Below are 124,601 nucleotides of genomic sequence, written 5' to 3' on the forward strand. Positions count from 1 at the left end.
AGCAATGAGGACCGCTGCTGCCACATTTCACCTTGCTCTGTGTGTGTCTCCTCCCAGTCCGAGGGCATATTGCCCGCACGTCGGTGAGAGGAGGCAAGCTGAGCCCCGTCAGGGCCATCTGCAGCACCGTGCTGGTTGTGGGGATTGAAACAAGCCTGTCAGCCCCACCAGTCTTCCTCCCCGCATGCTGCGGAGCCAGCCGTGTGAGCTCCTCGGCACTCCCCTGCTCCAAGCCGGTGGAGGTGCTCCAGTCCAAGAGCCACCTCCAGAACAAGGCTGAGACCCCACTGCAGCCCTCAGTTAACCCCGCTGTTAAAAGCTACACTTCACTTCTGCTTTGGCTGTGCTTTGTTTTAACCTTCGGCAGCTGGGTCTTGTTATCCCTCTCTCTGCGTGACCCAAGAGCCCTCTAACATCACATCCCTGCTCCCCGGCAGGTACTTACAGATCTGGATGAAGTCAGCCCCTGGCCTCCTGTGTGATAAGTCAAATAAACTGCACTCCCAGCTCTTTTATTACAAAAGCAAGTTTTCCGGTCTCCTAATTATTCTCATTGGTCTTCTGAGAGCCTTTTCCGAATTACTGATATGTTTCTTGAACTGCAGGCTCCAGGACTGGGTGCAGCGTTCCTGCTGCAGCTGCTCGGGTGTAAACCAAGAGGTAACGCAGCCTCTCTAAGTCCACCCAGATGTTGCCGTTCATATCCCAGCCTCGCTCTGGGGCACTTCTCCACTCTGGCATCCAGTATAGGCTGTCACATGAAATATGGCCCATATTTTTCCTGCTGCCAGCTGAAAGACCTTAGTTTGCCCAAATGGTTTGTCTGCACCTAGCTCAAACATGTTCCAGTTAATTTCACAGGTAATAGACCTGTCTCTTAATTATTTTCCTTTCCCACCTGTGTTTCCCACAACCTTTGTACTGGAATTTCTTTCACGCCCTCCTAATTCCTCTATCCAACTCAGCAGTGTTTCCATTAGTCACCTGGCCCCTGCCTCACATCCCTGCTTTTTGGCACTCCACCTGATGCAAACTGCCCAGAAAAGCACCAGAAAGCATAGGCTGGAGAACCTCCTTGCTGTTCCAGCCCTGCTACCCATCACTGGAGCGATGTCAGGGAAAGTCAAAGCAGAAGGCAAACAAGGATCAGATTTATACTGAAGGGGTAACCTTTTCTCTCACCAAACCTTTTATTTCCTCAGACATGCAACAAAACATCCTCCCAGACTAATTAGACATTAGCACAGCTCACCGAGTTTTATTCTTCTCTGTGGGTGTCACAGAGGCCTCAAGGAAGCCAAGGGTTACCAGGAAAGGTATGGTACAAACACAGCAGGGTCACTGCCCCGGAGAGCCGTCTGGGCCACTGCATCCCTTCTCACAAACAACCCTTATCACAGGCAGCAGGATTTTCCATTTTCCTAAGGACAAATGTATCCACCAGTGAATAGCAGGTTGCCACGTCTCAGGGCATCTCAGCAGCTTCGTTCCACTAGCTGTCCATCTGAGAAAGGCTCCTGGGGTGGAGGGATATGGGGTGGAGGTGTCGTCTCCCAATGGGAGGAGCTTTCAGCCGTTTTATCAGTTCTTTGTGACTCCTAACTGCGTTTTCCTGCAGCAGCTTCACAGCTCTACGGAGCCGTACTAGTGCTCACGCGAGGACACGTCACCCCTTCCCTCCCTCCTCGCCGTATGCAAGTTCATCACGGCCGATGTACAGTCCTGCCTTCAGGTACTTGAGCACCAGGGACAACAGGGACTTGACCAAGCGGCTCCTGGTCTCTCCAAGCCTTTCCTTGCCCAGCATTCACCTGCCGCAAAGCCACACTTGTTGCTGCACAGTTCACAGCGTGCCCTTGCCGGGGGCAGGAAGGTGGATTACGCCCTTGCTGCCCAGCTGCTGGAGGGTGTTTCCAGCTGTTCATGACCTTAATGCACGATAGGGTCTGCTCCAGTCTCTGTCCCACCCTGGGCACTTTGCACATATTCAGGTTCTGCTGGGAGGTGCACGAGAGGGCCTCCGTGCCCAGGAAGCTGAGCTTGGAAACCTGGACCAAGCCTCCAGCAACGTCACTGGGGTTGCTTAAATGAAGGACCACCCGTGACCCGACCAGGATTAAGGCTTCTACAGGGCAGACAGAGATGGAGAACAGCTTTGCCCTAGAGGACTTCCATCTGGTTACTGTCCTCATTTTTCTTTCTCATTATGTGTTTTGTCCAGAGCTCCCACCTGAGCAGCTGCAACAGCTTTAAACGTCCTGCTTAGCACAGCTGTGAGCTCAAAGTGCTCTGAGGCACTGAGGCAGGGAAAGCGCTGGAAAACATCCTTTAGAAAAACACTTGTGTGAAGAGAAAATTCCACTGGGGACTATCGAAACGACCCCTCAAGGTCTATTTAACATGGTCCAGGTGAAGCATGTGCACAATGGGTTCAATTTAATTTGAATTAGTGTTACCGCATTTCCCGCAGGTGTCAATAACCACTACTTTCGTTTGTTAGCAAATGTCTGCTCTATGAACCTTCCAAGCTGGAAAAGTATCCCAGCATCTCCCAGAAGCTGTCTGGGTCCACCGACACACAAGACTACTTCCTATGATGAACAGAGGCTTTGCTGCAAGGCATCGAGCACAACACAAAGAAGCTCGAAGGCTGAGGCAGTTTTGCATAAGGAGAAAACCCCAAGCACAGACTTTTCTGTGCCTTTCTAGCAGCGCAGCTGTTAGCCCAGTGCGTAAGGAGCAGAAGTCATTAAACTCAGTGGACTCAGGGTCATTTTTTAGAGTAAATGCAGGCCGGCCCTTTTTTCTGTTGTTTTCTTCTGAGGATGAAGTGCCATGCAAGCTACCAAATCACTGTGTATGTGTGTGTTTTCGTCTTTGTGTTGAACTCCTTGGGTAAGTAGCAGCAACTTCAGTAACGAGGTGGGCTTAGCGAGAGCGGCAGCAGTCCAAAGAGTGGGTGGAAACCCAGCCACCCTTGTCCTTCAGGGTTGCCCAGTTACGGGGAGATATGCCTCACCTGCTCCAAACAGCAGGAAAAGCAAGAAGAAAGAACGTGGGGGTTCGACTGTACTGTGGCTTAAGCCAACTTTTTTTTATTGCTGTGTTTTCTTTTCTCTGGGGAATCACCATCTTTATGAACACATAAAATAGGAAAACCTGCCAGAAATAGGGATGTATTCACATAAATAAAAGAAGGTCCATTCTGCGAGCCGCAAGTAGAGCCACAAGAATGGCCCAGAGACTTAGCAGGCAATATAGGCACCGATTTTATCATCCCTACAGGCTGCCTGTTCCCTGCGGTTCTCCTTCCCTTTTTAGAAAATCCCCCAGAAACCTGCAAAAATACACTTGCAGACTGCTCCTGTTCTCCAGCCTGTCACACAGCAGCCCGCTGCCCTGCCCCAAAAAGGCCTTTTTCCCAGCACAGCTGCTCCCCAGCTTCCCGGCGTGGGGAGAGCAGCAGGAGCAGAGTGGGTCCCTCCTGCTCCCGCCGTCCCCCCTGCACCAGGCCCTACCTCCAGAAAAACAGGCAGTGACCAGCTGTTCTGGCAGCCTGCCGTTTCGCGGCGGTGCTTACCACCAGGCAGGGGACTGAAACGCGATTGCCGCCTCCCCAGGACCGCAGGCTGAAAACGCGTCACCAAGCCCGGAGGTGCCACTGCAGGCGCTCCCCGGAGCGCCGGGTCCGGATCAGCCGGGAAGCCCCGGGCTGCCTGGGCTTCGCTGAGAGAGGCTCCAAAGCTAATGCTACGACCGTCGCGGGGCTCCCCAAGGACAGCCGGCCAGGCGAAGCTGCGCCCGGCAGACGCTCACCCCTGCTCGTGCTGATCGGGCGTCGCGTGGCTCTGGCACGTGCACAAAATGCCTCAGGCTTCGAAGTGAAGATGGTGTCGTGAGACTGTTCTCTCTATCGTGGCAGCGGCGGCTATTTTCCCACCGAAAAGAAAATCTCTTCTTACGCACGATAAAAGGAACAATAAAACCGGCTATACCATATCAAATAACAACACTATTTGCTTTAAAGTGGCTCAGATTAGTAGCTCCATATGAAGTTCTCAGATCACAGAAACCAGCTCTTAGAGTGAACAGCTTTTAAACCAATTATATATGGATGGATCTTAATAATACCAAGCAACAGGCTGAGAGAGTGCACGCATAAATACTAAATACTAATTCAGAACCCAATTGCACTGCCAGCCCTGTGCATTTCATACGCTATGTCTTTCAACTGTTGAAGTCACATTACGATCAGTTCCAACTCTAGGTATCTTAATTTGGAAATAATCACTTCAAAATATGTTAAAGCTTTAAGCATCTCACACAGAACTGATTGCCGTGAGATCTCCATTATTCTTTTCGGCATTGTGAATGCACACTAAACATTTCCCAATAGGTGCTAAGAAGCTCAAGGCAGAAAAGGCTTCTAAAATAACACCTACTATTTTAAGAGGATCCAATTTAAACAAGTGCCAGCTAAAATATTTCCAGATTGAAAAGTTTTCTATACTAACTTGAAATGCAAAATCAGTCACCAGGAGAAGTCTAGCTGCCCTCTCCTCTTATCACAGTCTCCACTGCAGTCCAGTTAAAAACTCCCAATTTGAAAATAGGAAAGGGTGGGAGGAGCGCTGGGTTTTATCTAATTATCTAAAAAACATTTCAATATGTTTAAACCACCTTTATGGCTTAACATATTAAAGGGAAGGTCAAAGGATGTTAGATCACCTAGGAGTTAGTGTAAGGCCTCCTCCACCAGCAGCAGGAGGAAGTACACGTGCTGCTGGCCAGGCTGTCATGAAGGGATAGATGGCAAGTCCAGGCCCATCAAGGCCAAGCACCACCTTCTCCATCAGTTTCACAGGCCTTATATCAGGTTGCAAAATCCCAGGCAAGAGCATTTGCAAGATCAAGACCAGAAGGCTCAATGTGCCTACTCTGTTTTTCATTCTGCCTCCCCCTCTAACTCTCTAAGTCCCCACTGGAAAGTATGCAAAATTTTCTTCATTAAAAAAAAAAAAAAAAAAAAAAAAGGTTTGGACCAGGACTTAGAAAGAAGGAAAATGTTGGATGTCAGGTGCACAGATAACAAATCCATTTGGTAGTTTTGTTGTTTTGTTTCCCAGCAGTTCCTATTAAAGCCTGCGGGAACCGTGGTTTTCTCAGCTCATTTGAAAGTCGGGCTGCAGATCTCCATCTCTGCATGCATTTTTAAGTAACTGCCTTTCAGCAGGCAGCTTTGAAAATCTAGGCTCTAGCCATGGTCTCCTGTGATTTCATTCCTTCAAGAGCCGCCAGGCACTGCCATGGTCGGACACCCAGAAATCAAGACCAACCCAAGAAGGAGATCAAGGGATTTCTAAGTAATGGGAATTCAAAACCCGCTGTCTCTTTTCATCCTTTTCATTCCTATTATTCTTTTCTTTACTTCTTTATTCTTTTTATTTCCCTGTGGACTTCTGAGCTTCAGAGCAGCCAAGTCACGTTTGGAAGATATTTCCCCCCTCTTGCTACCAAGAGCAGTAGGTAAAGTCAAGTCCCAGCTGCTGTAAGCGAGGGCTGGCTGCCGCGGGCTCACTCTGCTCCGGGAGCTGGGGCTGTGCAGAAGCAGCCGCAGGCTCCTGGAGGCCACCCGGGCTCTGCAGGGCGATGCCGTGGGGAGGCACCGCTCTCACCCTCCGAGCAGGACGTGATCCCACCGAGGCCTCCACCGTACGCGGGGGCTGGAGCGACAGAGGGTCACCTTGTTTCCTGGGCGCACGTCCCTGCTGGAATGACGTCTGTGTCCCAAACCCCCACGTGCAGCTCAGCGGTCATTTAATCAGCTCTGTTAGCTCCTGTCGTTCTTGCCACTTGATGGATTACCTGCAATTACCGTGGATGTGGCTTAGCCAAGCTGGACACCTCTCTGAGCCGCACGCTTGCTTGCTTCGCGATGATTTACAGACAGAGTCCAGCACATAAGAAGACTTGAAAGGCTACACCCGGATACTGGAAATTCAGCTGGAAAAATCCCACCGGGGCTGGTGGAGCGAAGGCAGAGCAGGCTGACAGAACCAGGATGCTCAATGGCAGGCTTGCACCTACACCCATCGCTCCTACTTGCAGCTCAGGTGGAGAGACACAGCATAAGCCATTGTGCTTGTTCTTCCATCGCTGTTTTAAATAGTGGCTAATCCCCAAAGTCCACAAACTTGACAGAAAGCTGCCAGAGGCAAAACATCCAACAGCCTGCAAATCCCAAATTAATTCATTCCGGCTGCAGCTGCCAAATTATCTCAGGTGATTAATGGCAGCAGATAACTGGTTTTTGATTCATCTTTTGATCCACCGGAACACATCTCAGCACAAGCTCCGCACAGGGAGCCTGAGCTGCTCAGACCCCAGAGCAGCCTTTGCTACACACGGATAAGATCGCGAGCCAGCAGCGGTGGTCCAGATTTGGCAGTGTGCTTTAGTATATGGCTGATTCCAAGGATACAGGGAGACCCACTGAGATCAGACTGTCCAGAGACCTCACTGCCTCCAGGATGGGTTTTATCACCCTGCTCCAGCAGATGCAGTGGCAGCTCGGCTTTGCAAAGCTGCACAGCTGCTATGTGGTAACCTAATCTCGGTCTCCCAGGTCTGCAAAGGTTGGTCTTTCTCTCCAAGGACCTTTCGGGACTTCCCATGACCTACAAGCCATGTACGAGCCAATGTTACTCAGCACTGTACTGGGCTACATGAACCCCAAGAATAGGTTGTTGTGAGACAAAAGCAAGGGTGATCTCCAAGCAGTGCTGGTTCCCCACCTCACAGATACGGGGTATCTATGTACCTACGGTACCTGTGCTCAAAACTTCACACTTCCCACAAACCAGCACTCTTACACCTAGGAAAACAGTATTGCAGAGGCCTGTCACAGAGATCAGGAGCTCTCTGTCTGCCATTTCACTTACGAATTCTCATCCTTTGGCATCCCTGAAGTCTCTCTAAGCAGTATCTCCAGAAGTTTGCACTTTCGTCTATGAGCACCCCATCCATTGACTTCTTGCTTTGGTTCAATGCTAAATTAGACACTGGAGGACCTGCCCTCCTATAGGGTGTTTGCCATGGTGCACATCTGATAACTGTTTTTAGCAGGCCACATACCCATTATAACTCTGCGCTGTGGCTCTTTCAGGCTTTTGCACTTGGACTGGACACATCCCTGCTGATTCCAAACAATTCGGGAAAACTTTTTCCTTTTCTTTACAAACTTGGCACAAGGTCACGAAATGCCTGGTCTTGAGTTCAGGAAGGTCATCAGTAGTTGTAACAAGCCGTTGAAATGCCATCTATGACACACGCCAGCAACAGACGCGCCAGAGAAATTATTTCTGCTTATGGGAGACGGTGCAGACATCCACAAGCCAAGATGGGAGTACCGAGCCCTATCTCAAACGACACCAACCTAAAGCTTCCCACAGGGCTGCCCAGCTCGCAGAGCCCTTCCCTCCTGCCGAACAGGCGAGAGGCAGGTGCTTCCTGAGGTGGTATTCCCAGTGCTGTCTGGCAGTGAAGCAAGCAGGTTTCCACCATGTGCCCTTACAGAAAGCCACACATCAGGAGACATCGTTAGTCAGGATTTCTGGGAGGCTGCATGTGTTTTCTTTTGGCTTTCTCCCACCCTTTTATCTCTAGTGCAACCCTGAGCATGTGTATATCCCTCATGCACATGAATACATGAAAAGCTTATTTTATTAGCTCAGAAAAAAAAAAAGAAAAGAAAAAAAGTACGTTCTCTCCCTGAAAGCCTTGCATCATTTCTCTCAACCACGTTACAACAGGTCATGCCTTTTCCATCCTCTGCAAGTGGATGGCTTGCCTGGATTCCTGCTGGGAGCTGTGCTGGGGGCTGCTCCCCTCAGTTTCCCACCAAAGCTGTTCCATAACATATATAAATATTCACGGCAAGAGGAAGAAGACAGCTTGCTAACTGGTTGGAGCACTAATTGGTGATGAGGGACCCCAACTCCAGTGGACATTCAGCTGCCTGGTACAAAGGAAACAGAGTCACCAGAAGAGGGTAAGAAAGCTGTGAATGTGAATGCTACTGGTCCTCAGACCGGTGTCCCTTTCCAGCACCTCTCGTTCTGCCCAGGCTGCCTTTCCACATCCCCTTCTTGTCCTGGTACTTCCAACCAGCCTTGGACTGGAGCGAAGCTAATCACAAGAAATCCTCCACACACACCTTGAAAATAGATTGCAAACTGATATTTTCATGCCACTCACAAACAAGCTGAAGGATCACTGGCTGCCCTGACCCTGGATTCGCACATGCCCTAGACTTCATTTCCTCTTTCTCTATGCATTTGGGCTTGCTGATATCTTTATGCCCCAGCTGGCACCCTCCATCTGATGCCAAACACCTCTTCACACTGCGCGTGACAGCGTTCTCTGCTAATTTCCACCAGAAACGTGCTAATTTCTGCAAAGCCTCTCCCTCCTATGACCAGTATTGCTCAGGGATGAGATGCTCCGTGCTTCTGCCGGATTGCTGCTGAATGCAAACTCCGGCCTTGTACATGAGAGTAGCTGGATGCCAAAGTCATCCCCTGAGAGGGCTTTCTCCACACACTTAAGCATTTGCAGGATTCAGATCTTTGATTCTGAGGCTCTTGAGTCAGAGAATGCATCATTCTCTTTGCACGATCAACAGCACTTAAGGCAATTACACTCAGAAAATAATACTCAATATGCATATGCCCACATAAAAGCAGCATGACACTGACATTTCAAATGCAGAATTAAACTGATTTGGCCTTTTTTTCTAAGAGTACTTAAGACATTTCAAATAATACAGCATCAGGCAAGCAAAAGACTTCAAGGATGGGAGCTGGAAAATATCTGCAAGTAAGGTCTCTCTTGGCTCCATGAGCAAAGCTCTCCTGATTTCTGTGGGAATGGAGCAAGGCCATCAAACAATAGTGTTAAAAAGCCCATTCCAGGCGGCTTTTTTTGACTGGCACATATTAAAAAAAAGTAAAATCTGACTGATCTGAGGAAAAGGATCCGGCAGTCTTGGTTATTCATTCAACAATTGGTGAAGCACTACCAGAGAAGATACACTTGCTCTGTATTCAGCTACAGCATTTTTCAAACCATCACATACAGAAATGCAAACTAATTATAATCTTTGCATCAAAGAGGAAAACTGCCCAATCTCTGTGCTTTTGTTTCAGCTAATCTACGTTCACTGCACTCTTCATGCAAATGAGCATATTTGTTGCAAATGGCGTAAAATTACTTTGCTAATCATCTAGTATTTTATCATCAGAATTTCAGGCTTTAAATAGCTTATTTGTCCTGTACCTGTCTGCTAGCCACATTCCCTTTTAGTATCGTTGCATCGGCTCTGCCAAACTCACCCTAGGGAAAGGGAGGCCAGGGATACATGACAGTTTTCCAGGGGAGGCACAAGGAAAGACTGACTCTTCTTTAACTGTATCTGTGCCAACCCGCAGGGTAGGAGTGCGCTGTGCCCCTTACAGCACGAGGCAGCCGTGCATCCACATGCACCTGCTTTTACTCAGAGTGACTGCAGACACTGTGGGACAGGTCGCCAGGCTGCTGAGTCAGAGGTCTGGGTGAATAGGAGGAACTTGTAGGATGCTGCTTCAATATGCATTTAAAGCACGTTGTTCCAGGACTGGAGGGACCAGTAAAGCCTGGTTTCTACATCCATCTTTTGCCCAAAGCATGTCTGCGTGGACTGGCCATGCAGCTGCTTTTAAACTGTTTGCAAGCTAGCCAAGTCTGGCGTGCCTGGCCTTTAGTGGGGATGTGTCCTGAGACCCTCGTTAATGACACTTGCTGAAGCTTGACTTGCGGAACTCCAGTTATTCTTAAGATTTCTGCTTTTCTCCAGCCTTGGTTGAAGCAGGTGAGCAGTGTGAACAAGATCACATACATTCTGTTTCCATATGCCCCCCCTCCACGCCCCCAGCCATCCAAATACACAGATACCCTGGTAAAAACATTTCTCTGAGCAAGCTGTTGCTGTAAGGGCACACTGGAAGTCAGCCGCCATGGACTGACCTGTAAGTGAGCCTTCACTCCCACTCAGAGAGTGCTGCCTTGCTTTCACATTTTTTTCCCCTAGAGTTTCCATAAAATAGGTGCTTTTCAGCTCACTCAGAGATGCGCTGTGTGGTACAAGGTAAGAAGGGGGCTTACAGCGGTGTCCCCAGCCTCGCCCACGCAGCAGAAACCACCACAGAACGGGCAGATTCCTCCCTGGTACCTCCAGTCTCTTCTTTCGTTTCGCCCCTGTACCTCAGCTCCGTCTTTCCTGATGTGCTCTTCCTGTCCTCTCCCAAAAGTGCAGCCCCCGGAGGACCTCCCCAGCCTCCCCTCCGTGCGCCCAGCCTGGCAGAGCCAGGCGCTCCTGAAGACCCCACAGGGCATCTCACAATCTCCTGCAAGGAGCGGCAACAGCCCAGAAAGCTGCTGCGGTCGCTTAAGTCTCTTTTTAAGCATTTCTCGACAAAAAAAGCAGCCCCCAGTTCACACAGGCTTTGCCTCCAAACTTCCCTTCAGTCCCATGCCTTGTGTTCCTTAACAGCCTCCGGGGGTCCAAAGCCCACGGGTGGGGAATGCTGCATGCTGCGGCTGAGGCAGGATTTGGGCCAGCAAATCTGTTTGTTGTTGCCCCTTTCAAAAGCAATTTTTAGAGAGGGAGATGTTGATTTCCAAGGCCCTAAGTATGATCCAGCTGTCTGTCTTCTTCCATTTGATCTTGTGCCCAGCCACCCAAAGGATCTGCAGACAAAAGCTGCTCCACACAAATGGCGACAAATTAACTTGTGCTAAACCGACAAGCACAAACTGCGGAGACTCCACCGCTCCCCGGCACTGTCTCTGGGAACACGCAATCCTCTTTCCTGGGGGCCCACACCACACAAACAGCTTTCGCAGCTTGCCAAACGCTTTGGACCAGGTGGTGCTATTTTGACCAGCTGGGAACTCCTGCAGCCTCCCGAGACAGTGCTCTGCCAGCAGCTTCCATTTTTCGTAACACGGAAAATTAAGCTCAAGTTTTCCTACCTCATCAGCTGTAACTGGCTCTCGGGCGGCTGAGACAGCCGTAGGGCAGCTTGAGTGTCTGAGACCTCCCATCTCCCTGCTGGGGATCAATACGCCGACAACGCGGTATCTGGCACGCGTTTGCTCCAAGGCTGTGCTATATTCTACGTCAGCACTGATTTTTGCAGCAGCGCGACACAGATCGCTGGATGTAACATGCTGCCACGGTAAAATCTGGAAAAGGTATAGATAGTGGAAGTTTCACCACTGTAGTCAATCTTGATCGTAAGCGCTATGCTTAAGCTCAGCTCTGCTGGACAGCAACCTCGGTGTTAAGATAAGAAGAGCCTCATGCAAAAAGGGTGGGCTTTGGACTGTGGGCCAAACTTGAGCTGTGCTTGCAGCTAATACCACGCTGAAGACGGGTTCTCCACGCCCTGCCTGTGGGGAGGGCAGTAGTTTTACACCGAGCAGGAGAGACAGCTGCTGAAGGAACGAGGGTGCTTCTCACAGCTACCCAAGCGGTTTAGCAAATGCTAGGGGTTAAGAGGTCTTTCAGGATGAGCCCGTGCCCACCGTCAGGCACAGTGCAGGAATTAATCTTCACAGACCTGGTTCTCAGTCCAAAGCCAGAAAACTAACTAACTCCAGAAAGCAAGTCATCTGTATGTGTTGTACCAAATGTAGCCAACGTGGGCCCACAGAAATCACAAAGAAAAGCCAAAACTTTCATGGTAACTTCAGGCTTGAAAGGCAAGCTGAACATTTTGGGGAATCATCTGCTTTGTAACAACAGAAGCGATGGCAAAACAGGACCTTTCATCATCAAATCTGGGAATCCTGAAGCGACAGGGACGCTGTGGGAGGCCTGGTTAAGGGCAGATGGCACAAAACTTCTCTCTCCCTCCAGCAACTCTTACTTCTGGTTTCTGATGTATAAACACATGGCTACATAAAATAAAGCCAGAAGAGAACTCAGGAACATGAAATGCTACTTTCCAGCTGTAGTCATCTCATCTTCTTTTATAAAACACTGCGACACAGATATTTTATTTCCTGTTGGCTACATTTTTCATTTTGTCATGAAATCAATGACTGAGATTTTTGATTTCAGGAAATGGCCTGTAAAACAGCCATTTAAAAAAATTGCAGAGCTCACATTAAACATAACAAAACCATGAAATCCTAGAAGAATTTTGGCTGGAAGAGACTGCTGGAGCTCACTCAGTACCACCTCCTGCCCACTGCAGGGACAACTCAGACGGGTTGCGCCAAGCTGGGAAGATCCCAAGGGTGGAGGTCGGACCCCTCCCAGGCAGTGAGCACCTTCCTTGGAGACAGGTTCCTCCGACATCCTGGCCATGCCCCAGGCTGCATTTGTGTCTGTTGCCTTTGGTGGTGTCTGTTGCCTTTGCCCAGCCTGGACAAAGGCACTCCTCACATGGAGGTTATGCAATTAATGGCTAATTGTGGTTAACGCAGAGGTCTGGAGGGGGTCAGCTGAACAATGACAGGCTGCGGAGCTCCAGTCTTGACCATTGTCCCTGATGTGAAAGTCACCAGGATGGGTCAGCTGTTCCCTCCTGGAAGGTCCTGCAGACTAAAGAAGGTTACTGTCTACAGGGCTACAGGACTCATCATGGGGTGCAGTGGAAAGAGCATGTAAGGACTGTGTAAAAGCTCTTACACCATGTTTTTCAGGGGATTGAGGGGACATGTGAGACTTCTTATGGGAGGTCTAGGGAAGGACTGAAGGCAGGGTAGGAGAAGGATCAAGGTGGATTGGGGAGGAACAAACATGGCAAAATAGAGTGAAAAGAGGATAAAAGGGGCCATATGAGTGTAAACAGGTTGCTAGGCAGTATGCTTCCCTGATGGAGCACTGCACTTGATCGTTGTGGTGTATCCTCTCTTCTCATTAAGTCCTTTTTCCAACTATGGACCTCCTATGTCCTGGTGCCACAATAGGGGAGACCACGGATATTTGGGGCCATTTACTGCATAGACCGAGTGTCTAAGGCCAGATGCTGGAGGGATCTATACTGCTTGCACAGGTATATATGCAAACCTAAATATGCATACGTATGCATACATATATAAATACACACACACAAATACATACATATGTATGTGTGTGTGCATATCTTCCACTAGTGGACTTGAACCCTGATCAGCTGGACAGCAGGAACAGGATTGGGTTGCCAGCACTCCTCATGTTTTTGTGCGTGCCGTGTGTTTCTGAGGGTGCTGGTAAAGCATTGTTTTATTTGTGTTAGTCTGCGTGGCTGTGTAATGTGTGTGGGAATACACACTCAGCCTCGCTGCTGGCTGAAGCTGGGGAAATGGAGCCGCGGGGGCCTCGCCTCTGACACTCTCCACCTCTCCTCAAACCTGCTGTGCTCCAGCCCCCTCGCTGTTTCGCTGTCCTCCGTTGGGCTTGCTCCTCTCAGTCAAGGGCAGCCCAAACTGGGCATGGGCTCCAGATGTGGTTGGGCTGTGCAAGGACAGCCCTGGGCTGCTGACACATGTCCCCCTTGCTGCCTGCTGGGACCCACGAGTTGCTCCCCAGCCCACCAGGCCCAGTCTGCGTCACCTCCTCCCAGCTGGGGCAGGGTTCAGCCTCTGCCCATGAAGTAGTTCCAGGAGATGCCATCAGCCCATCCCTCCATCCTGCTGCGACCACTCTGATGAGCAGCCTTACTCTCCAGCACATCCACCACTCCCCCCACTTTGGGATCAGCCCCAGACTTGCACCAAGTGCCCTCTAACCCTTCACCTAGCTTGTTAGGAAAGATGTTAAACAGCCGTGGTCCTAGCACTGCCCCCTGAGCTACACCATTGCTCACCAGCCAACCATGGGACCTCATACCGCTGAAGACAAAACTCAGAGCCTAGTGGTTCAGCCCATTTTCTGCCCACCTTCTGGTCTGTTGATCCATAGCTCACTATTTTGCTTCTAAGTAGACCATGTCAAAGGCTTTGATAAATTCAGGGTGTCCAACGTGCGCTGCTCTCTTCTTGTCCATGGAGTCCTCTCCTCCGAGCAGGCAGCCAGGCACCAATGGGTCGGGCTCTCTGATAAATCCCTCCTGGCTGACCCTTCCCGGGCTGGGAAACAGTCTCCTGGAAGAGCCACTCCATCGCATGCCCAGGGAGTGAGGTGCAAGTCATTCCCTAGATCCTCCGCAACCTTCTGGAAGATGAGTTCAGGTTGGGCTTTTCCCAGGCCTCAGGAACCTCCGATTACCACAGCCTTTCACAGGTGGGAGAGCAGCACCTCAAAGACATGGGCCAGCTCCATCTCCTGCCACACTGAGCAGTGGGCCCACAGCTTCCCTTGCCTCTCTTGGGCTGCTGAGGCAGCGGGGGAAGCCTTGCTGTTCGGGGGAAGCCCTTTATGCCAGCTTGTGCCTGTTGCCCCTCATTGTATGACCGTGCAGTTCTTGAGATAAATTTGGTTTAGTCTGCAAATGCTGTACTACACCAGGCCCACAGCACCACACAGAAACAGTGAATTAGTGTATGCCCATGGCCTGCTCCAAAGGCTAGGAAGCGTTGCATGGATGTCCGTAAGGAGTGGTTTACTCGATGGCTTATGTACAGCTAAGAAAAAGCTGGATTTCTCTACAAAGGAGAAGTATGGGTATTCAGTATCTGAAATATGAAAAGAAGCATTTTTTTTTTAACCTGAATTCATTTACAAGTCTATCTTTGCTCAAACTTTATCACACTGGATCTTTAGGACTGTAGTGGGCATACATAAAGGGCTACGAGAGCAGTGAGCTGCACTGACCAACGGTGATCTAGCAAATCTGAGTAAGTTTTAGGTGGCCGTAACTGGCTGAACCTGGCTCTGACCAGCAATGATGTTCCTAAGTGGAAAAATTACTCATGAGTCAAAACCTTACCCAGAGAAGTACACAACACTCCTGTTCAAATATATTTAAGGAGGAGTCTGTCCCTGTGCACAGGGCACTCCTGCGGATGCTGCAGCCCATGGTGACACCGTGAAGGACCTGCACAGCAGAAGCCATCATCCATACCACCTCCACTTTTCCTGCTGCCTGTCTCCTCCTCAGAGGGTTTCGGATAGGCTGAGCATGACATGGGCAGTTGGGAGTGGAAATGGAGGGGAGCAGCTAAATAGTGTATAGGTGGGAATCTGCATTCAGGCATTTGCATTCTCTGTACACTCCGATCAATTGCCAAAACTCTGCATTGATTTCAAATAGATTTTTACCTAATTCCCCAACTCAAGTCTGTTCGCCTGTGACGAGGACCAACTTCACTGCCTCAGCTTTATACTGTCATAACCCAAAAGCTGATGAGATCAGAAGTAGTATCTCATTGCTTATACTCAAGAGAATAAAAATTGCATTCCTGAAGTTGAAAGCACCATGTTTTCTTGTCCTATCACCCAAACCGATGTGTTAACTCTGTTCAGGCATGCAGTCCAAATTCTTCCTTCCTTTACTCCTGACGTGAAAAGCCAAATAACAGTTTTCACAAGCCATATATACGATGGCCTTTTATTTTCTCCTGGATTTGATATGAACATCCTTAATTTCAGAGGAGAAAGGGGAAACTATCATGAAAATTAATTGAAGGCAAAATCATTTTGCCAACTGTTACTGACTTTTAGGATCCCCAGACACAGAGGGTCTGTAGCTTTCTTCACCTTCCACTTGAAAGTCAAGGAAGGAAAACATTCAACATTCATGGTGATTCATTGTTATACCTAACACTAAGGTCACACAGAACCACTATGGTGATTTAATTAAGTAAGTTAAAGAAACTCAACTTTAATATCCACCAGTTCAGTTTAGAGTCCACTAGCTGACAAAATGCCCAACAGATACACTAAAAAAAAAAAGAAAAAAAAAAAAGAAAAAAAAAAAGACCTTGTGAACATCACCAAGAAATCCTGCATTGTTTTAAGATACTGTACCCCTAAAGCAACTTCCAATCTCTGGGCCTCTGTGTGTTAGCACCCTTTCTCTTTGAGTCTAATTGCTTTTATTCTGTATTAACGTGCGGGAGGACGGCTCAGGAATTAACCAAATAGGCAAACAGAGAAGATGGCAACAATCCCCATACAGTTGCCAGGCAACAAGTAACTAGAAAAATACTGAGAATGATAAAAACGGTACATGTATGTAACATTCACAAATACAAAACATTTTAAATATTCAGTATTTTGCACTGAAAAAAACAATTTATTAGAAAAATATTTAATTTTCAAACTTTTAACAGGTCACAGTGAACAACATCCAAGATCCAGTAGTCTCTTCTCCAGCTGAACAGCATTACATGGCCAGAATACTGAAAATTCTGTGGTTATGCAATTCCAAAAAATTTCATTATTAGTGATTAATATGGCCTATTATTAATCCAGGTGCTGCTGATAAAAAAACAAAGGGCTGTTTTCTGAGATTAGCTGTGTCTGAAATATGAGATGAAAAGATTATCAGCAATCCTAATAAATGTGTTATTAGCTATACAAGGCTCAAGAGCTTTTTGTTTTCAGATTCATAGCAAGAGGTAAAGTCCCCCATGCGCTCCTCTTCCGATACACCTTTAATACATTTAGATTAAATCCTAACTGCTGCAAACTTGGACAAAAATAAGAGTCAAAACACCCATGTAAAGAATACTTATACTCAAAACAGTCATCAACATATATTTTCTTGACAGACGCAGAGAAAATGACACTTTTATGAAATAGTTATGCCACATTTCCAAGGGGGACTAAGGGAAGGTGATGTAAACACACATTTGATTCTGCTGGTAACGCAGACCATTAAGCTGTTTCCCTGCTCAAGGCTCTTAACCTTCTACCCTAGTGTGGAAAACATGATCAAATGCTCAGTGCAGCAGCCACAAACCTGATTTAACATTTATACTTATTAATAAAAAGAAACACAACATTTTAGCGTTGAACAGACTCCACAGAAGATTCATTACATCGTTAGCCCATAATGTTTCTTACCCAGTGCCTGAGGTACAGAAGTGCAGACAGAAATCCATCACAGTTAATGACTGCACTCATTTTAGAGAGCAAATACTGCCTTTAAATAAATATGCTGCCTACACTAAACAAACAGAAAAATCTCTTACATGGAATGTTTGTACAGTAATTCCATTATTTGATAATATGTTCAATATACGCACTATAAACACAAAATTGAAAGCTAAAGAATATAAGATCTTACGAACATCACCAACAAGTCTGCCTGTTTTTAGAATTCTGTAGGCTAAGAAGGAAGAAAAGTATTTTATTACGTGAAAGAGTCCGTTCAGTACCCATGAGTACTTTTATTAAGGTCTACATTTTAACATTCAAATTGCATTTATATAATTGCAAATATTTTACTTAAATTGAAAATATTGAGCAGTAGGGCCTTTTGTCAAGTTTTGATGATCAGACTACCACTAGACTTGTTTTGGTCCATCCTTACTGCTTTTACTAGTGTCTTCTTCCCACAAACATGAAAGTTGCTGTATTACACAGATGTATCAAACAAAAACTTCCCTAGCACAACAAGCTGATTAAAACAGGCTGTTTCTTAGGTTCTTCTTAATGTTTCTATGCTACAAGAAAAAAAATCAAATTTAGAAACACATACAACTTATTCTACTGATGAAGCTTTACATAAGGATACTACAAAAGCCATTCCTTCTGTTTCTGAACAGTTTTGGAGGGACTGCATTTAATGTATTTAATGAACTTTTAGTCTTTCATCTTCTAGGTAAAGAAAAGTCAAGCAATAAAAGTGGATATGAAAAGCCAGCATTCAAGAATGACTGAACATGAGAAGCAGAGTGTTCATCTCTCTTCCTAGGACAATATTTTTCTTTGAAGCTCAAGAATGCTCATCTCAATACAAAGAAATCTTTATTCATTAAAAAAAAAATCAGTATTCGACACCTCTCTATGTAATATATTACAGATACAACTTTGTGTTTGGTATGCTGTGAAATTCACCATCATGTAATATTGTGACTCAGTTATTCAGTGAATGCTATAATGACTGCTATAGAACAAAAGTTATTCATGAAAACCAGCTTATTCCAGTTCCACAGTTTGAAGTGAACTCAGTTTAACATATGACAAACCGCTCACACCCCATGTGATATTCGCTAAAATAAACAAGGTTTCTTCAAGCTTTACATGACAGTTTAAAACCATTATTTTCCCTTTTCCATTCCAATGACACACTGGACATCGCGATGCAGACTGCGCACAGTACGTTTATTTTCAGTCTTGCACTTTGTGAGACTGGTTCTGATCCATGGCTGTGAAGAACAAGCAGATAGTGGCTGTGATGAACACGTGCACTCCCTCGTAAAGCAGTTTTGGCGAGAAGACGCTCCATATGAACAGGTGGTATCGCAGGCTCGTTACCAAAATGATGTAGACAGCAACTGGAATAGAACGTACCAGGGCGTAGCAGAAACAGCCGTGACCCATCGCTGCTGAATTCCTAGCAACGAAAACAGAGGAGTTCATTCGCAGGCAAACACAGTGAAGATACCCTAGCTGCTCTGCTTTTTAGCATTATTTCATGACACACAGAATTTTCACAGACCTCCATCTTGCTTTAAAAAACTAATTTTTGATGCAGTGATGTAACTAACATAGCTTTCCCTTATCACCTCCATATATCCTAAACTGTAAGTACGTCACATATTTGCATAGCAGTTGTCACTGCAATAATGGCAGCGAGTAGTTCACCTCAAACTTAGAGGGCTCTGTGTTTTCACGTGTTTCACTCTAATTTTTAAAGCCCCCATTAAGCCATTTCAAGACAGCTTCATCTGTTGTTGGCCTTCCAGTGCCTTTCAGCTGTACCTGGATGGTCACAGGCAGAGAAGATTTCACTGTCCCTCCACAAAGCTGCCTAGCCTGTATAAAGGATCATCAGGTGGGGCCGACTCTCCTCATAAAAGGCACAGAACTTGCCAAAGAACACTGCTGCCCGAAAGCAATGATGACGGTTAAAGCAACATAAAAATCATTGTACAAGAAAACTTCGCAAAGCAAACTTAACACAATCATCACCCAGAGTACACCACATTAAGTTTACATGATCACATTCCTGTCATAGGGGCACACAGCTAACTTAGCTAGGCAGACTGTATTGCAAGAAATGTCTTCCCCATTTGTAACCTACTTGGTCCAAATCTGTCACATTCAGGTGTTGTAGTGGGTGACAGGTATCGAATGATAATGGAAACGAAAGTTTTCTGCACTGCATTGTTTTCCCTCCTGTGAGGTGCCAATTCCTTAGCAATGATACCAGGTTGTCATGGGTACCCTCCCCCCATACCAAATCTGCAGCAACTAAGTCAAACCCAATTCAGATTCCCACCTGTTCTGACAAAAGACAAGAACAAAGCTATCTCACTGGAATAATGCACAGAACATTCTCCTCTCCCCATCAAAATATTTTCCTTCATCAATACCCAAAAGAACCCCAAAGAACAGAAGAGCAGAAAGTGGAAATGAGTTGCACTGAAATCCTGACCTGAGAGTCTGTTCTGTTCCTCCCCAGTTTTTGATCTTGTTCCAAATAATACAAAATTTAAGATGACTAGCACCTCTATGAGATGTAAATTAGTCACTTATGACTAAGTAAGCCACAGAATGCAACATTTTACATAAACCATTACACTAATTATTCTTCAAATCCAAACAGTTATGACCAAGTGCTGTTTTCCAATAAAGTCAAGATCAAAATTCCCAAGGCCTTGAGCAGAAGGAAGAGCAGGTCATGAAAGCAGAGTTGAAAAATGAACTAAGAACAGCAGTTGTGAATGACTGCAAAACAAATACACTCAGTTCACAGAAAACTATTTCCCCAGCTGCTTAGCCAAGAAAACTTGTGGCTTGAGGGTGAAGTAGGTTCCTCCCTTCTTCTGCTTAACTATCACAGAATTCAGTGAGCTTGTGCAAATAACCAGCTTTATGTTTAATAAGTGATTTTGTTGACAATGATTAAGCAAACTGCAGTTCACTCAGTCTTAGCTGTATTCACGCTGATATGCATAAAAATACTATTTGTAGAAGTTAGGTGATACAACTGAAAAAACAAATGAAATGGCTGTTGAGTGAGATAGGCAAACAGTCAACTTTTAAGGCTTTTCTTAAAATACAAATGCACTTGAGGGATCAGCTGGATGAAGTCCATCAGTGACTGGATACCTATCACATTCGCTAAGCGCAATGGGATTTTCAAGGGAAACTTAGAGGAGAGAAATACAAGAGTCCATGAAGTTATGCATCCAACTCTTTCAAGAACTCTGCTTTTTAAATTTAATTTTAAATTCATATCTCTTTTCCCATTTCCTGCTCACCTAAGAATACATGTGGTACCTAATGGAGTGAAAGCTCTTCTAACTGCAAATCAATGATTTTAAGATTTTTTTAAAAGGCTGTTTCTTCAATTATGAAGAAAATAGCTGGCACATTATTTGGACTGGAATCTGTGTGTTTACTTCTTTTGCTCAAAAATTAGGTAGACATAATTAGGTACACATTTTATACTAGAACTAGAGCACACTGAAAACTATGATTTTATTAAGGCTAAAATTCTATATTTTTGCATTATGATTACTAGCAAATAATCCCCAAGCCAGCAAGTAAGTGGTACAATTCTTCCTGTATTCTGATACAGTAATAATAATCAACTATTTCCTACTGGTACAACACCTTTACTTCCAAAAGGTTTTAGCACTCACTTGGTCTCTCAACAAAACACAGTCACCCACCTGCAGCGGGAAATCTTGGCAGCCTCACGCTATAATGCAGCAGCGCAATTTAGAGAAGGCAATAGAAGCACACTGTATCCAAATTAAACTGTTAGTGGGGTTCAAAAGCAGGATAATTCAGTGTATTTTGGAGCTGGTATAACAGCTCACTCCCCTGTTGTTGCAGAAACAGCGCTGAAATGACTGAGCACAAGCAATTAGAAATACTCTGTTATCCTGACACTAAGGCAACGTCTTAGTCCTTCCAGCACAGCGTCTTTCTCCTTGCTTCTGGGAGGCACCACGTTGACTGCACATCTAGGAAAAACGACTCTGTACGCCCATCTCACTCATTCTGCGCAACACGGTGGCCACAGGGAAGAGGGTTAGGAGGCCACGAGGAACAGAGCGGCCAGGGCTCAGGCTGCTGCCGCTAACACGATGAGGACAACCCGCATGGTCCACAGCCGATTCCTGAATGACCGATAAAGTGACGAGGAGAGCACAGAAAGCCGGCTGCGGCAGGCCACACGCCCACCCTGCTGCTTACGAGCCCGTGGTGATTAACCTGGTAACCTCGCAGTGCTGCTTCAGGGAGAGCGAAGGAAGGACTCGTCTAAAGCATCCTCCTGTAACTGCTGCATCCCGAACTGTCCCTGCAGCAATTAAGTCCTTTTTCTATTTGAAGAAGCAGAGCAGAAATAGAGGGATGCTCCCATGTGGTAACAGAATCAGTCCTTTATTCAGGCCTCAGCGTAATGCAGGACTGAAAAAAGGAGCCAATCTCTAATGCTGAGATCATTTAGCAAGTTAACTTCCGTGGACTCTACTGGGGAATCAAAATGTGCTAAAGATGGCAAGGCAAATCCAAACATTAGTCCACTTTAACGTTGAAGACTGCTAGACCCAGAAAGGTCAATGGCTTCAGAGACTTCTGAAGCAAAGAAAATACAGATTCACATCACTGAAAACTCCCTATTTAGAGGGAGTCTAGAGCACAGAGTCTAAAGCACAGTCTAGAGCACACAGACTTCTAGAGCACAAGGCTTAAACTTCCCTTTCAACTGAATATTTAATATATAGAAAAGGATGGCAAAGAAATTGTACTATCAGTGGGTTTTCTGCTTCTTTGAATCTCTTAAATCTTAACTGCCAATGTTTTGTCAACAATCTTGCACCTCTCAATGCTTGTCTCTAACACGCTATTAAAATGGGTTACACACCACAATACAAGGTTTGTAAAATGAAAAAATTATGCTCACAAAAAACATGAAAGGAAAACCACTCTTTTCTTGTGAAAGTATGTCTCCCATTTATACAGAATATTTGACAGATGGTAGCATGAGTTTCTTATTTTAAAATCAAGCCAAAAAAACTCCACAGACAGCCCTAGAGACGCTTCCACAAGGAATTTAGAGAATTCACTACTTAACATTGTTCTAACCCTTGATCACAAAATCAAATAGACATTTTAGAAAAAGTGAGTGGAGTGAGGAGTGAGGTAGGTAGACATAATTAGATACACATTTTACACTAGAATTAGAGCTCACTGAAAACTATGATTTTATTATTAAGGCTAAAATTCTATATTTTTGCATTATGATTGAGGAATATCCCAGGGTGGTCATTTTTCTGGAACTGGAGGGAGGGGAGGGCAGGGGTGTTGTCTGGAGGGTTTTGCTATGAACTCTGCTGAAACCTTTAAATGAAAGTTAATCACTCTGGCATTTCTGTTCTTCGAGCTCCTCTGTTCTTGCTGAATACCACTGTCTAGATTACCTCTTCTTAGGGATACTGCATTTGCATATTTGAGGACAATTTTTACTACATTAGTGGTAAATTTCTTCCTATCTTTCCATAGTTTCCGTTTGCAAGATCTCCCTGTTTAGTGCTCTCTGAAAAAATAGCTGGCACTTTGTTAATCTACCATGTATATATTAATAAAAGGTTGCAGTCAGAAGCAAACCCTGTAGCACTCCAAATGCCTGTAACATCTTAGAGTACCTGTAATCTATATGAAATTCCTCAAATCTAAGCCAAAATCAATTAGTTTAGCAAGCAAGAATGAATTTGGTATGTCTTTCCTACAAGCCTTACTCTCTCCTACTATAATTCTTATAGTGCTATTTTAGATTGTAGCATGCAATCTCGCACTGTGATGAAAAAAGACTTGGTATTTTTAGCAGATCCAAAGGAGCCAAGAGTCCTCTGGAAATTTACATGATCAATCCTGGTACAGACTATCAGTCAGAACAGTCTTTTTCAATTATTTCTGCATTAATTCTACAGGGCCACAACTTTTGATTGCACATCCTCAAAAATAGACAGTTGTCAAAACGGTTGTTGTCAGCAAGCTAAAAGGGGATACGCAGTCTATTCTACAACCATGGAAAAGGAGGAACTGAGGGACCACCACTAATTTTCCTTCACATGCCTTTTGTCAGTAAGAAAGGTGGAGAAGCTAAAATTATCTGAGAAAGGCCAAATTTCTGCGTTAGAAAGTCACAGTGGATTGTACTATGTCCTGGAGTACAGCACGTTCTCATAAAGTCTTAGCTCTGAAAGGGTATTAAGCCCTGAAACTTCAATTGTCTTAATTTCAGCATCAAGAAGTGGAATAATTTGGATCACCCCAATGGTTTTGCCTGTTTTCACTGCTGACATGATCAGTTGCTCTGGGAAGTACTTGTCAGGGAATGATGCATCAGGCACCCAGAAAAAGTAGATCTTTCTCACTGACCTCCACCATTAGCCAGTCTGCTCAGAACAAAGTTCCGTCCTGAATGTCTAAGACATGGGGCATGTATCAGTCAGGTTTCAGATCCCCTTTTCCTTTCTTCGTTCAAGCTTGGCCCTGGAAGACAAACTGCTGTTCCAGAGGACTCCCTAAAGTGACACCTGGTAAGATTTATGTTAGACTGCAATTATGCTGTCACCTGGCAAGAAAGTCTGAGCAGGAACGCTGAATGCCTACTGTCATCATTTAACTGCTGGGACAATGCACCAATTGTACCTTTAGTCAAGGCTATCAATTCCTTCTAAAATCTTAGCAAAAGATGCCTACTAGACCCAATTCTTCTCCTGCACAAGCTGATTTCCCCAAACATTGGCCCTCTACCAATTAACTTTCAAAGGACTGTAAACACTCTGCTTTTTGGATCCAGTGAACCCATCATCACCTTCCCTTACAGTAAAGAGAAAGCACTATACAAGCTCAAACATCTGTGTCTATTTCAGGTTTGCAGGCTGAGAGGTAGTTAAGTTGCACTCCAGACAAAGTCAGGATGTAAACTATAGGTTCCTTCACCACCAAGGAGCTTGAACACGGGCTAAAGCTTCTTTAACTTCTCCTTCATATAATGAATTGATAAGCAAACACAGAAACATCTTAGAATGCAGGTACAGATAATTTTACTACAGCAACAAGGAGCAGCAAATCATTCTAACTGTAAGAGTCCAGAAAGCCTATCTTGATTACAAGATCCTTACTGATCCTACAGACACGTGCACTAACATTTAGCACTCCTTTTTAGTGGGTACCTTTACCTCATGGAACCAGCTTGCTCCAGTTAAGTTACAATGCTTACGGATGAGTCCCATCCTTTGTTCAAATACAGGATTTGCATTAAATCTTGAGTGCTTTGCTTGTTATGTTTTACATCATTCACTACTTTTGGGAAGGGCAATACTGACAAGTATGCAGTGACTGTACCTGCCTGTTACTTCTTAGTCTTCAATATGCAAAATTACATATCTATATTTAAGAGTTATCACTGCCTCAAGCCTTTCCATAAGACTACTTTCACATCAACCCTTAGCAAGTGTTATTCTGTGCAGCTCCAGGAAAACCAACTAAGTTAAACCAGTCTATCCCTGTTGATGCTGGTCCAAACATCCAAAGCGATAGGGTATAACGAAATCACTAAAATTCCTAACAAGCAAAACGTAAATCATATTTATTTTGTAACCCAGCATTAGGCAATTTTCTGCAAGTCTCATTCCAAAATCCACTTAGCGTTTCTAAAGACTTCCAGTAGAAGAAAGCCTGAAGCATTTTACATCAGCATCATACATGCAGGCAATAGCAAGGAAACTGGTAGCTTGATTTTCTATTAAGATGCAACTACAGGCTTTCCCACCCCCTTTGAAAACAAACAGCTCTTCCTCACCATTGCAGCTAAAGGTGTAAAAAAAAAAAAACTTACCTCCAAAGCTTGTTCTGGACAGACAGGCTTTGAAGAGACTCAAAATAGATTGTTGCAGGGTTATTTAATTAAATTCAAATTGACCAGTTTAGAGTATACCAGTCTAACAGGACTAAATGTCACAAGGCATTTCTAAAGCGAGGAGACACAAACTATTTAAGTAATGCTCACTCCTCTGCACTGAGGGCACAGTCACTTCCCTCTTGTGTTTTTCCATTACAGCAACTACTTTTAATCTTGTGACTTAGCTAAAGTAACAGCTCTCTCCTCAAATTACTTTTGCCACCCAATACAAGCAACATGTTTGAGAAGAACTTGTGTACTTCAAGAAATAGTGTGATAAAATAAGACTGAAAAATCCTGGATAACACTAGAGGGACAGTATGCTATATACAGCCCTATCCACAGCTACCAGACTCAAGAAGTCAGCTTTGTTGGGCAGAGCCCCGAGGAGGACAGAAATCTAATGGTGAAAAAGAAAAAACCCTGCAAGTCAGAACTCAGATAATACTGCTCAAATGCAGGCCAGAACTTCTCATCCTTTTAATAGCTTGCATATTTCCTGCTACCCAGAAGCTGCAGATCAAACCAGAAGAATATGTCACTTCAACCAGCTCTACCACAGCAAAGTATTGTACTGGAAAGCAGGACTTGAGTGGTGCTAGGCAGACAGGTGCATCGGCACACCTTTAAAGGTTGTCACTGTACTTCGGAATTGGTGTTTTCAGCGAAAAGACACTCAGCCCGAATCTCTAACCATCGACCATCACAGCAACAGAGAAAACCTTCAATGACATGGAACAACGTGGACCACCGATGGTGTGATCGCTTCCTCAGAGGCAACTCACAAGCAGCAGCCGCAAACAGCCAACTTAACCTATCGCCGTGACTCTCCATTTCCAAACTCTAATGCTATCCTGTTTCAACTACATTCCCAGGCCAACTGCATGCTATTCATTGGACATTTCTGAAAGCATCCAAATCAGAAATTCAGCCGAGCGCTGAGTGTCAAGCTGCTTGCAGCTAGCCAAACAGGCAACATCAGACACAAGGACATTCTAAGTTCTGAATCAAACTATTTCCAGTCACCATACTGTTTCCTGTACTGCTTATAGGATAGCCAACTAACTCATTAGATATATTCTGTATAAGAAACCAGTACACTAGAGGCTATATATTTCATTTCAAGTCTACCCACAAATTAACAATACACTCTCCTATCCTCCAGTGATTACAGAGAAAGTTAATTTTACTTTTAGTTTTATATCGGGTTTGCCATGGTTAATTCTAATATCTCAATATAAGTGTTGAAATCTCTTACAGGACTTAGACTTCAAGTTCTTTCTCAACAAGAATTACTTAAAAAGTATTTGTAAAATGTTCTCTCCTATTCTGCTTTGTGCCTTTTTAAAAACATTGCTTCATTTATTCTACACACCTGAGAATCACTATGGACGAAATCTTCAAACCTGTTCTGTCAGGAAGACAAATAACTCTCCAGCATCATCAGCGGATCCAGTAACTCCTTGAGATCCTATTATGGGAAAAACTCAACTCCGTAAGAATGAGGGAAATTCTGTAAGATGCAAAGTACAGTCCACTTACAAGTTCTTGGATCCTGCTAGACTGACAATAACAGCTATGCGCAAAGTTCAATGCATCTTCTGCATAGCTTGTGTGAATAAAAAAGTCAAAACAGACTACTTTTATTATAGTTCTCCCACTTACCACCATTTAAAATTAACTTTAGTCTTTCGAAGTAGTCTCAAAATCCACTGTCAAGTCATGCTTGAAGAGATTAAGCCTTGTAAAGGCTATTATTTCAAAAAACATCTTCTGAGCTCAAGTTCTGAAGTCTCAAAAAGTACTGCCACATCTTGTAGAATTTTGGCTGCTCATATCCCATGCACTGGAAAAGCAAAATCACTTCAGCTGCAAAGACACTGGACCAGAAGGAAACAGTGCCAAGTATATTCACCCATCATGTATATGTCCCAGTAAAATCTGGTATGAAAAGGAGGTAAGAGCTCAAGTCCTTCTGCTCTATTGTTTCACCCGATAGCATAAATAGATCATATTTTCTGGAAAAATCTCACTAGACCAGGTGAATACAACCAGAAGACATGACAGAGTTTTCCCTGAGGAAATTTCATATTCTACAATACTTAATAATAATCATCTGACACAGAAACAGCTTTAAGATCTCCACCTGATCATGACAATAGGCTGTGGTCTGAATTCTTGCCATGTGGTTCAAAATATCAGCAACTCCCAGCAATATACTTAAGGATTCAGGGACATAGCAAGATAAGGCTATTAGCAGCAGATAGTTCAGTGTGACATCTAGAAACACCTCCATAAGAAAAAGATATGTAAGCAAAAATCGATATATATGGTTGTCTATTTCCAGAAGAGTCCTTCTGAATGGCCATGTTCCAACTTGAGCAGTAATAAACACCACTTAGAACCTCCTTACAACTTGTAGGGAAGGAATAATGTTGCTGCTATGCTTCAATCTGAAGATTTCTGTTTTAGAATTAAGTTGAAGGAATATCAAAAGTACTGAAGACAAAGGGGAGATAATTCCTTGAGTATACTGTGCACATTGCGTGCAGCGCTTCAGAACATCACTTCCAATTTTCTTCACATTTTTATCTTTGGTGCATTATGCAGTGGATTCCTCTTCACAGACTCATTGTTCCTTACGGAGCAATGAGATGTACATCTGGGACTATACGAGGACTTGATCAGCCCAAGTGTCATACACTTCTCTGGCAAGTTTACAGGACTGTTGCAGTTATGACTAATTTCCATGAAGTTAAATAATTAAGAGGGACTATACTCATCCTTAGCATAAAGCCTGTACAGCCCCACTTTCTCTTGTGAGAATTACAGCAGGAATACAGCAGGGCCTGTAAAACATGTAAACCCATGCCCTGGGGTCTGTACAAAGGACAAGACAATGCTAATACCATGGAGTACAAAGGGAATAAGGTACAGACATGAATTCACCTAGGCAAGAATTAAGTGCAAAACCACTTTGGTTTTTGGAGAAGATGCTCTGGCAATCTAGTCACAGACGGCCTTCCTCACTGGATGCTAGCTGAAGAGAATGCAGAAAAATCAGCAGGGGATTTTCCAAGCCATCGTTTCAGTGACGCTGTAATGCTGGTCTTGGGTTCTGACACAGAAAATGTTAAGTTCATCGAGGACAGACAAGGTACAACTTCCAGAAGATTACAGATGTTAGTTTGCGGTTTGAGTCTGTTCTGCAGTGAAGGGATCTGAAAGGATCGCTCTGAGGAAAACCAGAGTACTGAACATCACCTGCCAGAGAGAGGGGAAGAGAGAGAGAGAAACTGGGACAGAAAGAAATGACAGTGACAGAGAGAAAAGGGAGAAAGCAAAGAACAAGGGATCTGAAAGGATCGCTCTGAGGAAAACCAGAGTACTGAACATCACCTGCCAGAGAGAGGGGAAGAGAGAGAGAGAAACTGGGACAGAAAGAAATGACAGTGACAGAGAGAAAAGGGAGAAAGCAAAGAACAAGAGAGAGCAAGAGCAAGAGAGAGTGAAAAAGTGAGAGAAAGGCAGCAGAAGCCAAAGAGGGAGTGTGAGCAAGAGAGAAGGAATAAGCAGGACAAACAAAAAGGGAGAGAGAGAGAGAGAAAGGCAAGAAGAGGGAAAGACAGAAAGTGAGAGGGAGAGAGGGAAAAGAAGAATGATAGGGAGAGAGAAAAAGAAATGGGAAGAGGGACAGAGATGAAAGGAGAGAGAGGAAAAAAAGAGCAAGAAAGAGACAGAGACAAAGAAAGAAAGAGACAAAATGAGAGTGAGAATGGGGGAGACATGGGGAAAGAGAACCTAAGAAACAGGAGGAGAGAGAGAGAGAGAGAGAGAGAGAGAAAGGGAAACTAACACAGGTGAGGGAAGAGAAGGAAAAACAGACAAATACAAATAAACACTTGGGGGAGGAGAGAGAAAGAGAGAAAAAGAAAGAGGGGTGGGAGAAAGGAGGGAGGGAGAGAGGGAAAGGGGGAGAGGGTTAAAGGGGAGAGGGGAGGAAGGGGGAGGGGGAGAGGGGGGACAAGGGGGAGAGAGGGGCAGGGGGGAGGGGAAAAGAGGGAGGAAGGGGGAGCGAGAAAGAAATGGCAAATGAGAAGGGGGGGCAAGAGAGAGAAAGGAAAGTGAGAGAGCGCAAAAGGGGAGCAAGAAAGAAAGGGGGAGCAAGACAGCGAAAAGGGAGAGAGCAAAAGGGGAGAGCAAGAGAAAGGGGAGAGTGAGAGAGAGAAAGGGAACGAGGAGAGAGGCATAGTAAAGTGGGAGAGGGAGAGAGAGAAGGGAAGAGGGAGAGGGGGGAGAGGGAGCAAGAAAGGGGAGAGGGAGATGGGAGAGGGGGAGGTGAGTGGGAAGAGAGGGGGTGGTGAGGGGGAGAGGGGGTGAGGGGGAAGACAGAGGGGGAGGTGAGGGGGAGAGATGAGGGGAGAGAGAAGGGGAAGAGAGGGTGAGGTGAGGGGGAGAGATGAGGGGAGAGAGAGGGGGAGGTGAAGGGGAGAAATGAGGGGAGGGAGGGCGGAGAGAACAAGAAGTGAGGGGAGCAAGAAACAAGGGGAGAGGGAGAGGGGGAAGACAGAGGGGGAGGTGAGGGGGAGAGATGAGGGGAGAGAGAAGGGGAAGAGAGGGTGAGGTGAGGGGGAGAGATGAGGGGAGAGAGAGGGGGAGGTGAAGGGGAGAAATGAGGGGAGGGAGGGCGGAGAGAACAAGAAGTGAGGGGAGCAAGAAACAAGGGGAGAGGGAGAGAGAGACATGTAGGAGCGGGAAAGTTTGGGGAGAGAGAAAGGAAAATATAGAGAGGAATAGAGAGAGTGGTACAGAGAGCTTATGAGCTACAGAGAGAGGTAAAGAGAGACAGGTCTAGAGAGAGTAGAGAGCAAGCAAGCGGGGTAGAGAGAGTGCATACAAGAGACTGGGCGAGAGAGAGACAGAGAGACCAGAGAGAAGGGGAAGAGAGAGAGAGACCAGGCCACAGAGAGGGCAAGAGGAGCGAAAGAGGAATAGAGGAAAGAGATCTGTGAGGGAAACAGCAAGAGGGAGGGATGAAAAGAAGGTGTGAGAGAAAGGAAGGAAAAGAGCACGAGAGGGAGAAGAGGATGGGCATGAGGGAAATAGTAAGAGTATGAGGAAAGGAGTGAGAGGGAGCAAAGGAGGGAGACAGAGGAAGGGAAAGAGATCACATGTGTGGGATAGGGAGAATGCATACCCCAGGAAGAGTGTGATGAAGGGAAAGAGCAAGGGAGAGAGAGGGAAAGAGTGAGATAAAGAGAATGAGTACAAGATGGAAAGAGTGAGCACAAAAGAGAGTGAATACGTGAGAAGCAAAGAGCGTGAACACAAGAGGGAAAGACTGTGAGAGGGAACACAAGAGCACAAGAGGGAAAGACAGCACAAGAGGGAAAGAGGGAAAGAGAGAGCTCAAGTTATGATGGAGGGAAAGTGTGTGGGAAGCAGAGAGAGGGCATACAAGAAAGAAAGATCGCACAAGGGAATCAGTGAGAGAAAGAGCGCAAGGGAAGAAAGAATGCAAAAGTGAGTATAACAAAAGAAGGGCAGGTGGAGAAAGTGCAAGGGAAGAAAAGAGCCCAAAGAAAAGAAAGAGTGCAAGAGAGGGTAAGACCATGGGGAGCAGGAAAGAGTGAGACTGATACTGAAAGGGAGAATGAGAGGCAAAGAGAGGGGGAAAGAGAGCAAGACAAGAGACAGAGGGAAAGAGTAGTAGGGAAAGAGAACAAGAATGTGAAGGAAAGAAGTAAAGACAGTGAACAAAAGGGAAAGAGACAGAGGAAAGAACAGAGAAAGAGAGCGAGTGAGAGGGAAAGAAAGCAAGCAAGATGAACAGAGAGGGAAACAAAGCTAGAGGCAAAGAGAGGAAGAGGGAAGCTTGCTTTCTTTGAGCAAGGAAGTGAGCGAGAGAGAGCAAGAGAGAAATGGAGCTAGTGAGAAGAAGAGAATGAGCAAGAGAGCAGGAGAGGCAGGAGGGAATGAGAGAGAAGGAGTGAAAAAGAGAGAAAGAGACCAAGCAAGAGGAAAGGCAGCAAGAGGTAAAGCAACTGAGAGGGAAGAGAGCAACAGGCAAAGGGGAAAGACAAGCAAAGAGAAAGATAGCAAGTGAGAAGGAAAGAGTGGAAGGAGGAAAGACAGCAAGCAACAGGAAAAGGGAGTGGGCAAGAAGAAAAGAAAGCTAGCAGGACTGAAGAGCATGCAAGAGAGGGGAAGAAAGGTACATGAGGGAAGGAGAGCAAGACAGACATAGGGCAAGTGAGAGGGAAAGAGAGGTAGAGGGAAAGAGAAGTTTTTCCTTAGGTTCAGACAGACCTTCCTGTGTTTCAGTTTATGCCCACTGCCTCTTGTCTTGTCACCGGGTATCACTGAAGAGGGTCTGGTTCCATCTTCTTTATACCTTCTCTTCAGATATTGATACACATTGATAAGACCCCATGAGCCTTCTCTTCTCCAGGCTGAACAGTCCCAGCTCTCTCAGCCTCTCCTGATACAACACATGCTCCAGTCCCTTCATTGCTATTGTAGCCCTTCACCAGACTTGCTCCAGTATGTCCATGTCTCTCTTGTGCTGCGAAGTCCAGAACTAGAGGCAGCACCCCAGTTGTAGCCTCACCATGCTGAGTAGAGGGAAAGGATCACCTTCCTCAGGCTGCTGGCAATGCTCTTTCTGATGCAGCACATGATGCTGTTGGCCTTCTTTGCCACAAGAGTGCATTGCTGGCTCATGGTCAACTTGTTGTCCACCAGGACCCCCAGGGCCTTCTCCATTGAGCTGCTTTCCAGCAGGTCAGTCCCCAGCCTGTACTTGTGCCTGGGGTTACTCATCCCCAGGTGCAGGACTCCACTCCACTTCCTTGAACTTCTGCCCATCTCTCCGGCCTGTTGAAGTCCTTCTGAATGGCAGCACAGCCCCCTGGTGTATCAGCCACTCCTCCCAGTTCTGTCTCATCTGCAAACTTGCTTAGAGTATATTTTGTCCCATCATGCAGGTCATTAACGAAGATGGTAAGCAGAACTGAACCCAGCATCGACCCCTGGGTATCCCACTAGTTACTGGGCTCCAACTAGACTTTGTGCCACTGATCACAACCCTATGAGCTCTGTCGTTTAGCCAGCTTTCAATCCACCTCACTGTTTGCTCCTCTAGCCCACACTTCCTCAGCTTGCCTAGGAAGATGTTAGGGGAGACAGTGTTGAAAGCCTTCCTGAAGTCAAGGCAGACAACATCCACTGTTCTCCCCTTATCTACACAGCCAATCTTTCCATTGCAGAAGGCTATCAGATTCATTAAGCGTGACTTCATGAATCCATGATGACTACTCCCAATCACCTCCTCATCCTCCATATGACTGGAAATGGTATCCAGGATTAGCTGCTCCACCACCTTCCCAGAGATTAAGGTCAGGCTGACCAGCCAGTAGTTCCCTGGGACCTCCTTCTTGCCCTATTAAACTATGAGGAAAACAGAACATTTGAAAAGGAAAGAGAGGCACGCGGAAAGGGAGCAAGCAAGAAGGGAAAGGAGGCTGAAAAAAGAGAGCAAGAGGGTAACAGAGTGAGTGAGAAGGAAAGAAAGGCAGAGGGAAAGAGAGAAAGTGAGATGGAGAGAGTGTGCACCATATACAGAGAGGCAGAGGCAAAGAGAGGCAGCAAAACAGGAAGCGAATGTGATGGAGAGGCACAGAGGAAAAGGGCGAGTGAACGGAAGAGAGAGCTTGGAAGGGAAAGAGACAGAGGCAAAGAGAGGCAGAAGGACAAACAGTGAAAAGGAAAGGGATGGTGAGAGGAGAGTGAAACAGAGGAAGACAGCAAGCAAGGAACAGGCAGAGGGAAGGACAAACAGAGGGAACGGGAGTGAGAGGAACAGACAGCAAGAGAGACAGAGCCGGAGGAAAGCAGAGGCAGGAAAGAGACCAAGAGTGAGAGAGGAAGACAGAAAGTGGAAACAGAGACAGATGGAAAGAGGAAGATTAAGAGGGAAAGAGAGCAAGAGGAAAAGCAAATAAACCAGAGAGAAAAAAAAACGAGAAAAAGAGAGAGAGTGAGCAGGAGAGGAAGACTGAGAGAGAAAGAGAGGTGGATGGAAAGAGTTACTGAGAGGGAAAGAGAGTGTGTGACAGGACAGAGAGACAGCAGGAAACAAAGTAAGCAGGAAGGAAAGGCAAGGAAAAAGCAAGAGGGAAATAGAGTGAAAAGACAGAAAGTAAGAGGGAAAGAGAGGTACAGGGAAAGTGAGCAAGAAGGAAAGCAACAAAAGGAAAGACAGCAAGCAAAGGTGAGAGGCGGAGGCAAAGAGAGGCAGAGGGAAAAGCATTTGAGAGAGAGAGAGAGAGCAACAAAAAACAGAAGGAAAAGGAGAGCAAGTGAAAAAGACTGAGTGGGAAAGACATGGAGCAAGAGGGAAAGAGCAAGCAAGAGGGAAAGAGTCAGGCAGAAAGAAAGAGAGCGAGACAGAAAGAGAGCAAGCGAGAGGGAAAGAGAGGCTGAAGGAAAGAGTGAATGAGAGGAAAAGATAGCCAGAGAGAAAGAGAGCAAACAAAAGGGAAAGAGCGACTGGGAAAGGAGCATATAGTAGACTAAGTGAGAGGCAGAGAGAGAAAGAAAGCAAGTGAGAGAGAAAGTAATGGAGAGGGAAAGAATGTGTAGAAAAGAGTGAGAAGGAAAGAAAGCAAGCAAGAGGCAGAGGGAAAGACATGCAAAAGTAAGAGAGCAAGTGAGAGGGAAAGATCGAGCAAGAGGCAAGGAGAGGCAGAGGCAAAGAGTGATTGAGTGGGAGAGTGTCAGAGTGATAGTGAAAGAGAGCAAGAAAGAGGAAGAGGAAAAGAGTAAGCAAGTGGGAAAGAAGGACGGTGAGGGGCAAGAAAAAGTAAAGGGAAAAAGCAAGTGAGAGGGAAAGAGTAAGTGAGAAAGTGCTCAAGAGGCAGAGGGAAAGAGAGCAAGCAGAAAAAAAGAATGAGAGAGAAAGACATCAAGAAGGAGAGAAAGGCAGAGGGAAAGAAAACAACTGAGAAGGAAAGAGGCAGACAGAAAGAGCAATAGTGGAGGAGACAGAGGGAAAGAGAAGGAAGGAGAAGGAGAGGAAAAGAGTGGGAAGCAAAGACAGCAAGCAATACAGAAAGGGAAAGTGACAGGCAAAGAGAGACAGAGGGAAAGAGTGAGTGAGAGGGCAGGAGAGAGAGCAAGAGGGAAAGAGAAAGTGAAGATAAAGTGAGAGGGAAGGAGCATGAGAGAAGGACAGAGAGAAAGTGAGAGGGAAAGAGACAGGAAGAGGGAGCAAGTGAAAGCAAGAAAGGCATGGAAAGCAAAACAGGGAAAGCACATGCAAGAAGGGAAGCAGGAGAGAGATGGAAAGTGCATTTGAAAGAGACAGAGGGAAGAGGGAAAGCATGAGAAAGGAAAGATAGCAAGTGAGAAGGAAAGAGTGAGAAGAAGAGGAAAAGAGAGAGAGAAGGATGGAAAGCATGACAGAGAGGGAAAGTGTATGAGAGAGAGGGAAAAATCTGTGAGGGACAGGGAAAGAGCATAAGAGAGGGAAAGCACACACAAGGAATAAAAACTGTGCCTGAGATAGAGTATGTGAGGAAAAAGAGACGGAAAGCTCTAGAGATCAAGAGAGAAAGAGCAAGAGACAAGAAAAGAGAGAGGGAAATCATGCACAACAGAGGGAAAGCATGTGAGAGAGGGAGAAAGCACATGCGAAGGAGAGGAAAAGCATGTGGAAGGGAGAGGGCAAGAGTGCATAAGAGAAACCACACAAGGAAGCACAAGAGAAGGAAAGCATGCAAGAACAAGAATGATCTTCATATGCAAGAGAGGGAAAGTGTGAACAAGGGGGAAAGAGGGCATGAGAAAGAAACTGCATGTGAGAAAGAGAGAGGGAAAATGAGAGAGCCAGAAGAAAACAGCAAGAAACCAAGAGTGAACTAGTCAGAGGCAGAAAGACCATGCGAGGAAGAAAAGCACAAGAACTGTAAAGCACATAAGAGAGAGGGAAAGAGAGGGAAAGAACTGAGTGTATGAGAGAGGGGAAGAGCATGTAAGAGAGAGAAAGCACATATGATAGAGGGGTAAAGCCTGCAACACAGAGAGGGAAAGTATGCAAGAAGAAAAAGCAAGAGAGAGAAAAAGTGTATGCAAGAAGAGGAAAGCATGTGCATAAGGGAAGCACACAAGAGAGCTAAAACATGCATGAGAGTGAGAGGAAAGGCAGAGAGATAGAAAGCACATGGGAGAGAAGGAAAGCATGCAAGAGAGAGAAGGAAAGCATGCAAGAGAGAGCAAGGGAAAATGCACAGGAGACAGGAAGGGACAGTGTGAGAGAAAGAGTGTGCAAGAGAGAAGGAAAACCGCAGGCAAAGTGGAGAGGGAGAGCATGCAAGAGAGAGGCAAAGAGTGTGCATGCACAAGAGGAAAAGAACACGTAAGAGAGGGGGAAAGCGCTAGAGAGAAAGGGAGAGAGGGAGAGAGGAAAAAAGTGCAAGAGAGAAGGTCAGGTGAGGAGAGAGAAGGAAAGCCATGTGCAAGACAGAGAGGTAAAGAGTGTAAGAGCAAAAATGTGGATGGGAGAGGGAAAGCATGCAAAAGAAGCCCAAGAGACCAAAAAAGGGAAAGAATGAGAGAGGAAGCAGGAGAGGGAATATGCATCTGAGAGAAAGGGAAAGCTGGCAGTGAGAAAGCAGGAAAGAGCGAGAAAGGGAAAGAATGACTGAGAGAGAGCAAGAGTGAGCACAAGAGGGAAAGAGTGAGTGAGAGGGAGAAAGAGCAAGGGAGAAGGAAAAAGCACACAAGAAAGAGGGTAACTTGTGCAAGAGAGAGGGAAAGCACCTGTGAAAGAGAGAGGAGGAGGGAAAGCATGAGAGAGAGAGAGGAGAAGCACGTACAAGAGAGAGGGAAAGCATGTGAGAGAAAGGAAAAGTGTGGAAGAGAGTAGGGAAAGAATGAGCAAGAGAGGGCAGGGACATGAGATCATGAGAGGGAAAGCACGTGCTCAAGAAAAGGGATGTGTGAGAGTGAGAGGGAAAGCAAGCAAGTAAGAGGAAAAGCATACATGAGAGAAAGTGTATGAGATAGGGGATGGGCACATGAGAAAGAAAGCATGAGGGGGGGAGTGCACAGGAGATGGGAAAATGTACTAAAGAGAGACGGAAAGTGCAAGGAGGAGAGCACATGCGCATGACAGAGGGAAGGACAATGTGCAAGACGGAAAGTGTGTGAGACAGGGAAAGTGAGAGAGAGAGGGAGAAAGAGAGAGGGAAAGTGTGTCCATAAGAGATGGGGAAAGCCTGAATGAGAGAGAGAATGCCTGAGATAGCAAAAAAGAGGGAAAGAGCGAGATGGGAGCAGTAGGGAAGCATATCCACCCATGACAGAGGGAAAGCACAAGAGAGAGAGGGAAAGGGCATGACAGAGGGGATGACATGACATGACAGAGACAGGGAAATCACGCACAAGAGAAAGAGGGAAAGTAAATACAAGAGAAAGAGGTACAACATGTGCAAGAGAAAGAGAGAGAATAAACCAAAGAGGAAGGAAAAGTGCATGTGAGCGAGGGAAAGTTTAACAGAAAGAAAGAGAGGGAAAGTGTGCCAGCAAGAGAGAGGGAAATGATGAGACAGTAAGAGAGGGAAAGAATGTGCAAGGGAAAACGTGCAAGAGAAAGGGAAAGTGTGCAAGACAGGGAAACCATGTGAGACAGGAAAAGAGGGAGAAAGAGAAATAGAGAGGGAAGGCATGTCAGAGAGAGGGAAGTGCAAGAGGAAAAGCATGGGACATCGAGTACCAATGAGTGCAAGAGAGAGGGAAAGAGCATGCAAGAGAAAAGGAAAGTACACATGAGAGAGAGGGAAAGCTTGCAAAAGAAAGGGAAACAGCACACAAGAGAGGGAAGAAGCCAGTAAGGGAAAACAAGAATGAGAGAGATAGGGAAAGCATGTGTGAGAGAGGGAAAGCATGACAGAGAAAGAGATAGCATGCACAAGGGAGAGTGAAAAATCACAAGACAGACGGAAAGCCTCTGAGAGAGGAAAAGTCCATGCAAGAGTGTGAAAGCACACATGCAAGAAGGATAAAACTCTAGAATGCAATAAGGAAGGGAAGAGCAAGACAGCAAAAAGAAAAGAGGGAGAGAGCTTGTGAGAGAGAAGGAAAGCACATGAGAGAGAGAGAGAGTGGAAATGCGCACAAAAGAGCAAGCATGTGTGAGGGAAAGAGGGAGAGCTCAAGCAATCATGAAAGAAGGAAAGAGTGAGAGAGAAATGGGAGAGAGCTAGAGGGAATGAGAGGGAAACAGTGAAAGAGTGAGAGAGAAACCACCTGAGAGAGGGAAACTGCAAGACAAAGAAATGTGTGAGAGAGAGGGAAAGTGCAGGAGAGCAAGAAGGAAGGCATGCAACAGCAAGGGAGAAAGCATGCACAAGAAAATACTTGCTAGAGGGGGAAGGGAAAGAGAGAAAGCAGGAGAGGGAAAGAAAGTGCATACAAAAGAGAAAACATACAAGGGAAGCACATGGGGGGAAAGAACATGAGAGAGAGAAAAGCATGCAAGAGAAAGCATGAGCAAAGAAGAGCAAAAGCACTTGAGAGAGAGAAAGCGTGTGCAGGAGGGAGGGAAAGTGTGCGTGAGAGAGGAAAAGCACACAAAAGAGGAAAAGCACAAGGAGGGGGGAAGCACACTTGCAAGACAGGGAAAGTACATGTGAGAGAGAAAGGTAAAGCCTGACAGAAAGCCCGAGAGGGAAAACACTTGCAACAGAGAGGGAAGTGCATCCAAGAGCAGAAAAGCATGTGTAAGAAAGATGGCACACGCAAATGTGCTGAGAGAAAGCATGACTACAGGACAGCATAAGCATGAGAGAGAAGGAAAGTCCAAAACAGAGAGAGAGGGAAACTATGCAAGAGACAGAGAAAATTACAGTGTGAGAAAGAGACAGCAAGAAGAAAAGCCTGAGAAGAACGAGAGAGAAGCAGCACAAGAGGCAGAAACCACATGCAGAGGGAAACATGAGAGGAACACATGAGAGAAAGGAAAAGTGTGTGACAGAGAGAAACAGCAGGAGAGTGAAAGAAAGACCAAATGCAATAGAAAGGCGAAGAGTGTGCAAGAGAGCATGTGAGAGAGAATGCATGTGGGAGTGCAAGCTCAAGAGATCAAGGAAGACAGAAAAAGTGAGAGCAAGAGAGTGAGAGGAAACAGCAGGGAGAGCAAGAGGGAAACAGTGCATAAGAGAGCAAAAGTGAAAGGGAGAGATGGAAAGGGAAGATGAGGCAGGAACAGCAAATGAAAATGTGGGAAAGCGCATGTGAGACAGAGACACAGAGCGCATCAGGGAGGGAAAGTCCTAGCAACAGGGAAGGGAAAGCACGGACAGAAAAGGGAAACACTGTGCCTGACAGGGAAGAAAAATGTGAGAGAGAGGGAAAGCACAAGAGAAAGTATGTGTGAGAGAAAGATTGAGAGACAGAGTGCACACAAGAGGGAAAGTATGAGTGACAGAGAGAGGAGAAGCATGGAAGAGAAGGGAAGTGCACAACAGATGGAAAGAGCGCACAAGAGCAAGAGAAGGAAAGCACACGAGAGAAAGAAAGGGAAATTCAAGAGATCAAAAAGAGGGACTGAGCAAGACATAAAAAGTGGGAGGGAGAGCATGAAACAGAGAGAAAAGGAAACAGAATGGGAGAAGGAAAATGTGCGAGATGCCAAAAATGCATGTGAGATCATTCAAGAGAGAGGGAAACACAAGCGAGGGAAAAGGAGGGCTCAAGAGGTTCAAGAAAGAGGTAAAGAACCAGAATGAAGAAAGAGAAGGGGAACAAGCAAGAAGTGAGAGGGAAAGACTGAGAGAACAAGAGAGAGAAAGCAGAAGAATGGGGGAAGTGCATGAGAGACGCAGCAAGTGCAAGAAAGATAGGAAAAGCCCCCACCACGGAGAGAGAGAGAAACTGCAGGACACAGAGAAGGAAAACACACATTACCAAAAAAGGAGAAGCATGCATGACACAAAGTGTCAGAGAAAGCACAAGGGAAAGAAAGCCCAAGACAGAAAGAGCGAGCATGCAAGAGGGGGGAAAGTTCACAAGAGAGGGAAAAAGGAAGAAAGAGGGCTAGAGAGATAAGCACATGAGAAAGCACAAGCAAGTAAGAAGAAAATCGCATGAGAGAGAAGGAAAGAACGCAAGAGTGACAGAAAGCACACAAGAGAGAGAGAGTGCACACGATGGAAGAAATGAATAGGAGAGAAGAAAAGAGCGAGTGAGAGAGGAAAGGAGCATATACAACACAGACAAAAAGCCCACATGCGAGAGAGGGAGAAAGAAACAAGAGAAAGAGAGGGAACGTGTGTGACAGAGAGGGAAAGGATAAAACAAAGAGGGGGAAAACACACAGAAACAGAGGGAAAATAAGTCAGTAGGAAAGTGATGGAAAGGAGAAGAGGGAGAGGAAAAGTGATAAAAGATGAGTGGTAAACAGTCTGTGAGAAAGGGTCGTGAGAGAGGGGGAGAAGGTATGCAAGAAAAAAGGAAGGGGCAAAAAACAGAGAGAGAAAGGGCAAGAGAGAAAGCATATGCAAGAAAGAGAGAGGAAGCCCAAGGGACCAGGAAAGACAGAAAGACCAAGAGAGACGTGAAAGACTGTGAGGAAATGAGCAAGAGATTGAGAGGGAAAGAGCAAGAGCAAGAGGGAAACAGCATGACATATAGGGAAAGCATGAGAGAGAGAAGGAAAGCATGTGATAGAGAGGAACAGTGTGTGTGAGATACAGGGAAAATGCATGCGAGAGAGGGAAAGTGCACAAAAGAAACAAGAGAGAAAGCCTGACAGAGGGAAAGAGCACACAGGAGAAAGCAAATGAGAGAGGGAAAGCCCACATGCACCAGAGAGGGAAAGCATGCGAGAGAGAAGCGTGCAAGACAGAGAAAGCACATGAGAAAGAGAGATGGTGGCAGGAGAGAGCATGAGAAATGGAAAACGCATGCTAGACAGGGAAAATGCCTGGGAGAGGGAATCAGTGTGAGAGAGGGGAAAAGCACACAGGAGGGAAGCAAAGAGCATGACAGAGAAAGAGCATGAGAAAGGGAAGGAAAGAGCATGCAAGGGAAAGCACTTGAAACAATATGCAAGAGAAAAGGCATGTGTGTGTGTGTGAGGGAGAGAGAAAGTGCATGTGTGAGAAGAGGGAGGGCTCAAGAGATTCAAGAAAGAAGAAGCAACGCCAAAGCAAGAGAGCAGGAAGGAAAACGTGCAAGGGAGAGAGAGAGAAAGCTCCGCCACAGAGAGAGGGAATCTGCATGATACAGAGGAGGAAAATACACAGGACAGATAGGGGAAGTGTGCAGAGATACAGACACAAAGCATGTGAGGGCAGGAAAGCATGCAAGACAAAGTATGAGAGAGAAAGCCTGAGACTGAAGGAAAGAGCATGCAAGAGAGGGACAGGTTTTGGGGGGAAAGTACAAGTGAAGAGGAGGAAAACTGCATGGGAGAGAGGGGGAAAGCATGCAAGAGAGACAAAAAGTGCATGAAAGAGATGGAAGGAGTACACAAGGGAGGGGAGGAGCGACAGCGAGAGAGGGAAAGGGCAGAGATAACAGACAAAAAGCCCATATGCAAGGTGGGGGGGAAGTGTGTGACAGAGGGAAAGAACAAAAGGGAGAGAAAAAGACATAAAAAAACAGGGTGAAAACAAGTCAGTAAGAGAATGATAGAAAGGAAAGAGAGGGAAAGCGAGAAAAACTGAGCAGGAAAAGAGGGTTATGAGAGAGGGGGAAAGGGCATGCAAGAGAGAGGGAGGGACAAAAGCGAGGGGAAGGGCAAGAGAGGAAATGCATGCAAGAGAGAGAGATCAGGAAAGATGGAAAGATCCAGATAGAAATCCATGAAGTAATTGAGCAAGAGAGGGACAGGGAAAGGGCAAGAGAGAAATTGCATGACACACAGGGAAAGCGTGAGGGAGAGAAGGAAAGCATGTAACAGACAAGAAAAGCAATTGTAAGACAGAGAGGAAAAGCACGTGTGAGGTGGAAGAAAATGCTTGCAAAGAGAGCGAAAGTGCACAAATGAAATAACAACAGAGAGAAAACCGAAGAAGGACAGAGGGAAAGAGTACACACGAGAGACGCATGCAAAAGAGAGCAAGCGCAAGCAAGAGGAAAAGCACATGAAAGACAGAGGAGAAGACAGTGAGAGAAAGAACATAAGAAAGGCAGAGTGTGTGTTAGAGATGGAAAACACATGCAAGACAGGGAAAATGCCTGGGAGAGGGGGAAAGCACACACAAGAGACGGAAAGTGCATGATAGAGAGAAAGAGCATGAGAAAACGAAAAAAAAGCACAGGATGGGAAAGCAAGCATGTGAGAGAAAGGGAAAGCATTTAAGGCAGAGGAAGTATGTGAGAGAAAACACGTGAGAGTGTGAAAGTACGTGCACAAGAAAGAGTGAGCTTGAGAGATTCAAGAAAGAGGGAAGGAGCAGAACGGCAGGAGGCAATGAGCAAGAGAATGAGATGGAGAGCGCGCAAGAGTGAGATGGGAAAAATCCCCACCACCTGGAGACGGAAAACGCAAGACAGAGATAAGGAAAACATACATGAGAAAGATAGGAGAGACATGCACAAGGTGCAGAGACAGAGTGTGAGAGAGGGAAACCATGCAAGAGAAGACATGAGACAGAGAAAGCCTAGACAGAAGGAAGGACATGCAAAAGGGGGACAGTTTGAGGGAAATAAATGGAGGGGGAGAGAGAGAAGCATACAACAGAGAGTAGAAGTGAGGAAAATGAAAACTGCATGGGAGGGAAAGCATGCAAGAGAGATGAAAAGTGCATGAGAGAGATGCAGAAAGTAAACAAGAGAGGGGAAGAGCGAGAGGGAGAGAGGAAAAGAGCTCAGACAAAACAGAAAAAAGGCCCATATGCAAAATGGAGAGAAAGAGAGAAACATAAGAGAGAAAGGGAAAGTGTGTGACAGAGGGTAAGAGAAAAGAGAGGGAGAAAAAGCAAGAAACACGGAGAACAAGTCAGCAGGGAAGTGATGGAAAGGAGAAGCAGGAGAAAGTTTGAGATAGCAAGTGGGAAGGAATGTTAAAGAGAGAGAAAGGATGCTGCAAGAGAGGCAGAGAGGGCAAGAGAAAAAGTACATTCAGGAAAGAGATGGGAAGCACGAAAGATCAGGAGAGACAGAAAGACCAAGAGAGAAAGTATGAGAAGGAAGGAGCTTGCGAGAGGGGGAAAATTCGAGGGGGAGGAAGAGGAAAACTGCATGACAGAGAGAGGGAATACATGCGAGAGGAACAAAAACTTCATGAGAGAGATTGCACAAGAAAGGGCAAGAGGGAGAGGAAGAGCAGAAAAGAGCACAGAGAAAAGATAAAAAGCCCACACGGAAGAGAGAGAAAACGTAAGAGAGAGGAGAGTGTGACACAGAGAGAGAGAAAGAAGAAAAGAGAGGGAGATAAAGAGTGAGAGAGAAACAGGGAGAAAACAAGTCATCAGGAGAGTGATGGAAAGCATCACAGGGAGAGGGAAAGTGCAAGAAAGCAAGTGGGAAAAAGCATTGTTAGAGAGAGGGAAACAGGGCACACCAGAGAGAGGGAAAAGGAGAGAGGGAAAGGCCCCACCAAAGAAAGGGACCGGGAAGAGAGGAAGAGCATGCAAGAAAAAGAGGGGGAAGCCAAAGGAGATCAGGAAAGACAGAAAGACCAAGAAGGAAGAAGTGAGAGACTGTGAGGGAATGAACAAGAGAGTGAGAGGGAAAGAGCAAGAAACAGCGTGACACAGGCAAAGTGTGGGAGAGAAGGAAAGCCTGCGATAGAAAGGAAAAGCATGCGTGAGAGAGAGAGGAAAAACACGTGTGAGAGGGAGAGTGTGCAAAAGGAAGCATGACAGAAAGTCCAAGAAAGAAATAGGGAAAGAGCATGTAAGAGAGGAAAGCAAAAAACAGAGGGAAAGTCCACATGCAACAGAAAGGGAAAGAGTGCATACGAGAGAGAGGCAGGCAAGAGAGAAAGCACCAGCAAGTAAGAGAGAAAGTGTATGAGAAAGAGAGGAGAAGAGAGTGAGAAAGAGAGTGTGAGTAAGTGGGCATGAGAGAGGGAAAGCACATGTAAGATGGGGAAAAGGCCTGAGTGAGAAAAAGCACTTTGGAGGGAAGGAAAGAGCACAAGGGAAAGCACACATGCAAGAGAAAGAGAAGCACCTGAAAAAGTATACAAGAGAAAATGAGTGTAAGAGAGAGAGAAAGAGAGACAGGGGAGGGAAAATACACGCACAATAGTGAGAGGGCTCAACAGATTCAAGAAAGAGAAAAGGAGCAAGAGAAAAGAAAGACAGCAGGAGGGAATGAGCTGGAAATCACATGTGACAGAGACGGGAAAAGTCCCAGCCACACAGAAGGGGAAAACGTGACACAAAGAAGGAAAAGACACATGAGAGAGACAGGAGAAGCATGTGCAAGAAGTGGAGACTAAACATATGGGAGAAGGAAAGCGTACAAGAGAAGAAAAAGTCCAAGATAAAAGGAAGGAGCATGCAAGAGGAGGATAGTCCAAGGGAGAGCCAGAAGCACACAAAGGAAAGCATGAGCAAGGAAGAGGAAAAACACATGAGAGACAGACAGAAAGCATATGAGAGAAACAAAAAGTGCACAAGAGAGATGCAAAGAGTACACAAGATGGGAAGACAGAGAGGGAGAGAAAGAAAGAGCACAGATGACAGACATGAAGTCCACACGAGAGAGAGAGGAAAACATGAGAGAGAGAAAGTGTGTGACAGAGAGATGGAAAGAACAAAAGACAGAGAGAGAAAGTGTGTGACAGAGAGATGGAAAGAACAAAAGACAGAGAGAGAAGAACAGAGACACACAAGTCAGCAGGAGAGCTACTGAAAGCATCAGAGGGAAACAGAAAGTGCAAGACAGCGAGTGTGAAGGAGCGTAAGAGAGACAGAAAGGGCAAGAGAGTGCATGCAAGAAAGAGAGGGGAAGCCCACAGAGATGAGTAAAGAGAGAAAGACCAGGAGAGAAGAAATGAGAGACGATGAAAGAAAGCAAACAAGAGAGGGAAAACTGACCACAACAAAGAGGGAAAGAGTGCATGCAGGAGAGACACATGCAAGAGAGAGGAAGTGTAAGCAAGTAAGAGGAAAAGGAAATGAGAAAGAGAGAAGAAAGGGGCGAGAGCATGAGAAAAGGAAAGTGCATGCGAGGGAAGGAAAGAATATGCTTGACTGAGAGGGAAACAGTGCAAGACAGAGGGAAAACACATGGGATGGAAGGAGAGAGTGTGACAGAGAAAAAGCATGAGAAAGGGAAAATATTTGAGGGAAAGGAAGTGTGCAAGAGAAAGCATGTAAGAGAGGGAGAGAGAGGGAAAATGTGCACTGGAGAGAGGGAGGTCTCAAGAGATTCAAGAAAGAGGGTAAAAGCAACAGAGAAGCACGAGAGCAAAAGGGAATGAGCAAGAGAATGAGAGGGAAAGTGCATGAGAGACAGGAAAAATCCCCATCACAAGAGAGGGAAATTGCCCAACACCAAGAAGGAAAACACACGAGACACACAGGAGAAGGATGCATGAGATGTGTGTGAGAAAGGGAAAATGTGCAAGAGAAGGCATGACTGAGAGAAAGCCTAAGATACAAGGAAGGAGCATGCAAAAGGGGGACAGCTGAGGCGGAGGTGAGCACATCAGAGAAAGCACGAGCAAAGAAGAGGAAAACTGCGTGGGAGACAGAGGGAAAGCTTGCAGAAGACACAAAAAGTGCATGAGAGAGATGGAAGGAGTACACAAGGGAGGGGAGCAGCAAGAGGGAGAGAAGGAAAGGGCAGAGATGACAGACAAAAAGCCCACATGCAAGACAGAAAGGAAACATAAAAGAGAGAAAGTGTTTGAACAGCGAGAGAGAAAGAACAAAAGAGAGAGAAAAGGACAGAGAGAAACAGAGGGAAATCAAATCAGTAGGAAAGGAGAAGAGGGAAAGCGTGAGACAGCAAGTGGGAAGGAGCATTAGAGGTAAAGAGTGCATGAGAGGCAGAGCATGTAAAAAAGACACAGGAAGCCCAAAAGATCAGGAAAGATGGAAAGAGCAAGAGAGAAAGCCTGATATAGCAGAAAGGAGCATGCAAGAGCCAGACAGTTGAAGAGATGGAGAGAGCAAGAGGGAAACAGCATAATAGGAAACAACAGAAACCACAGGAGAGAAAAAGCCCAAGCAACCGGGAAAGAGTGATCGGGCAGGGACAATAAACAAGAAAGGGAAAGGTAGCATGCAACAGAGGGAAGGAGCGAGAGACGGAGAGGGACATGTAAAGGAGAGAAAGCACAAGAAGCTAAAAGAAAAGTGCACCACAGAGGGAAAGCATAGGAGAGTGAGAAGAAAAGGGCATAAAAGCAAGAGGGAAGAGCATATGAGAAAGGGAAACTGCACGAGAAAGAGGGAGAGAGAGAAAGCATACCAGAGAGGTAAAGCCTGCAAAGCAACACAGAAATAAAGTGTGCATGCGCAAGAGAGAGCATGCACAAAAGAGAGAGAGGGAGAAGCATGCAGAGAGAGAAAGCATGAGCAAGTCAGAGGGAAAACATGTGGGAGAGAAACAAAGTACATGTTAGACAATGCCTGAGAGAGAGAAAGAGCACGAGAGACAGGGAAAGTAGCATGACAGAGACAGAGCATGAGAAAGGGAAAGTCTGTGTGAAAGTGTGCAAGAGAAAAGCTGTGCAATAGAGAGAGGGCAAGTGCATGCATGAGAGAGGGAGAGCCTGAGAGGCTCAAGAAAGAGGGATAGTGAGAGAGAGCAAATGGGAAAGAGTGCAACAGAAAGGGAAAACACACATGAGACAGATGGGAGATGCACATACAAGATGGACAGAGAAGCTGTGTGAGAGACAGAAAGGACATGACAGAAATCATGAGAGAGAATGCCTGAGAGAGAGAGAAGGAAGAACACGCAGGAGGCAAGAGGGAGAGGGAAAGCTCACAGGCACGCAAGAGGGGAAGAACAAGAGAAAGAGAGAAAAGTGAACGAGAGGGAGAACGCACGAGTAAGTAGGAGGGAAAGCATATAAGAGAGACAGAAGGTGCACAAGAAAGAGGGAAAGAGCAAGCAAGAGACGGAAAGAGCTCATGCGACACAGACAAAAAGCCTGCATGAAAGAGAGTGAGGGAAACGTGACAGAGAAAGGGAGAGCATGTGAGACAGAAGCAGGGAGAGTATGTGAGGGAGAAAGGGAAAGCACATGAGACAAAGAGGGAAAGAACAGGAGATGAAAGAGAGAAAAAGGGGGAACACATCAGCAAGAGAGTGATGGAAAGCACTAGAGGCAGAGAGAAAGTGCAAGACAGTGGAAAAGAGCATGAGAGAGAAAAAGCTCAGTGTGAGAGAAGGAAAGAGCATGTGAGAGACAGGAAGAGAGCATGAGAGAGATGAAAAGTACAAGAAAGAAGGCAGATGAAGAAAAGAGGCGGAAAGCTTGAGAGATCAAGAGGGAAAGACCAAGAGAGAGGAAGTGAGAGGGCATAAAAGGATGAGCAAGAGGGAAAGAGCAAGAAGGAAAGACCATGAGACACAGGAAAAGCACCAAAAAGAGATAGAAAGCATTCAAGAGAGAGGAGAAGCCAGAATGGCAGGGAGGAAAAGGAAGCACAAGATGGAGAGGAAAAGTGGACTGAAGAGGGAAAGAGCACAGAATAAACCACAGGAGAGGGAAAGCCTGAGATACAGAGGGAAAGAGCACGCAAGAGTGGGAAAGTGAATGAGAAAGGAAAAGCCTGCACACACAGGGAGAGAAAGAGCAAGAGAGCAAAGTGCAAGGGAGAAAGTGCAAGCAAGACGAAACCATGTGCACGAGAGAGAGCAAAGGCATGTGAGAGTGGGAAAGCAAAGAAAAGAAACCACAAGAGAGAATGCCTAAGAGAAAGACAGGGAAGGGCATGCAAGAAAGGGAAGGCACACAAGAGAGGGAAAGAGCACACACAACAGAGAGCGTAAGAGAGACTGAGTGACGGAAGCATGCAAGAGAGTAAAAACACATGCAAGTAAGAGGAAAAGCTCATGCAGAGAGAGAGAAAGCATGGCAGAGAAAGAGAAAGCGTGCACAAGGGAGAAGAAGAGCATAAGCAAGTGAGAGGAATGCCACATGAGAGAAAAGGTGCACTAGAGAGACAAGAATGCAAGAGAGTGAATGACAGAGGGATAGCATGAGAAAAGAAAGAGAGAGCGTGAGAGAGGGATGAAGAGAAAGTGTGAGAGCGATGAAAAGAAAGCGACAGGGAAAGTACAAACAAGAGGGAAAGCATGCAAGAGAGGGGAAGTGCACAAGAGAGGAAAGATGCATGAGAAAATGAGAGGTAAAGCACAAGACAATGAGGGGGGAAAGCATGCAAGAGAAGGAAAACACACGAGAGAGGGAAAGCACAGAGAGGAAAAAAGCAAGAGAGAAAGGAAGAAGTGAACAAGAGGGAAGAGGAAAGCATGAGGCAGAAAGCACATCAGAGGGAAAGCACAAGTGAAAGAAAGTGAGAGAAAGAGAAAGCACATATGAGACAGAAAACATGCAAGAGGGAGAACACATGCAAAAGAGAGGGAAAGTGTGCAAGATACAGAGGGTATGCATGTAAGAAGGAGGGGAAGCACAAGAGAAGGAAAGAATGCAAGGGGAAGAAGCGCAAGTAAAGCAGGAAAATGTGATCAAGAAAAAAGTAAAGTGCAAGTGAGAGAAAGAGAGAGGGTGAGAAAATGAGAAAAAGAAGGAAAGCATGTGCAGAAAATGGAATATGCATGTAAGGAACGGAGGAAGAGGGAAAGCGTGTGAGAGCATGAAACAGAACAAAGGCAAAGCAAGTGAGAGAGAGGGAAAGCTCCTGCAGGACAGAGAAGGAAACTTCAGGAAAGGAAACATTAGTGGAAAAGTGCAAGACAGCAAATGTGAAAGATTAAACGAGAAAGAGAAGAAAAGAGTGCACAAGAGAGGGAAAGAGAGGGAGAGAGGGGAAGCATGGAGAGAAGGAACATGTGAGACTGGGAAAGCTCACAGCAGAGGTAAAGCATGCAAGAATGAAAACTTGCGAGAGAGGGAAAGCACAAATAAGAAAGGGAAAGCTCAAGAGAGCAAGCAGGGAAAGAGGCAGAGAGAGTAAGAGAGAGAGGGAAAGTGCATGTGAGGAACAAAAATAGAGCAACTGCATGAGAAGAAAAGCACAAAAGGGGAAGCATGCACAAAGTGGAAATGCACAAGAAAGGGTGAGGGAGAGCAAGAGAGGGAGAGGGTGAAGTGTCCAAGAGGGAAAGTGCACATGATAGGGAAGCGTGTGACAGGGAGAAGGGAAGCATGCGAAAGAAGGAAACTGCTAGCAAGAAAAAGACAGGAAAAGCACACAACACAGAGAGAAAGTGCAAGAGAAAGACAAAGAGAGGGAAAATGCAAATGAAGAACAGAAGGAAAGGGAATATGTGAGCACAAGAAAGGGAAAGCATGAGAGAAATACAACCCCAGAGAGGCAAAACTCACATGCAAGACAGAAAGCACAGGCAAGAAATAGGGGAAGAGAGTCAGATAGTGCAAGAGAGAGGGTAAGCACATGAGAGAGCACACTTGAGAGAGCAAAAACACATGTAAGAGGGAAAGCTTGAGAAAGAAAGAGTGTAAGTGAAAAGCGTAAGTGAAAAAGTGAAAGCATGTGAGAGTATGAGTGAAAACACCCGACAGAGATGGATGATACTGACACAACAGTGACAGAAAGCACCTGAGAGAGACAAAGAAATGAGACAGGAAAAGTGTGAAAGGGAAAGAAAAAGAGCAAGAAAGAGAGAGAGCTTGCAAAAGAGAGATGGAAAGCATGCATGAGAGAAGAGGGAAGTTGCATGAGAGAGAATGAGAGGGAAACAGTATGCATGCAAGAGGAAGAGAAAAAGTACAACCAAGGAGAGAGCATGCATGAGAGAGAAAAAAAGCACAAATGAGAAAGCTATAGAGAGAAACATGCAAGACAGGGAGCATGAGAAAGCATGGGAGGGCAGGGGAGTGTGAGCAGAAGGCAGAGAAAAACTGAGAGAGAAAGAGAGAGGGAAAGCGCAAGCAAGAGAATGAGAGGGGGAAAGCACATGCAAGAGAAAGGGAAAGCATGCAACAGGGAGAGGCAAAGTGTGTAAAAGAGGGATAGAAAGCATATATGTGGAAAAGAAAGAAGGGAAAGGGCACAAGATGGAGAGGGAAACCATGAACTAGGGAGGGACAGCATAAACAAGACAGAGGGAAAGCATGCAAGAAAGCACATGAAAGAGGGAGAGGAAAACCGCTCGCTCACGAGAGAGAGGAGAAGCACACAAAAGGAACTGAGAAACAGAGAGAGAGAAGTGAACACAAAAGAGGGGGAAATGCCACATGAGGAACAGAGCGACAGGGAAAGTACGAGAGAAAGCTAGGTAAAACATGAGCGAAATAGAGAAGGACAGTCTGCTAGACAGAGGAAATGCAAGCCATAGAGAGGGATGATGATGTGCAAGACAGAGGGAAAGCGTGAACGAGACAGAGAGAAGGAAAGCATGCAAGAGAGCCAAAGCATGTGAGAGAGGGAAAACATCTGCAAGGGAGTGGGACAGCACAAACAACAGCGAGACAGGAAAAAGGTGACTGAGGGAGAGAAAGCAAGAGATGGAAAGGGCACTCAAGAGATAGAAAGCCTACTATAGAGTGATAAAGCATGCAAGAGATAATGCGGGAAAGCACAAGATAGTGAAATAGACTTGGACAGCACGAGAAAGAAAAGGAGGGACAGCACATTAGAGAAAGCACACAGAAGATGAAAACCATGAGAGAGAAAGGGAAAGCACAGGGTGGGGGGAGGGAGACAGAGAAAGACAGAGAGAGGGAAAGCGTGTGTGACAGGTTAAGCACTAGAGATAGGATGTGTGAGAGAAGGAAAGGGGCCTTCTTTATAGCACAAGTAACTGCTGTTTAGCAATAGCACTTATTGCTATCTATACAAGGGTAACTTTTGAGGTAAAGCAGTAATAAATGGCTATTTGAAATTCTAATCTTAACTGAATTCCAGTATTATCAGTACAACTGGGTATTATCAAAGCTCATCACTGTAGCCTCAAGGGATCCAAAGGTGTTATTTTAACAAACTAACCCTCATCCAAAGCCAAAGACAGGTACATGCTTTGGGATCCATCAAAAGAGGTCACTGTCCCACCAACCTGTTACCAGCCCTATTAGTCTTGCACAAACATTTCTGAATTCTTCAGTCCTGAAACAATTAGGCAGATCAGTGGAGACTACTCTTTTGAAACTGTTAGTGACCCATTTTCTTGTGCTGAAAGCAAAATTAAGGAGAGTATTATATTTAAATTGAGGACAGACTACTATCACTGGCAGACCAGTGACAACCTCTGGCATAATGGCACAGCTGGATCATGAAATGGGCATTGCTTATGGTACGACTTCGTTTTATAGCAGCACCAAAGTTGAGTGTGCCTCCTCCAAGGGTTGTGTGGACTACCAAAGAAATCTTCTTAGAGTTCAGTATAGTAATCACTTTCATTAGAATTTACAAAAGTTCCTTTATTGCACCCAATGCCTATAATTTTTGAAAACAGCATCCTATACAACACAGTGACCACTTGCTACCCTGCAATTCTGAAGCAAGTTAGCTTTCATCCATGAAGTTCAAACAGCCAAGGTTCAGTGACAATAGGAAGGGCTACTGGAAGTTTGCTTATAAAGAACAAAATCTAGCCAGCCTTCATTTCACTGTATTTTCATATTTTCAAAAGTCTTTCAGAGGCTCTTCCTGTTCTTCTAGAGTCCTGCTAATAGATTTTGTCTAGATCAATAGTATTCTTTGAATAAACAGTAGTTTACTTATCATTAGTTCCCCAAATTTCTGCCTGAAGAACTGATGGCCCTTAGGCTAGTCCAGCCTAATGTCATAGCCGTTTGTTCTGCTAATAGATCCAATAAGCTTATATGTATGTTATGTTTAATAAACTACTTTGTGTAAGCAACATTTGGCAAATCTAGCCACACAGGATGCCAGAAAAATATTGTCTCAGGATGGACAGGTTCCAGACAAGAACAGAGGTCAAATACTGCAGCTTTTTTACAGCAATATAATGCTGCATGCCTGCACCCTAGGCAGAGTAAGGAGCAGCTCGTAGCTCTGCAGATTGACTGAAAGCTCCAAGGCTGTGTGGCCAACTGAGCCACATGCTACTAAGCATACTTCTACAGGTTAGATGGACACCAGAAAAGCAAGAGGAAGAAGGCAGCAAAACTGTAAAAACCTAGGAACAGAGTGCTGGCAGGAACCAAAAATGCAATCTCAGAACCCTTTACTTTCAATTTAATATTGTCTATAAAGCAAAAGAATGCTTATTGACTAAAAAGCATGTCTTCCATACTTACTTAAAGTGGTCCCTTTCTAAGCTAGTAGTTCTGTCAATGAGAGCAATCTTGTAGTAATGGCACTACACGGCATCAACAGGACCATTTTAAAGCTGCATGGACCACTCTGTAAAGCATTTGGGCAGTCGCAAACACACCAGAGCCTGAGCTCTTGATTAGGGTTGTCACTAGAAAACAAACCTTACGCTGGATATGCCAACTCTACCAAAAATTAAGTCTCAAGTGTTTTAAGCTCCAGATCTCTTTAGATGCTTGCCTCTGTCTTTGTAAAGCAAAAATAATAGAACCCACCCCAAATTTGCATATTTATAAATTCTATGCTCACAACTTCCCCCAACATTTATACAGAAAGCGTCTCAACTCCTAGAACACAGCTACATAGCTGGTCGATAGGGGAAGAGGTTGGCATTTATGCTGCGGACAGCTTTGAAGCAACTTGTCATTTGCTTAGGGCAACTCTAGGCAACTCTCCTCAGCAGGATCAATTTTCACTTAGAAACAGATAGTCAAAACCGGCCTCAGCTTACAGCCCATGCAATACTACTGAGAATCATGGCTGCCCGAAGGAAACCTCATAGGAAAAGTTGCTTATCTCTGTTCCCTGGCATTACGGAGGAATGAGTGAAGAGCTGTCCATCGTAGAACATTATTGCCTAAGAAAAGTCTCCTGCCCATCACTGCAATGACAGCATGTCAGGAGGCATCAGAATGAATACAATATTCTGCCAACTTGTAGCAATGAAACCCCAATTCCAAAACGCTTCCAGGCCTCCATACATGTGAGGGAACAGGATGATACCTTCTTCTGTATGTTTTGTTTTAACCAGAGTACTGGTTTTCTGGTAAACACAATGGATAGAAGGTATTATCATTCCAGAGAAAGCAGCAGCGGTATATTCTTAGTTGTAAATAATTCTGGTTTTTATCAAGCTATATGGGAGAGTGGGGTGGAAACAGAAGAATTAACAACTACTTATGCAAAATAATGATGGGTTCAGAAAAAATGTTTGGATTGTACCTTCACCTTTAAGAACTGCAATTTTCTACCTGCAACTTAATAAAGAGAGAGAGGGGGAGAGAGAGAGAGAGGGAGAGAGAGAAAGAGATACATATATGTACTCAAAGCATGTTCAGGTCTATCAGGTCATTAAATGTTTTACAAAAATGCTTATTTTCTATAGTCCCATGTGTTTGATCAGATTGAAATAAATTTTTTAACCAGTTCCAACTACGTTGCCACCACAAATGTGTCAGCTCAAAACATACTTATCTTCTAGTGCATTCTGCCATATTGGCCTGAAGGTACAGGCACTACAGACATCGTGCACATTGCACACTGCTCCTTCACAAGGAGGCTTCCTCCCATAACATCCTCAGAGGCAAAATGACCGGGTACCAACCACCTAAGTGGACGCTGAGGTGGACTGAAAACTGGCTGAACTGCCAGCCTCAAAGGCGTGTGATCAGCGGCAGCAAGGCCAGCTGGAGGCCTCGCACTGCTGCTGCACCCCAGGGCAACGCGGGGGCCAACACTGCTCAGCAGCTCCACTAACGACCCGCACGACGGGGCAGAGCCGCCCTCGGCAAGGCTGCACACACGGCAGAGCCGGCAGCAGCGGCTGACGCACCAGAGGGCTGCGCGGCCACGCCGAGAGGGACCTCAACAGGCTGCAGACGTGGGCCAGCGGGAACCTCATCGAGTTCAGCATAGGGAAATGGAAAGTCCTGCGTCTGGAGAGGAAGAGCCTCAGGCACCAGGACAGGTTGGGCCCAGCAATGTGCGCTTACATCAAAGAAGGCCAACAGTACCCGGGCTGTATTAGGAAGAGTGCTGTCAGCAAGTCCATTCTTCCCCTCTATTAAGTGCTGGTGAGGCCACACCTGGAGTTTTGTGCCCAGTTCCTGCCTGCCCAACATAGCAAAGACAAGGACATATTGGATCGAGTCCACCAAGGCATGATAAGGATGATTAAGGGACTGGAGCATCTCTCAAGCAAGGAGAGGCTCAGAGAGCTGGGACTGGTTAGCCTGGAAAGGAGAAGGCTCTGTGAGGATCTTACCAATGAGTAAAAATATATGACTAGGGTAGAAGTAAAGAAGAAGGAGCCAGGCTCTTCTCAGTGGTATCCAGTGAGAGGACAAGAGGCAAAGAGCACAAATTGACATACAAGAAATTCCACTTAAACACACGCAGCAGCCTTTTTACTGTGATGGTGGTCAAACACTGGAACAGGCTGCACAGAGATGTTGTGGACTCTCCATCCTTGGAGATATTCAAAACCCAGCTGGACATGGGCCTGGGTAACCTGCTCCGCTTGACCCTCCTTTGGGCAGGGAGGTTGGACTATACAATCTCCAGAGGCGCCTGCCACACTCAACTAGTCTGAATCCATGAAAGTTGAGTGCAGAGGGAGGGAAGGGTATGTCTGTGTGCTTGCCGCTAGGAACTACTTGCCCCAGTAGAGCTGTTCCTAACAACCCCAGCAAGCAGCTCTGGTAAGCAAAGCCAAGTGATGGAGCTACAAGCTACACAGGACTCTGCTCAGTGCCTGGAACAACAAAGATAGCTATTACCGGTCACATTTCCGTGTCCAGCTCAACTTCCTCAGACCAAAGCAGCTCTAAAACAGGCTGCAGATAACAGAATTTGGGCTAAAAATGGCACACTTGTGCAGTTCTGGTTACATCCTTTTGGTTGTCACTGTACCACGATGGCTCAGGAATCTCGATGGTGTCCTATGGCAATCTCACAGTCCTGCTCTGGGTGCATGGATCCTCTTAGAGCTTCCTATGGGGAGTAAGGAGGGGAAGAATCTTCATCTTATATTCAGGCCCACATTAAAAAAAAGGAAAAGGAAAGGTTTGAACTTCACTGACTAAGGTATACTGCTTATAAAAGAATTAATAAGAGGCCTGTAAGAACACTTCAAAGCCTTCAGCTCTTTTTTAAAAAGCTGAAGTTCCCATACACTTAAGAAATCACTTGAGGCAGCTGACCTATGCTTTCTGCAGTTTTAGCTTTGGGTCCAAGGAATAAAAGCAAAGAAAGGACACAACCATTCAGCCAGCAACAACAAAACACAAGAGTAAGAGGAAAGGTGCACAGACCAAAGCTCCAAACACTAAAAAATTTCAATTTAAACAAGTCCCAGAGGTTAGAAAGATTCTAGTCCAGTTTACAGAGGAAAAAGACTTACCAAGCTGACCCAAATAAACCTTAAAATGTCTATGGACACAAGCTGCTCAATGGGATCTACTTACGTAAGTGATGTGGGTATTTCAGGTCACAGCTAACCACTTGAGAGCAGTTTAAACCAGCACTATACCTGGCAAAACCACTAGCTGAGCTTTTAGTCTGCCATAATTCAACCAAGAAGACATCAGAAGAATAACCAACACTACTATAGAGACACATTATTTGAAAAAATACTAAACAAGTACAGATCCTTAAAGATGTTGTTACAACAAGATTTTAATTACTTTGTTAGAACAGCTTTCAAAAAACATGCTATATGGTGTCATTTTCTCTTAATTGCATGCTAAAGCTGATCACAGTCTGCAGTCTGAGGTTTAAGTAAAATTAAAACTTCAGCTCTTTAAAACATTAGGCTGGCATTTATTCTCTCCCTTCCCCACACAATGGTGCTGAGGAAGTCTACACGACTGTGCGTGGAGTCCTCTAAGCGAAAAGCTCCAGTTCCAAAGGACCTACAATGTAGTAATGAACGATGGAGAGCGCGACTCTCCATGGATATGACCCGCAGAACCATCGAGCTCTCTTAAACAAACTGTGGTAGAGCTGAAGAGAGGAATAAAGGAATTCACTGTGAAAAACAGCAGATTAATAAAAAGGAAGGAATAACCAGGATACTGGGTCACAATCACTGGAACACAGGAGGCAGGCGCTTTTCTATGTAAATTGTAACTCTTTTAAAGAGAGTTGAAAGAAAGGATAAAGCTTGAAAACTTGGGAAACTTTGGAAATTTGTCTGGGGGGGATGGATTAGTGGAGCAAAGCAGTAACTAAAGCTAAACTGAGGGGCTTTAAAAATGCAGAGACGAAACTGAATTTAGTGTCAAGACACGAGGTGGCATGGAAAATTCAAGGAAGGGGCTTCTGTGGTTATATAAATCCAAACAAAAATAGTTTGTGTATTCCACAGGTACTCCACTTAAAGCAAAAAATATGAGAATGAAGAGATGAAAGCCTGGATTTCAGAAGTATTATACACAAAGACCAATATTGAGACAGTGTCAATCTAGGTAAGATCAAACATGACTTCAAAATAAATGGCTTAAGACTAGGAGGTAATGTTCCATAGTGAGTCCCAGCCTACACTGAGTGCTTTACTGGCGCAGTACAATGGCAGAGGGCTACATAATTCCACTGAAATCAAGTGGAGAGAGCTAGGTGTCTCTGAAGAGCAATTTGGCAGATAAGCAAATCAGTGAATAAGGAACTGTCTCTACAGCCCATTAATAAGGAGCATTAGACACAATGACTTTGCAGGAATTTATCCTGTTAGAACAGGTCCTTTCTGGTACGAAAACCTCCATTATTCTGTGCAGCAGCTGGGTTTATTGGGGATCCCACCTCTTCAAGCCTTTGATGAACACATATGTACCAACGCAAATTCATCATATAAGTACAGCCCAAGACAAACAAGGAAGAGGAGAAGAGAGAAGCCAGATAAGAAAAAGCACAGGAGGGACGGGACTGGATGAGGCTTTGTAGATAAACAGCAGTCAGACATGTTTACAGGGTATGCCAATGCAAAAGGCAAAGAGCTACGATAAACTAAATACTGCCTAAAAGCCCACCTGCCAAGCCTACTGCAATGTTTTGCTTCTCATTAAAAAAATGGTTAAGATAACCTTAAGTTCCACAGATAACACATTTGTAGCTGACTAATGAAAGCTCTGAGATGGTAAAAATTTAGTCACTGGCAAATGTTATTTCACTGAAAATATATCAGGGTTTTGTATTTGTGGATTGATATGGTAGAATACGGAATTTACAGCTCCCTTCTCTTTTAACACACTGCTTCTCTCAGCAAGAGTGCCACGGATGATGAATTAAACTTGCAGGATGAGAGTCCTGTTGAATTTCATACACACACTCTACGTTCCATAAAAAAATTTCCTACTATGTCTTCCTAAAATTCCAAATGCAGTAATTCATTTTATATTCTTTTACACATCCTTGACACGAGATACCCTGAAGACCCAAATGCACAAATATTTTAGCTACAAGTGCCTGCAATAATGAATAACATGTACTGTACAACAAATTGTTCTTTTTAATAGAATGTCGTGTGCCTCTATGCCAAGCAATGACAATTGTTCACAAAGGACAGCACATCAATTAAGTCTGAATTCTATTCCATTACTAAAAAACAGCCTCCTCAGGTCTCCTACTTAATAGGTGCTGAGACAAATGTTTTCAGGCATCCTCCTAGTATTTTTCCCTGTTACAATACAACATAATAATATTTTAAATAATGTAGTACAGCAGACTCAGAAGCCATTAAGATACAAAAGTAGTAAAACATACACACATCTCCCAATGCAAAACTTCTGCAGATAAAATGAAACATAAACAGTGAGATAATATAAACTCATACCAAAAGAGAATTTACATTTTCTCATTGGAAAACTAACTTCCAAGGAAAAAAATTATGTCAAGAAAACTACTTGTTTGAAAAGGTGTACATTGCATGGATGGGTGCTTGTATCTGCAATGCAAGGGGAGCACTAATTTAGTTCAAAACTGATTACCTGCTAACTTCAGAACTTAAGTAGCACAGCAGATGAATGGCCCAAAGCAAAGGTCCTGCGTATGTTGCAAACGCTGTCAGAAAGATTGCTGGTATCTCCACATAGCTGTCTAGTCCCACAAAACCTGCTGAAACATCCACAGTAGCAATGCCATTTGAATTTCCCTGAAAAGAATAAAAAAAGAAACATTCAGATATCTCCAAGGCAACAGTTAAGATACATTACAATAAGATTAATTATTATGCTAGTAAAAGGCTTAATCTTTGAGTCACTTTATAGTACAGCCATGTTCTTTTCATCTGGATTTCAATAAAGAAGCTCACCAAACAAGAGCTTCTATTTCAGATTTACAGACTAATGAAGGCATAAACACCATGATATCTTGCTTGTCCTATTTTGTCTTCAAATGCATATGCTTGTTGTTTAATAAGTTACATCACAAAAAAGACTATAACACAAGCAGCAACATTTGCTGATTTCTGCTGTAATGATGAAAAAAAAATGCATTCTTCACTGCATATAATTCAAAACAAGACAATCAGCCTAGGGCCTAATGTTACACCAGGCACCAGGAAAAGAAATACTTCTTGCCCTTAGAGACAGCAGGGCTCTAATTCAGATCTCGAGTGGAATATGTCCCCCTCCCCTTCCCTCAGGACACAAATTGTTGCATGTTAGTCAATCAACACCTGCAAATTTAGCACAAGCTTTCTGCTTCCCAAGTCTTTACACCACAATAGACTGCACTGAAATCACACAGAATGACAGAAGGGTTGAGGCTGGAAGGGACCTCTGGAGATCATGTAGTCCAACTCCCCTGCTCAAGCAAGGTCAGCCACAGCAGGTTGCCCAGGACCCTGTTCAGATGGGTTTTGAATATCTCCAGGAATGGAGACTCCACAACCTCTCTGGGCAGCCTGTCCCAGTGCTCCATCACCTTCACAGTAAAAAGGTTTTTCCTTAGATTTAGACAGACCTTCCTGTGTTTCATCTTGTCCGCTGCCTCTTGTCCTGTCACTGGGCACCACTGAAAATACTCTGGCTCCATCTTATTTATAACCTCCCTTCAGATATCTATACACATTGATAAGATCCCCCCGAGCCTTCTTTTCTCCAGGCTAAATAGTCCCAGCTGTCTCACCTCTGTCTCAAATGCTCCAGTCCCTTCATCGTCTTTGTGGCCCTTCACTGAACTTGCTCCAGTGCATCTATGTCTCTCGTGTCCTGGGGAGCCCAGATCTGGACTCAGCACTGCAGGTGTGGCCTCATCAGTGGTGAGCAGAGAGGAAGAAACACCTCCCTTCACCTGCCGGCAACGCTTTGCCTAATGCAGCCCAGGATACCACAGACCTCTGCTGCAAGGGTGCACTGCTGGCTCATAAGTACATAAGCAACCATTCATCAGGGACAGCAAAAGCTGCTCGTGAAGCAACTCTAAAACCTAACAAAAACAGTGATTCATTTTGATAGAATGAGTTAGACCTCACTACCGCTAGTTACAGGCCCCACGAATCCTAGTATGAAGGTGCTGCCAGAATGTAATGTGAGCCTGTAACTGTAAGAGGGCAGTAGGGGATGCATCGTACCAACACATCACACAGCAGAAAATTTTTGACTCATGACTGTCACAGTTGTCCTTATTTTGGCCTTTGCCATACACCACTATAGTAAGTTACTGTTAGGCATTTAGCGTAACACTTGGCAATGACAGGAGCAAAGAACTAAAGAAACAGGGCCAGGAAACCCCCAGTTACCAGCTCCTACCACACTGAGTTTCAAGTGTCCGGCCACCCCACTCTCTCCAGGTATCTGCTAAGCCACACAGATGGCTCCTCAGCAACGATTTGAAGAACCTGCTGTAGTGGTAAGTCACATTTTTTCTGCATGTTAAATAACTTTCTCAAAGACTAATTTGAACTGGATTTCTGTAGCTTACAACTGCTAATTCTCCACACAATACATACATAATTTTGACAATTCAGAGCATCTGCTTTTATTTTAAAGTATCATTCAAATATTTCAAACAGTGTAATAGCTTATTTTGGTAATGGCTGAAAGTGACAGGAGACAATTCAGCATTGCATAAAGGCATTCAATGGTAATCCATCATGACCTAGACCAACTAATCACAAAAGCAAAAACACTGGCTAGCAGAACTACCAAACATATTTGCTACAAAAACAGAAGATAATCCTTCCATAGACAGTAATGAAACAATCCCAAACCCTCTTGATTTCCTTCAAATCACATCCCTCATATATATGAGATGTTAACTGCAGTATCTTGATGACATTTAGGGACTTGGGAAGTAGAGAGACACAACACAAGACTGACAGGCTTCTGGCTTGTTTTAATACTGCTAATAAAGCACACTGTTACTGCTCTTCCAGTGCGCCCTTTCCATAAGTTTACGCCTTTCTATTAACTGGAATTCTATCAACAAACATAGAATGAGGAAACAGGAACAGAATGAGGCTCCTTGAACCAAACAGTTTAATGTGAAAAAACAAGGACAGTCAGGCATTGGAACAGCTTGCCTGCAGTTTGGGGAATGTCCATCTTTGGAGGCTTCAAGACCAAACTGAGTAAAGCCCTAAGCAACCTGGTCTGACCTCATAGCTGACCCTGCTCTGAGCAGTTCCCTCACACCTAAATTATTCTATGATCCTTTAAAATCATAGCAAAACAGAGCTATAAGTCACTTTAAAATGTCATCCAGTCCATATCTCCATCTAGGGGCAGAGAATTATTTATATCAACTAGATAGAAATTACTCTAAAAATATACAAGTCTAAGCTGTTCTCCTCTAGTGATAAAAAAAATCAAAAAGTATAAGCAACTCTTAAAGATCTTAAGACTGTATTTTTTTTCCCCGTTACTGAAGGTATACTGCTCTAAGGATGGGAAAACAAAGATACAAGACCAGTGAAGAAATTTATGGGGTTTTTGTTCACTTATGAGCTTTCATTCAAGGTGACTTAAATATCTTAAGAAATATTTATCAACTACATAAGGTTTTAGGGGCTGGTATAGTTAGGGGAGGCAATCGAGATACTTACTTCTATTGTCACTGCATATTCAAGGGTAAGCAACAACAATAAGAACATGGAACATTTCCACGGAATGACTAACGAGGTATATGGTATGGGCAGCTCAGGGCTTAGGAGAAAACAATCGATCATTCGAGGTTTTTGAAAAATTCATCAAGAGGTTCTTGAACTTGCAATAATATCCTGACAAATAAATAAGGCTCTAATTAAAGGTATTGATTTCATACATGTTTGTAAATGGAGTGTTTTTAACTTTGCTTCTCTTCATCCATTTACACAAAGCAGTAAATAAAGTAAAGATCCTAGCAAACTAGCAAAACAAGACTAAAAACCAAGCTGGTTTTCCTGAGCTTCACATGAATAACACAGGACCAGGCATCATAGGATAATTCAGGTTGGAAGGGACCTTTGAAGGCCTCCAGTCCAACCTCCTCTTCAAAGCCGGGTCAGCTACAACAGGTAAGACCAGGTTGCTCTGGATTTTATCCAATCATGTTTTGAAAATCTCCAAGGATGGAGACTGTACATCATCTCTGGGCAACCTGTTCCATTGGCTTTCTGGCCATAAATATCCTGGTAGCTCTAAAAATTCTCCAAATTTACAGTAGGCTTGCCAGGGAATAAAACAGTCCTCTGACAGTTTCTCCGAAGCAGAGCCAAGAGACCTTACTCTGGTTTGCTCTCCACTGTGTAAGAGGCACATCTGCCTTGCAGCTTGGCTCTCTTGAGCTTGTACTGCCAAATTATCTTGCTGACTATTATGAACTTCTCACGCTACACAATTGCATGCACAGCTGAGGACAGATGCACACAACAGACTCGCCAGCGTGGAGGTTTCTCCTTCAGCCTTTTATTATTCAAGCAGCATATCCCTAAGTCTAGGCCTTGTTTTGCCGATTTACAGCAGAACAGCTGTACAGCTCTACAGCTTTAGCTTTGTCCATTCTCCATTCCTTTCACATGCCACGCAATCACTTCTGCATACAGGGTATAGGCTGTATGCATTTCCTATGCATGAAATGTTACAGTGACAGAGGACTCTGCTTCCTGTCTTCCCACTGTGCAGAAGGGCAAGAGGCAAATAAAATGCCAGGCATGTGAGCATTTGGCAACATTAGATACATAGCACTGTTGAAGAACAGCCCCATCACTCTAGTTTAACATACATTTGCATGAATAGGACAAGTTAGTAGTCATGACTGAAAAACAAAGGCTCTAACAACCAAAATACATGACAAGTTCCCCATCCAAAACTTCATTCTGTCCTGTCATGAGTAAGGATTCCAAGCAAGAAAAGGACTTCAGAGATAGCTGACATCTTACTAGCAAAATCAATGAAGACAGAAAGAGGGTCAAGCACAAATACCCTTTTAAATACAAGTTGAGAAAAACTGCTGCAAGTAAACAGATTACATTAATCAGTCAGAAAGTCTGAGAAAACAACTGGTAACTAAGCAGCAGAGGCAAATGAGAGAAGGCAGGCAGTCACTCTAGAAAAAAACAGAATATAATTATATTGCCTGTGGAATACTTCAAGCTTAGCTGCAGGTGAATTGGAGAAAACTGTACTCTGCTATAAGGCAGGTACTTATTAGCCCAGAGTAGAAGCATGATATACTGGTTACAGTCGGTAGGTGACTGTCCAGGGAAAACATTTCTTCTGATGACTTTAATGATGTTGGACTGCTTGAATTTAAGATGAAGAAAAGGGCTAGAAAAATGAGCTAAGGTGTAGCCTTCCTATGTAAGTTACAATTGTTTAATAAATTTGCCTTTCAGGTTCAGACTGTCAGGGTGCAGCGAGGGCGGGCTGCTCTGCAAGGACGGTGAGCTGGGAATGGAGCGTGGTAGCAAGGCCAGCATGGGCAGTGACCACCCCACGACACCATGACACAGCCCATGAGCACCCAGCCAGCCCGCGGCAATGAGGCAGGTCCGAGGTCCAGCTGGGCAGGACCGCGCCGGGGTCAGGATCACGGAGGCCCGGGACCGGGCGCAGACGCGGCTGCCGCGGGGCCATGACGTTGCACTCACGGGTCCAGCGGTGCAGCCACAGCCTGACAGCACCTCTGGAGGGCACAGAGGGGGGACCTTGCCTCCAGCCTCCCGCAGGGCAGCTCTTACCAGCACAGGAGCTGGCCTTGGACTCAGCCAGCTAGACGCCTTCACTCAGCCAGCTCTGCTTCTAGAAGGCAGATGCACACCAGGCCCTGACACAGATAAAACTGTAGGATGCAAGAACAAATGTGAACTCCGGGCATTTGTTTTCAACCTATATTTAACTTGATTTTTTCTACTTTTACTCAAGATGAAAATATTAGCTTCCATACTCAGGACCTGTATCTTTTTCCCCACTTTCTTCAATTATCAATCTGTATCAATTATTTTTCTGTATCAATTGATCTAATGAAAAATAATAACCGTTCCTATGAACCGTGTTTACTCCACGTATTTAGGACTGTCACAGTCATAACTACATGAAGTCCTTAAGGACTTTACAAAATTTTTCAAAGGAACTCTGCCTCATTCGTTAAATATGCTATCCTGAATAAAGCTATTTTTACTCACTATCAAATTCAAAAGGCCATCACTTACATTCCACACTCAGTGAGACAGAGTTCCTGCTTTTGTCATTAAGCATTGTCTTGCCAACCAAGATTTAATAAAGCCCCAGCAACACGGTCAAGATCTCTCATTTACCTCATAACCACAGCAGGACGTGTGCAAAAATAGTCCTCCAAATCTATGCTCTATTTTCAGATGGAGGGGTTTTATATTTAGTTTATAGTTTTCTTCCCCTGCCTCATATAGCTAGCACAGTGTAAATTTAGTATCCAATTTGATGGTCTACACTGACAGCAAATTTCAGTGTTTTCCAGTTTCATTATTTCAGCCAGAAACTTACCAGTATTTTTGTATGCTAGGTTAGACCTTTATGTCTGTCTAGAAATTAAAAACCTGACACCCTTCTGAACCCAGACAGTTCAGCAGAGCTAGTTCTTATAACCGAAAGAACTCAAGGAAAAAAAGCCAGAGAAGACATCTAAATATAGGCCAGCAGCGCACATCAAGCATCCAAGAATGGACCATGGACAGTTATGAACAGCACGCACTTCAGAGAAGGTAAACTAGCTGGCACCAAGGCAGGTTCATTAGAGGTTGCTACTGAAGTTGAGAACTTGAGGAACTTCTCCAACAGAAAGAACCCAGTTGTGCTTCCTTAATGTTTATTTAGTTTTTGAGAATAAACGACACACTATTCTCCGTCTCAAGTACAACCTTTTTCTAGGTCAGCCAAAATTTCAGAGCTCGCTGTTGATGGTCATGGCCAAAACAGGTAGATACTAAATCTGGGACCCCTCCAATTTACTCAATAAGATCAGCATATCTTCATTGGAAGGTGTAGCAGGAAGGAAGGAATCTGGAAGCTAAATCCCAAGCAAAGCCCTTCCTTTTCCCCAAAGGGCAAAGGAGGAAGATTAAGTGGTTTACTCAAACAATCAAAATCTACTATTATATGACAAGCCACATCATGAAAAGCAGGGGCACTTCTAGAGTCCCATCTGCATCATTCAGCTAAGAGCTCAGAAATATACACAACCACTCAAAATCATCTTTGTCTTCTCTGAAGGTCTCTCTTCTTTGGTACTCTTCAGATACACCTGAACACCTAAAGCTTGAGCATCTGCACCTGTGACAGGAGGGATGAGTAAAAAGGGGAACCCGCACTGCCACAAGACACGCCATGTGCTTATAGCACACGCAGGAGGTGGGGCAGTGCATATAGCTTGATGTGTTGGGAGTAGTGGGGAGAGGGTTAGATCTTTTGGAGATTAGGTATAGGAGGATACAAAGAAATTGGTGAGTGTTTGTCTGTTGTATTGCTGATATGGATCTTGAAAGGGATAGTTCAGCGATCGCCAAGTAAGTGCCATTAATAAATGATTGCCAGTTAACTACATGTGATTAGTAAATCAATAAAACACTTCAATCTTGATTTTAAACTACACAGATTGAACTGTTTTTCTTTGTGACTAGTTTGTCCTCTGGGCTCTGACCTTGAAGGGGAAGAAGTTTAAATACACTTAAGAAAAAAAATGAATGAAGAAGTGGGCTTTGCAGATTGCCTGGTCTTTAATTTTCCCTGGTAATGCAGATAAGGATACTACATACTGAGCAAATCTACACATAAAGAGCATGAAATAAAACGTAACTCTTGAAAAAAGTTCTTTCATTCCTGGATCTGCAGTCCTTGAAGGAAAGCCTATCCTCAGAACAAATTGGGAGGTATTTATTAATTAGAGAGAGAGCTTTAACTAGGTTTCGGGGGACATTTATAACCTCTGAATTTTATAAGCTATCAGCATGCCCATTCTGCTTTTCTCAAGTAGTATTTTCCACATCAGATAATTGCTTTCATTTGTGAAGGTGCAAAAACCCCCCTCTTAGCCTTGTATGATTCAAATTATTCCCTTCCACTGCTCCAGAACACCTTCTTCATCAGAAAATAAATCAACCAAGCTAACACCTGAGGAGTGGTATTTTGGTCAAACCTTTCATCTCCATCCTAGAAATGGGATCTAATCTAAATGTAATTACAGTATTTTTAAAAGGCTGAAAAATTGTCCTCTAAGGAGCGATAGGTGGAGGAGAAATGTATGTATCTTTTAAAAGTCTTTTTTCCATTAATAGATTGGCTTTCTCTATTTCTGAAGCATTCTAGTATTAAAAAGGCCATAATCAAAGCTGTTCTTTCTAAAAACTCTCCTATTCTATTCCAATTTATTCATCATTTCATTCTCTCTTGGCCATGCTTAATAGGTAGTTATACACCTTCGCTTTACAAGCAGACTGCCAAAAAACCTGCAAGAGGCTGTTTGCAAGACCTTCTGAAATGGATACATTTTAAAAGGCCCTGTGCTAAAGAGAACAAAATTTTGACAAATTAAGCAATTGCTAAATTCAGAAGAATCTCTTCAAAGCTGGATTTTGCAGACCCCTGAGGTGACACAAAAAGGTGGCTCCTTACTAAGTTCTGTTCTGTTTCACATCTCAGACTTAATAATAAACCATGCTAGGAAAAAAAGAAGAGGGGAGGAGCTTTGGTCTGCTACTCCAAGAATCTTTGATAAGCAGCTATCACCCTGCATTCTCTAAATCTTAGAGTAACAGGGGAAGTGCAAAGAACAGTCAAGCAGTCGGGCTCTCATCCAAGCAATGGAGAATTTCTCCTTTCCAAGCTTTCAATGCTATGATTCAGCAGCCCACCTATGTACACAGAGGCTCCCTTTGTCAGAACTGGTTTTTAAAATACCCTCAAGCTTGCTGAAATCTCTATCATTCTGGAAGTTACTACTCCCAAAGGAAATGACTAGAAGAAATGCCAAAACTGCCAGCCAGGGTGGCAGGAAAAAGCTCTGCAAACACACAATATCCAACAGTATCACACGCACCCAAACAAGATGGAAATCACTTCTTCAGCTCTTCTAAGAAACAGGAAGCTACTCAATTGAAAGGGTGGTTTAAAGTGCAAAGAAATAGCTATTAGAGATAAGTACCAAAATTTAAATGTACATCCATCTATTGCAATAGCAGCTGTATAAAACCACTAAAATAAAAAAGACATGCTATTGGATTTAATTGATAGCACACATTGGTGCAGAATACATCCTTCGGCCCAGCATAGCCACGTGGAAAGACAAAACATGCTCTTAATAGCCTTTGGCAGTTTGTCTCTGAAGTGGCTGAACATGTTTTCCCAAAGTTCTGGGAACTAACTTATTCCCCAAAGGTTTTTCCCTCTTTTGCAGGACTCAGACTGCAGTAGATACAAAATCTTTTAACCAGTTCCAACTACACTGCCACCACAAATGTGTCAGCTCAAAACATACTTATCTTCTAGTGCATTCTGCCATATTGGCCTGAAGGTACAGGCACTACAGACATCATGCGCAGTGCACACTGCTCCTTCACAAGGAGGCTTCCTCCCATAACATCCTCAGAGGCAAAATGACCGGGTACCAACCACCTAAGTGGACACTGAGGTGGACTGAAAACTGGCTGAACTGCCAGCCTCAAAGGCGTGTGATCAGCGGCAGCAAGGCCAGCTGGAGGCCTCGCACTACTGCTGCACCCCAGGGCAACGCGGGGGCCAACACTGCTCAGCAGCTCCACTAACGACCCGCACGACGGGGCAGAGCCGCCCTCGGCAAGGCTGCACACACGGCAGAGCCGGCAGCAGCGGCTGACGCACCAGAGGGCTGCGCGGCCACGCCGAGAGGGACCTCAACAGGCTGCAGACGTGGGCCAGCGGGAACCTCATCGAGTTCAGCATAGGGAAATGGAAAGTCCTGCGTCTGGGGGGGAAGAGCCCCAGGCACCAGGACAGGTTGGCACTGACCTGCTGGAAGGAAGCTTGACAGAAAAAGCCCCGGGGGTGCTGCTGGACAACAGGCTGAACACGGCCCAGCAACACGCCCTTGCAACAAAGAAGGCCAACAGCATCCTGGGCTGCATCGAGAAAAGAGGTGCCAGCAGGTTGAGGGAGGTGATCCTTCTCCTCTACTTGGCACAAGTGAAATAAAACCTTGGGTGCAGTGTCCAGCGCTGCGCTCCCGAGGACGAGTGAGACATGGACACAGTGGTGCAAGTCCAGCAAGGAGCCACAAGGGTGATTAAGGAACTGGAGCATCTGTCATATGACCATCTATCTGAGAGAGCTGAGATCATTTAGCTTGAAAAAGAGAAGTATCTGGGGTGACCTTACCAATGCATAAAAACACCTGACAGGGGGAGAAGCAAAGAAGAGCCAGGCTCTTCTCAGTGGTATCTAGTAAAAGGACGAGAAGCAGTGGACACAAACTGACTTATAAGAAGTTCTGCTTGAATATAAGAAAAAAATCTTTTTTTATTGTGATGGTGGTCAAACACTGGAACAGGCTGCACAGAGAGGATGTAGAGTCTCCATCCTTGGAAACATTCAAAATCTGATTTAACATGGGCCTGAGCTATCTGCTCTGCCTGACCCTCCTCTGGGCAGGGGCATAGGACTAGATGATCTCCAGAGGTGCTTGTCAGACTCAACTAGTCTGTTATTCAGCGGTTCTATGAAATTCTTAGGCAAATGTACCAAAAAACCATCCACTGAAAATTGATGCTTTATGAAAACATTTAAACCATGCTTTATTAGCCTCTTTTTCATAACAAGGATTTTCTTCTGTCAGCATAGCCACAGCTACACTTCTCCTTTACCTTTGCACCTCAGTACTGAGATGTCCCTTCCTTCACATTCCAGCCACCAGTCAGCTACATTAAAGGCTGCTCTCAGGAGGCCACAACCAGAACTGACTGCCTGAAGAGTAATACTCAAGACAGAGGCAAAAGCTCTTTATCAAAAACATACCATGGATGCTTACCGTGGGCTAAATTTCTTTCAAACATTTTTTAAACTTTTTTAAAATTCTCCTCCTACTCCACCTCTGAGCCTTGCAATTGCCTACTGACACAAACACCACATAAAACCTTTGCCACCAGAAACTGGTTTGCTCTATTGTCTGTTGCATATTAATTTTCATGTTTCTTGATCCCGTGTGAAACTCTGAATAGCCCATTAGCACCATTTCATCATTTTCTGTGTTTCATGTGCTTCAGATTACTAGAAGTCAAAAATTAGGTACAATACTCTACGAGTAATTCCAATAACTTTTATTCTTTTCACACCACAGCCAATTGCCTCATCAATCACAACAAAATTAATCACATAGCTATTCCTCCCCCCTCCCCCGCCCAGGCAGGGAGAGTACTCAGCTTACCTGAAAATAGAAGAAAGCTTGGCCAAACCAATAGTGCATGATAGTAATCTGGGCTGCATCGAATTTCAGAGGTCTCCAAATATATTTCGCCATAATTGTCTGAATCAGCAAACAAAACACCAAGACTGGCAAATTGTGAGGTCTAAATAGAAGGGCTGCTAGCAGAACCAATCCGCTATATACTTCCCATAGTCCTATACTCTTCACACTGGAGTCTGCAGAAATAACCTGCGACTTCAGTAAATCTTTAGTGCCGGTGAAGACTATGCCAAGCACAAAGACATAAACAAAACGAGCTTCAGTAATCCCCCTGAAAAGGAAAATCAGAAAAAAAAGAAAGAAAGAAAGAAAGAAAAAACAGAACAATGAATTATTTATTAGTCTTTATTTCACAGGTCAAAAAAGTCTTTTTCAGGGGAGGTGCAACACTGAGACAATTCTGCCAACCAGGCCAAATTCTAAGGCTACCACTGAACGATTTTATCAAAGAGCTTTTTCAGATAAAAAACTTTAAAAATGGTTCACATTTAAATTACAGCATCCCCAAAGCAACGTTAGCAAAGAAAACAGTGCTAAAAACTATTAAATTTCAACATCATTAAATATCAATTAAAGTAACCAAAAAAAATTGTTATTACTATTTGTGGTCTAGTTTCATAAACGTATTCATATAAATGTGCCATTTATATAGCATAATGAACTGCCCCAAAAATAGTCTCTAAAGTGATATGGGAAGTTTGTTTCAGGAAATAAACTGACATAAAAATCACTGTTCCTTTAAAGCTGTTGAGTGATTTTTCAGAACTCATTCACACAAACGTATCTTTCTTTTTAGCCAGCCAAAAAAGAAAGCGATAGTATTTGAAGATCCTTATTTCAGTCTGAAAATCCTGCATACCTCAGACATCTTCTCACCTTTATAGTTGCATAGGTATACTATAAACCAGCATTCAGTCACTTTCTCTGTAAATTTAACTCTATATATTTTTCAAATCCCTAAGCAAAGTGAGTATTTGAAGCAATAACTGCAATTAGCATCTACTGCTATGTTAATTATACCTATAAATTGATAGGCCTCTCCATTTCCAATGCAAGTCAGCGTCCTGAGAAGCCACAGCATCTCATTCAAAGAACTGACAAACACAAGTACCAGGAGTCTCAAAAACTGAGAGCTGTCCTTCTAGAAGAGGAAATGCCAGGACACAAAGAAACTGAAAGTGGATATGCATTAGAGTTCATTGATACTCTTGTATTCTTTTATTTACTGGGCAAAAAAGTCACAAATGACTTCAACGTGAGCTAAGTTATAATAATTCAATGAACTCATCAAATGAGCATATTAAAAATTCAATTGTTACAGATGTATTTTTATCTTGGAAAAGATAGTCTCCCACACACCTTATCCACAATTTAAAATACATCATCCCTAGTGATTATTAGCCGCCTTACACACAACTGGTGAATGAACAAGGTCTCCTAGAAGGGTATTACAATTCTCTCAGAAGTAAGAATTCTTGAGTCACTTGGACTTAATATATGGACGATTAGACCACAACACTAAAAATAGTACAGTTGTGGTTACGCCTGGTAAAGCTGTCCACAGAAAACATCACTATTTGAAATTTCTGAAAATAATTTTTTCTTTATACATTTCTATAGTTTTTCAGTCTCCGGTAGGTCACTTTGCTTCTTAAGCAGTTGCTAACAAATGACCTTGAACTCAATCTTCCTTTTTCACATTCCAGAGAGAGAAGAGCAAAGAAAAAAGGGAAGTAACAAGTAATGGTATTCACAGGTTCAGTTTCCTATATTGCCCCTGCAGAACCAAGAAAAAAGGAAAAAACACCACACAATAATGATATGGCCTTCTTAAATATGAATATGGTGCTCTGTTCTGTGGTTTAGCTTTCAAAGCAAGTTGTGGGTGTAGTTTTTTAGATAAGCCAGTGTGGAAATAAAATAAGTACAAGCATTACTCATATACTGGCATACTTCATTTGAAAAGCATATTTTCTCCTTTATGTCCATTTCATGTAAGAGATAGAACACATCCTACCATTGATTTCCTCTTGTCTACAAACCAATTACCTAGTTGCTATTAAACGCTGTTTCATGCTCATATTTCAGTGTGATTTTTTGGTCAAAAGATAATCAACTGGTGGCTTTTTTACCTTTTCAAAAGCATTTTTCTGGTAGGTTCTTTGGAGAAGGACTTAAAAGGTAAAATTCAACCTTTGCAGGCATCTTCTCTCCCACATCTAAATAGTAAATGCACAGTCACCCCCAGTAAACCAGTTTAATGGTAGCATTACTGTTTGCTGAAATGCAGCTTAACATAAACAAATGAGGAGGAGAACGGAATTTATTGACGCTCTTGTGGAACACCTGCCAATGTAGCTTAATATCTGACATGACGTGCAGATATCACACCCTGCAAGAATATCTGTGGTAAGAACTTGAGACAAATAAACTCAGACCCGTTCTTCCTTCACTTGCACAATAGTCAGGCTCAAGCTCATACCAAATACTTTATGCAAAAGGGTTTATTGTTTTGTTCCCTTAGGGAACAAGCATCTATAAACTCTAACGGAGGTTTAAAGGGTTCCTGTGTTTCCTTGATGATGACAAGTTTCATCCATGAAAACACCACTATTTAGATGGGAAGAATAAAAACAGGAGAATAAAGGAAAGGAACGTCCTTCATGAAGCCCTTATCTGAGATGCAGAAAACACCATGCAGGATTCTGCTTGCCTCTGCTTGAGTAGGCCATAAGTACTTCCATTTAACAATGCATTTAATTTATTTTACAATTGCTAAGCAAACTTGATACGCAACTTTAATGTAACACAACCTCCCAGGACTGCCTAGCAGGTAGAATACTTTCAGCAAGAATAATTCTTCTGTATTTATCATACATTCACAGAAATTGAAAAATAAAAGAAAGCTAAATAGGTCAATTTTTCTCCTGCATGGCTAGTCCAGAAATTAAGTGCCCTATTTCAGTATCTCTGCTAGTTTTGATGTAATTATTAACAAAGTATTCAAATATATTCATATAACTTACAAGTAAAACTCTAGGAAACAGCTTTGGGTATCTGTCACTATTAAATGGCTTATATGAAAATTAAGCTTAGCCAGTTGATGGAAATTCAAACTAAAAAACTCATTTCTTAGCAAATGCACCACCATTATTTTGTTTGTGTTGCTACGGTATATGCTCATTTTTTCATTGCACGAACTATCATTTTAAATAGGAACTCGGGAGAAAGTGGATGGCCAAATTGCTTCCTTGCAATTTTAATTTAGACGTTATCTTAGCAGAAGCCATAGAAGAGAGAACATACTTTAAAAGCCTCTTCTCCCTTATCCACTTCTCAGCAGTTGTCACATTTGGAGAAAACATTTGTCTTCAATAAAAGCAAAAGAGAAAAGTAATTTCAGAGCAGGGATTCTCCATCTTACACAAGAAAGCAATATGTATGAAAAACACTGTGGCTATCTACAGCTTTTTCTCATGCAGGAGCTATCTTATACAGCACTACTCCAACCTTGCAGCTGGATCTGGCTCCATCCCAATTATGAACACACTCATTACATTCTCAGCACAGATACCTCTAGACACATTTAAAAGAAAGTCCTGGTTTTGTTCATGGTGGTATTTTATATATGCTTCTATCATTTATCACATCAGCCATCTAACCAAGCTGAGTTAGGATCACTAAGTCAACAGCTCAGGTAACATCCGAAACCTACTAACGTGTCTACCACTGTTACTGCCATGCCAAGAGGAGGTGAAAGAACCTGCTTTTGCTAACCCTGCCCATGTTCCCAGAACAGTTTACAGAGAAGATCTAAGGGGTGTAACTCACTGGCAAGGCATACAGAGCATTAATATAAATCCTCAGTTTGACTGAAACAGAACAATATATACCAATTAGGACTTTGCATACAAATCTGTTAAATAATGTTATCGTTGCACAGTAAATACCACAAAGCTTGACCAATTTTTCAGTTACGACTGTGAGACACATTCTCCTGGAATATCTGCACGGTACAAAGAATATATGATCATAGGCTTCTTCCCTCTGGTAGGAGTCCTGCTCCATACATCACACAAATTTTTTAGTGGCTATATCGAATGGACAACTGCTTCATTGAATGCATAAGTTAAAAGGCAAGGCCAATAAGCCCCAACCCTTAGAAATTTCTTCTCTAAACAGCTGAAGGACACCTTTATTGGCCAGAGTTACAACTCTGTCACAAAACTCCTCTGAAAAGCTGGGCAAAACAAACCAACCTTTTCACAAATGGGTACCGTTTCTCTTCCACTGCTAGAAACACAGGGTTTGGTTTGCTAAAGTGCAAGTCATTGAGATTTACAATAGCACTGTGCTGTTAAACACAGGCAGGAAGTAGTAGCTACTCCAGCAAGCGTGTTCACTAATGCTGGTTCTTCAATCTGAGTGAGAGAAGAATGCTATCAACTAAAGCTGTGAACACAATTTTACAGTTTGAGAAACAGATGCTATGATCATCAAGTCCACATTAAAACCCTGCAAAATTATCTCCTTCAGAACATAGTTTCAGAGCATGCACAAAATATGGCACAGGAAGTATTAGTCAATGAAGGACAGAAGTGAATTACCGAATGTTAAGTTATGTGATTAAAAGCTTGTCTCCATAAACACAAAGAGCAGAGAACAACGCCAGGCAGAGGGACCCCAGTAACCGAATCAGAGCCACACTCTGACCCAGCTGCTCCCAGAGCCATCACCGGAGAGCAATCAGCACCATGGTCCAGGTGTGACACCCACAGGATGAGTTACCAGGAGAGGCTCTCCCCAGATCGCCTTATAGACTGAGTGGGGTGAGCCCTGCCTACAGGAGTATGTGACCTCTTATGGGATACCAGTGAAGAGCATGTTGGGATTGTGCAAGACTTACTGGGGGATGTTTAGGAGGAGGACCAAAAGCAAGGAAAGGGAAGGATCAAGATGGTTTTGGGAGGAACAAGTGTGGGAAAACAGAGGTGTAAGTGGGTAAAAGGGGCCAATCACATGTGCACAGGTTGCTGGTCAGTACTCATGTGTGGCCATGCTCTGCACCTGATCACTGCAGTCTGCCCCATCTTCTTATTAACTCCATTTCCAATTATTTTCCTGGGTGAGGAGGCTGTCTGTTCTGTGTGTACATGTGTGATGGAGGGCTAAGGGGCCCATGGGTCTGTGGTGCCAGCAGCTGGAGAAACCAGAGTGCATGCGTATTGTGTGGGTACGTACTTCAGTGCGTATAACTCCTAGCAAATATCAAGCTGGACTGGCTTGCAAGCTAGGAAGTCAGGTATCAGGGAGACCTAAAGTTTTGGCTTGTACACCCAGGTGCCAGAGACTGGGGAGCCTGGGGATCCAGGAACAGCTACTGCAGAGATCATCTAAGACCACCTACTGGACAGATCCATACTGTACATATGCATATATATGCACACATTTTCCACTAACAGGCTTCCATCCTGATGGGCCAGAGAGGGGAACAAGATGAGGCTGCTGGTGCTGTTTGTGTGAGTGCCCTGTTTTCCGTCTGTGTGAATCTGTTTGGCCAGCCATGTATATACATATATATAGGCATTGTGTGCATGAGTGCTTGTGCTCCTGTTACGATTTACATGCTCAGCCTTGCTACTGGCCTTGCTACTGGCTGGACCTGAGGACACGGAGCTGCAGCAGCCTCACTTCTACTGGACTACCAGATTCAGCAACCCCTAATTATTTAACAAGCGCTGACCAAGGCACAGGTCTTACTCAAAAGTTCATAGCAGCTTAATATTCAATCCAGGGAATCAAAGAAAACATGCGCTCCAGTACATGCATACCCTACAGTGTACTGGTAGACAAGTGTCTGGAATCTTGTAGAGTACCTGCATTAACCTCCACAAGCACTAAAATATTCTAATTAAAAAAAAAAATCTGTTGGTTTATACCAATTAAATAGTCATTCCATTTCAAGCTGTGATTTAAGTACAAGACTCAGCCACCACTGTACTTCGCAATAAAGCTTTGTTTTATGAACCTTGAGAATAACTTTTAAACAACTATATAATCAGACATATATAAAGGTCTGACATAACAATTTAAGCAGATCACCATATTCACTTTTACTTTAAGCTGAAAACCCTGCATCTTTCTTGTAATTACAGTCAACAGGCCAGCTATAGTATGAATAGTATGAGTAAATTCTCAGTGAAGGCTTTGCTCATTCTGTGTATTTAAGTATTCCACTTACTTCTTTAACCACATTTTATTTTCAGCTCAGTTGCTGTATTTAATATTCTGTACCACTCAGAAGTATTTTTCTTCTTATTGCAAGGACAACATTCTTCCCCAAAGATTTTAGTCAAACACAAAACAAAACTAGAAGTCACATTCAGAAATCAGACATGTCTCCACAAACACTTTCAAACACTGAGCCAAATCCTGGACATTAAGTAAAGCTCACTAGAGACTTTCACACCTAGCAGAACTAACACACAATGTTAACTTAATACTAAGTAAAGAAGTAGAATTCTCTTCAATATTTGAAGAAATGGAACGTACGTACACATATCTGGATATACATACAGACATATAAAAAATACCTCATTAGCAAATCTGACCTTCTATTAGTCCTCAGATCTTCTCCTGCAGGGTTTTCTCCCTCTCCACACCTTCTATGAATCTCTGGCCCCCTCATTAAAAAGCCCAACTTTTATCCATATCAAATTCAAAATGAGTGCTGGAGAAAGTTTATTTTATCCAGAAGAGAACTGTTTTACAACCTCTCTGCCATGATCCCTTTCTCCTCATCAAATTTCCTAATACATTCTGGAAGCTTTCCACAACTATCTCACACTTAGGAAAAATTGAGGCTGCAGAGCCACCCAGTATCTAATGGTGAAAAGTATCAGAGCTTCTAAGAAAATCAAAGTAGCCACTAATAAAACAGCTAATAGCTTCCTTACAGAACCTTAGTTTTCTAAGAAATTTACCATCCATATAAAAATCCTCAGTCTGTATTAGGCAGCTGAGCCTTGACCTCAAGTAAGATTTTATTACATCTGGAAAAGACATACCTTATAGAACAGTCAACTGCAAAAGAAAGACATAGAAAAGCACCCCCCTCCAATTATTGTCTAAACATTTTTCAAAACTAGGAAATAGATAAATGAACTTGGCATGCTCTCTGCTAAATATAACAAGTCAATCTAAAACAAGAGGAGGTGGTGTATTTGGGCCTTCTTTGTAGCAAAACCACAGAAGCACTATTAAATTTTCCCAGATTAATCAGCACTTGTCTGGTTTCTAATGTGACACAGAAGCAAGACACTTCATGGGGCTCCAAACTGTGCACATACCGCAAAAACTGATTCTTGGACATCTTTAAAATAAGAGTTCTTTTGTTCGTAAGAATCTGATTCCAGCCCAGACAATACCCACCCCCCCACACACACACCCCTAGAAATCCAAAGTGTTAACACCTTTCTAGAAATAGATTTACATATCTGTTGATTAACTTACTTTGAAATATCTTTGCTGTCACGTTGCCATGGAAATATGATGTTTCCAATGGCTGCCCGGTAACTGTAGACTCCCAGGAGACCAAGTGCCATAGCAATTTTTGAAACCAGAGAGCATTTTCTTTGAACCAGAATGAAGATCATAACGAGGGAGACTGCAGCCAAAAAGGAGAGTTCAGATTTATGTTCAGAGCTGAGGGGGAAAAACAAACAAAAACCCTTCAAACTAGTATAATTACTGTAAAACACATTCAACAGAGCCTTAACTACTGCACTGTATTTCTGAATTAATCACTGCATTGACATCTGTTACCAACTTTCCAAAAGGTACGGTAAAATATTTTAGTATTCTTAGAAAAGAGGTTTTATTAATGAGGTTTTCTATTCAAGCATGCATGTTTAGAAGTGTAATTATCATGTCCCACCATATGCTAGCTGTTCTATTTGGTTTAATTATATAAAAACTGAACTGCATATTGCATAATGGAAAAGGTTCTAATGCTTTTAAACTAACTTTTTTATTTTTACATTTAGAAACTTACTGCATTTTGCTTATTCTATAGCATTTCATTTTCTAGCCCAAGGCAGAAAAGATTTTATTAATATGGAACTAGTATAATTACCTCGTTTTAAATAACTGCACATATATTTGTTTTGTTTAATTCTAGACATACAAAATACAACCTAGCCAAAATGGTCAGAAATATACTTACGTAGTTTGAAACATACACACACAAACACATCAGCCCAGTACAGCTCTCTTCAATAACTACATCACCTTGTACTGGATCAATGCATACAGGAGAGAAAGACACAGAACTTGCATCACAGCCAGGAAGAGGACAGATATGGTTGGTTTGTTTTCCCCCAGTCCCAAGTAGGTAAAGAGCATTCCAGAGTCACCAGCATTTCATTAAGCATACTGCCAACTGGCATCTACTTAAATCTGCAGTGATATCAATTAGTACTGCAAAATTTAAGAGGATTAGGTAAAGATCTGCACTCAGTTGCTACCACAGCTAGCTATGCAATTTCAGAAAGCACACTGAAATTCAAGAGGTGATAACCCCTGCCTACCTACTGCATCTATTCCCAAAAGACTCAGAACCACTAATTTTATTAGCTTTACTGTCTGCTAAGAACATCCTTTAGGCCAGGAGGGCCAAGGTCTCCATCTTCTTCTCTCTTCCATGTTTCAGAATGCCACGATGAAAGACCATTAACTTCAGCAAACTGACAGCGAGTGTGACCTGTATCTGAATTAACTAGCTTTATCTTTTGTTTAATCAAAGTTATAGCACTGAACACAGACTTACTTTCCTATCCCTAGTATATGCTTTATTTGGAGCTTGTCCAACAGCTATGTCAACTATTGTGCCTGGAGAGTCACAGAGGAAAGTATATGGGGCAAAAAATTGCCCTATTAGTCCTCCCTGCAGGAACCAGTCAGCTCTTCATACAACTTAACAATGCTCCCAGGAGATGCACTGCTCTCTGAAGGGAAGTAACAAAAAAATGAAAGGAAAATAAGAACTAGAACATAATAGGAGATAAAACTGTGCAGTCTTGATGTTTATCATCACTATGGTTCTCTCTCTACAGGAAAGCGTAGAGGCAGTGAGTGGAGTGCTGCAGGAACCTCTGAAGACAGTGCATGCACCACCTCCTATGATGAATGCATAAAAAATGAATTCAGTAGCCCTTGTACCCTTCAGATGAATCTTTGTGGAAAATTTTAAAAGCTTTAATGATGTATTCTCGTTGGCTATTCACTGAATGAGGATGAGATAAAGCAAAGCAGAGATAAAAAAAGCAGATCATCATCATCTTCGTACATTTATCTGAAAAAGGCAATGCACTTCTGTTAAGAGACACCCATAGGCAAATCTAACATATAACAACAGAAAAGTTAAAAACAAAAAGTACTACTTAAAAGAAGCAACTATAGGGGTTATACCAAGTAGGATACTGAAGCAACATCTGAAATTTCCGTCACTGAATATCTGAGATCATATTCTGTCTTAAGAAAAAAAAAAAGTTCTCAGAGACAACCCAATGGAGAGCAAGAGTATGTCTGAAGTCATGCACGTATTGGTCACCAAGGCATTTTATTGACCGCTAACAGGGGTTTATACCTAACCTGTGTCTGAGCTTTTTGGTAAGTCTTCTACGATTTCAATTTTGCATTTCTTCTTTTAAATCATGTAAAGCTTTTTGAAAAAACTACTCTCAGGTTTCACAGAGTTTGCCAAAGAAACAAATAAAAGGATTTATAGCAAGTAAAGTCAGGTTAGCATTTATCACCTACAGTTTCAAAACTTTCCAGCCAAGGTCTCATGAGGCAGCTAAGTCCACACTAAATTAGCATGTAGTTTGAAAGGGGAGTCTAGATGCTCAACACAGAGTCCAGCCATTTACAAAGTTCTAAATGACTCTGATGCCATACTTAGGAATCCAAGCATGAACATGAAATTTAGTGGGTGTTACTGAAACCACACAACAAAAAGCAAAGCACCAATAATTTCCTAGGAAAGAACCTGGAAAAGTGAGCTTCATCTGTATGTTCTTATTCTAACAGCTGTTTGTCTACACTTCTATACTTCTGATGCCACAAAGAAGAGAGAAGACATTGATTTCCACTGCTTTGATGTCATCACATCACTGCAAATACAAGTAGAATGAAAGGAATTGTAAGTGTACCTATGATTCATATTTCAGGTGGGTAAAGCCTGTTCACATGTTCACTTTCTTTCCACTAATGTACAACAGAATACACAGGATTCCTAGAGTACACTACTTTTTGGGGGGGTAATTGCTTATTTCATTTTTTAAGTACAGTATTGAAAGAAAATGTCATCATCCTCTCACACTGCTGTTTCTGGTCACTTCTCTTCAAGGTGATGCAGTCACTGATATTTCCTCTTCTGCAGTGAACCATGAAGAGTTTTTGACACTTTCTCAGTGTTATCTCTGCTCCAGATTAAATGCTTAATGAAGGTAACTGAATCCCAGCTATGTAAAAAAGAAAATACTATTTTCAGGCAAATTTAGGGAGTGCATTTTCCCTTCTCTTTCATCTAATGTCTGCTTTTCTGTTCCACTTTTTCTCCACTTCAGTCTTCATTTTCTTTTCATGAAGGAATTGCTGCAGCAGGTTTCACAGACTCCCTCTGCAGATGAGAAAGACCATTTCCCTAATTTCAGCACTGTTCAACTCATCCCTAATAGTTAAATACAACATGCTGTGGGTAAACTGATTTTCTGAGTTTTGCTTCTGGCATTCTTCTGTGAACAAACTGGCATAACAATCTCTTTGTCTCAGACAAATAAACACCTTAAGACAGAACACCTTAAACCCTGTCCAGACAAGCAAAATAGTCTGAACACGACCACAGATGTCTAAAAGGTCAATATAATAAAAAAACAGGGATAAGTGTTCATCAGTTTATCCTAAAGACAAAAGAGAAGGCTGGCTATGAAAAGCCTGAGCAGCTATAACTCAGACTAACAGGGTACACATGATCTCAGTAAGGTTCTAATTTCTTTTTGCTATAAATTGTGCTATTAAAACATAGCTATGCAAATATCACGCACACTAAAAATAGAAAAACAATCAACCTTAACGAAGAGCAGTGCATTTTGAGAAAGCAAATAAGTCATTTATACAACTGAGCTTATCATCACCTTTTAATTTATGCTATAAGGAAAACACAACACCTCAGTCATGATCAAAAAACTAGGGCAACAGCCATCTATATGACCCTGTTCTCTGTAATGGTGTACTGGACGTAAATGGCAGGTTTTGGTAGCAGGGGCCTACAGGTGTGACTTGTGTGAGGGGAGGCCATGAACTGCTCTGTGCCTGTCTCTGCCAGTTCCAGACGGCTCTGAAACAGATGAAAACAACCCCTTGCATGCAAAAACTTCAATCAGCCAGAGAAGCACATGGTATCTCTGCTCAAACATATTTAAGAAAGGGTGGCTGCCGCGAGGGGCAGGAGACTCAAGAGGAGAGATGTGAGGACACACCAAGAGGAGACACAAAAGCAAAGACATGAGAAGACAGAGGAGGAGACGTGAGAAGAGACATATGAAAGGAAACACAAGAGGAGACGCAGGAGGACACACAGAAGGGGACATAAGAGGCGAAATGTGAAGAGGCACGTTTTTGGAGGAAGGGAGAGAGACTTGTGGAAGGGAATTGTTGGCAACATGGCTGCAGGGGCGCTCATGGAAGGAGGCACACCGTGCCAGAGGAGGTACGCCTCTGCGGGGACGGCAGCCTTTGGGTGACCCAACGACAGAGCAGGGTACCTCCAAAATGACTGCGGCCTGCAGGCAACCCACATCAGAGCAGGTATGCTCCCAAAGTGTGGCCGTGGAGGACCCATGCCGGAAGGGGCACCTTCTCAAAGAGAATGCAGCCCACTTCAGAGTTGGTATACCCCAAAGGGACTGCGAAGGACTCAAGCTGGAGCAGAGACACCCCCAAAGAGGCCGTGACTCATTGATAAGCCATGACAGAGCAGGTACACCTTGAAGGGGCTGCATCTCATGGAGGACTTGTGCTGGAGCAGAGGACCAGTAGGAAGCAAGGAGCAGTGGAAGAAAAGAGCAACAAGCAAAGAGTGGCAGAAAGAAACCACTGACCCCAACCTCCTGTGCTGCCCACTGCCTCCCTGAAGGGTTTGGAAGGGACCGAGTGTAATGTTTGGTGACAGCAAGGTAAATGGAAAAGTGGAAGGGGGAAGAAAAGGTGTTGGCCTGAAGTTGGGCCTGAAGACAGGTGAGGAAAGATGTTTCCCTAAGTGCTTGCTTAATTGCCTATATCTTCCTTGTTTCTCAATACCCAAATCAGTAATTAAAAGTTTATGTTGATTGGCAATAAATTAAATGAAGTGAAATTCCTTGAGTCAAGACTGTTTTGCTCGCAACAAATGGGGAAGCAATAAAGATGTTAAAGCCTCCAAAACAAAGGAAATGCCAGCATGTTCAACAAATACGAATTTACAGATAGTCTACAAACCAGAGGATGTGCAGAGATACAGTTGCTTGGTTGGCTAAGCTCTCCAAAGTTTGTCCAATGGACCACGTCAGGCCCAACACGGACAGGATTTACCCCACCTACCTCCTACTGCTCAAATCCAAAAACAACTCACTTCAAATACTTCTATTTGGGCAATCTTTAAAGCCTACAAAGCAACTGATATATAGGTCATGGGGGTGACGTACCCTGTGTTCTCGAAAAATTCATTAAAAACACTGCTTCTGTGATTTAAGTCAGCACACAGTTCCAGAGCAGCCAAGACAACCTATGTCAGGGCTGTCGGGGTTTTGCTCTTCCTCCTGCTCCCTGAACCAGCTCAATGCAAAAGCAGGAACACCAATGGAAGGCAGAAGGCAGGAGCGGGGTAGCCCCAATTACAGATCAGCTTAGCCTGCTGCTGCACTCTAGACTGTTCTGAATTTTCAAAAAGCCCCAAAATGTAGAAGTTTGAGACTCAGTACTTCTTCCTCAATCAGCTTTGAATAGCACGAGTTACTGTCAGCAACGCTGACATCAGCAACAAGGAGAAGTGTTGATGTCTGCAGCACTTCAGAAGATGCAGATATTTCCAAGTTTTGTTTCTACATGAATTTCAACAGCAGCAGTGCCGACTTACACACTCTTCCATTCCTGCATTCCCATACTATGCCAGCCCATGCACTGTACCAGCATATTTGCCTGTGAAGCTACATGGTAAATCAGAAGGTGAACTCATCCAGCTGAAAGACAACACTTTCCCACCCCATCTTGGATTACTTTTCCAGCTCCATCAGTTCAATGATTTAACTCAACAAACTGCCAAAGTAACAGCTGTACTGCTAAAATACAGGGCCAGTGAGAAGAGGAGCACGAAAGGAGGTAACTTACTTTGCACAGCAGATAGCTCTTTCAAATATTATCCATAGATAGGCAGACAAAACCTAAGACTATAGCTGCAGGAATTTTTATCTTCTACTTGTTTCTAGGCCCCCAAAAATATAGCCAATATGAGGACAAAATTAGAGGGGGAAAGTGTAGGGAGCAGTTCACCTGTAAGATTATGAAGTTTCTTGTTTGATATCTGGCTATCGGTACTTCAGCCTTACTGCAGGAGGGAGGCCAGCAGCTTTAATAACTGGGTTATATGGATTTATAAAGGGGAAATACTACCAATATGATAGCTTTCTATAATGAGATGACTGGCTCAGTGGATGAGGGGAGAGTAGTGAATGCTGCTGATCTCGACTTTAACAAGGCTTTCAATACCGTCTCCCATAACATCCTCAGAGGCAAACTGATACAGGCTAAAGTACAGGCTAAATAAGTGGACACTGAGGTGGACTGAAAACTGGCTGAACTGCCAGCCTCAAAGGTGTGTGATCAGCGGCAGCAAGGCCAGCTGGAGGCCTCGCACTACTGCTGCACCCCAGGGCAACGCGGGGGCCAACACTGCTCAGCAGCTCCACTAACGACCCGCACGACGGGGCAGAGCCGCCCTCGGCAAGGCTGCACACACGGCAGAGCCGGCAGCAGCGGCTGACGCACCAGAGGGCTGCGCGGCCACGCCGAGAGGGACCTCAACAGGCTGCAGACGTGGGCCAGCGGGAACCTCATCGAGTTCAACACAGGGAAATGGAAAGTCCTGCGTCTGGGGGGGAAGAGCCCCAGGCACCAGGACAGGTTGGCACTGACCTGCTGGAAGGAAGCTTGGCAGAAAAAGCCCCGGGGGTGCTGCTGGACAACAGGCTGAACACGGCCCAGCAACACGCCCTTGCGACAAAGAAGGCCAACAGCATCCTGGGCTGCATCGAGAAAAGCGGTGCCAGCAGGTTGAGGGAGGTGATCCTTCTCCTCTACTTGTGAGATAACACGTCGGGTGCAGTGTCCAGTGCTGGGCTCCCCAGGATGAGAGAGACATGGACACGCTGGAGCAAGTCCAGCAAATGGCAATGAGGCTGATAAAGGGATTGGAGCATGTGAGACAGAAGGAATTATTTAGCCTGGAGAAGAGAAGGTCAAGGGGGGAATCTTACCAATGTGTATAAACACCTGGTTGGCAGGGAGTGGGGCAAGGGAATAAAATGGTGGAGCCAGACTCTTCCAAGTAGTATCCAGTGAAAGGACAAGAGGCAACAGGAACAAAATGAAATACATCAAACTCCATTTAAACATAGGCAAACAACTTTTTTACTGCGAGCATTACAATGAGGTTGAATACTGGAACAGGCTGCTCAGAGAGGATGTGTAGTCTCCATTCCTGGAGATATTCAAAACCTGAGTGGACACACTCCTGGGCAGCCTGCTGGAGCTCTGCTTTGAGCAGGGGTGTTGGACCAGATGATCTTCAGACACCCCTGTCAACCTAAACAATTCTATGATCTCTGATTTTGTTGTTTTCAAAGATGGGTAGGAATTCTCCAAAACATGCCAGCTGATGGGAACACCCCCCCACACACACACAAATATAGGTCTCCTCCCTTCCTCCTCCCCCCCCACCCGGAAAAAAAAAATGCAGAGCAAGTATACAAAGAATGAGATTTACTAGAGTGTATTTAGATTTACCTGAGTGGGTTGCTTGAAAACTCCTGCTAAGCAAGAGTGTTAGAGCTGGGTATACAGGATTTCCATACTTTCGTGAAAAGTCACAGAGTCCTAGAAGCACCTGCAGTAGCCACAGACGGGATTTCATCTGTGCCACCGCCCAGAGTCCGCACTGCCCAGGGCTGGAACATTTGCTGGTCTACAGGCATGCCTAGCATCAGCAGGTCACAGAGGGGAGCACGCTTAGCAGAGATGGGATCCTTGGAAGTTAGGTCCAGGCATGCACACACAATTTTTCAAAGGTTGGTAACATTTCCATGAGTCAGCAAACATTCACAGGGAGACAACGGGAGGAAAAGTACATTTCTGACACATTTATAACTTTTCAGCTGCCAGAATATGCAGTTCTTGCTCCATGGTATTGTGGCACTAGAACACTTCAAGGAAAAGGGTTGCCAAAATACACCAATGAAGGCAAAACAATATTCTCAAAACTGCTGAGCTGTTTTTTTAAAGGTGTCTCAAATTCTAAGGCTGAAGGAGACATCTGGCACAGAAAGTCATTGGGCAAAGAAATATTTAGAAGACGCCTGGTATTAATTTTAAAAATATCTTCCTAGTTGCACCAAATCACACCTAATTCTGTATCTACAATAGGACCGTTCATGCACTGACTCAGCTCATAATGAAGAAGTTCTTTATCACACAGATTTAACTTAAGGAATATGACATTACTTCCTCAGTCCCACACTTCATCTCAAGAGGAGGGAAGCATGGCAAAAGCTTTGGTATACAACAACTACTATAATGCCATAAATTTCCTCCTGTCTCACATCTTTCAGCGCTCATGCCTGTCACAGCAATTAGTATTTTAACTGTGAGGCTGCTAATAAATAACTAGTCTCATATTAGTTCATTTCCTCGTGTCGCTATTAATGAATGATGGATGGCATTTCATCCAAGTGTTGTAAGATACGGAGAAGAAATTTCTTCATCTTACATAGCAAAGCTTCCCCATCTGGAAAACCTTGACTAGTTACAAGTTGTTGGGTTTTTGTCCACCAGCTGAAATAGAGGAAGACAGCTCAAATACCAAGCATTTTTTAATCACTGAATAATGGCTGCAGTTTTCATACTAAAATATAGTATGAAAAGCAGAAGTCTTTCTCCAGAGTACTTCAAGCTATAAGAAATTATATGTCCTTTCTCAAAGAAGTAAGAGTTGATCATACTACATTTGAAAAATTCCTTCAGTTTTCCACCCACACGTTAAACGCCTGTGACAGACAAGGAAGAATTCTAAATGCAGCATCTTCTCCTGCAGCCTCATAAGCTTTGGAATTAGGAGCAGAACCCTCAGCTTTAAAAGTAAGCATTTAATTCTATCAAACGATTTTTAATTTCCCAAACCAGCCACTGTTAATTTACATATGGAAAAATATTTATTTTTTGACTCTGATAAATCTATCACAGTTAATTGGCATGAATTAGGTAAGTCACAGTGCGGGGCTAAGATGACAATCTATTGACAGTACACAAGAAATTACTCCCATATGAAGGAGCACTGAAAAATTCCTTATGTTGCTTCACTATTTACTCCCTTGGCATGTTTATAGCACTCTCTATACTGTCTAGGGACTGTGTAGACACACAGACTTCACAAAACAAAACACGAATTTTTAAATAAGAGAGCAACTATGAATACAGTAAATCAGATACCCACCTTGTCAACCAATGTCCAAAGTCTGGCCGATGAGCCCACTGGACCCCTGTCTGATTCAAGGACCGGAGTAACCGACAACAAATAAGGATGATCCATGGACTTGCTAAGCTTATCCACTTATCAGATCCTTTTATGAATTCAGCTGAAGAAGTGACCTTTCCCAACTTTGAATCATCTGCTGCTGGTATATCAATATTCTTGCACTCATAGGCTTCCTTGACATTCTCAAAATTTTGTTTTAGGTTGATGCTATGCTGAGGGTCACCTTCCTTCACAAGAAAATGATTTCTACAAAGTTCCTGACACAGTGCCAAACAAAGGGTATTGATAAGAAAATACCAGGTTTGATGTTCTTCTTCTACAAAGCTGCTTGCACCCAAACTCAAGACATGACCAATTGTTCCTGCCAGAATCAGTACATCTACTTCTGACCAGCTGGAATTGGACACGACTGGATTCTGCAAACAAAAAGATGTATCAGTGTCAAAAGTGGGTAAAATACATCATTTGTTTAAGCATTCAAAGTGTGCTTACAGCAACTTGCTCTAAGAAAACAAAACAAGCAGTGAGACAAGTTAATTTTATCTTGACAGCAGTTCCCACACTTTTAAAAAAGGTTCATTTTAATTTAAACTATTTAGTTAGCATCACAATGTAATTATACTGTTTAAAATACATTGTGTTTACGCTAAGAAACTTCTCCATGAACAATCGTCACAACTCTGAGATTCAGTTTCCCTACCACCCTGTGACAAAAGGTTTGAAGCAAGCTCTCTCTTTGTTGCACATGAACAGAAATAAAAATAGAAGACTTTCAGAAATCAAAACTTGAGATACAAATAATAGGCAATTTTCTAACAGCTTAAATATGTTCTATCCCCAACTCACTACAGTGAGAGAGCCTTCATTACTCAAATTAACAGAAGTTATTGCACACAGTCTGATGGCACCCCTTATCGTTGCTTAGACTTGTATGTGTATATCACCCTAAAATCTGCTATAGATCTTATCCATCTATTATTTACTTCACATGTTATGTCCATCTACAACCACAATACTCTTTGTCTAATGTCTCCATTAGCTCAATTTCTTCCTCACAGCAACTACTTGGAGCAGTTCCATCATCAGTGCCTTCAGTGATACAGCTAAAAAACAGAGTCTAAGGGCGTGTGGAATGTGAAAGCATCTGGTTCATTAAGGTTATCAGGTCAGGGCCTCTTCAGTCCAAATACAGTAATATATCAGAGTTAGAATTACTTAGAATAGTAAGTAAAATGGAGAGCGATAAATGAAACACACAGACACAAACCTGATAAGCAAGCACCAGGGGAGACAATACGGAAGACCAAAACCCTTCAGCCACTAATTGATGGGCCATTAAGAAACTACAGGCACAGCTCTGCAGAGGGTCAAGCTGGACTTTGTAACTGATAAGTAGGGGGAAAACAACCAAAGTGAGTACTACGGATATTTGAGGGGGGCCTGTGGGGCTCTGTAAAACTTATTAAGGAATGCTTAGGGGAAGAGTCAAAGGTGTGGAAGAGGGGGATGGTGAGGAACATGGAGGGGAAAACAGAGAGAAGGTTAAAAGTGGTCAGTCATGTGAAACCGTATGCCGGTCTGTACACTTATTTGACTAAGCCCTGTGCCCAATCACCACAGCACATGGTACCTTCTTCTTAAATCCACTCTTAACTATCTTTCTAGATAATATGACCCATGTGTGAGTGCGGCAAGGTCTAAGTGCCCATACCTGGGAATGGGACCATGTGCCACATGGCTTACAGGCATGGGTATCAGCAACCAGATACACCAGACTGAGTAAAATCAGGTACCAGCAAGTGGAGCAGGACCGCAGGTCACAAGGCATCCTGTCCCTGGCGTGCCAGCAACAGGAGGGCCTGCAATTTAACCCAATGTGTGTGAGTGCATATGTGTAATTCAGGAACAAATTTCAGGCTAGACTAGCTGGGTAGTAGGAGGAAAAGCTGTACCTGGAAAGAATCAAAGTCTGAGCCAGAGGTAGGTAAGAGAGGACAGGGACCAGGCATGGATATTAGGCACGGCAAGAGCCCATATAATATCTGAGGGATCTGGGGTGGGAGGAGGGCTTGCATGATCCTAGAGTCTGCCAGATGTGGCAGCAGCCTTCTAGCATCCCTTTACAAAGACAGACAGGTATTTGTGAAGCATTTGGGGAAAGAAACTGTCAAAAATCATCCTTCACCATTTTCCACTCTCGTTAACCTCTCCTCTATTAGGAGATAACAAAGAAAAGACTATCTCCTAAATAAAAACTAATTCTTTAAACACCAGCTAAATAACAACTTAAAAGCCAAATCTGAAGTACTGCATGTAATTTTTATTTAAGAACAAAGATCTCTGAAACCACCTTCTGTTAATTTCTTTAACTATATCCTCCTATATTTCACCTTATGAAAAAGCCTTAGAAAACAGCCTTGAATATGCATACAAACAAACCTCACAGAGAACCTACACATTTCCAAAGATGCACACAGCCTACCCGGATTCCCAAACTGTTTAAATCATTTACATTGAAAGAATACAGAAACTCTCTACTGTTAGAGCATGTAACAGAGAAGTGAGTATGTATACATACACACTTTCTTGACCATCCAGATGCGATCCTGAAGTCTCACTTATGCTTAAGACTTACTAACAGCAGCATAAGTATTTTTACTCAACAAGCAAGACCACATAATATGTGAAGGACAACAAACCCACTTAATGTAAGAAGCTAGTTAACGCTATCTGAAATTTGGCTTTGAGGGAAACAACTTTTGCATAATTAAGACTGCATAAGATGAGAATAAATGAATGGAAGAGGTGTAGTTAAAGCTGAAGTTATCGCCTATTCACATCACCTGAATTCCTTGTGCTGTTTAAGAAATACATTATACGAGTGTCACTGCACTTAGAAAAAAAAATGAGGCTACAGGCTATAATAATGAAAATAGCTAAAATTTTAGAATAAGAACAATCATCATCTTAAAAAAATGCCCAAGCCTGTAATCTAAATTTATTAGCATTTGAAATTACTTTGGTATGCTAAAGATCACTCCTTTTTGTTTAACAGTCTAATCTACAAATCAGATACCACAAACCACACTCTGAAACAGCAGTTGCTGTAGTCTGTGCAGAAACCAAAGCCAATGAAATTCACGAAGACTGAGACATGAAGGGTAAGTAACTAAACAATAGAAAGTTTAAGCTCTAGTAATTCCATCATGCTGACCTCAAAGATCTTGGCTAACTAAATGATAAGACAGCATGTAAGCACCATCTGCTTGCACAAACAACAGAATCTGAGATCCTCAAAGGAGAATGAAGTCTTCAATAAAATTAATTTGTCTTCTTTAAAAGTCATAACACAAAATCTGTGTAAGGGTTGTTTTCTCATATCTGATGGTTGACAGGACCAATACAAAAAAAAGTTCATTTGGCAGAACAGCAGGTTCATAAACTGAAAAAAGTGTTGTATTGGCAGCAGGGAATATAAAACAACTTCAATGTTAAATGTCCCAGTGGCAAAAGTCCAAATTTCAAGCCTACTTGTCTGAAACTTACAGTTTCAGTGAAAAGAGAAAAAAAGCCTTAATCCTATATTGACATCAAGAGGTTTATTCCAATAGCATTTATTTATTGATAAGCCACATTTCACATCAGAGTTAACCACTTGAGAAAATCTGTGCAAACTGAAAAACTGCCCTACAAATTAGATCTCTAAGGCTCATGGGACTATAAGAAATACTAAGAAACAGATTCATCATTTTTTTCTAAATTTACTAGTAGTCCCTCACATACAAACTGTGCCTCATTAGGTAGGAATGCCAGCATTACAGTTTTCATCATTACTTAAATTGTAGCTTTTAGGTCTGGTTTTCAGGCACAGAAGTATAGGTCCTATTCTTGATATCCACAGCTCTGTCCTTCTAGTTGCTGAACACCTCCAGCCCTCAGGAACCTAGCAGGCATTCCAGACCTTAAAAAACTGGTATGACTGGGACCAACGCCACAGCAAACGAATTCAACACAGAATCTTGGACTGAGTTTTCTGAATGCCAGGCTTTCAATTGAGGCCTATAATTTGCCAAGCATATTAGCTTTAGTGTGGTGGCTTTAATATTTGATGCACCAGCATCAACAATTAAGCAACACAGAAGTTGATCTCTTTGCCCTGTCTCTGAACATCTCTTGCCAGCTTGGAAACAGGAGTGCCAGTACATAAACAATGGCATACATGCATCCTTGCCTTGGAAACTAACATTTTATTTACTTTGAAATTGAACCTCCTGTACTGTATCCTCCAGGTCCAATTCCAGTTATGTGTTTTCTGTACTGTTGATAGTAAAGCTTTTTTCACAATAATTAACCATTCATATTTAATACCTTGGGAATTTCACAATTACTTTTCAGATGAAAAGCACACTTTATTTTTCCTGCCTACAATCCCCCAAAATTTAAACCACTGATAGTGGTTTTTACCAATTTTGATACTTGAGCTTCCTGTATCATCTTGATTTCCAATAACAATAACTTTCATATGACAGAATACTGTAGACCACTTTTGCTCCTGATACGGTAGTTTGAGGTCATTTTTGCAAGCTACCCAGTCAAGGTATCACCTTTTTTTTAAAAGGCAAAAAATGAAAAAATATCATTAAGTACAATTGTATAAGTATGTTTTTTCCATTAAATTTGATAAACAATACCATACAGTGAAGAAAAAATAAAAATATTTTAAAATATAATGCCAAACAGAAAAGGGGACATTTTATTTAAGTAACAAAAAAAACACTACAATTGTTCATAGTAAAACTTCTGAAAAGCTGTATTTGACAAGCTTTATTTTTTTTAGTTGTCATTTTCAAAAAACTACTAGTTCTGATTTTTTCTATCAGAAATAAGAAAAAAGGTTGCAACTAGTAGTAAATACTGTGCTAAGAACACTATCAAGCAATTAGCGTGAAGCTTTGCACGAAAAGTTAACATTTTTGAAGATCTGCCGGAATTCATAAAGGGCTGCAGAACTATTTAAAGCTTGTAGTGTCATCAAAAGAAGGGACGGGTGCTGTTAGAAACATAGTAATCAGAACCTATAAATAACAGTCAGGAAGCAGATGCTAACACTGCCTGCAGCATCATGGTCTTCAGAAAATTCATGAACGTGGTAATCAGCTTCTATATTCAGTCACAGTGAAAAAGCAGCCATACAAATGAGAAGCACTTCAGAGAAAACTCTCTAAAGATGTGAACGGAAACAATTAAAAAAAAAAAAAAAAAAAAAAAAAAAGCTCTGAAGCCATTAGCAGGAGAGTTTATCTTAATAACATTTTTAAATACCTGCATTTTTATATATAGCATAATTTTAGCTTTTTTAACTGACAAGACCCCAATTCAGGATCTACTTCTGACATCAGAAGTGCGGGACTTCAGAGCTCCTTCAGATACGGAGTATCTATGCAGATTCACATTGTACAGATGCACAAGTCATGGACGCTTAGATCCAGGGACATTGCAGGATAATACTCATAAATCACATAGAACACCCTTCAAGATCAAAATGGAACATATACAGACATTCAGTTTCTCCCCCAAAGCCTAGGGATACTATTGGAAAAGAGGAAGGAAGATGGGACATGAGAGAGTGTGAATTATACTGCTTGTACTCCAGTTACCCATACATAATCTCTCATCCCCACTGCAGGCATCTCCAAACTATTTCCTGTTCCCTTTCACATTCTCCAAGGTCTACCTTTGTATAAACAGTAACCTGAAAGCAATCATCATTTCCATATAGTTCTGCAACAGCCTTGGGGCTGGTAAAAATGTCAATCAAGCCCAGGGCGCTGCTTTCACGCATGTGAGGAATGGAGGCACTTAGTGACTAAACCTGAAACATATTTCAAGATTGCTCTGGAACCTGAACAAGGACAGCATAGCTTATTTCAGTGATGAGATATACATCCTGCAATCCAGTAATCCGTGGGATATGATGAAGCTCAGATGACGAAAATGAATTCCTGCAGGTTTGGATACAACTTCGTATGTGCCTCAGCCAGAATTATTATTGCCTACACTTCACAAGACATACTTCAGCTTCCCACGTTTTCAGAAATGCATCAGGTAGGAATATGAACACAGACAGCCCTGGAATAGAGCATCTGGTACTTCTTATTTATATCTTCCCAAGCCTCAGGGGAAAAAAAAAATCCTGAAGACATTGCTGAAAACCTCCTCATTCATGGATCATCAACTTGAAGCAGCTGAGATCATCTGCTAGTATGTCCTGAGCTGCCAGCTAAGTAAAACTCCAGAAGATGATCAGCATGCACCCATTCCAGAGACTGCCCTAACTTTCCGGTCCAAACAGAAAGCACCTGATAACTGTTCCACTACAGCAAAATGCAGATATTTTCAAACATGACAGAAAATAAGCATCTTCACATTCAAGAAACACGAACCAATCTCTCTTAAAGATGACAGAGTTGTTGCCAATGACATGAAATTTCATTTGTGAATAAAGGTTTTTTTCCCTTCTTAATCTCCAGGGAGGTATCAATAACTGGTTCCAAAGTGGAAAGGCAAACAAACTGCTGCTGAAACTTTCTTCTTCAAGCAACAGAGGACAGGGTTTACAGCCCTAACGTCAACGAGCAAGAAAGCTGCCGTGCTGTAGTCATAAGTACAATGTGGGGTGCTGGAGGCAAAGATATGAAACTGGATACAATATCCTGGTTATCATTTCTAATCAACCAGTTTGTCTATTTTCATTCAGTTTGTCCACAAAGGCAGATGTATGGTGAATGCAGGGGTGAGGGAGGAAGACAGCTGAAATAGGAGGGGCAGATAAACACTTTCTCACACACACTCTTGTCCGCGTTCCCTGGGCATAACAGACCAGGTGGAAACATAAGGGATGGCCAACAGTTTAGTTATGGGAGTCACATTTCCACCGCAATGTTCCTCAGAATGATTAACTGCAAATGTGGAAGAGCACAGATAATACTGGTGCCTCTCTTTCTGTACTCCCTGAGGGAATTATTTGCCTCCATCAGGGAGCTAGCAATGAATTCCCATCACAAGGAAAGGCTTTCTACTAACTCAAGTTTTGAAACCAGGAGACATTTTGCAATTGCTGCTGTGATCATTGACAGCGCAGCCGTATTAGCAATATACAAGCCACCTGCAGGAAGTTATTCACACCGGCAGCTGTCTCTCACCAACAAGGATGAAAATTGCCAGGAACAGATGGGAATGAAACCTTAGGAGCCAGGCCAAATTAAAAAGGCAGAGCTCGTACCTGTCAAACAACATTTGGAAACTTCCTATTCTAAATTTAGTAATAGCCGATAGCATCTTCCTAGATTTCAGTCTGTGTTCTAGTAGGATATGATTCTACCTGGGCCACATAGTGTCAAAGAAGCTAAAATATACGCAATGGCATGGCAGAACAACCCAATACGATTTCCACTGAAGTGATACCACTGACCACCAGACCTTCAAGGTCTGGCTCAACAAATTTATGACTTTGTGAACCATTTTGAACTGAAATTTGAGAAAACTAGACAACTGCAATGCAGCAAATGCATACTCTCATACAACACACAAGCATCAAATGTGAATGCACGTTATATTCGGACACCGTACATAACAAACCAAAAACCCCTACAGAGAAAAGCTATTTGGGCATCTGGAACACAGGATGAACGTTTCTTCTTGTCTTAGATCATGAGCGGAGAGAGCTACCTCAAAACAGAGCCCAGAAAGAGAAGCTAAAAAAAAACGCAAAGGAAGGTAAGGCACTGCAGGGTAAGGCACTGACAGAAAAGCCAATTAATGCTGGGGCAGGCAGAAAACGCAGAAGCTTGAATCTTTGCTCCAAATTCTGTGAAGTACAACCACAGTCTGTGAAACCTCAAGAAGTTTGAATCAAATATGCCTCAAAGGAGGGCTGAAGGAGCTCCCTAAGCTTACTGAGTAAAAGAAGATACCAGAAGGGAATGGGGTTATGTTATACCATATGAAGGACAAATTAAACACTGAGAGAAGAAAAAAAAAGGAAGATTGCAACAGACTGCCCAGAGGCAGAAACCTCAAAAAGAAGCGGTCAAAACTATAAAAGAAATAACATGGTGCTGCAGTCCCTGAGGTCAGCTTAGCAGAAGGAAGGCATATTAAGCAAATTAATGCATTTCAAAAGCAAAGAAAAAAATGCACAGTAGAAGACAGACCAAAATACAGCAAAACAACAGAATGAAAAAAGGAACAGGAGCTGCCCTAGGAAAGAGTTAAAAGGCTTTCCCAGAGGACATGCTATGTAACCAACCAAAAAACTTAAAACCAAACTTTGGCAGAGGCTGGTTTAAAGGAGAGAGCTTTCCATAGCATTTCCAGCCCGCATGTCATATGCTGAATATGAAGAAGGGTATGTACACAAATATCAGAAAATACAGCAGATCACCTTATGTTCTACAGCATACACACACACAGAGCACAAACCTGTAGGAAGCCTATCCTTTTAATACACAGAAGAAGACACTTTGCTCCTACTTCAAGCTCTGATTTTAGACATACAAATAGTCAACTACTCTAAGTAATCCAAATAAGAGCATTCATCTAAAACCCAGACATAATATAGTTATTTATTGGACCAACTGAAAACACTAGTAATGTAAATACACACAATCTACACCTGTGTTCTCCACCTTCCTCACAAATTTTCAAGCAGTTTCTGGGTAAATACAAGGCTTACAACATGTGCTGTAACCAAACTTTTGGATGCTACTTAACTTCTTAAAATTTATTTTTATGAGTTCTTCCTGAAATCCTGACTTCCTTCATAGGAGGTTTTAATTCTTTTTTTTTCTTCTAGTGAGTAATCACTATAACGTAAGTGTGTTTGTTGAGGTATATATGTATTTTTTAACAGAACTAAATCAGCAGAATACCTCTGATTTGCAGTGGTATGCAAGAACTGGAAGATGGCTGCAAACGAGAAAGAAGTTTTTTTCCTGATATTATGATACTAACCTCAGCTCACTGCACCAGCACAGTTTTTGCTGTCTCATAAAAGCCCCATCTGTGGTAACAGGCCCTCACCTAATTGGAATCCAGACATACTCTAATGATTCTTCAAAATAAAAGAAGCTTTGAAGTTTTGAGAAAGAAGTCATACGACACTCTGCATCATTTACCATTCACCCAATTACCTTTCCAGCAGATGCTAAACCAGCATTTCCTAATTCCATGATAAAAGTTCACTTTTAAGGCACACACACAAGGACCAACAAAACTCCTGACAGTTTAACTCAGTTCTCTGACCTATCTGGATTTATATAGAAGTTAAACAGTATTATTGCCTAAGTTCTCCACAAGTCACGTCTTCAGGTATTTTCAAGAAACCATTCCTTAAAGATGTTCTATCAGTCTTAAAATTCTAAGCAGCAGAAGTTTTCTGCAGTTCTGAAGGTAGAAGAACCTCTGCTACAAATGCCCTGCTCTACACTGGACTAGATGGTTGGAGGACGAGGGAAGAGATGGGTTTTATCTTGACCTAGAATAGCTCAGTAAAGGCAGACATTTTAGAAAACAGTGTGTTCCCTAAATGCCCATAGGCATAATCAGCCTACTAACTCATGATGTCTTTAAATTAGAGTCGTAATCTATTTTGACAATCACTGCATACATGCAGTTTGTCCTTACACTTTTTCACCTAAGTTAAGAAGCTGGCTGAATCTTCTACATTGTTCTGTTTTGCTTCTGGAACAGCAGAGGGGCCTTTTGGCATATGATATTTTCTTTAATCTCAACGTCTCCTCCCCACACAGGATTCCGTACCAAAAATATAATACAAGTCAGTTCAAATAAGAGCAATAGCATCTTCAGAGTAGCTTTAGGGAGAAAGGATAATTTTATCCTTGGGGAAGACATGTAGTCTGATAGTAACGCTTTGAGTTTGTACCACTTATCCCTGGAAAGGGCCAGCTTTCTTGCCTCAATCACTTCAGCTAAGAACAAGGGAGATTCAACAAAATATGGCTATAAGTTAAAGGAACCCCAACATCCACATCCAATGGAAGCACCGCTGTACATATCAGCAAGCAGTGTTGCTAGAAGAGTAACCCTTATCAAAACACAATGTGCTACAAGAGAAGCTAGATAAATGGTAATGTTGCTCATTACTAAGATAATCACAAAGGAAGCCTAAAGCACTGGCATTCTTTCCTGATGGTGGAACAGAATACCTCACCCACTTGGTAAGGTCCCTAAGTTTTTGAAGGGGGTATACACTGCATGTGGCAATGCAACTTCAAGTTGCTAAAAGGCAAAACATCTGCAAGAAAGAGCAATGAGATCACCTTTGAGAACTGTAGTTAAAAAGAATATTTAATAGTTTGAGGATTACTTTTAAATCTTTTATGATTCCATAAGAATATCAGACAGTGGCACTATCACTTCAAAAATGGTACCCAAAACTTCTGGAGTTGAGTTTTGCCACATTTGGAGCAAGCAGATACAAATGGAAAAAGTTCGAAATAGCAAATTAATTTAATTTTACAGCCATCTAAGACTAGACTGAAGTAGTTAGAATAAAATGAAGACAGCAAATACTGCCCCCTCTCAAACTCCAGAAGGGGAAGGAGAAAAGACAAATAAAACCAGTTTTTGTAAAGATGGCAAAGAAAGGAAAGAACAAGTTATAATATGCTACTTCTAATATAGAAAGGAACAGAGCTGTCCTTAACTGCCCCAAATGAAGCAAATTCCCTATTCGAAAAGAAACATAAAATACCTTGCAATTGTAGCTTTTAAGAAGTCTCATTTAGGTCCCTAAAGGCAAATCTGGAAATGCAACAATAACAGTAGCAGAAGGAAAAGCCACTAGCAATTCAAGGATCTCATGTGCTGACAGGTAGAAATCTCAGCTAAGAGATCCACTGATACCCAGTTCCACCTACGCCTCCTTCAGTTAAAAAAACTGTTGAGCTTTTCAGAAACATATAGTTAAACTAATTAAACTGAATTATTGAAATAAAGCATAGCAGGAATAAATGCAACACACAGAACATACTGAAAGGTGGCAAGCACTGAGGCAAGCAGATGCATAAAAGTAGATGAGACAGCTAAGAAAGTTGAGGCACTTCAGTGTTTATGGGCCTATCTGAATAAACATCAAACAAAGATGATTATCCTCATTCATTTCTTCCTTTTACAGAAGAAAAAACATCGCCCAAAAAGTAAAACTTCCCAAATTAAAGGGTTTTGCACTTGCCCTCAGTAAGGTCCCCTCTTCCAAGCTTACAAATGTCAGCATAGCACTGCTTAAGAATTTTCAGTATTTCCGGTTTTAATAGCTAAAATTTGAAGGAATTTTAACACCCATGAGATATGCCAGACTAATTCTCTCAACTGACTTCTCAGATAGGTATAATACAGTCAGAAGTACAATATGCATTATCTGAAGGCTAACTGTCCTTCATCTTTAATGAGACTAAAAATAAGTGCCAAATTATGCCCAGTGTAACTACAGTAGCAGTTGTCTTAGACAGTTAACTCATCTCAGATTGGGCAACCAAAAGCTATTTAACAGAGACTTCTCATCACAAACAGACTGAGTTACTTTGAGACTATGGTATTAGAGGCGAAAGCTATAGTCTATTGCTATTGTCCTCAACTTCATCTAAGTGGAAGGTCTGTAAGTTTTATGCAGGCCATTTTTAGGTTCCTAATGTTAAATCAGAAAAAACAGTAGCCAATAAAGTGAGAAATGAGCTTGTCTTCCATAGTTGTGTTTAACATTGCACAGCAAGTAAATGTTAAGTTTCTACAGAATATATGGTATCATTAACTATTATTTTAAAACCACATTCTTTTATTTTTTTACTAAGAATAATTTCTATCTCAATTACAGTAAAATACCGAAAGCTATATAAAACCTAAGTAAAATAGTTCAGAAGTGATGGAGGTGAACTGAGGCCACTGAAAGACCAACACACCTTTAAGGACTTGGAGTAGTAACAAACTGTACAACTGGACATCTCATTCAGCCTGGACATCTCATTCAGCCGATCTCTCTATTTACATCACTTATTTTTACTTTCTCCTCCCATCTGCCTTAAAAAATCCACAAATATAATCAGGTTTGGTAGCAAAACTTTAATACTAGCTTGAAATAAAAGTTTTCACTACCAAAAGCAAACCACGTAATTCACTCTGACAAAGATGGTTTTGTTAGCCTTTATACCTAAGACAAAACTACTTTCCCTAATATCATTAGGCAGAAGGGACAGTTGCCTTGTTACTCTATTTTAGTCTGTGTAAAGGGCTAATAGACACACCTAAATTCTATGTTGCCAATGAAGATAAGGATTTACATTATACGGTTAAGCTCAGGAATGATAAAATACAGTTGCATAGAGTCCAAATAGTAAGCTCCAGTCAGGAGTAGTGAGTTTTTTCAATTAAATTAAATAGGCTGTTATTAAATGGTTCTGCGAGTCTGTAATTTGGCTTTTTAGCTTGAAGAAATATGTCATCATATCATTAACGCAATGTGCTTGCCACATATTGTTACACACTAAGAAAAATGTATTAAAGCCTCAAATCAGACTATTCAGACTAACCCAGACTGACTAAGGACAATACTGTTCAGTTCTGCACCCAGTAGGCAGAGTAACAGCATTAAAGTTCTTGAATGTCACAGACCTTTAAAAAATATGACCAAGGAGCATCAGAAAGAACAGCTAGAAGTTGATTACATGGTGTGAATGACAGTTCTTGACATATTAAGTTTCACATTGAAAGAAGAATAAGACATTACAAATTTTATTTCCTTGGAATTACCTGAATTCTGCTCAATAAAACAATACAACAATAATAGTCATGAAGTACTTTAAGAAGAAAACTATCCATACAACTGAAAACATTTCTGGGCATTCCAAAGACTCTAATAAACTCAGTTTCTTAACTGTTTTTTTCTGGTAAGAAGAGACAGACTATTTTTGCTCTCTCTTTTATGGTTCAAAACAGTTTTAGAAACACCTTGAGAATTTCAACAGAAGAGTACTGCCAAAGTCTTTTCTTATTCAGAGCATTAATTGCTTTGGTATTTGGGAAAGGACAGAGCATTACCAATACATGCTGTTGTAAAATATCACACAACTTGTACTAGTTGCAATTGTGAAACTTCACTGCATAAAAACGTAAAATTAGTATACAGTATGCAGTATGATTGTTTCTGATCTACTGCAAAACTGCAAAATAAATTACACTAAATTGAAAATCTCTTAAAGTAATGTGAAAATGAGCACTCCTATGATCTTCATTATAGCAAGCAATATTATGCCATAGTGAACACATCACATTTCAACTACACTTGTTAAATGATTCAAATTACATTACAAAGTCTTTCAACACACCGAGCAAAAACTTTTACAAAACTTTCCTGGAAAGTATGCCAAAAAGAGCAAACCATTTTAAACCATACGTAACGCATGCTCTCACCTTCACTGGGAGCCTGGAACTCTCAAGGATCTTTCCAACGGCAGATAAAATTCCACACATCAGTGCAGAAATCAGCACCATCACCCCAACTGCTGTTAACCAGGACATACTGCAGAAATAGCACAAACTTTCTGCTGATGTGCATACAATGACGTGAACCGCACAGAGCATCAGGCACATCAAGTAAAACAGCAGAGAGAACAGTGGAGGGGAGAGGGGCACTTCAAATTCTGCCCGGCTGCTCAGAGCTTTTGGAGTGCTGAGCAAAAGCAGGAATAGAACCTAGAAAAAAAACAGAGAAACAATACTTAAAGACTTGAGATCAGCTAAGGCATATAGTAAAAATTCACACAGACACAAAAAGAAAAATACTGTTGTCTTCCATGTCACGCTACTAGTACACATATATCATATAAGGAAAAAAAAAAAACGGTGAAGAACTATGCTGGACATTTTGATCCCAGTGAGGTATTACCATACAAACGGAGAACTAAAGATTTAGTTTTCATTTATTAGTTTAAGGGCTCAGACACACAAGTTACCAGGGTTTAACGAATTACCATGTGCCTCCTGACCCACTGTAATGAATCACACGCACAATCTTCATTTCCTGCACAGGTAAGAATGCTAACTCTCGATATCACAACAGCTCCTAAGCAAACAAATTTAACCCATTATTAGCAACAGGCCAAAACTTACACACATGCTCTACCAATGGCTGTTTCTGTCACAAGTTACACATACACAGAGCTCTCACTGAATTAAATGGCTTCAAAGGCCAGGGAAAGTCCTCATGCTATCACACATGCACATGTCATTTTTGGAGCTTATGAATTCTTCATATTATTTCTTGTCCTCCTCCTCCTCTTAAATTGCTTTATTGGTTTTACTTCTTCAGAGCTAACGCTTTCCTCTAACCCCCACACAGATCAGGCAGAATTCCAAGTTTCCTCTCACATAACTGTAGCAGTAAAGATGAATACCTAAGATGAATAATTTCTGTTACCCATGCACAAACCTTTACAAACAAAGAGATAATTCAGCCACATTCCAAGTTTTTTTGCAAGGTGTACAAATCAAGCTAGGACTAAACCAAGCTCGATCTGCTCAGCAGGGCAAGATTAAAAGAGATCATAGCCATTAACAGGACCAGGTGTAAATGTTTCTTCCTGAGTTTATCAAAATAATGTTAATGTCTCCCTGAATTAGCCAGACCAGCATGGGGGAAGTGTGTATGTGGCTCAGCTCAACACAAAGTATAAAACCTGAACAACTGTTGGATATAATAGCATTTGCTTCGCACTAGTAGCTAAATTTACTGAAGCCTAAGGCTGCACATAGCTGAACTTTTCCCAAATTTGTTTGAGACAGTAGGAACAAGGAGGGAACAAGGAGATAAGAAAGTGACAAAACAGCCTCAACAATGATCAGCGAGTACCGTAACTCCACCTGCAGACAACAGGGAAACCGACCAGGAGCGAAGAAGCTACTACTTGTCAAGCAATCACTTGTGCAACAAACTGGAGAAAGGACTACGAAGAACTCAACCCGTAGGGGTATAAATACCCAGGGAATCTTGCATTCAAGGTCCCTCGGAGAGGCACCCAGCTCAAGCTGTAATACTAATAAAATCATCTTACAGAGATTTATTTTGTATCTTTTGGATAAAGCGGAAACCCAGAGTCGAACCCTGCTAAGGACACTGGATTGAACAGCTTCCCTAACAACAAGTAACAAAGCAATTTTGAAGACAGCAACAGGCTTGAGCTGGCTTCAACCCACGTATTCCTTCCCAGCAACTGGGGAGGCCCGGCGTCATGATGGTGAGCATATTACAGAGACTGGTAATGGCAATCACATTGGTATTGTCATTGAACCGTATAAGTGTGTGCTTGTATTGTTATTTCAGTATGTTGCTGGATCACTCTGCTAAATCAAAAATCCTGTGTAACATCAAGTATCTTCAAAGTAAACTTTTACATTAAACACTGCACACTGTGTGTGTGTGGACTATTTAAAAGAACCTGGTCAGAGAGTACTAGACTCTGACATCTCCTCATCCAAACTTCTCATGGATAATCAGTAGCTTACACTTCTTTTTATGAACACCATCAAGTAAAATACCTGAGACTGGTTCTGCAGCAAAAGTAAGCACTGACAACTGCACTTCAAAAAAAGAAATCCCGTGAAGAGCCTGAATGCTTAGGTTCCCGGAACAAAGGAACAAGAGAGGAACACAAGCACTGCAGCTTGACCCGTGACATTGTCCATCTTCATCTGCACTCTGTAAAATGGGAACAGCACCTACCACCTCACCTCCCAGCGGCACTGTGGAACTAATCTCTGTGAAGTGCTCAGCACGGTGATAAACCCCACTGAGGACTCTGCCAGAAAGCCATTTCAAAGGTACTCTCTATACAAAGAAAAATGAATGCTAGACAATGCACAGAGCCCTACAATGACTGAGGAGACTCAAACACTAAACAGCTGCTCATCTACTATTATACACTGCAGGCACTGAACAGAAGCAAAGCTACAGCTATTACACAGTCTTGTGAAATACTGCATGCAGGAAAGAATTAAAGTAGGCTTGCAATGGGTATTTTCATCCTTACACAACACTTATTCTCATCACACCGATGTCCTCTAAAAAGTGCAAGCTTCTGTACATACAAGTTCAGTGTCCAGACAATGAATCTCTGCAGCGTGATTCTCAAAGCAGTGCCCCAGAGGGTATTTTCCACATTTGAGAATTGTCCAAAATAAGAATTGCAGAGAACTCCTCAAAATTCCAGAGATGGAATAGGTTATTTTTACGAACTAAAACAGTCGATACTGCCTATCATCAATTTCTATACAAGAAATGAAGTGGAAACCAAGAACCTTACAGAAAATAGTTGTTTCAAGGTTTCAGGTCTACCAGTACGAAGAAGAATTCTCCAAGTCTGAAAACTGGCCATACAGTCTTGCTTGTTCTGACCAACTATGCTGAACACAAACCTAGATAATCAGGAACAGGTAGGAACTTACTTGCCTGACTTTTTTTTTTTTTAAATGAAGTTAAGCTTCCTTAAAAAATACAAGGCTAATGGTATGGGAGTAATTTAAATTGTAACATATCTGCATATTTACTATAAATAGTTCCACCAAAATGCAAGCAGCTTATATCAAAAGCTCCCTTGAATTACTTTACAAGCTAAGTTATACATTAAAAAGAACATTATCCTCTTTCAAGCAGAAAGTCATCCAACCCTGAAAGAGTTCATACTCAGCAATCCTCCAGACTGGTAAGAGTATACACTAAGTACTCAAAAATGAGAAAACTTCATGTTTGTGCTCTTTTTTTTTTTCCACAGAAAGATGTATTTTCATACCTCCAGAATGATCACGGTCCCCACCATCATCGAATACATATCATATTGTGCCACTTGTTTGCTTAGCGAAGAACTCAGAGTCTTCAGGGCCTCCAAATATTGCTTCAGGACCTTTTTGCCAAGATTTAAGAGTATTTCCGAATTATTTCCGTCTAAGTACAGTTTGATCCAATTACCATGGGACTTTTCTGCTATCTTAAAATGCTCATATCCAGGATCTAGTAAGGGCAAGAAAAAACAAACAAAAAGAACAAGTAGGAGGATTCATGAACAAAGGAGGATAATTAGAGATTTGATTATACTTCTGCATTTGCTTGTATGATACAAAAAAGCTTGCTATGGAGGTTGAAACCTTTTCATACCTAGAAAAGTACAATATCTTCATGTAGTAAGACCATAATGAGCCAGTCACTCAGAATAAAAGCAATTAATTCCTAACCAGATAAAAAGTGAAAGCCTCTAGAAAACGATAACCATATTAAAGTATGTTTACTTTTACAAAAGATTTCCAAGCTGAACTTATTCAAATCCTTTAAATCCTGACAAAATTTATGCTTTCCACTGGAGATGCTCATTATCCAGGCCATCTTGTGCAAGCCAAGTGGGAAATCATCAAACAGCTGATCTCTGGAGAAAACATCAAAGGATATAAACTCGCCATAATAGGAACCCTAACCACTTTTGCTGCAAAGCTAATGAGAATTAGCTGGTAACACGAAGTGAAATACACAAGATGCCAGATATAGAGGCACTAATGGTTAACAGCTGAAATGCAGAGTTTGGCTTCAGGCATTTGGACTATGCAGGCAGGGACAATCAACTGCAATAAAACTCGGTAAGCGTACTATTGCATGAAAATTGCCCATAGGCTAACTTGGTTAAAAAAAAAAAAAAGAGAGAGAAAGAAAGAAAAAAATGATGCTGCCATCAACCTATAGGAGCAAGCCTGTGGCAGAATGTGATTTTATGGTGGCCTAGCCACATCTAAAAGAAGTCTAACCTAAAGGAAAAAAAGAAAAACACTCGGAAAAGAACAAGCTCCAGGTCAATCATGTATCTGTTGCCCATGTCTAGGAAATATTTCCATGTGAAAATGTAGATTTGATTAAGTTTCCTGTTTAAACAAATGTGGAAAGTGAACTGCTCCTGAACACTAACACCAACTACTGGGTTCCACTTAAGTCCCTAAATCCATATTAGCTTCCCTATGGCCAGCTTCATAACGGAACAGTGAGTTTACCACTCCTTCATTTATATCAGAGTCTGACAGGATTGTTTGGGCATTTTGTAAGTTAGAGGGTTTGCTTTTCAGTGAGTAAATATTCACTGTCTTATCTCACGTAAATATGCTTCATCCTAGACACACAGCACAGAATTTTAGCAAAAATCATGGCCTAGAAAATAACAACCTCTGGCAAATCATTTAAATTGTGCCTCATCTCTTTATGAGGAAAACAGATAATCATCTTTCCTCTGTCTTGAGCCAGGAGTTTTCCAGGCTGTTTGCAATGAATAGTGTACTGTTCACTGGAGAAACAACCCAGGTATTTTTAACTTTATTACAAGTTCTTCAGGTGAATGAAGTATTCCCGTTCACAATGCTTGTACAGTTATGAAAGAAATATTTTTCTGCATCGTAAATTTCTTACCCTTACAAGACTCCTAGTGATGTACTACAGGCTGAAATCAATACAAGAATTTTAGAAAGGAATGTTTAAATAAGAATGTCAGTTTTTCTCCTCCCAAATTTACAACATATTCCAAAACATGCTGATCCTACTGTATAGGAGGCATACAGATCTCTGTTGGAAGGTACAACTCAACTAGCAGCAAACACATATATATCAAGATAGCTGCCAGTGTGCATTAGAGGCTTTCACTTCCCTATTATAGCTCTTTGAACAATTAATTCCCTAGAAAGTTCCTTCTCTAGCATATCAGAAATCAAGTCAAATATTCATACTTTTGAGGAAATCCAGAAAGGATAATTGAGCTTTAATCAAACTCCAAGATCATGCATGACTATTTTATGACACAGAACATCGAAACTTGATTTCAAGTTAAATCTTGAAATCTAAACAAATTCCTTCCTCATTTTCTGCTCCTGTTTACACCTTTCACTCAGTCTCCTTTTTCATTTCCTTAAGAATTTTTATTTCATTCTTGCCTGTCTTTTTCCATCCACTGCCCACTAAAACCATCTTGTCCATGGTGTGAAAGATGACCATGGTAATCAAACACACATTTACTTCTTTGAGGAAGAAAACAGGAACAATTTAAAGATCTCACAGACAGGAATGAGGGAAAGGGATTACCAAATTACCTTTGGGAGCTCCAGTGCTACCTGTTCAATGGCACATTCATAAGCAGTCAGTGCAAAACAAGAAGGGTCACAGACTCTAGGTTATTGAAGAGGCCCTTTGGGGCATGTTTGCCCAGCATTCCTACACAGCATACTCACAAAAGAAGTTAGACTTGAGGCCAAATCTAAAGTGAGCCTGCCCAGCTACAGGAGGTTTCCCAAGCACAGCGAATGGTTTATTTGCATTAAATTACATTAGCATTTTCTGCTTCAGCATCCTTCCCATGCTATAAAAAGGTAAATGGCTATGCTTTTAGCATCTGGTCAATAACAAGTTCACTTAGTTCCAGTCACAACCAGCAGTCGTTTAAAAACTGGATAAATATGAGGAAAGAATGGATAATGTCAAAGTGGCTTCTTCAGTTTCAATATATAAATCTGTCAGAAATAAGCAAATGACTTTATTTAACACATGCATCTAATGAAGATTAGTTCCAAACTGAAAAGTGGATATTCATTTTAATAACAATATTCAACTTGCTCTCAAGTGTGGCTTTTCATTCTACTATAAAATTGCCTTTTAAAGAAACAATCCTAATTCAGCGTTTAGATAAATGTTCTTAAGTTCCGAACAGAAGGAATCATAACTATCCACCTACAGCTGCCTTCCTTACATTGAGATGAGAGGTCATTCACACCCCCCAACTGTGTGTCTAGGTAGTTCTCCCTTCAGCTTCTTCATTTTCGACAGCTGTTTTTAATTCTCCATTTCCAGACTTCTTTTTAGCTGCACGTATTCTTCTCTAACAAAAGAAAACCTAATGCCCCATATCAGTATTTATTAGTCTCTTTTCCTTGAAATAATTAAGCCGTTAGTCCAGCTTCAGGTTTCTTATTTAAACTTTTATTTACTTGAAGATGGATTTAACCTTGAAGATTCCTTTGACCCTCAACAAGTCAAAACCTGAGCTTTACAAAATGCTGTAAGAATGCATCTCATAACCTCTTTCAGTTTGAAAAGCATCCCCCTAACTTTTATATGAGCAAAGTTTAAGAAAAACGAAAGTTCCTGAGCTGCCTCCACTCTGTTCTTCACTAACATGCATACTTAACATACAACTGAAGACCAAAACATTTGTGTGCGCTGTTCCAGTCTGTTCTTAATACCAGATTGGCTGAACTGAGGCAACTCCAAAGTTTCTTCATCAAAGAGCATTTAAGGCCATTCTGCCTTCCCATCTGATGTGAGTCATTTCATTTGACATCAGACTTCGAACTTTTTGCATTAAAAAAAAAAAAAGAACATTGCACCAAAAATTAAAGTATAGATTATGCTATAACTTACAATGGGTGAATCTTTTCTCCCCATGACTCAATCATCAAATTCACGGTATTAATAGCTGGTGCTCTATATCTGTGCAATCTAATTATAACACTCTTTTCAGGAATTCCATGTTTTCCCCTTCAGGAGAGCACATTCCTTTTGATCTGAAGAGTTTAAAAAGAAAAAAAAGCAGCAACTTAGGCTATCCCTGTAAGTATCTGTCACTTCAAACTGAAGTTCCAGTCATACGCATTTTTCTTAGGATTCAGTTGAGATTATATGATCTGCCAGAATTGTTAGTAGGCAAAAATCAACACTAGGAAGCTTCAGCTTTCATTCAGCAAACGTGAGTGAGGTATCTTGTTATTTTCTGTTTCTTTTTCCCTTCAAAAATAAAGGTAGCACACCTTGTCTGCAGAATTCACATTATTGGTATGCCCCAAGAATTGTCAGCAAAGGTCTGATGAGTATCCAGATGATCAACAGATAAGAAGCAAAGGCCTCTAATTCAACATGCAAGGATTATAGCCCATTGCTGACATATTGCTTACTTGACACGCAAAAAGTTTTCTCAAACAAGCATAGGAAATTTTGTCTGAGCACCTATCTCTCAGACTTAAAATCGTCCAAGAAATACATCCTATAGATATCAAGAAAAGAAAGTAATACTGGAGTCCTAACAGTATCTTTCACTGGCAGAAATACTGTTGACCTACATTTAGATTTTCAAATACCCATAAAATTGAAAAATTAGTAAACAAAAGCTCTTATTTAGATACTCTGTCTCAAAAGGAGACTTTGGAGAAAAATGTTTCCAGTTATAATGCTGGAATATGAAAGATACATCATTTGCAGAACCAGAGAATGGATACAGTTGGAATGAACTTTTGGAGATTGTCTAGTCCAACTCCTCTAGTCAGAGCAGAGTCAATTAGGGCAGGTTGCCTAGGACTGTATCAAACTGGGTTCAGAATATCTCCAAGCATAGAGACTCCACAACCTCTCCAGGCAACCTGTTCCAGTGCTCAGTCACTCTCACAGTAAAAAAAGTTTTTTCTTGAGAGACTTAAATGGAACGTCCTATATTTCAGTTTGTGTCCACTGCCTCTTGTCCTTTCATTGGGCACCACTGAGAAGAGTCTGACTCCATCATTTTTAACCTGTCCCCCTCGGGTATTTATACACACTGATAAGATACCCCCTGAGCCTTCTCTTGTCCAAGCTAAACAGTCCCAGCTCTCTCAGCTTCTTCTTGATTGAGAGATGCTCCAGCCCCTTACTCATCTTTGTGACCCTTCACTGGACTTGCTCCAGTACGTCCATATCTTTCTTGTACTGGGGAGCCCAGCACTGGACTGAACACTCCATATGTGCCCTCATCAGTGCTGAGGAGAAGCATAGGAGTGACTGCTGAAAAGAGTCCTCCTGATGCAGCCAAGGATGCTGTTGGTCTTCTTTGCCATGAGGGCACATTTCTGACTGATGATCAACCTGGTGTGCATCAGGATCCCCAGGTTCTTCTCTGAAAAAACACTTTTCAGAGAGTCAGTCCCAAGCCTGTCCTAGTGTCTGGGGTTATTCCTCCCCAGGGCAGGACTTTGCATTTTCCTTTGCTGAACTTCATGAAGTTCCTGTTCGCCTGTTTCTTCGGCTTGTCAACAGCCCTCTGAAAGGCAGCACAACCACCTGTGTATCAACCAGTCCTCCCAGTTCTGCACTGTGCACAGACTTGCTGAGGGTGCACTCTCTCTAATCATCCAGGTCATCAATGAAGATGTTAAATAGTACTGGCCCCAGTGTTAACCCCTGCCGTATACCACTAGCAACTGGCCTCCAGCTGAACCTCGTGCAGCTGATCACAACCCTTTGAGCCCAGCAGTTCAGGCAGTTTTCAGCCTACCTTACTTTCCATTTCTTTACCTTGTACTTCATCAGCTTGTCTATGAAGATGTTATGGGATACAGTCATATTAGCAATGCTTTTGACAAGACAAACCATATCCACTGTTCTCCCTTCATCCATCAAGCCAGTCATCCCACCATAGAAGGCTATCGGGGTGGTCAGGCATGTTTCCCCTTCACAAATCCATGCCTACTATACCCAATCACCTTCTTGTCCTTCATATGCTTAGAAATGGTTTGCAGCTGGATTTATTCCATCACCTTCCCAGGGACTGAGGTGAGGCTGACCAGTCTGTATTTCCTCAGATCCTCCTTCTTGCCCTTCTTGAAGATAGGAGTGACATTTGCTTCCTTCCAGTCCTCAGGAATCTCCCCTGATCACTATGACCTTTCCAATATTATCGAATGTGGCCTTGCAACGACAGTGCCCGGCTCCCTCAGGACTTATGGCTGTATCCCATCAGGTCCCACAGAATTGTGTATATTCAGTTTGTTTAAATGTTTCCTAACCTGATCCTCCTCCACTGAGGTAAGTCCTCACTGCTTTGGACTTTCCCACCAGTCTCAGGGGCCTGGAGTTCCTGAAAGCTGGTCTTACCAGTATAGATTGAGGCAGAGAAGGCATTGCGTACCTTGGACTTTTCACTGTCCTTTGTCATCAAGTCCCCTGCCTCATTCAGCAGCAGGCCCACATTTTCTCTAGTCTTCCTTTCAGCACTGATACACCTGTGCAAGCACTTCTTGCTTCCCTTTACATCCTTTGCCCATTGTCAATTCCAGATGGTCTCTAGCTTTCCTAACCCCATTCCTGCATGTTTGGACAGCATCTATATTCCTTATGGGTCACCTGTCCCTGCTTCCACTTCTTGTATACTTTCTTTTAGTTCCTCCATACTTCTTATATGCTTCCTTTTTATATCTGAGTTCAGTTAGGAGCTCCTTGTTCATCCATGCAGGCCTCCCAACACCTTTGCTTGACTTCCTGGATGTGGGGATGAACTGTTTCTGAGCTTGGCAGAAGTGATTCTAGAAAAAATTGCTCAGCTGTCCTGGAACCCTCTTCTCTCCAACACTGTACCCCAAGATATTCTCCCAAGCTGAACAGAACAAAGTCTGCTCTTCTGAAGTCTAGAATTACGATCCTGCTTTTTGCCTTGCTTCCCCCTCTCAAGATCATGAACTCCACCATCTCACAGTCACTGCATCCAAGGCTACCCCCAACCTTCACATGCCCAGTCAGTTCTTCTTTGTTTGTAAGAATCAGGCTGCGCAGAGCCACCTCTCCTCATCAGTTTATGCCCTGCTGTGTTGTCCCTCCAGCAAATATCAGGGTGATGAAAGTCTCCCATGAGGATCAGAGCCTGTGAATGAGAAGCTTCTTACATTCATCTGAAGAAGGCCTCATCTAATACTTCTTCCTGATCTGGCAGTCTGTAGCAGACACCCACAACATCAACCATGTTGGCCTGCCGCTAATCCTCACCCATAAATTCTCAGCTGGCTCACAATCCATCCCCAGACACAGCTCCATGCACTCCCGCTGCTCTCTCATATAAAGAGCAACCTTCCCTCCTTGCCTTCCCTCTTTGTCCTTCCTCAAAATGAACCTAATTATTGAACCTAATGACTTTCTTGTGAGATATTCCTTTTCCTACAGGAATCATGAAAGATATGCATACATGTGCATGTGTCTCTAAGTGTGATAGGTAAGAGGGTATTTATCCTCACTTGGAGGCCTCCCAAAGTAAAAGGCCATTCATCCATGCTTTTAAACTACATAAAACACTAGTCACTGACATAGTGGCATTTCCTTTAGTATTTCTAGTGCTTGAAGTCTCCACAGCAATGAGACTTAACACTAAGCAAACAGCAAGACATCTCTTTTTCCATGCTAATCTTAACGATCCTGACCAAAGTTTCCCATGGTACATATTAAGGCACAACTTTACACACCTAGAACACTCAAAGAACAACAGGGATTAGTAGAGCAACAACGAAAATTCAGCTCAGGACTCTCCAAAAAGCTACAATGACCTGGATCTGGTTCCATCTCATTCAGACTCTCTGTTACTGAAAGAAGTTCATCATGGATGCTTTACCCTCCAAGCCCTTACCAGAAGTGTAGGACCTCTAACAGCAGTTCACAGTAACAAGTAGCACAAAATTTCTTTGCACTTCCACCTTGAGCAATTTTGATTTCACTTCTCAGATGAAAGCCAGGAACAGCTTAAATTCAATTTCTGCACAAAAACCAGCTGAAAATTCATGATATAAAACAGAAGCTTGGAGAAGCTTCAGTCTGTTTGAGGAGCAGTTGCAGAAATACTGTCAGATGGTGCTTGATGTTGGAATTTTCAATAATACAGCCCTACCCTGAACTGCACCAACAAGAGGCATTACCTATTTGTTTCAAGTGAGGAAATCTATGTTGCAAAAAAACAGACTAGATGGCGTATGGGTCCTACTATTAACATCTCCCTACTGTAAGCAGCACTTTTTGGTTAGACTCCCAGACAGGGTTTAATTATGATTAGCAGCCATGATGTTGAAAGATAATTAATTCTTGACCTACACTGATCATCTTGCTAAAGTTAACATTGTTATTCACCTTAATTATTCATCACTGTAACACAACTTTGCATTCCCCTCCAGTTACTTGACTTCTGATGAAGTCAATCTGATGAATCACTGAAGTGGCAAGGACTTCAAGCTTCACAACCATTTAAAGACAACATCTTCTGCTGTCCATGGTAAAATATTAACCTTCACCTTCTGACTATTTCCTCCTTTTTTTTTTTTTCATATAATTATCACATTAGTTTGGGTGTTTATGTTATAGGCTGTATCATGCATCTTGAGCAAATGCTACATTTTGACAGGGCAGACCAACTTCCCTCATGTCTTTCTTTCCTTTAAACACATACAAACACACAGGTGCACACCTATGTTTATTTTAAAATGAAACTTTCCAGTTCTCTAGGTTCTCTAAGTAAATTCACATATATCAAAGAAATAAAAAGATAAGCTTATCATAAATAATTTTGCAGTGTTATCTAAACTTTTTTGAACTAGAAAATTCATTCCATTGTGCTAGGTTCTATTGTTTTGTCTACAAGCAGCAGTACTGGCCATTAGAAATCCTTTTCATGCAGTATGCCAGAGTAGATAACAGTAAAGAGTAAAATCAGTGTCATTTCTCTGAGCGCCAGTTTCAACTGAGTGGCTCATTTGCAGTGTCATGCTATCCTCTTGAACCTAAAAGCCCAAACAGTATTAAAAACAATCTCGTATTAGTAGGTAAATATCCTCTGGTATATTTAGTTTATTTTTTTAGCTGATTTACCTTTTTCATATGCAGGTGTATTCTCTTGCAGCAGTCTGCTAAGTTGGAACCCATTTAAGTGCAAAAAACGTAGTTGTTCTCTCATTGTCTTGCCTCCCACAACTGGCAATATAAGGTTCCCAACACTGTTTCTTGAAATTGGCAGACCAAGACCTACTGCCAGTGTGGTAGCTAAATCAGTCTGTTGCACAACTTTGGGTTGGGTTATAGGACCTAAAATCAAAAAAAAAAAAAATTAAATTACAGGACCATTCTAGTTCCACAGACAGAGCTAGCCACCTCATTATTTTCAAAATTTGTTTGTATGTCTTAACCAAGATATTCCAAATGACACAAAGAGAGCTCTGATCTTTTTAATCTGTTGTCCTTGGCTGTTGCAAAACTAGAATTTTTTCAATTCTCATCAAGTACCACTGTTCAATGCTCGCAATTACTGTAAGTGCAACATGAATGTTATACAAGTACAAATAGGAAAAAGAGATGGTCCAGGAGACTACCACAGTATCAAGCTGCAGCCTGCATCCTGAAAGGCAAACAGAACTACATATCAGGTAAAAGATCAAAATTCAATTTCTGGAGTTCCATTTGGTTAAACCAGTTATTTTAAACTGTTCTGTGCAGGATCTCATTAGCTTACTGCAGTAAGCAGGATAGTCCCTAGTCCCACAGACACCTACACACATGAATGATTTCACTCACCTAAGTAACATTTCATTTAAGATTGCCATGCCAAGAAAAGTTGTCATCGTTTCTTTGCGTACCTTACTAGTTACATAGCAGTGTTTTTTCAGTTATGCTTTTACTTAGTTCTCTTTATAAATCTAAGCATTTAGTGTTTGCACTTAAGAACATGAAAAAATTCTGTACACAGTATCTATTACTCTCATGGCTCCCTTTAAGAGCATTAGAAGTTCTCTCATTTCACATCTAGCTGTGATTATTTCCATACCTTAGAATGCCACCTAAAATCCCTAAATCCTTTTTGCATGAGTACCTCTACATCAGCAGCTTTCAGTTTACACCTTTAAAGGTAAGTTTTGAACTTGCCTTTAACTTTTGGTTAAAAAAAAAGCCACGCTACCGAATACATTTAGCCAATCCTGGGTGAAGCATCTCTGTAGAAGGCTACACAAATAATATTCTGATGGCATACTAAATGCAGATGTCCACAGGATTACTACTTTGAGGTCTACCAAACTGAGCACAGTACAGTTTGTTTACAGTAGGATTATAAGGAACAATCACTACAATTGTGGTTACTGAAGCAATGAGAAGGAAGCTGCTGGGTGTTACACAGACATCATTATAATTCACAAACTCGATCCTAAAGACAGCTGACTAGATGTACTTCACTATGTTTATTGTAAAAAAATGCACATTTAGTTTAAACCGAACACAGAGACTAACCACAATGAACAGAGATTGCATTTACAGAACCTACACCTAAGTAGCCTGGCAGTTAACAAGTAGCAGTAAGACATTTATAAAAAAAAAAACTTACCTGGGAGCTTTGATCAGCTCTTGACTTTGTTTTCTACATCTGAAAAGAGCTCAATGATTCCTAAAGCAATGCTTTATGTTTCAGCTGGATACCAGCTTCACAAATGACAGACAGATAAACATACTTGGGCTGTGCTGCAGGAACCTCCAGCAGGAAAAACAAATTAAGGTTCTGCAGGCAGGCTTTAAAAGCAAAGAAATCTGATAGGAATAGGCAAAAGGCAGACTGAAAGGCTGCAGGAAGCGTTATTTTGAACAAAATATTCACTCCTGTTATAACTACATTTCACTGATTCATTCAGTGGGCTTAGTTAACCAAGAAGGTATATATGTTAGACTAAACACTGTTACAAACCGCTAGAGCATTGTCTCCTTTCCCATTGCCTTAAGCGATGTTCTACAAGTAGAAAGTGAGTGTCAGAAACAGATAACCTCATTTTAACGGTGTAAAATGAACTGCCTGGCTAATACAGCAAATACATTCATCCTCAATATCCTGTCCTTAGATACTCAGCAATCAATAGTCATGTTTTCACTGCTGCAATCTCTTACCATTTCACAAAGCTAATTCCTCCCCTTTGCTGTTACTCGCAGCAGAAGTCAGCTTTTATTCCTCTATCCTGGCTTTCCGAGAGGGAAGCATGGAGGGCAAGGATATATTCTGGCTACTCAAAACAAAACTTATAACTCACTTCGAACAGGATTTTCACTCTAATCACATCCATGTCTCATTGTCTCTCAGCTTCAGCATGACACAGATGCAAACCCTGGCTAAGCAACATAAAGGTCACACAGATCGAGCCTTCAGAGTCACCCGTAGAATGAACCATGAGCTAAATTCCAGCTATGCTAGCAGGAGGTACCCCCAAAGTATTTTTCAGCAACAACTCTAGAGCTAATATGAATTAGAGATGGGACTATATTCCAAGTAGGGTATTTTTTGATCCTTACCACTTCTCTTTTCAAAAGCAGAGCTGATAAACAGCAGTGGGGTGTGCACTTCTCCTTCTGAAGAACCACCGTGACTACCTGTTTCAGACATCCCGTGATCTCCACAAACAACTAGCAAACTGGGCAGAGAAGCCTCTCCTTCCTGCAATTCACAGAAAGAAATTTACAAATACTGTAGAAAACAAAATGCATATACACCATTTTTTATTTTTTTTATCATATTCATGCATGAATGTCTTGAAATAATTCACATTTTTTTAATTGGCTCACAACATCTAAGGCAGATGAGCACGGATGTCCTCAGTGAAGTGTTATGCAACGATAATACCTTTGAAAAAGTAAGATACACATACTTATCATTATATAGCAAACACAACAAAAAAAATAAAAAGAAAAAAACTAATTTACACAGTCAGAAGAAACTGACCAAAGGAATAAATACAGGTCCTCATGCTGTGACAAGAAAATCAGGAGTACAGGAGCAATAGCACTGACCGAGAAGTTTTCCCCACACAGTTACTTCAGGTTCTTTGACTTTCTAGACATGAATTAAAAAATATTCCTATTTATAAATCTTATTATAATGGAGGGGATTTAAGTAGAGTCAAAGGAAACAGGCTAAACAAATAGAATGAATAAAAAATTAATTACATGCTTCCATATTAGACTGTGAGCTTTATATTCAAACACAGGCTAGAGAAATTTTCAAAGTTTATATTCAAATTTCTTCTTCAGTCTCTCAGGTGTCTTTAGGGTAGAAATCTGACATGACTGATGTCAAATGATGTTTATTTTTCTGAAGAAAGAGAAACAGAGGCCTAAGTGAGGCCTGTCCTTGTAGTATCAGCTGATTACCAGTACCTGCTGTATCTAGAAATAAGTGCTTTTATCATTCTGTATTCTAAAACTGAGATAAGCTCTTGCACATAACTAGCAAAAAGCTTAACATATTAACAAACTGTGCCAAATGCACTGCAACAACATAGATTAAACTGTAACTTTCACAAGCAGGATTTTATCCTCTCTTTTGGTATGAAACCATCTGTCTGTCTAAAAATAATGCTAAAATCTTATGAGCAGCTATTCTGAATTCCAGTCATTCAGAGAATAAGCTTCAGGGCACTTGGAGTTAGGACTTGGTATTTCAGCATCCAGATTACTTCATGAAGTGACAACCCAAGTCTCCAACTCTAAAAAAAGATTCAGATTTGACAATTTATGTGCTCCGTTTAGCATAAGAAAAATGCTTTTTACAACAATCATTTCAATTTGAATCTTTTCAGTATCTGAGAACTAGATACACCTTCACAACTGTCTAAATGAAAACCATTAGCTATACATGCCTTCTGTTCCTCCAGCTGAATTTCACTAATAGAAAATACACCAACCGCCATTCTAATTCATGAATGATAGCAGAATATTGACAGCAGTTCTCTCTCTCCTCCCACACAACAAGGGGGGTTCTTTCCCACAACTGTTCAGAAGAGATTGTTAACAGACTTTTCTAAGGTCAGGCAGTAAATCCTTAAAAATGCTACACTACATTGTTAAGTGAAGAAGGGATGGGGAAGGATAAGAATAGAATACTCACTTTGGTCTAGGAGCAAACTATCACCCATGAAAAGGGGTTTCAAGGAATATAAAAACAATGCTAGTCTACAAATGCCAGATTTTCATCCAAAACATGATATATTTATTACCTTTGAAAGAAGAGAAATATGAATCTTCTTGAGGATGTTATCCATTTCATGAAGCTTTGGTCCCACTAATGGGCTGTTTGGTCCAGTCATATGACCAATATGGTCCAAACCTAGGTAATGTAATATTAGGATATCCCAGTCTTCTCTCTTTAACACTCTGTCCAAGTGCCTGGTAACATTATCATCAACCTCAGAAATGAAAGGGAAACAACTGAAAGCTAAAAAAAATCCCTTTTACAAAAAGCAAAGAAAAATTAGATTGTACCACCCACAGAAGTTCCACAGAAGTTGGTGAGAACTCCAGTCACTCACAAATTTAAAAGAAAAAGAAAAAAATCAGTCTGATTCGTTCAATGCCAAGCAGAGTCAAAAATTCTGTCATACCAAACACATTCTTCATTCCATTTCACTCCTTTCCGGCTATGAAGTGTCAGATTACATACAAGCAGAGAAAAATTTGACTGTGATGCTTCCACAGATACTTTAAAAGACTGTTTCAAGACATATTCAGTCACTTTCGTACTCTACACTCCTGATTTTTCACTTCACATGATGTAAGTAGAGGGAACAAGCCTCTGTCTGGAATTTGGAACCACAGGAAGAAAAAACAACTCTGTCTCTTTCGACTTAAATTTTTGCTAACGTGTAAACACAAAGGATTGTATTTACTGTGGGAAAGAGCACTGACCACATACCAAGAAAGAACAAAGATTGGTCCAGTGCTATCTAGGGCCTATCTGGCATGTTCTCCTACTTAGGTTGACAACCCATTTTTAATTGCATACATATTTCTCCCTGGATATTAAAACTACTTTAAACATTTCAAATGCATCACTAACTTGTCAACTCTGGATATAACTATTTAAACAACTATGAAAGCTTTCCACTGAATAAACTGTCTTTCAGAAAGTAAAAAGACTGCATAAGGAGCTTGAGAGCTATAAAACCACAGACCAAAGATCATGTTCACATTTTCCCACTCCATGCTGAAGTTTCTGCGATTCTTTATTAGAGTAACCACGTAAAAATGACTTCCATTCCCATTGTTAGGCCTATTTTGCTTCCTTAAACATGGTAATAACATACTTATATAAGCAGCAGCAGGTTAACGGCTTGAGGTTTTACAAATCATTAAGGTCCAAAATACAAACTAAAATTGCAGAAACAATTTACCCTTTTAGTATTCCCAGAACAAGAGCTTTCACAGCTTATTCCAGCTACCTTCTATGCTTCCTCTTTGCTAACATACTGAGGCAGTATTCATTTTGCAACTGCAAAAGCTATACAATAGCTAAAAAAGTATGCCTCTAAGAGAGTAAGATTATATATTACTGGGCCTTTAAAGATGTTCGGAACTAGCATAAATGTGAGAGATGGGAAACACAGATATGGATCTTTTAAACAAAGCAGGTGGTCTATTGTCTATTCTCCTATCAGGACAAGTTTTGTGAGTAAATCATGTGACTGTTTAGGAAAGTTAGGGAGTTCTTTACTAAGTGTATCTACACACTTCCCACAGGTGACACACATACCAAAATCCAATTTCTATTTAATTGTCAGATTCATATTTCAGAAAAAGGATAGTTTTATTAATTTATTCTTTTTTAGGAGTCTTTGCTACGCGCTTGTACACTCGTTATTTGACTTGAGATTATAAAAAGGCTCTCACCTCTGTAAAATCTGACACAAAAAAAGATGTTGTTCCATCGTACTCCACAAAATGCTTCGGAAACAATCTAACCCAAGTATCATCACCATAAAAGATTATTCTTTTCCCGGCTGTTTTTGCCTGCCATATCAGATTGTCATCCAAAAGAGCTGGAGAATTGAGGTTCACAATAACATCAATGAAACCAGGTATGCTACCAGTCATCAAAGCCTAGATAAAACAACAAAAGAAAAGAGCTATATAACATAAACTAGAAGAGGTTTCCAGTGCTCAGAAGAAAATAATAGCATAAGATGAAGTAACGAAGAGGGGAAAAAGATTTCACTTTATTGCGTTCCTTTATTGAAAGTGTAAAGAACGGATGAACTGTCATGCCATATCATACCATCTGTCACCTCCTGATTTCTGGCATCAGCCAGTACTGGTTTATTACAAAGGTTAAAAATAACACTTTCCTAACTGGTAGCCAGTAAAACTCCTTCATATCTCAGTAGAAATTTACTTCACTTAGTGGTTCAGGAAAACACCAAGAGACTGTTTAAACAGCCCAAGTAAACTGTTTTAACAAGTTTAGGACATTCAAAACAGTAAGTGAGACTCCTAAGAAAAACACAGTGAAGTCCACCTATCAAGCGTTACAAGATTTCCCCCCACCACCACCTCCAGAGCAGTGTCTCTCAGCTTCTTTAATGCACAAAATGCTAAGCAGTGACTTCTCATTGTATGAATCACTCAGATCCAGCACGGAGAAGCCCAGATGATCAAGTATTCTGATGACACAGCCACGGTTCATCTCTTAGTTACCTGAAACTTGGCACAACTCTCTTTCGAAACTCCACAAAAGCATCCCTATGACAATTTAAATATATGCCAAACTGGATTTGCTAGCAAAAGGTACAGGAGCACAATGAGAAACACCAACAAAAATGCTCTTGGACAGAAGACATTGGCAAATTTGATTACTAAGAGGCTATTGCCTTCCTACAATTATCATTTCCATTTAATGAAAAGACTACATCAATCATTTTTATGTTGATCATTTGCAATACAGCCTTAACTGTCCTTACACTGTTTCTCACAGATCCTCCTAGCATGGAGCCACCAAATAAACGAACAAAACAAGACAAAGTGTTTTTTAAGTGGGAGCTATCACCACTTCCTCTTACTCAGCTCCTCTGCCTTCCATTGATGCCTGAACTTTCCTACAAGCAGCACATCTGGGTCATGGCAAATTAGCATTATATGCCATGCACTATTACAGTAAAGTAAGTTTCAGCCACAAATTGGCAGTAACACAGCAAATCTGCTCTTTATGCCACTCTGAGCACATGCAAGATCCAAATCTTCCCAATTTTCTCAAAGTTAAAGGTATATGAAATAACTCTAAACTGAAACAAACAGCTTACCTTAATTCGAGGCATAGTCACAGTGGGTGGCTTTGCTTCAGCAACAAAACTGTAAGACGTCCCTTTTTCAATAACTTGTGTAGTATAGGGCATAAACTGTTTACCTTTGGATCCAAACACAAAGTCATCTCTCAAAGCATCTATCAGCACAATGACTACTTTTTTGAAGAGCGGTGGTGGAACACTGGTCCAGTTAGAAACCATTCCTAAGGAACAACAACAACAACAAGAGTACTTAAAGTCATCAACAAATTTTAACATTTGCTGGATCAAGTTAAAGGACAACTTCATCACAGAAATGAGTGCTTCTAAGTGTTTTATTAGCTTTACAGTCAAAAGTAAATAATGGTGAACACTGGAAGTAATCAGAGCAAGTTGAGTTTTCAGGCCATCTAGCACAGGAATGACACAAAAAATAATTCCTATAGAGCATGTAGGAAGAAAAACAAGCATGTAGGAAGAAAATCAAAAAGAATACAATAAAATCTAATGCACTGCGTGAAATTGTGAAAGGAAAACCCCATTCTTCAACAAGAATGTTAAAGAATTTAAGAAGGGATAATACATTAACCAAAGAGAAAGTAGAAGTCAAGACTGTATTACATAGATCCAACAGACAACAATTTTCAGAAGAAAAGATGCAGCATTCAGTTGTGCTACTATCTGGTTTTGCGTGTCAGAATATATCTGGAGCAATGCTTTTCAATCAAATCTCACCATCAGAGAATAGGAGAATCACAAAGAAGTACACAAAATTTCACTACAGTTTGAAGGAGAAAAACATCTGTGCACACTCATGCCCTTCCAGGTCAAAGACTCTACGCCAGGATAATACAGTGATGGCAGCTGCAGGGACAATATCCCGTTCTGGAATCCCTTTAACAGGCTATGTTGGCAGGACCAGCAAAATTCAGTTGTGCATTGGGTTAATGACAGTGGGCAGTAGCATGCCTTTAAGTCCACCTCCTTCTGTCATGTGGGTGCAGGGCTGTCAGAACAGTTGTTCAATTGCATCGAGCTTGGTCCACATGACGGCATTTTGCTTTTACAGCACCAGTTTTTGGTCCCATACCTCTATCAGGAAAAGGGCAGAGAGACAAAAGGAAAGTGGAACGGATCCTACCCATAGATTTCCACTTAGACAACACCCTGATCAGCTTCTCAGTACCTGCATTATATAAAATCAGCTTTTTACGTGCTTTTAGAGTAAAAAGTGTTTCTGAATAAGTGGCTGACAGTTTGGGAAGGTCAGAAATAATATTATGTCAAAGAACAGAACCTCAAAAACCAAATTCAGAAACTGTATTTTTGTGTACATGGATAAGCATCAATAAATTAGCATCCACAAAATCTCTACTGTTAGTGATTTTTTCAGACTTGTTCAACATGCTTCTGAAGAGACAACATAAGAAAATTTTGGAGGGGGATGGAGGGAGCAGAAACCACAGAAGACTGGATCTGCCAGCAACCTTGATTAGACAAACAAAGTTTTTTTCCCAAGATTTGAATTATCAGCTTAGCAGGCATGCTCTGGCTCTGACTCTAAAACAAGAAGGCAGCACTGGATGGACTATACTGTTAGTTACGTCTTTTTTATAATTTATTCCAAATCCACTCACCTAGAGTAACAAAGTGTTTTGAATGATGAAAAGGCTCAGTTCACAAACACATACACTCTATTCACATGACAGTACCACTGAAACTACACTAAATCAACTCCCTCCTATAGTGTCATTCATCAGTAAGTCAAGTATTAAGAAGTGCACAGGATTTACCAGTCAACTACAAGCCATTTAAAGACTTTCACTGTGTCCATGTTGCAAGACCACTAAAGCAACACCATGTTCAGCTATGCTCCATATGCTTATTTATGCCTGGTATGGTTATTTATAAAACAGTTACTTGAAATGAAGCTTAACTTTTGCAAGCAATGAAGAAAACCATTGGTTCTACCAAAAACTTACTGCAATGCTGTGCTGCAAGGACTCACTATTAAGCAAGCAACTCTACAACGTTTATTACTTGCCCCACAGGCAAGCCAGCTTGAACATAATGCTAGTCAGAGCTCACATAATGAAATGTTTGGGAAATGAAGATCCACTGAAACAAAATTATGTTTTAAACAGTTCAAAAGAATGCCTAAAGCCTGGTTTTACAAGCAATCCCCTGCCTTCAGAACACGTTTTCCAGATCAAGACAGATCACTCCGTAAGCAAATTCTAACCCAAGAGCTAGAACCAGGATGAATCCTTCTTTAGCGTCACTCCATTTTTCTCTAAGTATATCTAGGATTACTACTGACATACCTAAATGTTTGTAAAGAGCTGTGGTACACATTTATAGACTTTAATTCCAACCAGTCTTTTCAAAGCCCAATTGTCTGATCTTTTTTTTTTTTTTTTTTTTTTTTTTTTTTTTGCAGACAGCCTACCTCTGTGTTACTCTCCTGCTAATAATCATGTCAAGGCGGAATGCAAAGTTTCACTCACGCTTACATCAGAGATTTCCACAGAGCAACCTACCAAACACCTCTGGCAGTCATAGTGCTTAAAACACAGCTTAAAAACAAACCGCCCCTTGGCAGCTCCACCTGAGATCTGTTCCCAGATTAGACTTCTTTCAGTGTTCCTGCTTAACCGATATTAGCACATTATCCTCTGAATTATTCAGCCTTCCTCTCTTACCGTTGTTTCTAGACAGTTTAAGTAAGCCTGTCCCAAATTTCCCAGTTTTCTATACTTTAGAAGAATTAAGAATAACACGCAACGAAGACCCAGCATGACGGTTACAGTCCTGCTCAGCCAGGTTAGCCACGGGGCTACGGGGCGGGCGGGGCCGGTTGCCATGGTGATCGCGCGGGGGGGCGTGGCCTACGGCGCCGGGCGGGGGTTGCCGCGGTGACCGGGGGGAGGGGCGGGTTGCTGGGGTTACCTGAGCCGGGCGGCGCCGGTTCGGCGGGAGGGTCCCGGCGGGCCTCGCTGCGGGGCAGCGACCTCACGGGCAGCGGGAAGAAGCCGCGGAGGAACAGGGCAACCCCCAGCGCCTCCACGAGGAGGCAGGAGGAGGCGAAGACCCCCGAGCGCAGCCGCATCCCCCCGCGCCCCGGCGGCGGCTCCGCCAGGCCGCGCACCACCAGCTGTCCAGGGCGGTGCCCAGCGCCGCCCCGCCCCCTCCCTCCTCTCCCCGCCCCCGTCCCAGCTGTCGGCCAATCAGCGAGCGGGGTGCCGCTCAACGGAGCCCTACTATTGGCTAGCGGCCAACCAACCCTCCGCGAGCGAGGGAGCAGAGGGAGCAGGTTCCCTAACCGGAAAGAGACCCCGGCGCTCGAGCCAATAGAAGCCGACAAGGGAGGGGACTATAGTTCCCAGCAGCCCGCGCGGCTCCGAAGCGGCGGGCTACGGAGCGGCGCTGGGGTCATTCCGCGCCTTCCCGCGGGCAGGGCGGCAGGTTCACCGCGGGAGCGAAGGTCTTGACAGGCCGGGCCCGGCCGTGTTTGGCAAACAAAAAAAAGTCGTTTTTCCTGTGCCCCCTCCTTTTTTATACAGGATTGACCAGTAACCTTTTTTATCCGTATCCCCTGGGAAGGAAGTTGAAACTTGCAGGCAGCACATGGCAGATGAAAAGTACTGGAGAAAAGGCTTTAAAAATTTATTTTCTAAAAAATGCGTTAAAGGTGTTCAGCCAAGTGAAGCACGGTTGGTATTGGCCTCACTGGGGTCTTTGATACGGGAAGATAACCTCAAAACTCAACTCCCTTCGCCTCAACCAAGGCAGCTTTTCACCTGCACCTAAGAAGTTTCTGTAGGCCACGTCTCTTTGCTGGGAAGTTCAGGCACATTTTTTGCACTGTGTGTGCAGATTGCTTGGCTTTATCTGTCAGATGCAGGTTTACCTTCGTCTAACTGCGGCAGTGGTGCCGCCAGCCCCAGACCACTAGCGCCGTTCACCATCCTGGGCTTGGTGCGCTGTGGTCTATTACCAAACCGCTGCGGTGCAACAGCCTGGTGCCCCTGCAGCGTCTTGCCAGTTTACAGCCACTACTCGCACAGGTTGGTGCAGCTCTCCCAGCAGCTACAGGACTGGGCTCCAGGACCCAGTGTCCTGCAGGGCCGTGTTTCCCCCAAGCAGAGCAAGATCTGTGCTGTGTTAAGCACGCCAGACAACATTTTTACCAACCTTTACAAACATTTTCACATTTAGGTTGGTCAGATTGTGTTTTTACTGCAGTGTGGTTGGCCTGCTGTTGATCCTGGGCTTCCTAACACCTATCACAAGGCAAAGCTGCCTAGCTGGGAAGAGGCACACAGGGAAGGAGACAAGTGGTTAGGAAGAAAAGCTTTGTGCAGCTTTTTCTATCCCTCCAAATCTTCCCTTAAGCCTCCAGATATAGCAGAGAAGACATCAGGGAGCCAGTGTCCCAGGGGAACACAGCTTACATCACTAATTGGTGATACATTCCTGAGGATTGCCTGCTGGTTTGGCCACCTGCTAAGTGCTTTTTCATGACCCTCTTACCACCTGAAGCCTCCATTCAGACTGCTGCTAATATTTCCAGCTGCTAAGAAGATGAAAAAAACATTATTTTAGAATGTGTATGTGTACATTTGCATTTTTCCAGACACAGTTGTCTGTTTTTTTCCAGAATTACAGTTTTCAAGGCCAGTGAGGGTTAATACTCAGTAATTAACAGCAGCTGACTGTGGCCAGTGCAGTGGAATTCAAAGAGATCCTGCAAGGCTTTTTTAAATCAGTGGGAAAGAGCAAAAAGAAACTACTGGCTATCACTCCAGACCATTCTGAGTGTGATTCAAGCTCTAAAAATCTTTAGATAGCACACCTCAAAGTTGCATGTATGTCCAGAAAACTTGTATATAAAACTTGTATATAAAAAAAGCTTGATGGGTGTTTTCTGCCTTCCTGTAAAACCTGAGCCAGTGAGTGAGGGTCTCCAAGCAGAAAATCAGAAAAGTTAACTAACCATTTTAAAGAACCCTAATATAGTCAGCATTTGTGAACAACAACGCAGCAGGCTGAGAAATGTGTTTTTATTATTTCCTGGGCAAATTTTGCAGCACTTTCCTATTCAGGAGGAAGGTGGAAATTCCCCAAACACTGCAGCTTTTTTCATGAAACCTTCAAATTCCCACATAGGATTTGTCATCTTCATGATCATTCAGAAGGATTTCTCCACAGCCATGAATACACTGGGTAACATGTGGTTCATGCTCCCTTGTACCTACCTCTAAGCATTAACTTACCGTCATCACCATTTTTTTCCCCAGTGCCATTTGGCATGTTCTTACAGAAACATACTTTCAAGTCCATTATTACTGCATTTTACTGCTATGAAATATCTAGTTGGTCATTCATAAAAACACAAGGGCAATTTTTCTGTGCCTGCCAATTTGCAAGCATGTTGTAAGCAGTGCTGCATGCATCAGGTATGCCAAGGAGCTGGCTAATTTAAATGACCATTAGAAGGTTAAACAGTCAAGTCAGAAAAGGTCGTGCAGTAGAGTACAATTCATCCCACTCAGAAGGCTGTTGTTTCATCCCAGCAAGCAAGCATTTCGAGGCATTCTGCAACTTGTCCACCTGGGAGCTGGATCTACTTTTTCTATGGCAGATTGCTTCTGCCACTGTCTTGGAAAGCTGCTCAAGCAAACTTAGACTGAATTAACATGCACCTAGTCTTGAGGGAGAGGAAGGAATGTAAGGCTCTGTGCCCAGCCCTCACTAGAAATTGCCCCAAACCTGCTGGGAAATTGGCAGATGTATACAAGAATCCCACAGAGCCTTTTCTTCACCAGACCTGCCATGGGTTGTGCTAAACCAGTGGGAACATTTTTTAGTGAAACTGTTTACAACCAACACTTAGAGCAGCCAGGTGATGTTGGTATATCTCTCTGGCATCCCTCGAGGCTTTTCCTTTACCATGGCAACAGTATAACAGTAGAAAAGATGAAAAGTTGTTTTCCACAAGGGAGCCAACAGTCTCTGTCTCTTCTGCCAGCACTTCACTGGAGCACGGCATGTAGTTGCTGGTACTCCCCTGCCTGCTTCTCACTCTCCTTTCTTCCCTGATTCTTTCCAGTCTTGTATTTCACGCTTCATTTATAAAACATGCCCAAATTTCCCCTCTTTTCTAGTTTCAAATGCAGACGATATGCAGCCAGTTTCCTCAGTTTCTTGTCCTTCTTTTCCCTAGTCTAACTTTGGCTTGTTTTGAATGATTCCCATGTAGTTTTGCTCTCAGATCTCTTTACCTGCTGTTAAGTTAATAACTTGTAGGGATCTGCTCTTTACCGCCTTGCTCTTTGCACTCCCTCAGGAGTTGCCCTCTGGTCCTAATTGAACAGGATTGGGTGGAGGGAGGGTGAAACCTGACAATTTCTTCCAAGCTTCGACAAGGGCAGAAATGTTATCTTCTCATGAAGGTGTTTTCCTTTTCTGTAATTAGACTGATACTTGTTAAACGTGTCACTAGCACACTGAACACTGTACTTGGGAATAAATAAGGGGAGTAGGAAGGGGGATAGTCACAAAACTGACTGGTAGAAGTAAGAGCCACCTTTTTTACAAACAGGGTACATGTAGCATAAGTTTTAAGTGAAGCTACAAAAAAACCCATACACTTTTCTATGTGATCTGTCACTCTGAAAGCACTAC

At 42.6% G+C, this 124,601-nt stretch overlaps 1 protein-coding gene across 1 annotated transcript; it reads right to left on the minus strand.

The window, feature by feature from the left end:
- Window positions 1–16,244: 16,244 nt before the first annotated feature.
- PIGG (phosphatidylinositol glycan anchor biosynthesis class G (EMM blood group)) lies at window positions 16,245–121,099 on the minus strand. Its single transcript, XM_026098697.2, has 13 exons — window positions 120,864–121,099; window positions 117,933–118,138; window positions 116,527–116,736; window positions 114,858–115,046; window positions 113,158–113,299; window positions 110,707–110,919; window positions 101,837–102,054; window positions 98,463–98,744; window positions 84,936–85,393; window positions 75,647–75,838; window positions 68,096–68,405; window positions 57,235–57,398; window positions 16,245–18,533 (listed from the first exon to the last, which is right to left on the minus strand). Exons 1-13 carry the CDS (start codon window positions 121,021–121,023, stop codon window positions 18,308–18,310), a joined length of 2,970 nt encoding a protein of 989 aa, XP_025954482.2. The 5' UTR covers window positions 121,024–121,099; the 3' UTR covers window positions 16,245–18,307.
- Between the last annotated feature and the right edge of the window lie 3,502 nt (window positions 121,100–124,601).

Source organism: Dromaius novaehollandiae, chromosome Z (assembly GCF_036370855.1).
Source record: "Dromaius novaehollandiae isolate bDroNov1 chromosome Z, bDroNov1.hap1, whole genome shotgun sequence".
Lineage (NCBI taxonomy): Eukaryota > Metazoa > Chordata > Aves > Casuariiformes > Dromaiidae > Dromaius > Dromaius novaehollandiae.

Bases quoted from the DNA above. Each gene is read 5' to 3' on its own strand.
- PIGG (XM_026098697.2), bottom strand. From the start codon at position 121,023: ATGCGGCTGCGCTCGGGGGTCTTCGCCTCCTCCTGCCTCCTCGTGGAG. The intron at 116,737-117,932 runs GTAAGCTGTTTG...TGTTTTATCTAG, and splicing joins TGACTATGCCTCGAATTAAG to GCTTTGATGACTGGTAGCAT. The intron at 113,300-114,857 runs GTAATAAATATA...TGTGAATTGCAG, and splicing joins ATATTTCTCTTCTTTCAAAG to GAAGGAGAGGCTTCTCTGCC.